The 144,179-nt window shown below is 39.4% G+C and overlaps 1 protein-coding gene and 2 long non-coding RNA genes across 11 annotated transcripts; 1 reads left to right on the plus strand and 2 right to left on the minus strand.

Moving 5' to 3' along the window:
* Window positions 1–1,329: 1,329 nt before the first annotated feature.
* C9orf72 (C9orf72-SMCR8 complex subunit) lies at window positions 1,330–28,641 on the minus strand. 8 transcript variants are annotated; one of them, XM_049624568.1, is made up of 13 exons: window positions 28,554–28,641; window positions 27,402–27,567; window positions 26,148–26,342; window positions 22,649–23,136; window positions 21,245–21,304; window positions 15,929–16,024; window positions 15,154–15,218; window positions 12,929–13,001; window positions 11,040–11,156; window positions 8,034–8,269; window positions 4,545–4,602; window positions 3,335–3,444; window positions 1,330–3,212 (listed from the first exon to the last, which is right to left on the minus strand). In XM_049624568.1, the coding sequence occupies exons 4-13, from the start codon at window positions 23,090–23,092 to the stop codon at window positions 3,026–3,028; spliced, it is 1,446 nt and encodes a 481-aa protein (XP_049480525.1). In that variant the 5' UTR covers window positions 23,093–23,136; window positions 26,148–26,342; window positions 27,402–27,567; window positions 28,554–28,641; the 3' UTR covers window positions 1,330–3,025. The 8 variants fall into 8 exon arrangements, with proteins under 8 accessions (XP_049480525.1, XP_049480518.1, XP_049480460.1 ...); XM_049624561.1 differs by lacking the exon at window positions 28,554–28,641 and adding an exon at window positions 28,290–28,355; XM_049624503.1 differs by lacking the exon at window positions 28,554–28,641 and adding an exon at window positions 28,290–28,351 and having other exon boundaries at window positions 27,402–27,649.
* Window positions 28,618–50,326, plus strand: LOC125918587 (uncharacterized). 2 transcript variants are annotated; one of them, XR_007456492.1, is made up of 3 exons: window positions 28,618–28,702; window positions 30,910–31,059; window positions 49,835–50,326. It is a non-coding gene; the product is annotated as an uncharacterized LOC125918587 (long non-coding RNA). The 2 variants fall into 2 exon arrangements; XR_007456498.1 differs by lacking the exon at window positions 28,618–28,702 and adding an exon at window positions 28,961–29,067.
* A 32,830-nt stretch (window positions 50,327–83,156) lies between these two features.
* Window positions 83,157–92,362, minus strand: LOC125918592 (uncharacterized). The gene is made up of 4 exons (XR_007456501.1): window positions 92,084–92,362; window positions 89,986–90,107; window positions 84,322–84,436; window positions 83,157–83,363 (listed from the first exon to the last, which is right to left on the minus strand). It is a non-coding gene; the product is annotated as an uncharacterized LOC125918592 (long non-coding RNA).
* Window positions 92,363–144,179: the final 51,817 nt, after the last annotated feature.

The following is a 144,179-nucleotide window of genomic DNA, read 5'->3' on the forward strand; positions in this document are numbered from 1 at the left end:
ATAGCACTGCTAGGAATTTACCCAAGGGATACAGGAGTACTGATGCATAGGGGCACTTGTACCCCAATGTTTATAGCAGCACTCTCAACAATAGCCAAATTATGGAAAGAGCCTAAATGTCCATCAACTGATGAATGGATAAAGAAATTGTGGTTTATATACACAATGGAATACTACGTGGCAATGAGAAAGAATGAAATACGTCCTTTTGTAGCAACGTGGATGGAACTGGAGAGTGTGATGCTAAGTGAAATAAGCCATACAGAGAAAGACAGATCCCATATGGTTTCACTCTTATGTGGATCCTGAGAAACTTAACAGAAACCCATGGGGGAGGGGAAGGAAAAAAAAAAAAAAAGAGGTTAGAGTGGGAGAGAGCCAAAGCATAAGAGACTGTTAAAAACTGAGAACAAACTGAGGGTTGATGGGGGGTGGGAGGGAGGGGAGGGTGGGGGATGGGTATTGAGGAGGGCACCTTTTGGGATGAGCACTGGGTGTTGTATGGAAACCAATTTGACAATAAATTTCATATATTAAAAAAAAAAAAGATATGTTTCCTCATTTGTAAAGTAGAAATAATAATAGCCGCCTTAGAGTGTTGTGATGATACACTGAGAAAGTCCAGTGGGCAGTGTGTATTAACTGGGGATGGTCCTGGTACTTTAGGCCATCCCCTGCAGATCACAGGACAAACATCAATTGTACAATTCCACTTCAAAACCAAAACAGCGCTTGCTAAGAGTAACCATCACTACCCTCCTGCTCAACCTGCAGCATTACAGAAATAGAGCATAGGAGTTACTGTCTCATTTTTACTTTACAGCATTATATGAACTTGACGATTTTTCTTTGAGAATCTTAGCGTGCAATTTATCAGCCTTCTTTTAAAGGAAATTTCCAACTCAACTATTATGTTTATCAAATCCTTTTTTTTCTCCCCCCCCCCGAGTAAAACTGTCAATGTCACATTTTCTCCAGATTACAAAATTTAGATTCCTTGTGTTTTCATTTTGGACACCTAGAAGAAATAACTTCATCTTAGAAAAGAATTAGAAAAATTACTCAAGCATTACCTTACATTTGAAATATTAATACATGACTTTAAAAATCAAAATGCAATCCTGGGAGTTAAGCAGAAAGTTAAAAAAGTAATAAAAACAACATAAGATTCCAGCATTATATAGAACCTTCAAATTCATTTTCTTTCAAAAGAGACAACAATTAAAAAAACAATTTAGATACAACACAGACTGTCAGCTAAACAGGAAACCAATCAGTCTTCATTGTCATAATACTGCTTTTCTGAACAAATAAATGTTGGACACAAAATTTCAAAGACAGTTTATTCAAAATTCTCCACCTAGGAGAAAAGATATATAACAATGTTTACACATGCTTTAATAACTTAGTTCACTGTACAACTTGCATTCCATGTAACAGTACAATAAACCAGCAAAAGAAAATAATCGGTCAGCACTCTTTAATAATCAATCACATAAGAAGCACTGAGTAAGGGGTACAATAAGGTGGTATCTGTAAATTCTTTCATGAGTGCACCACAGAGCACCAGTCATCTCATTCGGTTTGTGTCTAAAAATCAAGATGTCTACACTCTTCTTATTAGTGATGTGAAAGGTAATTAGGACCTTTCAGAACATAACATGTTAGTTTTGGTTCCATTTGGTGAGCAATGGCAGAGGGGCTCTGTCACTTTTATCCCTTTCTTATAAATACTTTTCCCTTTTGTGTAACTTCCACAGTTTTAAATAAAAATAATTTTTATGCTTGTATATACTATTATGTCAAAACGGTTCTAGCAAAGAATTATATTAATCAGTTTACAGCTAGCACAATGGTCCAAAGACATTAAGGAAACAAAAGAAATTGACCACTTAGTTCCGCCAAAGTAGCACCTAGTAAAATAGCACATCAATAAAGTTTCTCCTGTTTTCCTCACATGATGCAGAGGCAAATAGACCTGGCAATAACCTCAAAAGTAAGGGAAGAAATTTGAGAAGGAAAAGGACAAGATATTGTTCTCTGTTCCTGTAAAAGGATCTTACTAGTTAGTATATTCTCCATTACATTTCATAATCTTGGAGTTACAACTGCCAAATGAGGGTAAGACTACGCAGGAGGAAAACAAGATAAAAATGGCTGACTAGTGTAATCTGAACTTCTTCCAAGTAATTATATTTTCCAAGAAAAAAAAAAGGCACAGGAGGTACACATTTCAATTTGGCTCAAAAATAATAAAAATTAATTTAAATAGTTTGCAATAACTACTAAAACATAAAATCCAATTTCCTCTATTGTCTTTGACAGAGCTCAACACACACACACACACACACACACACACACACACACACAAATACCCTGCCTGGTTTACCATAATCCGGACTATACATACTGCGTGATATTTCTACACAGACTGAACCCTAAGGACTACCCAGTCTACAAAGGAGGATCTAATAATTAATTTGAATTAAACATCTGCTTGATCAATACATTCTTTCTAATACTTAACCTATGTTCCAACTAAGTTCCTTTTGTGGAACTGAAATGATTCAGATGCTCTAACTTTCAGCTGATTATAAAAGTATTACAGTAATCTTACATACCAAGGAATACCAAGAGATGAAAAGTCAACTAGTATTATATCTGTGAAAAGTAACTCAGATTTCACTTTGATACATGTAAACCATGAATTGTAAATTTCAAAAACAGTAGTTGTGGTCAAGTTCATATCTTATTATTGTATCTTTAAAAGATAGCAGGAACATTTACTCTAACTGTAAACATAAGTCTGTATCTCAAGACAGCACACCTAGGAAAAGATGCATCCATTGTAACAATGCACCGGACATCCCTTGACAGACTTGTGACAAGTGTAGTGTAACTAACTTTAACTGCATTGCCAAGTAGGAGTCTGGGACATGACCCAAGGGAATGATGTTTCCCACACCACTGAGCTACTTCAGCGGCAATCATCACGGTGACAAAATATATTTAATAAGTTACACATTTAAAAAGTCATTAGAACATCTCGTTCTTGTACACTAGTATAGAAAGGTCTTCCAAAGATAAATGAGTGGAGGCCTGGTTTAATTTTCTCAGCTAGAGCCATTATTATGTTAAGGTCGCCCTCTGCTGTTAAATCAAGGTCTATCTTCAGGTTCCGAAGAGACTTAAAGGGCTTTTTCCCCTTCTGCCTATAAATAATGAAGAAAAAACCTTTTTACATATAAATACATAAAAATATATAGAAAACGTCCAAAAGGAACAAAACAAAGCACAATGCACAAAGGTTTTTATTCCATATAGCTTTACTTACGTATCATCTTCTATATACTTTATTAGCGTCAAGGCTTTTCTGTGAAGGACGAGTAGAAACTGTGCCAGGAAAGTACTCCTGAGAGATAAACCAGGCTTCAAATGAAAGACCTACAGGAAAATCAAACATTTTAATAAATAATTTGCTCCAAATCTTCTTATACAGCATATTTCTATCACAGTGTTGACAACGTCTGGCAGCTAACACACATTAGAGCAGCTCTCCACAACCATTCCTACTGATGCCCCTAACAGACAGGAAGTACTGAATTTAGAGGCGATCATGTTTTTCTGAAGTTTTCTATTTTATCTTTGAAAATGGACTCTAATTTTGCATTTTACCTCAAATATATATCCCTATTTACTTTATTAAGAATCATGATGTAATGTGCGTCCTGATGTGTACTTAACTTTTTCTGCCCATATCTCCAAATAAAATCCAAGCTCTCAGAAGTTGAGCCACGCTTATAGGCTAGGGTTTTGAGGTCTTCTTCTCTCTCTCTCCTCTTGGGGTGTTGAGGGTACATGTGTAATGATAGAATGATTTTATTCAGCGTGAGAAGCATGGAATTCATTGCATGATTGTGAATTATCTCTGAACTTTGCAATATGTCACAGACCACACAGATCTGGTTCCAAAATTTTGAGTTAACTTAAGGACCTCATTATTTCAAAGCTACTTCTATGACCCTGTTCCTGGCCTGATCCCCAGAATGATATTATGACACAGCTCTGTTATATTAGGAAATAAGTCCCATGTAATCTATAATTTTCTTAAAATGTTAATTAAGCAGATTATTTTTGAAAAGAATAAGACAATAAAGATGTTATTATTTCAGTAGAAGTATACAAGTTTTAAAGATATTTTGGCCCAATTAAGGCAAATAAAAACCATTCTCCCCTCCCCAAAAGAAAACACCTGGAGTTATATGTTAGTGGTTGGAATTAAAACATTTATTATTATTAACTGGGGAATACTGCATCTTTAGTTGTTAATATACAGCCCATGGCCATTAACAATTCAAAAGAAAAATCATGTAGACACTTTGGAAAGACATGAGACACTACGAAAAGATAGTAACTTAATTCTATGATGATATATATAGAGAGAGAGAGCGAGAGAGAGCGCATGCGCACAGGCAATGTAGTATATATTAAAAAAGATAATATGTCATACTATTCATTTTGACAATCTTAGGTTTAACATTTACCTGATCCAGGAAGGCTTTTACTAGAGTGTCTCTGTGTAAGACATCTTGAAAAATATTCCTACAAAGAAAACAGCCCAAATGTTGAAATGTCTGTATAACGCTACTTTCCCAAATCCCTCGCTCCAGTCAAATTAATTCTTAGAAATGGAATATTACATATAAACATATTTATAAAAATTAGATGTATATATTTGGAGATATAAAATACATATTCATTTTAACTCAAGGATACACTTGTATATTACTGGAGTTTGTCAAGACAGTATGTAATTATTTTTCTCTTAAAGATATAAGCAGTCCCAAGGGCATGTAAGTACCTATCAATCTATTTTTGTACCCTCACCTTATAAAAAAAATTTGAGAGCCTCAGAGAATTAATAAATACCAATTCCTGCCATGTCAAAAAAATAAAAGCAACAAAAATAAACACATATTACTACCATCAAAACCCAAAATAAAATAAAAGGTTAACCTTATAATAACTTATAATAAGCTGTTCAGGAAGAAAAAGGTAAAAGGGTGAACACTAAGAAACATTCAAATGGGATTAATGAACATCTTGACCACTGAGTTGCATCAACAAACCTACCATCAGGCAAGTAACAAGAACCAATTACTTAGGAAAGTATAAGCTACTTGGTAATGATCGGAGTAAGAAACTAAGACGTTAACTCACACTTGAGATAATGTGCACACTTGAGATAGTGTATATCTAACATACCATAAGGTAAGCAATTTTTAACTGAAAATGGTAGGGATCATCATCGAACTGACAAGACTGGCAAAGAGGTGTGTATGCATAAATAAATAGGAAAGTACCTAAAATTTCCTAGTTAAGGAGATGGGTATACCAAATTACAGAAGAAGGAAATTCAGAAGGAAAAAAAAAAATCAGCATTTCATGATTACTGGCTGTGCAACTGGTGTCCAATTTGGTAGTAACAGTACCCCTTTTCTGGCTTTGGAGAGAGAATAAGGCTAAATTATTTAAGTCTAGTGTTCTGAATATACTATTTCACTGATTGTCTCAGTAATAAGTAAATCAGATGAAGCAAGTGTTAAAAAAGAATATTTCTAGTGACTGATTTTTCACGTAGTGGCAGTGAGTGTAACTATTTTTAAGAGTGTAACTATTTTTAATAGGGGCGCCTGGGTGGCTCAGTCGGTTGAGCGTCCAACTTCGGCTCAGGTCATGATCTCACAGTCTGAGTTCAAGACCCGCGTCGGGCTTGTGCCGACAGCTCGGAGCCTGTCTCAAAAAAGTAAATAAACGTTAAAAAAATAAAAATTAAAAAAAAAGAATTAAAATTAAAAATATCTTAAAATGAAATAATATTATTTAAAGAAAACTAAAAAATACAGTATCTGTAACATATAAAAGTTAATACACAATCTAATGGTAGAAAATATCATTTTGGGCCCATTTGATGCTCAGAAAATTTACTTAGAGTTGTAAACAAATTTTAAAAATTCATGACACTATGGTTTTTTATTTTATCACCAACAAAAATAAGACTAGATGGCTAATCAACATCTGTCAAATCAGTGAAGCATTCAAACATAACTGGCTAAAATGAGTAAGAAATGTTAAAAGCATACATACACTTTCTCTAAAAAAATAAAAATAAAAATATAGGTGGTAAATCCATCCTAAAGTTCACTAAATTCCCCAAAAAGGATATCTGAAGTAACAAAAAAAAAAAAAAAAAAAAACAACAAAAACCCAAAAAAAACCAAAACAGAAAAAATACTAAACACTTTAGTTAAGAAGAAAATGCTTGAAAGCACAGACTAATTTTGAGAATTACTACACGTGTACCAAAATTACCAATACTTGAAAACATAGTCATCACCTGGAATTCCGATTTTGACCAATTCATTTTCCTTCTTTTTTCTTTTGAAAGTTTATTTTATTTATTTTGGAAGAGACAGAGTGAATGAGCAGGGCTGGGGCCTGCTGAAGAGAGGCCTGAAGGGAGGGAGAGAGAGAATCCCAAGCAGGCTCTGTGCTGTCAGTGCAGAGCCGGATGCGGGGTTCCATCTCACAAACCGTGAGATCATGACCTGGGTCAAAACCAAAAGTCGGACCCTTGACGGATGGAGTCACCCATGTGCCCCTTGACCAATTCATTTTCTAAACCAATTCTCTTAAAACTTTCTAAGGAACCAACAAGATCGGTGCACGCACAGCTGAGAAAAGATGGGTCCTAATGATGTCATCTTTTAGAGACACGTGAGGCTGGGGATCCCTTGGACATGGGTGCTCCTTTTCTCTGCTTTTGTCACCATCTTCTGTGTGACTACTGGTGCTCCACATGTCCCCTATCTCAGCTCAAAATCTTTCTTAGAAACACAGGACAGAGTTGCATGCTCCAATTTTACTGCTGCTTTGTACACTCAGAACTGGATTATCACAGTTAACATATATTGAGCACATTATATATGCCAGGTACTTTACACTGATTAAAGAGAACCATTATACTATACTCCATTTCTTTTCCTGATGTAGAACTTAAGTATTTTCTTGGGGTTTATAATACAAATTTATAATTTTTTCTCTCATTAGGTCCACTTTCAACATTTTATCACTACTTTTCCTTTTTTTATTTAGTGATCACACTTTATGGTAAAAAATGAGTAACACAATATGAAATGCAAATAAAAGAATGCTCTGTAAATGTATTTTTGTAGTTCTACTGTATTTTATATTCACATATCAAGAAAAAAAGACTTAGAATTACTTCTTTAGTTAAGTTAAAATGCCTTCTAATGAGTCTTATACACTAGACTAATAAGCAATGCCAAGGGTTGGGGCTATCTGGTTGGTCACTATTTTTTTTAAATATTTATTTTGAGAGAGAAAGAGAGAGTGTGAGCAGGATGAAGCAGAGAGAGAATCCCAAGCAGGTCCTGTGCTGTCAGTGCATAATGCAACAGGGCTCAATCCCATGAACTGTGAGATCATGACCTGAGCCAAAATCAAGAATCGGACGCTTAACTGACTGAGCCACAAAGGTGCCCCCAGTTGGTCACTACCAGCCTTAGCACCTATTACGGTTCCTAGGGCCTCAATATATATTTGTTAAATAAATACTTAAATACTTAAAAAAATTTTTTTTTGTTTATTTTTGAGAGAGACAGACTATGAGAGGGGGAGGGGCAGAGAGAGAGGGAGGCACAGAATCTGAAGCAGGCTCCAGGCTCTGAGCTGTCAGCACAGATCATGACCTGAGCCGAAGTTGGACGCTTAACCCACTGAGCCACCCAGGTGCCTTTAAATATTTACTTTTAAGGACTAATCTAATCTCTCTATGCAAAACATAATTACATTAAGAAAAACAGACATTTAAGAAAAAAGGTATGACTAACCAAATTTTTCTTCAAGCATAATTCTCTTAGTAATAGTTCATTCCTTTCAAATACACACTTGATTTTACTCATAAAAGATACAACTGCACAATACTGTTTAACAATAACATTATTACGTACAAATCAGGAGTGAAGCTTTCGTCTGTATAGATGATTGTATCCTGAGCCATGTCTTCTTCTGACGTGGCTCTCCAGAATGCTGTCAGCTCAGATCTCATGTATCTGCGCTGATTGTAAATATGCTCGTGACATGGTGGCATCTGCTTGACAGTGTTGACGTCCACATCTATGTGTGTGGTGGGATAGGGAGCGTACATGACTTGCCGGAACGGGAGCACAAAGCTTCCGGTTGAATCCTGTCATAATGAAAAGAAAATTCATTGTCTTATATGTCAAAAGACACGAAGAATTATTTTTTAACCAGAAAAACTGGCTTTAACAGATCCATCGTATACAAAGTTTTAGTGATGTGTGCACTAAAGCACTGGCTGAAATAGTGAACACTAGAAAACAAGTAAGCATCCAAAAAGAGAACTGATTAAACAAAAAATGGCTTATTATTTAGCTACTAAAAATGAATTTGCAGAACAACTGAAGTTATCAATTTGTGTTGATACAGAAAGATATTCACAACATATTATGGAAAAAGGAGGTTAAAATATGCAGGGATAGGGACAGGGAACTATGTAAAAGATACATACAGAAGAAAAAAAGACCAGAAAGATAGATGCCAAATATTAACGGTGGTTATACATTGGATTATGAGAGTATGGGTAACTTTTTATTTTGTTCTTGATTATTCCTAATGTTCTTTTAAATCTCAATGAATATATAATTTTTGTAAGTAAAAAAATGTACTTCTTTCCAAGTATTGTCAGTTGGGTAGTCAACTGCCATGTAACAAATATCTGTGTATGAAACACTGGTATATGTTATGAATACAATATAGAGGCTACTTTCAATTTTTCACTCTTATAATGCTATAATAAACACTTTCATAAGTAAATCTTTCTTCTTATACAACTGCTTCCCTAAGATTTCCAGAAATATAGATAGTAAGCTAAGTCTTTGAACATTTTTATTTTTTATTTTAGAGACCAAGAGAGAGGGAGAGTGCCTGCACACATGCATGCACTTGAGTGGGGGAGGGGGGAGAGGAAGGGGGAGAGAGACAGAGACAGAGACAGAATCTTAAGCAGGATCCATGCTCAGTGTGGAACTGTATGCAGGGCTTAATCCCACAACCCTCAGATCATGATCTGAGCTGAAATCAAGAGTCAGACACTCAACTGACTAAGCCATCCAGGCACCCCAATTTTTGAACATCTTTAAGGCTCTTGACAATGTTAAAATATTTCTGAAAGGCTTAACAATTTATACTTATATGGAAAACTCTTAACAAATATTTTTCATTAGATTATAGTTTCAAGTTTTCCTCTATGCATCTGGTATAGGTCCCTTTTAGGGATAAAATTACATAACTAAATGAGAGGGTACTAAGAAAATAAAAGTACTAAGTACCTTATCATGCCTTTGATAAAAAGAAGTTCTAATTTTCAGACTTGTAAAATTCAAATTGGAAATAGTTACATCCCTTAAGTAGTTTCTGTATTATTCTGAGCTCAAAGCATGCACACTGTTAAAAATGCAAAAGCTGAATATAATTTTTATTTGCCACAACTTTTAATATGTTTTGTTTCATTTTGCTATGCATAGATCCTCAAGAAAGCATTCGCTATGAGAATCACATAACCATTAGGAAATCTACCTTCTCCCATCTTTTGACTGTAATTGAAACATCAATGATAGTTTCAATAAAATGAATAAACTGTCTTCCCTGTAATTATTGAAAACAATTTCTAATTTACATTTATCTGCCTTGCTCCTTGAAAAGCAGATTCAAGGGGCGCCTGGGTGGCTCGGTCGGTTATGCGGCCGACTTCGGCTCAGGTCATGATCTCGCGGTCCGTGAGTTCGAGCCCCGCGTCGGGCTCTGTGCTGACTGCTCAGAGCCTGGAGCCTGTTTCAGATTCTCTGTCTCCCTCTCTCTCTGCCCCTCCCCTGTTCATGCTCTGTCTCTCTCTGTCTCAAAAATAAATAAACGTTAAAAAAAAAAAAAAAAAAAATTAAAAAAAAAAAGAAAAGCAGATTCAAGCAGTCAGAGAAAGACAAGTACCATATGATTTCACCCGTCTAAGAATTTAAGAAACAAAACAAATGAACAAAAACTATAGAGAACAAACTTATGGTTATTAGAAGGGGATGGGAGGATGGGTAAAACAGGTGATGGGGATTAAGAGTACACCTATCACGATGAACATGAATGTACAGAATTACTGGAACACTGTATTATACACCTGAAACGAATATAATGCTGTATGTTAACCATACTGGAATTAAAAAGAAAAAGAAAATAAATAAAAGAAAAATGTAAAATAATTTAAAATTACCTACATGTGAAAATATATATGCATTGTTCAAATCCTATACACAATTTTGAAGACAGGAAGCAGCTTTAAATTTTTTTTCAATAAATGAATACAGTACATAAAAAATGCTAACACAAAAATTCAAATCCTTTTCAGAAAAAAAAGTAACTATTTTAGATGTGCAATCTGATTCAACCACATATATTTTTTTTAATGTTTTATTTATTTTTGAGAGAGAGACAGAGTGCAAGCGGGGAAGGAGCAGAGAGAGAGAGAGAGACACAGAATCCGAAGCAGACTCCAGGCTCTGAGCTGTCAGCACAGAGCCCGACGCACGGGGCTCGAACGCAGGAACCACGAGAACAGGACCTGAGCTGAAGTCAGATGCTTATCCGACTGAGCCACCCAGGCGCCCCAGATTCAACCGCATATTAAAAAACAAATAATCCTGGAGCCAGACAGGCAGCTATAGGAAACCAAACAGACACACACACAAAAAGATACTCTAAGCTGTTTCACTCATACTAATTATAAATCTGTAAGATATATACTCTGTGCTCAGACTTGTGCATAATAGTCAGCTCCTTGGCATACAAACATGAGATGCACCACATGCTAATATTCACAGTGTATTTATACAGAATGTCAAAAATGATTTTAAAAAATTGCTTTCACATGTGACAAATAGAAACTATACCTTTAGCAGGCCTTGTACAAAGAGCCCTGACTCGTATTTAAATGATGATTCTGCTTCACATAATCTGGAACATTTTCTCTCTGCTGGAGTCAGAAAAAGGCATAATGTTCTCACTATCTGTAAAAGAAAATATTTTAGCATTAAAATAGGAAATTAAAAGGCCACTGGTCTGCTTATGAAAGAAATCTGAAAAGAAACTTCAACCATTACTGTCGATAAAATACATCCTAAGAAAAAAGTTTTCCTTAGTCACCTGGAGTAGTCCATGGGACATAACAGTTGTTGCCTAAAATAGGAATCCTGTGGTCAAGTAAGTTTGGCAAATGGTGGTAAATGTATGGTATCTCAAAACCTTTAGCATTGGAATATATATTGACTTTCCAGGTGTTGATATAATATGCATACTTTATCCAACTCTTTGACCATGGAACTTTTATATTTCAGTAAGAACTAATGACTTAATATAATTATTAATTCTACCTCCACCCAGCAGCAAGTATTTTTCAAATGAAAATAAACAATTTTGGATAAGAAAACTAAATGCAGTTGAATTAGGCAGAATTATGGCTTCGGTTGAACAGTTCGACATATGAAATCTCATTATAATGAATATCAGGAGTGTCCAAATCCTTCAACAGAATGAGAATTAATTCTATCAAATTTGATTTAAAATAAGCAAAACTTTGGTTGGGGTTTAGAAATCTAGGATTCTAACAGGATTTGATCTATAGCTCTATTAGGAAAAGTAAAAAGCCATGTAAGTATGTTGGAATTCAGACTATATTCAGAGTTTTTAGATTAAAGTACTAGCTTTCAATATAGAGTGATGGCATCCCTTTTCTCAAATTAAAAAGATAAAAGAGAAGTGATCATGCCAGAAGAGGATGTGGAATGAAAAAAATGTTTTAAAATACACAGGGCCCCAACCACAGAGCCTCTCTCCTTCCAGAAAGCTACTGGGAAGTCCTTCTGTGACCCTGAAGGCTCTGGGTGACACAGAGGGAAAGTTACCTTCTTGGGGTAACAGATGTAATAATAAATCACTAGACCAGCATAACAACAGAGATGCATTAACCTTTCACAAATGGATGTATGGAAAAATATAATTTTGGTAAATTAAGGGTCATGCAAGCATACAGGGTAGGTAACTTGAGAAAAAAATTACAAATATTATTTGTCAAGGAAATAATTATTGCTAACATATTTCCTATATAAAACATAAAAAGAGAAGTCAGGTTTGCTTAAACTGATAGATATGTGCAATTTCTCTCTTTCTAGTTAACAGTCAGTGAAGTAAAGTACAAAATCCCTTAGTTTAGTGCCTAACGTTTGGAAAAGTAAGGCACTACTTTTGATGAATTAACTTCATTAATTAATGAATTAACTTCATTAATTCTTTAGTAACTCATAGAGCACTGAAGGAAGTGGTCACAGACGTTACTGAGTAAAACATAATTTCCACTGACCACTGAACAGCGATAGGTCCCTAAAAGAAACAGATTTAGGAGGAAAATAATGTAAGAAATCAAAATGAATAATTAGATAACATTTCTTTGGAATTAGTATCACAAGTACATGGTTATCTTCATACTTATTAAGTGACATCAGAAAATAGAAGACAAATTTTTTAAAAAATACCTTATTTTAATGAAATTCTCAAAACCATTTATACAATACTGAGAACTGTATCATATTTATGAATATTATTAATGAATTATCAAAATGAAACTGATAAATGATTTCCTATTTAAGCAGTTTACTTCGACTTACTTCTGCACAGGGTGTCACAGTAATTTTGCTTGACTACAACCTAACTTTTAAATCACAATCCATGATATGTTAGCAGTATTAAGAAGTGAGATTATGTGCTGGATTATAAGATAAATTACCTTATTTACTTTTTCTGCACTGCTACCTACTACGACTGAACAGCCACAGGTCTGCAGGTGTGAGCTAATGGCACTGCAAGGTGGAGAAAAAAGACGAAAAACATTGGCTGTAAAGCAATTTCACAAACTAAACAAAAAAAGGGCATGCGAACTTCAAGTAACAGACTAGCTTTACATGATGAATGACAAACTGTAAGTAAAATGCCACCTTTTATTTCCACGGTACTTTACCTTTTTTCCACAGGCCTTTCACACAGATCCTCCCATTTGAACTTAAAACCCAGTTAGTAAAATATCACCATTTTATAATGAAAGAAACTGAGGTGTTGAGAGGTTAAGTGATTTACTTAAAGTCAAATGGGATTAAAAACAAGGATATGAACGGCTGACAGTGAGTGGAAGGGGGACTAAAGTCCTTCTGATTCATACTATGTAAAGCTTCCGGGTTCAAAACACTCACACCTCCGAGTTTCCATCATGAACCTAAAGGAAAAGACTACGGACATAAAAGCAAATACTTTATCCTGTCACTTCTCATCAAAAACAAAATAAAACTTCACGATAATCTGCAATCATAAAGAATCACTGAGGTAGAAGATGAGATTCTAAGTGCAGAGAGCGCACTTAGGAGAGGGATAAATGTTGGCTGATATTACTGTCATTAACAGTCATTAACATTTTCCTTAGAAGAGACAAAAGTAGAAAATGTTAGCCATTAGCTCTTGCGTGCTTATACGTTCCGGGTGCTGTTTTAAGGGCTTGGTATGATTTATCTCACTCAATTCTTACAACAATCCTATTAAGTAGGTACTACTATTATTCCCATTTTACAGATGAGGAGATGGGGGCACAGAGGCTTCAGGTATCTTGCCCCAGTTTACACACAGCAATAACCCAGGAAGTCTGGTTTTAGAGCCCACACTCTTAAGTACTAAAATCTACTATAAGATGGAAAGGATAAGTAAAAATAACAAATAATTTTCTTTTCTAGGCCTAAACAACTTAAATGCATCCACAATGCAATTCAATTTGTAAGGGTTCTGTGATACTGTGATTTTAAGAAATACGTATTTGTTTTTTATCCACATTTCCTGGCTCACAGCTCCCATAACACTTAGAATTTCCTAAGTGCAGGAAAAGATAAAGATGCCTTTTGTTATGTTAATGGAGCGACTTTTGGAAAACATCTAAGGATGGGGGCTGATTGCCAATGGAGCCAACCACTAAAGATTAGAACTTTCAGTCCCTCCCGCTGACTTCTGGGTAGGGGAGAGGGGATGGAAGTTATCACCAACGGCCAATGATTTGATCAACCATGCCTATGTAACAAAGCCTCCATGAAAACCCAAAAGGAAGGGATTTGGAGAGCTTCTGGGTTGGTGAACACGTGGAGATCTGGGGAAAGATGTGTGCTCAGAGATGCTATGGAAGCTCTTCACCCTTTCCCCAAACCTTATCCTATGCATCTCTTCCATATAGATGTTCATCTGTATGTTAGATTCTATCCTTTACAATAAACCAGTAATCCAGTAAATAAAATGTTTCTCTGAGTTCTGTGAGCTGCTCCAGTAAATTAATGGAACACAAGGAGAGAGTCATAGGATTTATAGCCAGTTGGTGAGAAGAACAGGTAACATCCTGGACTTGTCACTGATGTCTGAAGTCCACGGATGGGTGGTTGGGATCTCTAATATCTAGCCAGTCAGAAGCACAGGTGAAAACTTGGGCTTGTGACTAGTGTCTGGAGGGTAGGTGGGACACAGTCTTGTGGGATTGAACCCTTAATCTGGGGAATCTGACATTATCTCTAGGCAGAAAGTGCCAGAAATGAATTAAATCGTAGGACCCACTTGGTATCTAAAGCATTGTTTGTTGGTGTGAGGAACCCCACCAACATTAGAAATGGGTCTAAGAACCCCTTTTGTTCTTAGTTTCAGATTTAATGAGAAGTAAAACAAGAAACCAGAACCAACAAGATTTTCTGTCTGGGCACTATGGAAACTCGGCTTCTTTCAGTATTAAAAAGAGTAACATCAAATATATCACAGACATGTAACAAATGAAAAAATAACACAAAGCTAAGTAATAGTTCAAATATGAACCAATGTTCCTAGAATAGTTTGGGTAGCTATTCTATTACTTTCTTCCTTCCAAATCATGTCATTGGTGAGCATAAGATTTCTATGTCCTTTATCCACCTTTTATGAAGGAAACAAAATTCTTACTTGAGAAGGAAGCCTTCATGACAACTGTCACCAATGTCATCATCATTGAGAACTGTATCAGCTATCTAAAATGTACCACAAAAAAAAGAAGTTATTCTGGTTATAATACGGCAGTGAAATAACACTCTCAAGTCTCAGTTCAACAGAAAACATTGCCCTCATTTCTAAGCATCAAGAATCCCAATAAAGCCATCTCTGCGCTTCTATAAACTTTCAGGAGAACAAATGTGAAAACTTGTCAGGCAGGTTAAACAACAATTTTTATGAGAACAACTTCCTATTCTTTGCTGTCAGAATCAGGAGACGAATCTTAATGACACAGTCAGAAAGAAACCAGAAAAGTTTCCTAAAGATTTCTCTACGCACTCTTACCGTGTGATTCAAAATGTCAACATGTGATTAAGAAACTAGATTATGGAATATAAGTAAACTTGTGTTTATCACTACTGACTTGTACACTGCTTTTTTACCAAAAGTACTGCATTAAATACTGACTGCTTCTTTAAGGTCTGGAATTCTCCTACTTCTAAACTAAATAGGTGTAATTCTGTCACAACTGTCACTGACCAAAAAAGCCTCTTTTTGGCCATAAAACTTAGTATTTTATGTGTGTGTTATTAAAGTGGTTAACACTTCATAGGAATAGCATGTATGACAAAAAATGCACACTAGTAAAATTAGAATGCTACTAATATACATAATAGTAATAGAACTCAAGGGAATTGATAAGAGGTGGTACCATTGTTCTTATTTAATAATACAAGTCATGGCTTACATCTATTTCTTCAGGAACACTGTGTGATTTCATGGATGAAAGCAGCTCCATTACAGGAATTACTTCACCAGTAAGCATTGGAATAATACTCTGACCCTGTACAAAAAAAGCAAAATGAAGCGGAAAAAAAAAAAAAAAAATTACACAATGAAGGTATCCCCTGCTTTTCCAAAGTTCGAGTTACACCACTTTGCTTTTATCAAAGACCTACATTAGTACCTGTTTTCAGTAACCAAAAGGAATCCAAAGAAGATTTTTGCTTTCACCAAAAAAAAAGGTAAAAAGCTAAAAGGGGTTGAGCACCTGTTTTGCAATGAACCCCTCTAAGAGGCAGCACATACCCTGAGCGCAGGAGAGGCCCTGCTAAGCTCCTTCCCCAGGAACTACCCTAGGCATCTCAGCATCAAGCTGCCTTAGCTTTGGATGGTGGTGAGCATCTGTCTCGATTTATTTTGTGCATTCCTTAGCAGGGTGTGTTCTAAGGTATCTGAGATGTGTAAGACGGGTTATGTTTTGGGTCTGGGAATGCTCAAGAACTTTTCCATGTAAATTAATGGTAATTGCTTCCTCACTTTACGGCCATTTCAGTGTATGAAATGTTCTATAGGAAGACTCTACTTTTGGATAGCGGGGAAAACCTGTATAGGACCAACAGGACAATAAAATATTAAGAACCGAAACCAAGAATGACACCCTTTGATAGAAACACTCGATAGCTTGTTAGAACACAACCCCAAACATGTCTACTATTTCAAAGCATTTCTAAAAGATGTATGTACTATTTAAAACTGATTTTCATCACTCATCATCGGGAAAATGCAAATCACAATTACTATGAGATATCACCTCATACCTGTTAGGATGGCCAATATAAAACAAAAACAAAAAGAAAACCCAGAAAATAACAAGTATTGGTGAAGATATGGAGAAATTGGATCCCTGTGCACTGTTGGAAGAAATATAAAATGGTGCAGCGACTACCCAAAACACTCTGGTGGTTCTTCAAAAAATTAAAAATAGAACTAGCATATAATCCAGAAATCCTACTTCTGTATATTTATCCAAAAGAATTGGAGACAGGCTCTCAAAGAGATATTTGTACTTCTGTGTTCAATGCAGCATTATTCATAATACCCAAGGTATGGAAACAACCTAAATGTCCATCTATGGGAGCATGCATGAAGAAGATTTGGTGTATACATACAACGGACCTTAAAAAGAAGGAAATGCTGCCATACACAACATGGATAAATCTTGAGGACACTATGCTAAATGAAATATGCCAGTCACAGAAGGATAAATAGTGCATTATTCCATTTATATGAGGTATCTAAGTAGTCAAACCCACAGAAGTCAAACGAATAACGGTGGTTGCTAGAGGCTGGAGGGAGGGAAAAATGGGAGGTTACTGTTCAATGGGTATATGGTTTCAGTCATACAAGATGAAGAAGCTGTAGAGATCTGCTGTATGATAATGTACATGTAGTTAGCAATATTACACAATACACTTCAAGTTTTGTTGAGGATAGATTTCATGTTAAGTGTCCTTTTCCACAATTTATTTTTTTAAACTTTTTTTAATGTTTATTTATTTTTGAGAGAGAGACAGAGACAGAGACAGAACATGAGCAGGGGAGGGTCAGAGAGAGAGGAAGACACAGAATCCAAAGCAGGCTCCAGGCTCTGAGCTGTCGGCACAGAGCCCAACGTGGGGCTTGAATGCACAGACCAAGAAATCATGACCTGAGCCAAAGTCGGATGCTTAACTGACTGAGTCACCCAGGCACCCCCCACTTTATTTTTTAAACTCTTTTTTTTAAGGTTTATTTATTTTTGAGAGAGAGACAGAGCATTAGCAGGGGAGGGTCCTTTACCACAACTTAAAAAATAAGAGTAAAGTAGTTTATAAGAAATTGATAAATTAATAAAAGATTTGCTTGATAGGAAAAAATAAATAAACTCATTTTCATTCTTCTGGGAATGACTTTCTTTAGTCAGAGTGGAATCACTGGCTTATCATTTACTGTTACATGCTATAATTAAATTGCCATGCCAAATTTAGAAAGGATTTCCTTTGATATTTATTTGAGATATAAAAATTCTTGTTAATTAAAGGTCATTGATGCATTTTATATTTAAAAATGAGGAAAAACTTGGAGCCTGGGTGGCTCAGTTGGTTAAGCGTCTGACTTCGGCTCAGGTCATGATCTCACAGTTTGTGGATTTGAGCCCTGCGTCGGGCTCTGTGCTGACAGCTCAGAGCCTGGAGCCTGTTTCAGATTCTGTGTCTCCCTCTCTATCTCTGCCCCTCCCCTGCTCATGCTCTGTCTCTGTCTCAAAAATAAATAAACATTAAAAAAAATGAGGAAAAACAAGCACAAAAAGGCTTAGAAATAGCAAATAACTCAACACTCAACGTCTACATTCACAATAAGGTTTAGTACTCAAATGCAAACTGAAATCATCACATATATTTTAACAATCAATAAAACAGACAAGTTTCCTTTAGAATTCAAGATAAAATTTGAATTATGTATCAAAAATGCAATTTTGAAATCTGTAGTTTCTAGAGTGAAATTCCAAGTTCAATATAGAACATCACAAACGCAGAGTGTCTCAAATGGATGATCTCTCATTTATTCATTACCATCACCCCTGCCCCCAAATTTCTGGACCATCCTGAATATGTAAACTTTTAGAGAGGTAGATAAACTGTCACATGTCCATTAAATTTTAGCTAAATATGTTTTCAAAACACATAAATAAGATCAATCTAACAGCTTTTTCCTCACTCACATCTCATGAAACTATCTTACTCAAACTTTTCAAATGTGTCTTTAAATCTCAGTCATTCCAAGAGTCATTTTTTGAGTGACTATACCCAGTTTTTCAGAAACTTGGGCTTTAAATGTGATGCTGTCTGTGGGAATTTTATGCTAAGTCCTAAGCCTCCTTGCAAGATATAGGTTTTATTTAAAAAAAAAAAAAAAAAAAGAATTCATCCTGTAGTAGCCTCCAAACATAACCACTCACTGTTTCTGTTTTTTAAAAGAATTTTTAAAATTCTTGTTTACAATTACAATCAACACAGGCAATTCAACAAGAATAATGACAAGCTATAAAGGGATTTCCTCATAAAGTGATTTTATCAGATGATAGCTATAAGTATCCAAAACTTGCACTGAATGAAGTCAGTGATTGATTCCAGACTCATGTGTCATCCCCAAATAGTATTTATTTGTTCAAAATAAAGTCATTTTAAGCACATGATGGGAGATTCACAGGGATTCAGTTATCAAGCAGCTTCTTTTCAGAAAGGAAAACTGTAGGAAAATACTTTCCCTTCAGTGTAGGCATATATATAGTGCCATAAACCGTATCTCAGATATTTATCCTAAGTGAATGGATATCTTCATCAAAGCTTAACAAAAAAAATTCTACGAGCCTGAACGCAGAAGAGACGCTAAAGTAAATCCCTCAAGTTTCTTTTCCTCCTTTGACTTCTCTAACTTGAACTTCTCAGCAGAAGAATGTTTCCCCTTTAAAAACCTTCTGTTGGTCCAAATACACAGAAGGGACACAATAACATTTTCAAGAAGAGCCCTTAAGAGAGAAATAAAACTGGGGCACCTGGGTGACTCGGTTGACTTCAACTCAGATCTGACTTGGATCTCAGCTCAGGTCATGATCTTGGTGCATGGGATCAAGCCCCCCATAGGGCTCTGTGCTGACACTGTGGAGCCTGCTTGGGATTCTTTCTCTCTCCATCTCTGCCCCTCCCCTACTTGCGTTTGCATGTAACAAGAGTGCAAATAAATAAACAAATTTATAAACAAACAAACTTTTTTAAAAAAAGAAATAAAACTTAAAAATTAATAGTGGTAAATTTCTTAAGTATAGGTTTCTAGTTTGAAAAAAAAAATCCCAGGAAAAGCAGAATTTTACTGGGTCCTAAATATCTTTATCTTGAGGAAACCCTACTAACTACTCCATAACTAGCAGGTACATCTACAGGTTGGTAAAAGTCCCCCCAGCACTTGGCACCCTACTCAATACCAGTAAGTAAAGGCCAGGCTTTTCTGGGTAAACGGAAACATCTTCTAAGTGTCAGATCTTTCCCCAGGATTACCTCTCCTCTGGCCTGGGAAGCTATTTACAAAAGTACAGACATAACAATTTTGTAAAGTAGGTCATTCTACAGGGTTTTGTATTTTCCTGGTTTAAGTCCCTATATATTCAAATTTTTAGAAAAGTTACTGTTCAAAGTACTATTATGTCTTAGGTATGCTAAGGAAAACCACAGTAAGGACAACCCAGCCACAGACTGGAGTTCAAACAGAAGGAACACTGAGGGTGGCCAGCCAGCAGCAATGGGAGTAAAAGCAAAGAACCCTTTCTCCATTAGAGATTCCCCTTCAGAACATCTCTGCCCTGCACTAAAATGGTTTGCATTTAATTTCCATAAGGGAAAGCGTACCCTTGCAATCAAATATCTCAAATACTGGTGCCTGTGCCCTAAGGACATTAAAAGCCATGGGATAAACATGGCATGCTTCCCTAGAGACTTATTACCAGAATAAGGTGAGGAATATCACTGGCAGACTGTAATATTAAATAGATATAAAATATAAACTGCATGACTTTTAAAAATACAATGTGAGACTTCAAATAAATATTATGCTTAGAACTGTGCCTGTACCCCCAGATATCTTAGGAGTATACTCACTTCCCTCCCGTTATAATAACTTCTGTGGAAATGTCTGAGAAGCAACGCCTTAAAGAAAATCTCATATAAAACTTAAAATTTTTAGTATGAACAAGTTATTCAAAACTTACTCTATACAAACAGAAAAAAGGTAGCAAAATTGCTATTATTCTCCACTTATTTAACTCTTCAGATCTAAGATATGGAAATTTTCATTTAGTTTATTCCATATAATTCCACAAAGGCTCTGTTCATTTTCAGATTCACTCTGTCAAAATAGTATGGCTTAAAGGCCTTAAGAAAAGTGGCCCTCAGGGGTGCCTGGGTGGCTCAGTCAGTTAAGTGTCTGACTTCAGCTTAGGTCATGATCCTGTGGTTCATGAGTTCAAGCCTGCATCTATGCTCACAGCTCAAAGCCTGGAGCCTGCTTCGGGTTCTGGGTCTCCCACTCTCTCTGCCCCTCCTCTGCTCACATTCTCTCTCTTTCTCAAAAATTTATAAACATTAAAAAAAAAAATTAAAAAGAAAGAAAAAAGAAAAGTAGCCCTCAGCCTTATATAGATACATGTCATGAGGTTGTACTTTTTGATAGTAAGCATTCTGTATCTTACCTGATCTTCCATTCTTTCTGTGCCTTCTAAGACTATTTTCTGGACATTTTCTTGCCTTTCCTAAGCAAGAGAAAATTTATTAAAGTTAAAATTAAAAAAACCATCTTGATACTTGTTTAGTTTTCACAATACAGTTAAATGGCAGACATGCTGTTGTGTAATTTAGTTCATGGGAAAAATACTTTCCACATTAGGGCAGGAAAAAAAGGGAGGGGGCAGGAAATTAATCCAACAAATTCCTTCTCTTATAAACAATACAAAATAAAATAAAAACACCCTTTTTTCTGCAGTTAAAAAAAGATAAATTGTCAGAAAACAGTCAATGTAACATCTGCATAGTTTCACAAAGGAAACTAATGATTTGTACTTTTCAAATTAAATAAGATCAAGTTGAATCTGGGGCTTCCTGATTTTAAATGATTTTCATGAACATTTAAAAAAACATGTATGCAAACATAGTAAAACACTATTCTTTTGAAAGACGCTATTTCTCTTCACTATTTGGTAAAAGCCTTGGAAGATTAATAATGCTTTAACAGACTTCCACAATAGTATCAAAACCGTAGAGCAGAAGAGAGTTAAACTTATTCTTCGGATCTGCCAAAAATACACCAAAATATAAATACCACTAAATATTAAACTGCAGGATTTAGGGGATGACAGTAATTTCCTCTGGCTCAATCTGCAAAATTAAAAGGAGCATCTCCTAGAAACCATTTCGTCCAATCTCATTTTACAAATTTCAGAACTTGGTAAAGTTAAAGAGACCAAAGGCTACATGGCGGGCTGCTTATGAAACACTTGTTTTGAACTGCTTGTACCTACACACAGTACTAAGTGAAAAACAGGGTCATGCAACGCAAAAAGAAAAAAAGGTTTTATGGTTAAAGGTTCCCAAGACAAACCCATACTCTAAAACTTATTACGATATTCTTAATTTCTCTGTTCTCGCTTTTTATAACAGAGAGCTATCATCCCCTGCCTTTAAGGGTTATTATGAAGATCACTGACGTCAGACTACTAGACCTATCTATCTAATAGGGCAGATGCAGGGGCACCTGGGTGGCTCAGTGGGTTAAGCATCGGACTTCAGCTCATGTCATGATCTCACGGCTTGTGGGTTCAAGCCCCGCGTCGAGCTCTGTGCTAATGGCTCAGAGCCTTGAGCCTGCTTTAGATTCTGTGTCTCCATCTCTCTCTGCCCCTCCTCTGTTCGTGCTCTGTCTCTTTCTCTCTCTCAAAAATAAATAAACACTAAAAAAAAAATTTAATAGGGCAGATGCAAATAATAGCTATTGTTTGAAATTAATTGCATATAATTTCTAAAAATTAGATATAAATGTATCAGAAGATAAACATTCAATGGCTAGATTAGCATGATTAATACGCTCAAAAATCACTCACCTTGTGCATCCATATCCTTCCTTTTCTGATAATATGTGTTAGTCTATCAACACACACTCTGTGAAGCGGGAGGTAGAAGCTAAGTTCGGTCTGTGGAAGTATAATTGATAGACCATATGTGCTCCTATCTCCATTCCAGTTTCCATCAAAGATCAATGAAACAATAATGACTCCTTTTTCAGAAAGGACAAAAAACTTCACATCTATAGCCCCACTCTCTGCGTTTCGAAGGATTTCTCCATTTAAGGTGTGGTTGGCAAGAAAAGTTATTTCTCCATCGCTGAGAAGTAGCTGTTCTGTCTTAGGAGCCCAAATGTGTCTTACTCTAGGACCAAGAATATTGTCCCAGTAAGCAAAGGTAGCTGCTAATAGAGGTGATTCACCACTTAGAGCAATCTCTGTCTTGGCAACAGCTGGAGATGGTGGTGGACAGAGATTCGACATCACTGCATCCCAACTATCACATTATCCAAATGCTCCAGGGATATCTAAACAATGACATACAAAACCAATAATTAGGTTCAGCAATTTTAAAGTCATAGCTCAGAAACTCAAATGATAAAGGCCTATGTGGTTTTCTCCTCTTCGGTCAAAAAGGATTTGAAAACATGTCCCACCAGCTAGCATGGCAAGTGCACATTAAATGCCTGTGAATATGATAACCTTGATACATAGTAAATTGTCACCTATATTCAGAGAATATACTTAGATATCCAAAATAATAATGACCTAAAAAAAAGGGCCTTTGAACATTAATATGAAATACTATACACTACAGCTAATGGAATAGACTCTCACTGTTCCCAAATATCTAGTCTATGTGCAATTCTATTATCACTGGATATTTGCTCCCTAAACCACAGCAACTAAAGAGGAGCAAATTGGGCAGGGGAGGGTTCTGCTACAGACCACCACACTTGTTGTGGGTTGAACCATGTCTGCCACAAAATATATGTTCAAGTCCTACCCCTCTGTATTTGTAAGTGTGACCTTATTTGAAAATAAATGTAATCAAATTAAGATGGGGTCATATTGGATGAGGGTGGATCCTAATCCAATGATTGGTGTCCTTAGAGAGAAAGATTTAGAGACACACAGACAAAGAGGAAATGGGGCTGTGTAAAGACAGATGTAGGAATTGGAATGATATGGCTACAAGCCAAGGAAAGCCAAACATGGCTGGTAACTGCTATGAGCTAAGGGGCAAGGAAGGATACTTCCCTACAGCCTTCAGAGGGGCATGTCCCTACAGACACCTTATTTTGGGCTTCCAGCTTCCAATACTGTGAGAATAAATTGTTGTTGTTTTATATTACCCAGTTTGTGGTACTTTGTTATGGCAGTCTTAGAAACAAGTAAAGACACCTGTCAATAAAAACATCCTAAAGCTGTTGGAGGCAGGGGGGACAGGGAAGAAGGGAGGAAGGAAAGCAAACAAGAAACAAAAACACAACAATCTGGGACCATAACAAAAATGAGCAAAAAGTCCTGTTATTCTCAACAAGCTCTCAGGGTACTGAAGCCCAATTCAGTGTTTAACATGACATTGAAACATCAAGAGGAAGATAAGTACATTTAATATGCTACTTAAATTTAAGGAAGCAGCATAGCATTGCACTGAGTTCATTACAAAGAGAGTTCTATGCTAAATGGCTAAAATTAAAAAAAAAAAAAAAAAACTTTAGCTATTTAGAACATGTAAAGAGCACAGTGACTGGATGGGATACTGGCCAAGCCTTTCAAACCACTGAGATAATACACACAGAGACAAAAGCAAACTGCCCAAGGTCACAGAGTCAGGCAAGAATCGAGGTCTCATAACATCTTAACCCACTGAAATATAACACTCTTAAAGTATATACTCTATGTGATATTAGTGTAAAATGAATAATTCTTGCCTAATATTAAAACTGAGGGGCACCTGGCTGGCTCAGTTGGTGGAGCATGTGACTTTTGATCTTGAGGTTGTGGGTCTGAATCCCAGGTAAAGAAATTACTTAAAAACAAATTTTTTTTTTTTTTTACATTTATTTATTATTGAGAGACAGAGAGACACAGAGAGTGAGCAGGGGAGTGGTAGAGAGAGGGGGAGGCACAGAATGTGAAGTAGGCTCCAGGCTCTGAGCTGTCAGCACAGAGCCCGATGTGGGGCTCGAACTCACGATCTGTGAGATCATAACCTGAGCCGACGTCAGTTGCCCAACCAACTGAGCCACCCAGGCACCCCTAAAAACAAAATCTTTAAAAACAATTGAATGCATATATTTAAAGACCCAAAATGAAAAGAACCATAAGAAACCATTTAAACCAAAAGAACCATTTAAGCAAGTCTAAAATTGTGGAATGTGTTCATCATAATGATAAAGGATAGCAATTAATAGGTTAGTTATGATATACCTATCTTTGATTGCAGGACTGCTTTGGGAGGTACATTTGATCTGTAACTACAATTCATTTACTTAAAGAATTTTATCTGCATCTTGTCAAGAGAGTTCAGAGACTGTTGAAAAGCAGTAGCTTCTATTTTTAGAGTATTAGACGAGCATTTTTATCATGCATGTCAAGGATAGGTATACGGATCTTTGCAAAAACACTTTATTGTATGCATGTGTAGAAATGATTTAACAAATAGGCAGTTTATGTATGTATCTTTTAGTTCCGTAATTCATTTAGGCAATGTTTACTTTTTAATGTGTCATATCAACTTAATAGTCTCAAAAGACTATACTGGACATACACCGTCTAGTTTATTTACAATATCTACTGTTTTGGATACAATTTCAACAGTTTACAATGACAGAATACAGGAATGTAATTTGAATTAAAACTGTAATGATGTTATTTGTCATCATTAGTAACAACAAACTGGAGGCCAAGGAGATGGGTTAACACATAGCCACCAAATTGTATTGTAACATTTTTCTTTTGTTCTTCTGTTTTGAATAAAAAAGGTGAATATTTGGGGCACGTGAACCCCGGGCTCAGTCCGTTAAGCATCTGACTTCAGTGCAGGTCATGATCCCATGTTCGTGGGTTCAAGACCCTGTCTGTGCTGACAGCTCAGAGCCTGGAGCCTGGTTCAGATTCTATGTCTTCCCCCCTCCTCTCTCTGCTCCTCCCCCTCTCACACTCTCCCCAAAATAAATAAACCTTAAAAAAAATTTTTTTAAAAAGATGAATAATCATAAGAACAAACCTTTACCTCAAACATTTCATCGTTACGTTGAAAATAGAAGCATTTCCTAAAACCGAACTGAGCCCTAGAGCAAAATCTGGTTGGATTATGGGGATGGGGAGATTTTTACCAGATTGTGAAAATTCAACTATCACAGACCATTAATTACATTTAGTCTCATTGCTAGTCTCATTAGAAAGAAAAGAAAGGACAAGGTCCATGCTGAATTGTTTAGCTTAAAATCCTTTCAAAATTAATAATTTTGAGAAATGAAATGTTACAGAGAAGAATAGTTAGGAGAGCTGTAAAAATACTTTTACTAACACTTAAAGTCATCATCCTTGGTAAGGAAAATCCATATATATAAAGGTGGCTGCAAAAAATCAGGCCAAAACCAATAGTCTTTTATCTATATATCTATATGTAGTTGGCTACTCCAGAAGGTAATCAAGCAATAGCCATAAGAGTCTTTTGAGGGAAGCCAGGATCCAAATTGGGTGACACGGTGGCTTGCCACTCCTGTAAACAAAGAATAGGGTTCATGAGGATGTACCAATATACTTACTGAAAATCATCCAACATATGCAGGCATAAAGATTATATTAATTACCATCTGTAAAACTTCTGGCAGAGTAGTAGGTTTGAAGCTTTGCTTTTTCTTAAACTTTTGCTAAAAATCAGCCGTCTCTTCTCTCACTGGTATTTACAAAGTTGGCTGGCCCACTGCTGTTGTAAATCAGAATTGTGCCATCATAAGGCTCACATTTCTTGTGACCATGCTTTCAGTTTATTTTCTCCCAGCCCTAAAAGAAGCAGGATCCTTAACCAGCCCACTTCCTAAAACAGATGATGCTCAGGCCAGCTTTAATGACAGAGAACTGTTTGTTAACACCAGACTGTGGGCAACACTTTCTAAACTTTTATCAGGCTAGATTCGTAAATGAAGTTTAGGATATCACTATCAGGCTATCTCTGACAGATCCAAGTTTCTCACATAATAGGAAGCCTAACCCACACAGCTCCTTAGAACTACTTAATTACCATAGGGCCCTAGGGCAGGCTTGAAAGACAGGAGTCTTCATTGTTTTTTTTTTTTTTTTTTTTTTTTTTTTTTAAGTTCTTTCCCCCCCAAAGCAAATTTTGGACTGCTAACAGAGCCAAATAAAGAGACTATTTTATCAACTTTATAAAGAGGGAAAAAAAAAAAAATCTTTAGCTCCAATGCACTGTTTCCTGGAGCAGGTTAGTGCTGGCTTAGTGCACCATCAGCAACGTTGTCTAGAATTTCTCTCATTTTTGTTTTGGATGTATAAAAAGCAGACATCACCAGGTGATTTTCCAACTAATTGCGGGCTTTCCCAAAGCAGCAGGGTTTGGCGGAGGTGCTGGCCAAAGGTATCTGCATCACATAACACCATCGTATTCCAAGTATTCTGACTCTGTATTATTAAGCTTTCATATAATATACTCTAGCTTCTGTGATATTTCTTCCCATTATGTTAAAAGTTTCCTTAAGCCTGAGAAAGATGGTATCAGTATTTTTCAAGTTAAAAGTACAAATTAAAAGTAATGCCATACGTGTTGTGTCCCCTTGCTTTGCATCACAGGTGAGGGATGGGAACAGTCGGAATCGAAAATTATCCACTGGCCACAACCAGGCTGTTACTTTGCTAGAGCCCAGCTAGCAATCTCCAGTGTTTCTCAAAGGGCCATCTCTCTTGGGCAAGTTCATGACCTCCCTCTGCTGAATACAGAAGACTGGTGAGTTCACGGGGTGACTCAGACCCCGTGTGGGCACAGTAGTCATGTAATCAGGGCACTTCTTTCTGCAAAAGATACCATCAGCCAAGTGATGCTCAAGTCAAAGGTCACTTCCTTTAAGTAAGTCTGTGTAACCTCGGAGCTGTGAAGCAAGTCATGACCCACACAGTGGGAGCACAGCCCAGTCTAGAATCGCTCCCCAAATTTACAAGGCATCAGCAATCTCTAGAAACTTCGATTCGAATTGGGTAGCTATGTGGTATAACCCGGGCCACCATCCCACCCCGCAGTTATCTCCTCTCGGACCCTGACTCGGGGTTCACCGCGCACCACCTGCCCCTGGCCTTTCCCAGGACCAGGCCTCCCAGTGCCGGAGGCGCCTTTCCCTAGAACCCGCGGTGCAGGTGGTGCGGCGGGCCCCTCTGGGTCTCACATAGGATTCCGGAAAGGGGCCGGCTCGGGAGCTGCGAGCGGGAAAGCCGGCTAGAGGCCCGGTCTGCAGCCCTGGTCTCCCTGCCGCCGCTGCCGGGAAGGCGGGGGCCCGGATGGAGGCAACTCCACTAGTCACCAGCTGGAAAACCTGATGCCGGGTTTCGGTCAGGGAGGACCAACCGAGCCCGGAGGATAGGTGCCACCGCGACCGCCCCCGCGCGGTCCCAGGACCCGGACCCCAAACAATCGCCGGCCCGCCGGCTTCTCACTCACCCACTCGCCACCACCATCGACTCAGCCGCGGCGGGCGCAGGGACCGCAACCGCAGCCCGGCCTCCGCCCCGCCCCGCCCCTGGCCCCGCCCCAGGGCCCGGCCCCTCGCTCGCGTTCCGGCCCCAAAAACCCCTTCACGCCGCAGTTGTTTCCCGCCTGGTGCTCCTCTGAGTAGATTTTACCCAATCTTTCGCTCGTCATCTTCAGCGAATATTGTGAAAGCAAGCGGAGGGGAGAAAGGATGAGGAAAACAAAAGCACACACCTCCGAAGCACACACCTCCTGATCTCCCTGGACCCCGCCCCCGAAGGGAAGAAACCGGGCAGCAGGGACGGTTGACGCTTCAAACGCCATCTTTTACGTGGGCGGAAGAAGTCGCTGCTTAATTTCGTTTTCCTCGTGGGACGCCGTAGGTGCGTCTTGAAGTTTTCTTTTTTTTTATTTTTTTTAAAGAATTGTTTTTTCAACGTTTATTTATTTTTGAGACAGAGAGAGACAGAGCATGAACGGGGGAGGGTCAGAGAGAGGGAGACACAGAATCTGAAACGGGCTCCGGGCTCCGAGCTGTCAGCACAGAGCCCGACGTGGGGCTTGAACTCACGGACCGCGAGATCATGACCTGAGCTGAACTCGGCCGCTTAACCGACTGAGCCACCCAGGCGCCCCGCGTCTTGAAGTTTTCGATTTGCATTTACGTGAAGGCGGGAGGCATGTGGAAGAGGGCGGGCTGCATTTGTTCCCTGCCTTTGTTCGATGACGCGTGCGGTGAAAATGGGGGGTAAGGTGTTAGCCGAGATAGTGGTGTCATTAGTGAGGAAAGCTGCTTAGACCCGAGAAAGCAGAGTTGATAGTTGTGAATGGTTTGTGCTTTGACAGGTAGTGGGCGCTCAATAAGTGTGTTGAATTAATGGATTTATTTTTTCCTTATGACACTATTAAGTGTGCTGTAACTTCACTTCAAGTCTGATTAGGTAATTTCCTTTTCCCGCAAAACCTAGTCACCACAGTTTTGTCTTCCTTACGTACAAGCATTTTCTTAAGCTTGATTTTCACACTTTTAAACGTCATTTTTGCTAGTTGCGCAACGTGGAGATGTTGGGGTTTTTTGGCCTTCGATAATGTACTTCACCATTCTATTTGATGTGCCGTATGATTTGTTTCTAAACCTCGAGTTGATTAGCCTTTGGTATGCAGGTGTATATATCCATGGTACAGAGGAACAGCACTTAACATTTTTCATCTTTAAAAAGCATACAGCACAGAGGCGCCTGGGGTGGCTCAGTCCATTGAGCGTCCGACTTGGGCTGAGGTCATGATCTCACGGCCTGTGAGTTTGAGCCCCGCGTTGGACTCTGTGCTGACAGCTCAGAGCCTGGAGCCTGCTTTGGATTCTGTGCCTCCCTCTCTCTCTGCCCCTGCCCAACTCATGCGCTCTCTCTCTCTCTCTCTCTCTCTCTCTCTCTGTCAAAAATAAATAAATATTAAAAAAATATTTAAAAAAGCATACAGCACATCTTTATCATTGAGGAAGAAAAGAAGGAATAAATACACAAATGACTCCCTCAAACTTAACACCCTTTGCAGAATTAGATCCCTTACCCAGTCAGTGCTGTATGCTTATATCATAGCACCAAATAAGTACCATTCATTTAGTTCCTATTGTGTGTTCGGTACTGTGCTCCTTAGTCAATGTGTTTCAGTGGATTAGAGCAAAAAACTCAAGAGGGAGAAGGTAGTTGTGACTTAGTACTGTGATCCACAGTACTTGTATGGTGTAAAATTTTACATTGGAAGGTGTAAAATAGGACAGATATCCTAGCGTCCATTCCTTCTTCAGGGAACCAAAGAGAAAATGATACTAAATACATGGTGATGTGATCCATGTTAGCAGAACCGAAGGATGGCTTGGGAATCTGGCTTTAACCCTTATTTCCTCCAGACTCTGTCAATCAGCCCAAATAAACCACCCCAAATAACTCAGCCATCTAGTGAAAATACGTTTTGTTATTGAAATGTTTCTTCAAGTAAGAGACTTAGTCCTCCATTTCCAATTCGACTAATATTCCAAGATCCTGTTTAGAAATTTTGAGCTATCCTCCTATCCACGTGTAATTAATTAGCAATCATACAAAAAGGCTCAACTAGGAGAGCAGTGAAGCAGATGTTAAGAGGTTGGGCTCTAGAATCAGATCTGGTATAAATTCTGTCTTTGCCTTTGATCAGTTGTGAGACTGGGCAGCATGTAACTTCTCCCTCTCTCTCTTTCTTTTGTTTGTTTGGTTGTTTTTTGAGGTATGTACCTTCTCTTACCTCAGTTTCCTTAGCTACAAAATGGCAAGCAGAATAATTTCTCACCAGGTTGTTGTGAGGCTAACCTGAGATCAAGTAAGCTAAGAATTTAGAATAGCACATTCACACAAGGGTGGCTTTAATTTTGGTTTTAGTAATCATGCAAGGATAACAGAAGAAATAAGAAATGACTTGTAAATCTCTTAAACTGTGTACATATTTATAATTCCAATAAATAGAGTATCAGAACCCAGGGAATATTATTGGTACATAACAAATGTCAGTTATTGGCAGGAAGCCTCCCCATCCTCTCTTTACTAATGTATTTCAGAAATGTCTTATGTGCTGCTTTGGAGCCGGAGCTGAGGATTTGTTGATTACCTCCCATTTACCAGGATTACAGCAAATTAGATTTAACTGTGACTGGCATGGGAACTATCTGATGTCGACATGGATGAGGAATATTGCTATATAAACCACAGTGAGTTTAATTTCTTTTAAGTAATGAGATTTTATGTGGTTGCCTTATTCATTGCAGACTTATCAATATGTACTTTATGGTGCATTGCCTTTTGGTTGCAATATAAATGAGCCAGCACCCAGCCGAGGTACTTCTAGTTACGATCTATTAAGTTAGTTCTGTGATCTAGTGTGATATAAATGGTTTAGAAAGCTCTAATGGGTCCACAACGGCTCTAATGATGCACATTGTAGGCAACACCCCTGTGAGAGAACATTAGAATCCCATGTGTATTTTCATGTCCTTCTGGGATTCACCATTGTATAAATGATAAACTTCTCAATGAGGAGAATCACATCCTCCACGAGGTACTAACCTCTGTTCCTTCCGTGCTGGTGCTGTGCACCTCAGAAGCAACAGGTGTGAAAGATCTAAGGCCCAAAATAAAGAGCCCCCAGGGAGAAGAAATTCCTAGTTAATTGCAGCATCATAGAACCCATAACAAGAAAGAGAACAAGTTGGAAGACAAGCCTACTGATTTCTTAAATCTTAGATAAGGTGCCCCCGGGGGGCTCAGTTGATTAAGCATCTGACTCTTGCTCAGGTCATGATCTCACAGTTGGTGGGTTTGAGCCCCATGTAGGGTTCTGTGCGCACAGCTCAGAGCCTGGAGCCTGCTTCAGATTCTGTGTCTCCCTCTCTGCCCCTCCCCCACTTGCACTTTCTCTCTCAAAAATAAACATTTAAAAAAATCTTAGACAAGTTCATTAGCCAATTTCTTGTAGAGGAAGACAGATTTTGAAGTTATATCTTGGTAAGTTTGTCATAATTTGACAGAATTTAGATGCAGTGGATAGTGCAGGGGGATAGTTTTGGTGCTGTCCTGTAATGCCTGAGTCACAGTGGAGTAGTGGCAGATAAGTGGCAGTGACTCCCTCTATAGCCAGACCCTTCCCAGGCCCATTTCAGAATGTCTCTCTGAGTCCATCTGCCTGTCGGAACCCTCACTTGCAGCTCTCAGCATTTTTTTCATTTATGCTTGTACTTCACTACGCTTACTCGTATGTTGCTTTTAAGTAAGTTCTTTAGTTACTTCATGTGTGGCTTCTGCCTCTCAACTTTGTCACAGGCTATATGACCCAGGCCCATAGGTGGGCTTACAATTTCATCTTATGACTCCTTTGTTTTTGGTACATATCAGATATAAATGCCAGCTGGCTAACTGCAACTTGATTCCTACTAAGAATTGTTATCCTTAGGCCAGGCTCCTGTCAGGCAAGGGCTTCTTTTGAAAAAGGCCTTTGTCCTTATTCAAGGGCCAGAGTGATAGTGTTTCAGGTTCAGGATCACTTTGATTTGAAGTAGGTGAGGAGCTCATGTCGTTTTTTTGTTCTTAATTTTTTTTAACATTTACTCATTTTTTGAGAGAGGGAGACAGAGCATGAGTGGGGGAGGAACAGAGACAAAATCTGAAGCAGGCTCCAGGCTCTGAGCTGTCAGCACAGAGTCCGATGCATGTCTCAGACCCACGAACCACAAGATCATGACCTGAGCCAAAGTCAGATGCTTAACCTACAGAGCCACCCAGGTGCTCCAGAGTTCATGTCTTTTGTGTCATCAATGTCATCTTTCCTACCTCCTTTCCCACACAATTTTGTTAGCACAAAAAAGAAACAAAACAATAACTGTCCTTGGGAACAATCTCAGGTCACTTAGTTTTAAAATGTTTTGACATCTTTTTTTTTTTTTTTTTTAATTGAAGTCCAGTTGGCATACAATGCTATATTAGTTTTAGGAGTACACCATAGTGATTGGACAATTGTATATATTACTCATTGCTGACCACGATAAGTGCAGTCACCATCTGTCGCTTTACAGAGTTATTACAATATTGTTGACCATGTTCCCTCTGCTGTACTTTTCATCTCTGTGACTTATTTGTTTTATAAGTGGAAATTTGTACCTCTTAATCAGACATCTGTGAAGTTTTAACATCTACCCTTTTTCCTCTTCAAAATTTTCTTGACAAACTTGACCCTTTGTTTTCCATATGACTGTAATGACTGGCCTCTAACCTTCCACAAGTAACCTTTGTGAGGTTTTCATTGGAGTTGTACTGAACTTATAGGTCAATTTATTGTCCTTACATTTATAAACATGGCGTATCACTCTACTTACAACTCCTCATATATTCTTTAATGAGGTTATATAAGTTTCATGGAAAAGATGCTTCACATATTTTTTGACATTTTCCCCAAGTTATATTTTGTGTTGCTATTAAAATTTTTTCTCCTGGAAATGACATTTTACTTTTTTATTTACTTTTTTTTTTAGAGAGAGAGTGAGCAAGTAGGGGAAGAGGAGAGGGAGAGACAGAGAGAGAGAGAGAGAGAGAGAGAGAGAGAGAGAGAGAGAAAGAAAGTCTTAAGCAGGCCTTATGCCCAGCACAGAGCCCAATCTTGCCACTGTGAGATCATGGCCTGAGCCAAAATCAAGAGTTGGATACTTAACCGACTGAGCCACCCAGGTGCCCCTGAAAATGACATTTTAAATATTTTGTTGCTAGTGTTTAGTATCACTAGTTTTGGATGTTCATTTTGTGTTTGGCAGTTTTGCTCACTGTTCTTATTGGGTGTAAATATTTGAAAACAACAAACCAAAGAAATAAACTCAAAACAAAAAGGTATCAATCATTTCACTCTCATGCACAACTTTCAGTTGCTCCCTATTTCCCATAGTGTTCAGGGTCCTTAGCATGACTAAAGGCTGTCCACAGTCTGTCTCTAGCTGAGTTTTCAAGGCCTCATTCTTACTGCCCTTTCTACTAGTTGCTTGCAGATCCATGAGCGTTTACAGCTTTGTGACCACTCACATAATACACTGGCCTGGAATGCCCTTACTGCTCCAGTTCATTCTGTGTGTGTGTGTGAGAGGAAATTGCAGCCACATGTTGCCTCCTCCAGGAAGTCTCCTTGGATTTCCTTGGTTGGAATCAATGTGACATTCAGTTATGCACCCTTAACCTCCACTCCTCTTGCTATTAATATTAAAATCAAACTCTTTGTATTTACATTTTACAATTTTAGGGCAAATAATGATCATATAATATTCAAATTAGACACTATTTGCACACTTATCATGATGAGTACTGAGTAATGTATAGAATTGTTGAATCACTTATTGCACAACTGAAACTAACGTAACACTGTATGTTAGCTACAGTGAAATTAAAATAAAAAACTTAACAGTAAAGAAATTAGAAACCATTAAAGATAGTGGCAAAAACACAATATACTGTTTAAAGGCATCATCAGCTTTGAAGTCAGGCTAGCCTAGGTTTGAATCCTGGCTTAGCTACTTTGTATCTTTGGGCAAGTCACTTAACATCTTTGAGCCTCAATTTCCTCCCCTTGAAAACTGGGATTGCTTTGAAGATTAAATGAGATAATACACATAAAATGTTTACCCTGCAACCTGCCCCATGGTAATTGCTCATTAGGGTTAGCCACTATTATCCCATGGTAGATGCTCAGTTGGTGTTTCTAGAATAAATCTAAGCCTGATCCCTAGTTTATAGATGAAGAGATTGAGAAGGCAAGAACAAGAAGGCCTCTCTCAAGGTCATACCTTTAGTTTGGGGCAGATCTATAACTAACAATGTAAAATGAATATAATCTATGTCCTCACCAGATTGAAATCTTCCTGAGGGCGGGGACCTTTTCTTATTCACCTTTGTCTTCCCCTTGTTTCTAGGCTTAGTGCCTTGATTGTATTAGATTCTCAGTAAATATTGAGTGCAATTTAAGAAAGTTCCCATCAGAATCAAGAATAAATTAAGAAAATTGTTTTAATCTATACATAGATTTGACTTTGCAGAATTTTGCTAAGCTCCAAATATGGCACAAGATCAAGGGATCCTGATAAGGAAAAGCTTAATTTGAACATTATTGTGTTTGTAGGTGACAAAAATAACAGACCACTTAAGCGTCAAGATTTCTAGATAAACATTTCATGAACTTCCAAAGGAAGAGGTTAAGAAATTCAGACATTATTTTTAACCTACAGTTTTATCCATGGCACTAATTATGAGTTTAAATGTGATTATGAAAGATAAAAAATATTGCCTTTATAGAAGCAATGGAATTTGATGAGTTGTTAATCATGAAGGTTAATTAGTTCCCTTTGTGAGAGCAAGGAACTGAGTCACAGGTAGTGAGTCTGTTTTCGAAACTATAAGAAGGCATGGATTAGTATGTCATTATTTTTCATCTGAAAATACATAGAGAGATATTCATCTTTTTAGTAGCTTGCCTGGGAAATTAAAGAATGTCTTTTCTGTCAAAATTAAGATTTTGCAATTTTTCATATACATTATAAACCTGTAGACACGCGTAATTTAGTATAGAACAGTAAGCTAGATGGATAGATGAGAGGTGAGTTATTACTATGAAATCAAAGTGTTAGTTCTCTCAAAATTAATATCCTCTTCAGAAACGACTCCTTATTTGCTTGCCAGTATTCCACGTGCAGGGGTATAAACGAGAAATAGTGCTGGAACATTGATGATCACATCTCAAGACTATCACTTGCTTTTACCAAATAGTGCTTCAGGAAAGAATGAAAATACTGCATGGGAAATGATATAAAGATCTCATTCTAAAGCACTTTTTTCACCAATGAACTATAAGTTATAAGTCAGGAGATGTGCACTTTTTTTTCCTTCTTTTCTGAACACAGGGGGAAAAAGAAAAGAAAAACGAATGGTCTCTTTGATGAGTAGCAAATACCTAATGCCCTTCTGGTGTTGCTGCACCATGATCCAATTATCTCCCACATTTCTTAACAGTGTTTACAAACTGCTTGTGCATTTAAGTTGAATTAAATGGATGACAAATCCAAATGAAGAAAAAAAAGAAAGAACAAAGTAAAGTTGAAGTCCTGATCATTTTCATGCCTAAATATTGTCATTATGGAAAAAAAAAAAACACCGTAAAAAGTAGAGTTCAAATTCCTACTCGCTCTAGGGCAGGCAGCCTGTGTACTGTCCAGCTCTGTGTGCCAAGTGCTTGTTAAAATTAATTATCATTCAGCAGCTTTCTCTCTCTAAGTAGAACTCCCAGAAAATATGCTTGGAGTAGAGAAATGCAAATTGGGTTATGAAGTAATTTTATACTCTAGGGACAGATTTTATTTTATTTTTTTTCATTTCATATTACTTCATGTCGGAAAAGGTTCATTATTATTTATATAGCAGAACAAGCCCCAAAGCCAATCCATTTCCAACCTCCTTGTCACTTTCTGCATTCCAAACACCACTAAATTCCCAAATGAGTAGGCTAATTCTTTCCTTAGAGAGCCATAAAACTTGCTTGGGGTATTACTAACCTAGGTGATAGCACTTTATTCAAAATAAGTCTTCTTCTCCAGGAATGTGTTCAAAGACCTCATTTCTATGTGGCTGTTACTTTGGTGGAAGAGAAGGCGGCTTGTCTGTTGATTATCACTTCTGAATTGTTTCCTTGAGTACCTTGGACCTAAACTAACAGGGAACTACTGAAATATTTGGTAGTGTGTGCTCGGAAGACATTTATTCTACTTATTTTACATGTTTAAGATACACTTCTGAAAACATTATTTTTCAAGTGAATTTGGTTAACTAGATGACTAACTAGTACATTCAACATACCCTATTTTGCAATTAATCAAAATATTGTTACCTAATTAACTTAAATGCATACCCGATACAGGTTTGTTTAGAACCATACAGGAACAACAGCAACAAGACATTATTATTATTTTTTTAATTAAAAAAATTGTTTTTGAACATTTATTTATTTTTGAGAGACAGAGAGAGACAGAGTACAAGCAGGAGAGGGGCAGAGAGAGAGAGAGAGACATAGAATCCGAAGCACGCTTCAGGCTCTGAGCTGTCAGCACAGACAGGGTCTTGAACCCACGAACAGTGAAATCATGACCTGAGCTGAAGTCGGATGCTTAACCGACTGAGCCACCCAGGTGCCCCTACAACAAGACATTATTTACTGCCCTTCCCTATGCCACGTCAATACGCTGACTCCAGGCTAATGTAAGAGGGTTGATTCTTCTGGCGTGCCTAGTTTAACTCCTGTGAGATGAATCTGTCTTGTCTGTAGGGTTCTGGGGCTAGCAGTAGAACCAGGCAGTTGAAGAAAGGAGAGTTTTTCCATCTCAGCATAAGAACTTCTGACAGAGTTGCACCAAGATGACATTGGTAGAGAGTTCCTCTCCTGGGAGGCATTCAGGGGTGAGCTAAGCTGTGCCAAAGAGGCCATTCAGGTAATAGATGGACAGTATGATCCTGAGAGTCTTGACAAATGACTCCTTCAAGATGGCATTCCCTCTTTTAATTGCTGCAGCTTGAAGAGCATTTACAAAGTAAAACCACTTTGTAGGTGTAGGACAGGAATGGAAACTTAAGATTCCTCTCTTGATTCTGGCCAACCCATTCAGAGAAAATGACTGTGAAAGCTGTCAAGGAGAAAAGCTTCCCTGAGATGATGGAAACTTTTAAATTGGAAAGGAATAAAATGAAGAAGTGAGATTTTTAAAATTGTGACTTGCAATCCAACTCTCATTTCCGTGTACTAATTTCATTTTGAGGAAGGACTAACATGACCAGGAAAAGCTAATGTTGCAATGTTACTCACTTTTTTGAGAACTGAGTAGAAATGATGGGGCATGTGCTTCCTATCTCCTTGCTCCTCTCTCACCTGCTTCAGGAAAATCAACATAATCAGAACGGTTCTGAAAAAAACTTTTTCTACTGAAGAACTTTTGTGAGAAAGATTTAATTTATATGATACACAAGGCCCACTTCAAGTTTTTCTTCCTCTGAAGCCTTTCTGGACCAGTTCGGCCACTGGGACTTTTCCCTCTTCTGGTCTAGAACATTTTTCCTTCGGTATTTGTTTAGCACTGTTCCGTACTGTTGATAGTTATCCTTATGTATGTTTTGTGTCACCTCAGATGATATCCATGGTAGGCCCTGAGGAAAAGCAGTACAAAGTCAAGGATGGGACCTTTACTCGCATGTAATTTATAAACCATGAGTTCTCTTCCTCCCCAACCTCCCATGAGTGTGTACAGCACATCATGTCTAGCACATAGATGCTTACAAATATTCATGCTAGCTGGTTTGAAAGTGTGACTATAGTGCCACTCACCAGGCTTTCTATGTAGCGGGTAATCAGTCAATAAATCAAGATTAATCTTATGAATAGATAACATATTCACATGTTAAAAGATCCAAATGATGTTAAAATTAATACACTGGCAAATCTTGCTCCACCCTAGTCCTCATCTGCTCTGTTCCTCCTGCCCTTTGTAGGAAACCACTTTCTTCTATTCATTTTTTTGTGTTCATCTGGTATCTCATTATGAAAATGCAGGAAAATATACATATGTTTCCATATCACCTTCCTTTCTTAGACAACATTCTCATACTCTGTGGCCAGTTTTGTATTTTTTTCATTCAACCATCTGTTTTTCTTCCATGTCAGTGTACAGAGGTCTTCCTCATGTAAGAGCTGCAGAATATTACATTCTGTGGCTGAATGATAGTTATATAACCAGTCACCTTTAGATGGCTGTATGAATTGCTTCCAGGTCATGCTTTTACAATTTTACTACAAAGTGAATAATGTACATGATTTTCTAAGTGCACAGGTATATCCTTAAGATAAATCCCCAAAAGTAGGGTTGCTAGAATAAATGCAATTATAATTTTTAAATAGATTCCCAATTTTCCCTCTGTAGGTGTTGTATTATTTCACTCCCCCTGATAGTGAATGAAGAGTCCCTATTTCCCACAAATTCGCCAGATGTTTAACTGAGCTTGGATATTTGAGGATGTGATAGGCAAAATTTTGTAACTTGGTGTGCTATATTGTTGCTTTGTTTTTATTTGCATTGCCTTTTATTGTGATTACAACTGAAATCTTTTAATATGTTTCCCCAGGATCATTTGTATTTCCTTGTTCCCCCTGATTTATATTTTGCCCAGTTTTTTCTACTGGATTATTGGTCTGTGGGTTTTTTTTTTTTTATTTCTAGCAATTTATTACAACTATGGAGATTAGCCCTTTGGAGAATGAGTTGCAATTAATTTCTAGTATTATATTTGTCTTTTGATTTTGCCACATGGTTTTTGTTTTTGTTTTTGCTTTGGTATTTTTTTTTGTAGTTGTTTGGTTGATCTTTTTTTGTTTTATGACACCTTAATTGTGAGTCATAGTTGGAAAGGCCTTCTCTACTCTAAGTTTATAAAAAATTCTCCATATTTCTTGTAGTTCTTTCTTGTTTCGTTATAAGTGTTTGATCCATTTGGAGTTTATCCTGGTGTACGTGTGAACTGGGGATCCAGCTGCCATCTTTTTTTTCCCTAGAAACTTATCTAGTAGTAATCCATTGAAGGGGAGCAGGTATTGCCACCCCCAAATCCACCACTTTGGTATGAGGATTATCTTGGACCGAAGTCCATCAAGACTGAGCAGACTTAAGAAAAACCTTTACTTCTCCCTTAACTACCTAAAAGAATTTAGATAGGGGGTCTGGCCTAGAAAGAGCTATTACCAGAGATAGCTTTTTATCTGAATGACCTCTTGAGATGGCAGGGCAAACATCAGTTACCAAACACCTGCTCTTCTTGCCGTTCTGTGAATACCCTTCTCCCTTTTGAAGTCCCAGGCCCCTACCTGATTTCCCAGCTTAGGATGGCGTATAAGCCTCCTCAACGGCCTGACTTGCCCTTGGGTCTCATATCTTTGTGGCTCCGGTACATATGAAATTAAATTTGTTTTTCCCCTGGTAATCTGTCCTATGTCAATTTAATTATTAGGTCAGCCACAGAACCTAGAGGGAAGAAAGGGAATTTTTTCCATCGTGATACTGTAAATATGGATTAATTGTAAATGGCTGTGATTCATGTTAATAGCCAAACCAGTAGATCGATTTCACTAATTTAGAGAAACAACTGATCAAATCAGCCACAACAGGAACAAACCAATGAACACGCACAAAAGCAACAAAAAACCAAATTAACAGATTCTTTGCATTTATCCTTAACCTTTATTTGATCTTCATGAAATGGCATCAAAAGAGTTGTGTTAAACCTTGGTCATGATATGATATGCCTGACACTGTGCTACATGCTTCAGCTAGGTTACCACTAATGTGGTCAGTCCGTGTCAGGTGGCTTTTATTAACCTCATTATACCCGTGACACATCAAGCCTCAGAGAAGTAAAGCAATTTTCTCAGGGCCCATTACTAAAGAGTGTTGGAGCAGAGTTTTGATTCAGGTGTAAGATTATAAAGTCAGAGGTCTTCATAGTTTCTGAAGACAGTGAACTACATTGTCTGAGATCTATGTAAGGGAAATAAGGACACTTGGGAGCAAAATGATGGATTTGTTAGACACTTATAAAACCACACCAGCCCTGCTTTTGCTTACCAGCGCCATTGCATTCATGTAGTTCAATTGCAAAACCAAAAATGCTGATATACAGAGTGCACTGTAGTCTCTTATAAAAATTACTTACCTTATGCAGAAAAGTAAAGAGCGAAAGCATTTAAGCTTGTCACACATCTTTCTGGCTTTCTGATTTTTAGGTCAGATTACTGGACCATGAAGCCTTCATTAAAAACCGAAGATCTTTTCTATACAAAAGTGAAATAATTTTTCCATCCCTGGGAGTGGGTCATCCAAGTCACACATGGACTTGAGGATGAATATGAAAAAGTAAAGTGTTTATGATCAGATAACTTGCTAGTTTCTTGCCATAAAAAGGGCTCAAACACTCAGCTTTGTGTCTCGGCGTCAGTGTTTGATTCGATTTTTTTCTCTGATAGTTTAATTAATTGTTCAGGTATTTCCATAATGCATAAAGCCAATCTTAACATAAACCTAAAATAAAAATGCATATTTTCAACATCATCTGTTAATCACTGAAGCTTCTGAGGCCCACCCATTGGGATCTGGTAGGGGCATGTGTGGCAATGAACACACAGGCAGGAGGATCCCAGGGCTAGGTATTGAATCTATGATAAGTTGTCTATGACGGTGTTGCCCAGGAGGTGAAGCCATAACTGGAAAGACTGAGGTCTTAGCCAGGCTAAATGGGAGGGGCATCCAGTGAGCGATCTGACCAAGTAGGCAAGGGAACAAAAATAGGACCTTGAATGTGAGGTACAGACACTGCTCATCAAGAAGCAGGCAGATTGTTTCAAATGTTTTAGAAAGTTAAGTCTGAGGAAAGTTCACTCTAGTAGTGTCTAGTCTGTAGGTGTGGGGACAGTCACTTCTTCTCAAAGTTACCTTTTGTGTTTGTGTGACTTTAACATTTACATTAGTGGTATTTTGCAACTTGCTGTTTTCCAGGCAACATTGTGTTTTTGAGATGTATCAGGATGATACTACATATGGGTTGGGGGTAAGTAGAAGGAAAGTAAAAGTAGAGAAATAATGCTTGACCCAGATGCACACCAACTTTGGAAGGTGGAAGGGATAAGGATACAGACAGTGGGAGAAGAGCTCCAAGTCTGGGTAGGTGCTTGTATTATTATCTAATTGAAATATTTTATATCTCTTCTAATTTTTATTTGTGGTAAAATACTCATAACAAAATTTACCAATGTTAAGTGTACAATTCAGTATCATTGAGTATATTCATATTGCTGTGCAACCAATCTCCAGAATCTTTTCATCTTGTGCAACTGAAACTCTGTACACATTAAACCACAGCTCCCCACTTGCCATTCTTCCCAGCCATCATTCTACCTTCTGTTTCTATTAATTACTCTAGATACCTCGTGTAAGTGGAATCATACCTATTTGCCTTTTTATGACTGGCTTATTTCATTTAGCACTTAGTCACTTCTCAAGGTTCATGTATGTTGTAGCATGTAGAATTTGTTTCCTTTTGAAGGCTGAATAGTACTCCATTGTATGTGTAAACCATACATTGTTTATCCATTCATCCATTGATGGACATTGTGCTGCCTCCTCCTTTGGGCTGTTGTGAACAATGCTGGTATGAACATGGCTTAAAGATCTCTTTGAGACCTTGCTTTCAATTATCCTGGGTATATCCCCAGAAAATTGCTGGATCATATGGTAATTCTATTTTCAAATTTTTTTTTTTGTATTCTGCTATGTCTGCATCATTTTACATTCCCACCAATAGTGGACAAGGGTTCCAGTTTCTCTGTATTTTTGCCAATGCTTGTTATTTTCTGGTTATTATTATTTTTTTTTTTTTGGATAGTAGCTATTCTGATGTATGTAAAGTGATATCTCATTGTTTGCATTTGTATTTACCTGCTGCTTCTGTATCTTTTTGAAAAGGTTTTATGCTGTGAACTAGGGTAAGGGAGATGAGTGGGACTCAGGCAGTGTTGAGGAGGGGATGGGAAAGGCATGGGCCCAGTCAAGCAGGGAGAGAAGAGAGATACAGGCTTAACCTTTCCAGGTACCTAGCAGATGCAGAAGTTTCTATGAGTGATAAGGACCAGAATGAGCTGAGTGAACAGAGAAACAGGGAAGAGCCTGCAGGTGTTGCCTGAGATAAGTGAGTAAGAATGATGCAGATGCCGAAAGCACCTAATTCCTGATAATTAATTATTTTTTTCAGTAAAACTGAGTTGAAAGACATTACTTGGTAACTGCCAGTAATAGCTAGGCTCCTTTCAGCAGCCAGAAAACAGTATCATCTACTCTTGGGTATTTGAATTGATCAGATTTGCATAATGATTCATCCAGTGAAATAGTTTAGACATAAAAAAGTGCAAGCGTGCACTCACACCCTGTCCATCAGAGGCATCCGTGCACGAGGAGAGCGGGGGCGGTGACTTGTCCCTGGTACACCCTGTCTCTTGGGTTCCTCTGGGAAGATATTCTACCACTTGCCACCCAGAGAAACACTAAATGCCTGCAAGTTACCAAAGGATGAGTATTTTTCATTCAGGAGGGAATTGTGTGCTTCTTGACGAGCAGCGTCTCTAGGTGCGTATTTGGGAGTTGGGTTAGTTTTCTAGGGCTGCCATAACAAAGTACCACAACCTGGATGACTTAAAGTAACAGAACGCTATTTCCTCATAGTTCTGGAGGGCAGAAGCCCAGAATGCAGGGCTCTATTCCCTCTGAAGGCTCAAGGGGAGAGGCCTTTCTTGTCTTTCCCAGCTTCAGGTGGCTGGGTGCATTCCTTGGCTTCCTTGGCTCCCGGCCATGTCACTACTACCTCTGCCACACCAGTCTCACCTTTCCTTCTCTTCTTCTGTCTCTTATAAGGACACTTGTCGTTGAATTTACGGTCCACTTCCGTAATCCAGGATAATCTCCTCTCAAGATCCTTAATTACATCTGCAAAGACCCTTTTTTCAAATAGAGTGACTTTCGTAGCTTCTAGAGATTTGGACATGGATGCACCTTTTGCGGGGGCATTATTCAACAGGAGTGCAAAACCTTCAGGGGAAATTCCAACCCTTTCCCTCTAACATGAGTCAGGCTGGGAGTGGGAAGAGACACTGCGCCCTCAATGTCTTTGCTCTGTAACAGACACCACCCAAAGTCAGTGATGGAGCCAGCAAATTTGGCATGTGAATCAATTTAATGTCCCATACGTATTGTTGGTGGTTAGAATAGACACATGTTTTTGGTGCTCCCAGTTTTGGTCCCCAGGGACATAAGACCTCTTGTGCTCCATCCTTTTGTCATCACCCCTGTCCAAAGCCGCACCCATTCATGGAATCATTCCTGTTTTGTGCTGGGGGCAGGAAGAGTTAGTACTTACTGAGCCACTCTCAGTCCTCAGTAACCTGGGTAACTTGAGATAGAGGAATCTAGCATCCACACCCCAAAACGATCCTGTTGGAACCTGCTTATTGAAAGAAGTCATTTTCACTTGTGAGTGTCTCCTGAACAGTGCAATTCCAGGACCAGTTATGTGTGTTAGAACAGCAAGTATACAATTTTACAGAAATGATTTCACTTCAATAGAAACATCTTTATACCAACACAAGATCAATATTTCTGATTTCCATGCTTAGTGTTACTCTTTGAGATTGACCAGAAATTGTTATTTCTATAGAGATATATTTTATTCTGATAATGCTAGGGAACAGATAATGACTTGGGAGAGCATCAAGATTAATGTCCTTAGTGTCAACATTTACCCTGTAGTCAATGTAATATTAAAGCCCCTAGTTCAGTTTACCTGAAGGCAGAATAAATCCTCTCCCCTTTTTTTTTGGTCAACAAATAATATATTATAGGAAATCCTGTATCTGTTGCATTTATTTTGTAAACTTCTTTTTCATTTGAAGAATATGGCACATATATGGAAGAAGGCACAGCTCAGTGAATTATCAAAAAGTAAACACACCTGTGTAATCACCATCCAGGTCAAGAAAAAGTACACTGCCAGCCTCCCTGTGCCTAGAAGGAATCTTTAAGCCCCTTCTCTATCACAATCCCCTCCCTTCCCACCAAAAGTAGCCTTTGTTTTGACTGGTTTTTTTTTGACAGTTTTTTGCCTACATTGAAATTTTATGTTGCATATATTCTTTAAGCTTTTTTTTTTTTTTTTTATAAAAGCATCTGGAAAACATTCCTTTAATGCCATCCCATCTCAGAGGCAGAATAATTTTTTCTTTGTAGGTATCTCTTTGTCGGGAAGATAAATAGCTAACCCCACACATCATTATCATAAAAACTTACTTGTAGTTTACATGAGAAGCCAGGATGAAGAGTAACACATGACCTTGTGATCTAACACATGAACACAAATGGAATTATTAAAAATAAAGATAAATGAGTACTGGAAATTTTAATTTGTGAATTATGTGGTTCTCCTTGCTCTAGACTTTCTTGATAGTAAGGTGACTCTAATCTTTGGGACATAGTGGCATTCTTTTGATTATATAATTTTTTCTTTCTTTCTACCATCTTGGTCTCTTGTTCAAATGCGTTTTCCCTAACAACGTGTTTTAGTGTTTAATGGTTTAAAAAAGAAATGACTTCAAAGCCAATAATATGTAGAGAGGCTTATATTTGTCTATAATTTGTCTAGACATGCTTCTAAAATTATGACTGAGCGTAATTCCCACTAACGCATTATATTTACTCAATGCCAAGGGGAAAATGAAGTGTGAGATGTGATGAGGAAGGAAAAAGAAAGACCACACTGAATGTATAGTCACTCAGGTGTAAGGTATAATGTAATTTCAGAAATGTTGAAATATGGGGGGGAATTAGAATTGAGGAGTCATATTAGTGCTATTTGCTGATATCAGTGGATGATATTGGCCAGAGGTGGTTTGATGTTGTTAAGAGTTTTCTCTCAAAATAAACAAAATGGAAAAAAAATTAGGAAGTCACTCTGGAAATTTATATTGACAAACATCAGCTGTTACTGGAGTTATGAATGGGTTACCCTTTGGAGGTAATGAGAACATTTGTACATCATGTTATTTCAGGAGTTCTACAGAAACTCTACTTGTCCTCAAAACATTTGCCCTATTGTCGGCACTTCCTTCCTGACACTTTAAGAAATCACCTTTGGGGGTCAGTCTTTGAGTACTGTTTATGTAAGATGTCTGGAGAAGGAAACTAGCTCCTGGGTTCCTCCCCTTGCTTTCCCTTCATTCACTTGCATGGCTTAATTATATATGTTAGCTAATTGTCACTATTAAAAGCACAGATCCTGACCTTAAGGGAATAAAGTGCAAAATAGATACCTCTTAATTTCCTGACGGCAGCTTCAGTTTACTGAGAATAGAAACTCCTTCCCAGGCTGTGAGTGCTTGATTAACATAGGAGTTTCCCAAGAGTGTAGAAGAGGAAGCCCAGTAGGCCAGCAAGCTATTTGTTCACCCTGTGTATCCAGGTTTGAGTACTCTTTTGTGTGAGCTTTAAGGAGTGATCACTAAAAATCACTATTTCAAGCCATTTTACTTTGATTTCCTAGTAAATGGATGTATTAACACAGTGCCTTTTGCCATATCCTTCTAAATATCTGAGATAACTTTCTTATATTTTTCTTTAAATCAGTGTTGGTTTTTGAAATGTAATTCATTTTATTTTGTTATTTAATTTTTAAAAAAATTTACTTACTAATTTTGAGATAGAGCATGAGCAGAGTAGGGGTAGAGAGAGGGGAGAGGGAGAATTCCAAGCAGGCTCTGCACTGTCAATGCTGAGCCCGGTGCAGCACTCGAACTCACGAACTGTGAGATCATGACCCGAGACAAAATCAAGAGTCACACACTTAACTGACTGAGCCACCCAGGTGCCCCATAAATACAATGTATTTTCAAGGAAGATTTTATATCACTTCTATAAATAGACATCTATCACTTCCTATAAATAAAAGATAAATGTTAAATAAGTTCATAACTCTAAAACCACTTCCCACTTTGTGAAATGGCTTAGAATAGTAAATTTGGGACTTGGGATCAGAGAATCAGAGTTCTCATCTCAGCTCTGCTACTTATGAGTGCTCTGGTTTGGGGAAGGTCCCTTCTCCAAGTCCCAGTCTCCTCCACAGAAAGGAGGGGTTGGTGGGAATCATAATAATGCCCCCTGAAAAGAGTTATCATGGGGATTAGAAATGACATTTAGAATACCTGGCACGTTTTAAGTGTGGGGACTCAGAAGTTGACGATTTTTTTTTTAATAATTATGTCTTTGGTATTTGTATATCAACTTATCTTTGCTCTGCTCTGAAGCTTTGCCTGCCTGCCTTTCTCCGAGTGACATGGGATAAATCAAGTTGCAAAGGAAAATGGTGGTTCCTTTCACTTTTAAGCCTAAAGTCCAAACAGTATGGTAAATGGAGTTCACCTCAAGTGCAAATGCCCATTTATCAGTAGTTCGTGCCTGGATCCCTTTATTGACAAGGGTTGTGATAGCAGTGCTGTGATTGAGTAATGCTGGCTGTATGCCCTAAACATGGGAGGGCAGAAGACTGGTACTCCCTATTTGACAACATTAACTCCTGCCTCCTTTTTGCCAAGTCTTCTTAGCTTTCCAGAATCTGCATCTTGCAAGGTGCCCCCAGTTCAGCATGGACTTCTTCAGAAGAGAGCTTCAAAGTCACTTCAAGCACATTGTACTTATTTTCCTTCCTGAAATAGTCTAAAATGATGGCCCTCTCAGGCCCTTCTGATTCTGTCACCTCTTTCTCACTCCCCTAGAATAGCCCACCTTTCAGTCCAACTAATTCTTCTTGTTTAGAGAGAAAAAGAGCTGTCTGTGTCATTGGGGCTGTTCTATCACTTTCCTCGCTCTCTTATATATCATAAAGGATTAGCGGGTACACACCCCAAGAAGATTGGGAGAAGGTGAAATGTGTGCAGCCTGTGGTCTGGTTAGCGATCAGGTCCCCATAACAGCTCGCTGGATGCTTATTTGTCCAGCTCTGCAAATAGTTTTGGCAATGGGAAGTGCTACCACTGTGACATCGTTGAAAATCCTGGTACATAAAAGACTTTATGACACTTCCCTTTTTTCCAGCTCACACTCTGGAGTGAACCAGTAAACAAATCATTAAAACAGGAGGAAAATTATTCTTCTGGGGTTTAAGGCTCTGTCCTAGTAAGAAAAGAACACTATAGAAAGAAACGTGATAAACAATACTTAGGAGAACTTAACTTTTAAATGACATTTTGAAGCCAACAGATTCTAAATGCTGACATCAGCATTTTTAATATTTGTCCATTACTGTTTAATACAATAGGTTAAGTGTTGCTTCGGGGAGCTCGGAATTGTTCACTTCCAAGGAGTGAGAAGGATGCTCATTATTTCTCTTATTACCTCTCCTTAGAATTTGTATTGCTCTTATCGTCCACAGACTGCTTCTTGGTAATTTTTATTACTAACAAACCCATAACCTGATGGGCTTCTCTGGAAATAGAGGGTATTGTGAAGGCACTCAGGATATAGATATGGTGCTGATGGGATCAATTAAAATGAATCGTAGTCCAGGGAAAGGTGTTTTGTGGAGCATCACAATGTGACAAAGATGAGTTTAAAAATAATCGCTTATTTTATGACCACATTTCACAATCTTGTTCACCCAGATAGTTGTGACAGTCACATTCTGGACCAACATAAAGAGTGAGATAGGGGAAGACAGACTGGCAAACATTATGATTTAAAGGGAATTGATATTTATCGATGAGCACTTCATCATTTCCAAGGGCTTTCAGGAAAAGACAGCTTCTTTTATAGACAATGAAAGAAGGGACTGTTAATTCAGGTGCATCATCTGAAAGTGTTTCCAGGCCTCCTATTTACTTTCCATTCTCTTATTGCCCTCCCTGTTAGAGATCACAGCACCTGTGTGTGATAGCCTTTGAAAATCTCTCTCTCTCTTTCTCTCTCACTTACACACACACACACACACACACACACACACCACCAAACTTTGAAGGGCAAGGTTAATTGGACATGTGAGAATGTGTTGTTATTTCATATTGAATCGGGTGGCTGAGCTTTTGTGGTATTAGTTTTGTGTTATTATTTGGGGATCTGAATTTAATAATGATATAAGAACCTTCTAATAGGATGAGAGTTTAAATAACTCACTGCTAGAGTTTTCTTTTTTAATTTCAGCTTTCATCCAAAAATTCCCTTACTCAAACCCTTTCAAGGGGTGCCTTACTTCTGAGGTGCTCTAAGCCTCTGGCTGGCCTTAACGACTCCGTCTCTCTGCCCTCCCTCTATCTTGTTCTTCTTCCATCCTCATCACGGTGTTCTCTGTAATCCCCGCCCCTGCCCCCAAACTGGGTCTTCTCTCTCTGTTCTTTTCTTACCTTCTCTTTTATCCCAGCACCCATTTCCCAGATCTGACACACCTTTTATTCTCTCTGCTCTCTCCAAGTTCAGCAAAACATATTCAAGGGCCATTTCTTCTAGGGGACCCAGATTATTCCCTTCTCTATTAAGCTCCCATTCCTTTGAAATACAGTTTTTTAAGCCATGCTCTCTAACAAATAAAATACAGGCATATATGTAATTTTACATTTTCTAGAAACAGGTAAAATGAATTTTAATGATATATTTTATTTCATCTGTTATTTTAAAGATATTTTCATTTCTACATGCAATCAGGTTGAGATTATTCATGAGATGTTGTTATTTCATTCTAAGCTTCAGAAATCTGGTTTATATTTTATACTTACAGCATATCCCAATTTGGATTAACCACATTTCAAGTGCTCAATGTGGCATATGACTACTGAATCTGTACCACATTCCCCAGCTCTCAAATATGTACTTTTGTGTTTCTTATCTTTTCACCTGGACCTAATTGCAAACAACTATTTGAAGTTGGAGCCCATGTTGATACTTCTTCTGTTTTCACACTTCATTCCTGAGTGTATAGTAAGCTGTAAGTAATTGTCTATTGATGGATTGGTAATATTCTTATCTGTGACCCCTGTTTAAGTAACTAAAATAATATTTCCTTAAGCACATTTATTCCCACTACAGCTTCTTTATGCTTGGAATTTCCCTTTTCTTCTCCATACTTACGTTATGATTCAGCTACCATATTACCTCTGTTTTGTTCGATTTGAACCTTTTGGGATATGTTGGATGGGATTGTAAGAAATAGATGTACATTATTTGCAGTTCTGTTGCACTAGAGAGCAGCATTTTCACATAATACTCATCATTCGTACAACTCGGGCAAAATAGGATTTATAGCTGAAATCAATAGGATAATTGCTTCCATTGTTCTTTTTTACTTTCTTAACAGAGACTGGACAAAGACTCACAAGAGTCTGCGGATCACAAGACCCACCTGTGAAGCAGAGGCTCTCTGGTTTGATTGCATTATGGAAAAGACACAGTTTTACAAGCTGAAACCAAATCACGAGGATAGAGATAGCTTGCAAAATTGCAGGGAGGGAAAGTGGTGGGGTAGGGAAGGAGACCCTAGAGAGAATGGGGACAAACAGACGACCTGAAGTAGAGGATAAGATGAGGAGGCTTCCAAACTGTGTCAAGGGCACCAATATGGGGGGGAAGCAGGAGGGAATGCAAATTGTTAACTATTCCACAATTTAATGAACAGTGTACTAATATGTGTACTATTTCTACTCTGTCACCAACTTAATTCAAGTCCAAGGTCTCAGAGACAGAATGCTGGAATATAATTCTAGAACTGTGCCAATAAACAATAAATCAAAGTCCATAGTTTTTCTCATCACGTAAAATTGTCATATTAAAGTTACAAACATTCTCTCCATACAGTCTAATGTTTAATGCATTCTATAGTCTTTATTAAGAATCTGTCAGTTGGTCCCTAAATGACCCATTTATTTAATTTTAAAATATTGTTTCTGTTTCTTGTTGGTATTATCAATCTCAGTTCCCTGTTAACTTTCTCCCCATATGATAGCAAATATGTCCCCTACTGAACAAAATTACTTCACTTAGCTTAATTTTACATTTACAAAATTTCCGCATTTTAAAAGTTTGGTACCTTCACATGTTAGTAGAATTTTGACAACAGGATATTAATATCACAGCTGGCTCAACGAAAGCAAAGGTACAAGTCAGGGCCCACATTGCTTCGAATGAGGAGCTTGGGAGTTCACCATAGCCAAAGTGTGAAAATTCTGTTAAGATTTTGCTGCTGATCTGTTTTCTCTCAGGACCTATGCTTGCTTCCCATGCCCCAGCCAACTCCCTAATCCTGAGCACAGGCCTAGATGTCTTTATCCTGACTTCTGAAGGGCCTGGGAAACACCTCTGTCTCAATACCCCTATCCCAAACCAGTAGCTAGCCAATGGCTGGCTTTCTAAAATAAAGGCAGTGTACATATTTTGTCAGTGGAAATGGAAATGTCCACAAGTAGAAGATTTTGCTTTTTAATAATTTGTAGTGTTCAGTAAAGTTTAGTCTTTAGACTGGACCAGTCCATGATACTTATTTTCTCTTGTGTTATATTTGCTTTGATTTTATATTTTGAAATGTAATTTTAAGTCTCTTGAAGCCAATAATAAAAAAATTAGGACTTGTATTTTGTATATCTTTGATTTTTAAATTTTATTTTCTCATAATTTGTTTCTATTGCATTTTATGAACGTATTAGCTTCAGTGGGCCCCTTTTCATGGATAGTTTGAGCAACACCAATATTATTATTTAGTGTATAAAGTAGTGAAGGAATCCACTCCCTCCCCCCCACCCGATAGAGTGGATTTTGATAGGAGATAGGAGAAAGTAAACACAGAGCTCTAGACACCTGTAGAATAAAAGAAAAAGAAAAATTGTTTCAGTGTAAATCATTGTTGCCTTCATTATTTTGTCAGAGTTAGCCCCTGCATCTGTTAACAAATCTACTACAAGCTTGTATTGAATGTAGAATGTATTCTGTGGTAAAGTCATCGTCCTCGGTGCTGAAAGACATGGTGTATGTCCTTATCTTCCTCTTGTAAAGCTGTAGTCTAGGCTTTCCAAACTTGGCTGCTGTACCTCAGAATCACATGGGATTCTCTATATGACAAGTATAGATTTCTGGGCTCCATCTGAAAACCTACTGATTCAATATCTCTGTGCGTGGCATCTCTGAAGCTGTATTTTAGAAGGTTTGGGATGATTTTGATGTTTGGTTTGTGTTGGGTAGACTACTTTAGGCCTTGGTCACCTCGTGAAATGAATTAAAGTGGAATTAGCAAGCATTAGAATATGAAAAAAGTCATAAACTCAATAAGCATTTATTTAGTACTCTACCTGGTGGATACAAGCAAGTTGTTCTAGTCAGGATAATTAATGCTAGACACTATAACCAGAACATTGACATCTCATGGCTCATAAAATAGAACTTCAGTTTTTGCTCTCATAGAATGCAATGCAGATAGATGTTCTTGGTCAGGCTGTTCTTCTTGTGAGCTCTTTTCAAAAACAGTGAATCAGAAATCTGGGCTCTTTTAACTTGGCACCCAACCATCCTTACCACATTCCTTCTAGACATTACCTGTCTAGAAGTACTCACAGCACTTTGATTAGATGCAAGAGGGAGGGTAAATTAGATCTTTCTGAGTATCCAGGAAGGAAAAGAAATGTGTTGTTGAATACACAGTATTATCTCTGCCACAGAAGTGTATAGTTTCTGTTAATGTTTTAAGCAGTTTTATTTCTTCCAAGGTAGTAGGAACCAAGACTACTAAAGAGACAAAGTTTAAGCAAATACAAGCTTATTTCAGTAGATTCTATGAAGAAATTTACAAAGGGTGTTCTGCCCTTAATTTGCTATTCCAAGGAGTAATTGTAATAGAGACCATCTGATTTTTTGTGGCATAAACCCTATCATCAATACCTGTAACAATAGAGGTAATAATAAGACCCTGCTTTCTATAGGGTCTCCAAATGCTTCTGTGGCCATTCCACATTCTATATATTTTGAGGTCAAGTTCTCTTCTGATCTACCTTATATTGTCTTTAATAGAGAAAGATTTCTTAAAATACAAAAGACAGAGCTCTTGTTAGAGAAATCAGAGAATCTAACTGTCTAAAATCTGACTAAAATATAATATAAAAACAAAAATCTCCAAAATTGAACTCACGAATTTTGCAGTATCTTTGGGAAATAAGTCATCACTCATACTTGAAATATTAAGAGTGTAGTATTATATATGATGAAATAGTAGTATAAAAGGTGGAATAACTTAGGATCCAGGATAACATAGAAGAGACAGAGATATGTCTGGCTTGAAGAATCTTTGAAGATTTTATGATGCCTCGTGACAAAGCAGGAGTAAGCTAAATCTTAAATCTGAACAAAAGTAATGTATACAGAACTTTTCTAGATGATATCTCACATTATCTTTCCCAATCTTCTCAAAGATCCATCCTTTCTCATTACTGTTATATTTTTATCTCCCCAAACAGTCTTTAAGAAAGTTTGGCTGGGGGATGTTAGGGATCTTTGTCTTTATATTATATTTGATGATATATAGTACTGCCAGTATATTCACTTGGATTTGAATATCTACAACTATTCTAGTTTTCCAGGTGCTCCATATTGAATTTTGAGGCCCAGGAATCAAACAATAGGAAGAACCAGTGTGCCTTGGTGGCTCAGTTGGTTGAGTGTCCAACTCTTGATTTCGGCTCAGGTCATGATCCCAGGGTTGTGGAACCAAGCCACGCGTCAGGCTCCATGCTCAGTGTGGAGCCTGCTTTAGATTCTCTCTCTCTCTCTCTCTCTCTCTCTCTCTTTCTCTCTCTCTGTCTCCCTCTCTCCCCCTTTCTCCCCCACCCCTCTCTCTCCCTCTTCCCCTCTCCGCTGCTTATATGGGCTCTCTCCCTCTCTCTCTCTCTCTTTCAAAAATGGAAAAAAAAAAAAAATAGGAAGAAGGGAGAGGACAGAACCAGAGAGTTTTATTTGATAGTATGATGCCCTTGTATTGGGTATAAATATTAGTTTTCTGTAAAGCTTCTTTAATATGAATTTTCCCTAGACTTATATTAATTCTCACAAATATGCTCTCGTTTTTGTCCTTAATTATTCCTGTGAATTGTTACTTTTGGACCCAAAATCTGAAGGCTTATTGCTGAGTCCGTTTGCTTCCAGACATGAAGAAGTCCAGTAGATTTGCCCCTGCCAAAGCCATTGTTGTTTTTACAGATTTTGACTGCTAATTGATTCCTTATTTGAGCAGACACCAGGTAATTGGCTATTTTGGTAAGGTTCTTTCAGTAAACGTTTTTCCATTAATACTCTTATCCAGCACCAGATGGTTCTGATCTTTTAGTGGCACTTTTAGCGGTACTTCTTCCATCAGTTGATCAAGGCTGGCCTCTGGTCACTGCATACATGAGAACGCTTGAAGGAAGGTTGACCTTCTAGACATAATAATAATGGGCTTTGCATGAATTCACTTTTCCAGGGTGGTTGATTGATATCTAAGTCTTAAGAGCTGGAACACACAATCCAGTCTTGTCCAATACAAAGAAGTGAAAGCTCAGTGAAATTAGGTGATCTCAACAGTCATTTAACTAGTTAAAAACAGGATCTATAAAAGTTAGGTGAAGATAAAACCACCAAATGGTCTCTAAATACAAACTTCTTATTGGGTTAACTTAAAATTGTTTCCTCTTATTCGGATTATGTGCTGACTAATTTCCCTTCTGAATAATGACCTTTTTAAGTAAACAGTAAAACAGAGATTCGCTAGGAAAAGGAGTAGCTAAGGGAAGCAATATGAGGTAAAGTGTAAAAGCTGTCATTTCTGTGAAGCTTGAAATATGGACAAATGAAAGGCAAGAGAGGCAGGAGGAGTTGAAGTCTGACCTACTCATCAACTTTAATGCCCTAGATTGTTAGAGACCTCACAAGGAAATAAAAAAAAGAGATGGTTTTGAAATTGTTCCTCCATGGACACTTGTCTATACAAGGTTGCAGTTTCATTGAGAGCTCTTCGTAAACTTGGGAGCATTTCAGTTATAAATATATTCAGATGATATTTGAAATTCCTCAACAAGGTGCAATTTATCTTTCAAAATACTAGCCCTTTCTGCAACGCACGTGCTGCACATACAATTACTAAGTATTTGAATTTTAACAGTTTTTAGAACTGCTTTCTGCCCTTGAATTGGGTTTTGGTTAAAAGGGTCTGCATGTGTCTCCTCTAATAGCAAAGCAGAGGATGAGCGTACACCAAGGATTCATTATTTTGCCACTGAACAATTGTAAAGATAGTATTTATTAAGCTCCTGGGAACATGTGTTAAGAACAAAACAAGTTACTCAAAGATGTGTGGGTTTTGTAAGAAGCATACCTTGACTTTGGAAGTGGACTGTCAAGGTTGTTGTATGGACCCAAGAAGCCAAAGGAGGCTTGAAGAATTGTATTTTCCATCACTTGCTTTCATGCAGGACTTCAGCTAACCTTTCCTAGAAAAATAAGGCACTGATTTTTAATGACATCCAGGAGGGCATATCGTAATCGTATTGTGGAATGGCTTTGTGCATGGACAATAAGTAGGTCTGCATATCAGTGTTACTGCATTTGAAAAAGCATTACTTAAGGTGTTGAAAAACCTCAAGGATTAAAAAATGCCTATGCTTGGCAGTGGCTGTGAGGTGGCAGTTTGGTTTTCAGGATTTTCATGGTTTATGTGCCAAGAAGCAAAACGGACACACACTGTAAATTGTGCACAGTGATACACACATGCATGCTTATTATTTTTTAATAAAAATTATGAAACTACAACTTTCTACACAGGCCTCCATAATTAACCAGAGTTTTATTATATCAAATAATGTGCTAAGTAGCTTCATAAGAGTTGTAACATCTTAGTTGTAACATCAATAATCTGGGGGAACCTGGGGGGCACCTGGGGGCACCTGGGTCTGACTTTGGCTGGGGTCATGATCTCATGGTTTGTGAGTTTGAGCCCAGCATCAGGCTCTCTCCTGTCAGCACATGCTTTGGATCATCTGTCCCCCTCTTTCTCTGCCTCTCCCCTGCTCATTCTCTGTCACTCTCTCAAAATAAATAAATGAAAACTTAAAAAAATTATATATAAAAAGAAAATCCAGTAATCTCATTCATCTGTTTATTTAATAAATATTTATTGAGTATTATTATGTGAAAAGTGTCATCTTAGGTGCTTTAAAGTTTATATTCATTCACACACAAAAAGGTCCTAACAAATTTTGAGGGCCAGAAGGAGACACAACACAAATAAGGAAATGTATAATAGAGAAGGATCCTTTGCTGCCGAAGCTATTAAAGACCTTGAACTGGGCCTTAGAGGTCACATGTTTTCCTGGTAAGTACATTCATTGTCTCAATAAATATTTATTCAGTGACCGTGCTCTAGGCACTGTGTTGGTAATGAGTATACAGTGGTGAAGACAGATTTAATTCAGTTCTCTTCAAACTAACAATCTGATGGAGAGATAGGCATGAAATGATAATCACCAAGTAAAGCTAAAATAAAATGATCTCAGGAAGGCTCAGCTGATTCTGAGGGTGAGAACCTCACTTACTGTTGCCATTAGAGCAGGGCTGAATCAACTGTTTGCTATGAAGGATGGCAGCGATGTAGGTCTTTGTGAAATAAATTTACTTGGAAAATGATACCTTACGAAAACTTAGTAAGCACCAGCTTTCTGCCAAAAGTTGCTATTTAGGCTCTTGCACTGCAGAAAAGAGGGAGGAAAATCCTTCAAGATTCACCTTTACCGTTACTGTACTTGGATCATTTTACTATGAGAACCTATCCTTTGTTTGACATTGTGGCTGATTATATAAGTAGGTCTGGAAAACATTCAATAACTCGGTTGCTCTAGTATATGATGCCGTGCATTATTGACCTCTTCCCGTGAATAATAGGATGTGAAAGTCTATGTCATTGCCTATAGTATCTCATTCAGTACCATTATCTATAGCATCTCATTCTTACTATAGAATCATTTCCTACTCCTGGATACTAATTTATAGATGCACAGCAATGAAATTGTATTTAAAAATAACCATCAAAGCCAGGAGCATTACACTTAAATACCTAACCTCTCAGCATACCTGAGGCTCTTCCCTTTCAAGATGCTTCATTAGAGTATCTTTATTATTCCCAATTACACTGTGCTCAGCGTTTATGTAGTAGTTCTTGATCCAAGTAGTGTGCAGCACAAGTTTATCTCATAAAAGAATTTGAGAATATTCCCTCCATACACTTATATAGTTAACTCTGCATTGCCTATATTTATGAGTGATGGTATAGTGTAAGTCAAATTCAGAGATAATACATAGAATCGTAGCTCTGAATTGGTGATTGTCAGACTCTGTATTAGCCTTGGAAACCAGTCATTAATGTTGTGCAGTGGGCTGATGAAAACAGAGCTTCTGTCGTTAAAAAGAGGGCTGGAAGGCAGAGACTCCTCTTATCTAGGCTGCAAGGCTCCCCAAGGAGTTTCAAGGCTTCTCAGAGCAGTCCTGAAGCTTCCAGCTGAGCCCAGCAGTCCCCCTAGCATGAGGTCTTCTTCCTGGCAGGCTGTGAAACAATCATTTTATAAGAAAATAATACAGAACTCTGTAGATTTTAATTTTCCCTGTGTGTCATTGAAAGCGACTTCATCATGATCGATTTGTGTGTTGTAGACACAAAAATTTGGTACTGTCTTCATTATTTTTGTCTTGCTCTTCTTACAATTTAATTTAATTTAATTTTTTAAAGCACTGAGTTCTTTCTCTGCTGAAAAGTAGAAGCTCAAATTGTAGGTGGGTCTTTGATCTTTTTGTTTACCTAAATGGGCCACATGGAAAAAAAAGTTTGGAATTTTTTCTCATAAAAATACTTTCAATACTTTCAATTTCTACCCTGTCCAGGCTTGGCAACAGGTAGACAAATGAGCATGTTTTTATTCTAATATTTTGTTTCCTCTGGCCGTCTTCTGATGGAGGTGTGAAAAGCCAAAATGTGGACAGCTGGAAGGGAAAGTAGAAATAGCAAAGAGCTGCATTAATGGAACTAGCAATATGTGAAAGGGCTTCAAGGTGCTCAGAACACAGATAATGAGTAGCTCGTAGCTCTTCATGTGCAGATTCCAAAGCATTAGATGTCACTGCTCAGTCCCTGCCTATCTTGGAGCCTGTTGTCCTACCCTTCCCATAGCCTAAGGCTCCTGTACAGGATCAGCCCTACCCCATTGTAGGAAGCCATCCCAAATGCCACCAGGAGGGACATAAGTAGCTGTCTCACATTCTGATGTCTGCATTACATTACTCTTCACATTCTTATCCCATTTTGCCACTGAAATGTGAGGCTTCTCGATGCCTAGTTGATATAGGCCTCCTAGAACTCTGCTACCCAGAGCATGGTTCAGGGACCAATAGTGTCAGCATCATCTGTGATCTTGTTGGGAAATGTAGAATCTAACATCCTGCCTCAGACCCACTGAACCCAAATCTGCATTTTGACCAGACTCCTATGTGACTCATCTACCTACTGATGTTTGAGAAGCATTGGTAGAGAACCCAGTTCCTGCTCTTTCCCCCCTAGTGACCTTGAACCCCTCCCTGGGGAACACATCTCCCTGATGAAGGTTGCCAGTCCACCTGCTTATCTGTCTTGTCAGTACTGCCTGCTCCCAGATTGGCCATCACTGTATTGGGCTTAGCTCTTTCGGTACTTTGTTATCGTTCTCTCAGGTGGCCCAAAGCTGGTGTTGCCTTCAGTTGTCTGCCTTGATCATTTTCAGGAACTATGTACGTAGCCAACTGGAATGTTTTCCAGTACCTGTACCACCGTCCACCCAGTGCCTGCCCACCCAGTCTACTGCTCCTGATGTTAACTAGTCCATACTCTCACCCAAGAAACATTTTCAAGCCAGTTACTAATGTGAAGAATTCCTTTTAAATGATTTTTTGAAATTCTCCAATGATTGATTATCACCTATTATCCTATAAAGGACTAGACAAAGTTTCAGAGTTCTTTTTTTTAATGTGTTTCTCAGGGAATGGAAATGAAACATACGTGTGTCTACAGTTTGGCTTTAAGGACCTTAAAGTAACAGGTATGATTAAGATGTGCATAATTAGAGAGTAAAGCAACATTATGATAAAAATTAAAATATCTATAAGATGAAAGATACCAAAAACAAAGATAAAAAGACAAGCATTTCGTCTGGGAGAAAATATTTGCCACACATATAAAAGACAAATGATTAACATTCTGAATAAATATAGAGCTCATATAAATGAAAAGGAAAAAAAAAACCTAACAGTATAAAACCAAACGATATGAACAGTCAATTCACAGAAGAAAAGCCAGCGATCCATAAAACAAAAGAATGTTCAACTTCACTAGAAATTGGGAAAATGCAGATTAAAACAACAATGTGATAGTATCTTGCATCCCTCAGATTGGCATTAATTAAAAGTATTGGCTATAACCAGTGAGGGTAATAAAGCAGTGAAATAGACACGTTCTTACACTGTTGATATGGATGTAAACCATTACAGATTTTTGGTAGATCATTAAGTGTAACTGTACTTCTCAAAATAAAAATATTAAAACCCTTTGATCTCTTGGCCATTGCCTTTCTGGAAGCCCGTACTAAGGAAATGTACACGTTGCACAAAGATGCACAAAGATATATGTGTGTTAATTGTAGTATAGTTTTTAATTATGAAAAGTTAGGGAAAAAATCTAAATGCTTATAAATAGGAAAATAAGTAGAATAAATTATGACCCATGCGTATTTTAGAATATTCTACAATTTTATAAAGAATGGATTATATGTATATATAGAGAAAGGAAAGTGTACTAGAGGTTATAGACAAGTTCTTCCCTGGGCCTCATTTTATATATATGTGTGTGTGTGTGTGTGTGTGTGTGTGTGTGTGTGTGCGCACATATATATGTATGTATACACACACACACACACATATATATATCTCAGACATGTAACTTGGTTGAAAAAGTAGGTCATAGAAGAATATTTATAGTGCAGTTCCATTTATGTTGCAAAAATCACATCTGTCTTTCTGTATATACATGCGTGCACATATGTAAAAACATTGAAAAAGAGCTAGAACATTTATCAAACTAAAATAATGAATTATTTTCATGAGGAAACAGGAGTTGGCCAGGGAAGGATGAAGAGGAACCTTAATAATTTATTCTATTATCTTTATGTTGTTTAAATCTTTACAGTGAGAATATGTATAATAATTGTGCAATAAGAAAACCAATGAAGAGAGAAAAATACCCACACCAGACAGATGATAGTAAGGAGTGTGATTATGGTATGTTCAGGGTAATAATTGTGGTGGAAGATACAGACAGGTTTTTCCTTGAGGCACATATTCCTCATCTGAAAGTTCCTCAGGGTGGAGAGATGGGAGAGGGGGTGAAATACATTTATTTTCTAAGATTTTTCCAGCTCAAAATTCCATGTCTTTACAGCTGCTTCCAAAGTGTTTTCCAAAGTGGTTGTGCCATTTTGTATTTCTACTATCACTATATGAGAATTTCAGTTGCTTTTCATCCCTTTCAGTACTTGTTATGGTCAGGGTTTTTTCCCCTTAAATTTAGGCTTTCTAATATGTGTAAAGTGGTATTTCCTTGTGATTTTAATATGCATTTCCCCTAATGACTAATGATTTTAAACATCTTTTTTTTGTGCTTATTTGCAATCTGAAATGAATCAGTGACCTAAAATCAAAACCTAAAACTATAAATCTTCTGGAAGAAAATGTATGAACTAATTTTTTTGATTAGTGTACTTAGCCTGAAGTAAGCAAATATTTCTTAGGACAAAAAAAAATCCCACAAACCTATGAAAGAAAAAAAAAACTCTTATAAATTGGGCTTCATAAAAATTACAAACTGGTCTTTGAAAGACACTATCAAGAACATGAAAAGATAGAGGCGCCTGGGTGGCTCAGTTGGTTGAGCATCCGACTTCAGCTCAGGTCATGATCTCACAGTTTGTGAATTCAAGCCCTGCATTGGGCTCTGTGCTGACAGCTTGGAGCCTGGAGCCTGCTTTGGATTCTGTGTCTCCCTCTCTCTCTGCCCCTAACCCACTCGCATTCTGTCTCTGTCTCTCTCAAAAATAATAAATAAACATTAAAAAAATTAAAGAAGATGAAAAGATAAACCACAGACTGAGAGAAAATGTTTGCAAAAAATCTGATATTTGCATATCTGATAAAGGTTTTGTATCCAGAATATATAAAAAGCTTTTATAACTCAACAAAAAGAAAACAAGTCAATAGCAAATGATCTAGAGATGTGAACAGGCACTTCTGCTGCTTCTTTTAATGAAGCCTAGAATAAAAGATGAACTATCCTTCTCTGAGCATTGATTAATAGCTGGTGATTAGAGTCCGATCCAGATGTAGTTATTTTTGCTGTAATAAATTTTCTTTTATGATTCTTACCTGGAATTTTTAATAACAAGTGATTAACCTTAGAATGGCCCATTTTCCACTACAAGTGAATAATTAACTGATTTTGTACACACACACACACACACACACACATGGAGATTAGATACATAGATATATAGATACATAGACTTTTTAAAAGTAAGTTTCATGCCTAGTGTGGAGTCCAATGCAGCATGGAGCCCAGCTCACAACCCTGAGATCAAGACCTGACCTGATATCAAGAGTGGAATGCTTAACCGACTGAGCCACCCAGGAGCCCCCATAACACTTATATTTTAAAGTGTAACTAACTAAACACATCCTACAAAAAGTGAGGTAGCTTTGTCATTTACTCCTTGAGAAGGAATTAGCAAACATTCTGTGGACAAGGATAATTAGATAAAAGTCTCCTCTTCTCTTGGCTTAGTTTTCCACTTCCCCATGTTTAATAAGGTGGGAAATTTACACTATAAACCCATCACTTCTCCCTTTGTTTTGGAGCAGGGGATGGTACAATCTAAAAATGGCAAACACACACACACACACAGCACACACACAAAAACAAAACAAAACAAAACCACCCCAGAAACAAACAAAAAACACCCCCAAAATTGCATTACCATCCACTGGTCGAACACCTACATGGAATCAGGTAGAATATTCTAGAAGAACTTTTGACAGGTGATATTTCTTAACAGAACAGCATTGATTAGCTGTGGCTTCTCTTTGGCTCTTCAGTTTGTTCTCCATTCCCTGTGTCCACCCTTCCAAGAGCAGAGTTATCTCCAACACCTTCTTGCTTGCATCCTCCCTGCTACCCCTGCCAGCTCCTTTTTCATCTATTTGCTCCCTTCTCTAAGTTTTGTCCTTCTTTGAGTCCAGTTCTGATGCTGGAGAGGGTGTGGAGGAGAGGAGAGGGCTGGCCTTAGGGTGAAGCTGACCTACCTCCAATATTTTCAGATTCCCAGCAGGAGTGCACATGGATAGTCTCACATAGTCTCTGATGTGGATTGAAAGTCTTCCTTTAGTTAAGAATGTGAAGTTGGAATTTTGACCTTTTCATGTTATGGATTTGATAAGAATAATTCTATTGCCTGTTGGTATAGTTTCGATCAGTAATTAAATATCCATTATATAAGAATTTGTAATGTGTGTCATACTCAAGAGATGTCTATTCACTCCCATTGTTTTCAATTGTTAAAAATTTAAGCAGGCTGTCTCTTTAAAGATTTACAGTAATTTTTTATTTCACTTTTCTTTTTTGAGCTTCATGTTCATATATTCTATTGCTATTATAATCTTGACTTGTGCTCATTCTCAATTATTTTGGTAGGTAGAATAATTGCCCCCTAAAGATCTCCATGTCTAAACCTTGGATCCTTTTGCCATGCATAGGACATTGCCTATGTGATTACGGTTAAGGATGTAGTATCCAGGTGGGTTCATCTAATCCTATGAGTCCTTAAGGGGAATCTTCCCCAGCTGCAGTCAGAGAGGAAGATAAAGCCATAGAATAACAGTCAATAAGATAGGAGGTGAGGAATTAACTTGCAGTTGCTGGTTTTGAATATGGAGGAAGGAAGCCATGGGCCAAGGAATGTGGGTAGACTCCAGAAGCTGGAAAAGGCAAGGAATGGATTCTTCCCTGGAACCTCCAGAAAGGAATGCAGTTCTTGAACTTAGCTGTGTTGGACATCTGGCCTATGGAATGGCAAGATAATAAATTTATATTGTTTTAAGCCACTGAGCTGTGGTAATTTGTTACAGTAACAATGGAAAGCTAATACTAAAGGATCAAACCATCAAATGCAATTACATTTAATGTGCATAAAATTTAGACATTTTCATCTAAAAATTAAATATAAAAATTTTAAGCTAAAATAATTTTTCATGTAGTCTTTCCAAAAACCTCATATACTTATTAAATGTTGGATGGCAAACTTATCTAACATAATTAAAAGAAAACATACAAATCATAATAAATCTAATCATTTAAAATAAAATTATTTAAATAAAGTTTTGAATTATTTTAGTTTAGTATTTATATATTTAATAAAGTCTTAAGTATTTTCATGATGATAAAGTTTTTGGGCTTTTCATGTTCAATGTCCATCTAATTGCCAATACTTCAATCACATTACGCCTAAGCCTACACATACACAAATTTATGAAACACTCAGTATTATAAAGGTTCTTAAACCACCATGTTTCATTTTCAAAAGCTGATCTAATTCATAAATACCTCCAGACCTATGAATCGGAACGTGAAGAGAAGCAAGAAAACAGGTTCATGGTACTCCTGGGGAAACTGTATTTCATTATTCAGGAACCTATTGTATTTGGATTATCCGAGAGGAAGGATTTGACAAGTTAATTAGTCTTTTTTCTTATTTGAGCACTTCTGCCACTCAGATGCTCCCTACCTAAGTCAGTATTTGTCTCTGATTTCAACAACCCACAAACCTTCACAGAATTCAGGTACATTTGCCTTTTGATCTGAAGTCATAGGGTTAAGATATGTGAGAAGCATTTCTTGGGGGCTTCGAATGGTGAGTCATGGAAGCAGGTGTTTGTGGTTGTGGATCCTGCTATGCTGGTGCTGAGCATTGGATCTCCAGTGACAGAGCCACCTGTGTGTTCCCTGGAGAATTTGTTTAAGTCTGTGATATGCCAGGTGCTCTAAAGCACAAGGCACATAAGAGTGGCGCCTCTTTCCTGGGCTTCAGGGAAGTATTGAAATATCTAACACATGCACTCAGACCTTTTAGACCATGAGGTGTAATCTCCAGCTTATTGTGCTAACAGAGTGTTTTCTTCAGGGTTGAGTTATATGACAAATGGCTCCCGTTTAATTGTTTTAATACTGGAGATGCCAGGCTCCATAAAGAGGGAGGGGAAATATTTAAGAAAACCCATTCTTTCATTCCAGTAAGTATGACTCCCTTTACTGATCATCTCCAGTATTCCATGGCTGGGGCTTGGCCCTGTTGGGTCCAAATTCTTATGATCGAATTTTCTTTCTCACCAGACTTTGCATCATATTCTGTTCCCCCCCCCCCCCAATATCTTTCTCCTGCCCACATGCTCTCCTGTGGCTGCACATTGGGCATTTGCAGGGGTCTGTGTCTCTACTGCCCTGGCTTAGGTCTCCCCGGGACTTCTCCCTGAGCCCTGACTGCCCTCACCCTTTGTCAGCTGGTTCTCACTTTTATTGAGTTGAAAAGGACTCAAAGACCTTTGAGATCTAAGTTTTCATTCTAGAATTCTTTCCCATTGGTGGAATGAAAGTGGATGTTAAAGATTTCTGTAGCAGAAGAGAAAGGAAAGTGTTGTCCCTACGCGAGAGTCCACCTGAGAGTGTTAGTGTAAATGGGCCAAGCCAGGTGTGATCACTAACCCTTACCCCTTGAAGACCAGCGAGCCTCTTACCAATCACTCATTATGAAGTCCTACTTTATTATCCAGCATTTATTTCAACAGGACTTGGTGACATAAAAATAAAATATGAGGATTGCTCAAATATTGTAGGATAGAGAGCAGTGTGGCTGGAGCTCAGCCATTAGCAAGCATCACTAATTTTAAATGCCCTCTTGCTGCTACCTGTCTGGGCACTAAATTTACATACTCTGGCCACACGTCCCTTTTGCACAGTAAAAGGGATGTTTTATGCCTTGGAGAATGTTTCTGGGAAGATCAGTGTAAGTAAGCAAAGTAAACCCTTTCTCTAGACTACCTCCAGGTTATCTCTCTCAGGAGAGCCCTACAGAAGCCAAGGCTTGCCTTCCTTGAAACTCCAGAGCTGGGCAGCAAGCTGACCTTGAACTTTCTACTGTCCCCTCTGTGTAGGATTTAGGAAAGGCAGGCATGGTACAGTCTTCAAATATTTGAGGAGCACCACAAAGTTCCTCTTAGTAACTACTAAAGTTCCCAAGCAGTAACTGGAAATCTCGTAAGATAAACGGTAACAGACTTTTCTTTTTTTTTTTTTAAGAAAAAGGAACCAGTGAATGAAAACTTCCCCCTTTTTTATTTAACAAATGAGTTTAAAAAATGAGAGGTCTGCAATTTCTCATTTTTTTCTGTTCCTTTTCCTTTTTTGCAGCCTTATTAATATAACCATAGCCTAGAATTCTAAGATTGTTTTTTAAAAAATGGAGTTAAAACATGTTAAACTAGGGTAAGTGAATGGGATCTACCAAGCACAGGCTTTGCCAAGCCTAGTCTCCTTGACTCTTCAACAGCTGAGGCCATTTGATTCATATCTGTGGACTCACTCCTGAGTCCTGTTCCCAGTTTTCTAAGAGTAATCGTATTGAAGTATTGAGCATTGAAGACACATTTTTTTTTTTTTAAATAAGTCTAGAGCAATGGTCCTCAACCCTAGCTGTGTAGGAACAACAGGTAAGGAACTTCTACAACATATCAGTGCTTAAGCTCACTACTATACCAATTAAGACAGACTTTTTGTGGGTAGAGAATCTTTTTATTTTTTATTTATTTAGACAGAGCACAAATGGGGAAGTGGGACAAGGGGAGAGAGAGAAAGAGAGAGGAAGAATCTTTTTTTTTAAATTTTTTAAAAACATTTATTTATTTTTGAGACCGAGCATGAGTCGGGGAGGGTCAGAGAGAGAGAGGGAGACACAGAATCTGAAACATGCTCCAGGCTCTGCACTGTCAGCACAGAGCCCAACTCGAACTCACGGACCGTGAGATCATGACCTGAGCCGAAGTCGTATGCTTAACCGACTGAGCCACCCAGGGCCCCTTGAGAGAGGAAGAATCTTAAGCAGGCTCCACGCTCAGTGTGGAGCCTTACGCAGGGATGGATCCCATGACCCTGGGATCATGACTTGAGCCAAAATCAAGGGTCAGACGCTCAACTGTTCAACTGACTGAACGACCCAGGTGCCCCCTGGGGAATCTTTTTAAAAGAACCCAGGTTCTTCTAATTTTCCACCAGGGTTAAATACCATTCTTCTAGAGTATTGGCTCCCTACTAGGGGTGATTTTTGCCTTCCAGGGAACATTTGTCCATGTCTAGAGACCTTTTTGGTTGCCACAGCAGGGATGACGCTACTGGCATCTAGTGAATAGAGGCCTGGACTGACTGCTGAGCTCCTGTGATACCTAGGACAGTCTCCACAGCGAAGAGTCACCTGGCTCACAATGTCCGAAGTGCCAAGGTTTAGAAACTCTGATCTAGGCAGACCCCAGGGCTCTGTGTCAAGTTCCCCTCCAGCTGGTGCTGTTGAGATTCTAGTAGCATATTTCAGGTGTGATATCTGGATTCTTGCCCAATTCACAAAGCCTCCATTCCTACAACTCCCTATCCCAAACCTTAATGTTTATTAGAAGAATGAAAGATCTTCAGAAGGCTGTCTGCCTTCTTGCTCGCCTAGACAGCTGAAGAATGATTGTTCCCAGTGTCCATTACTGTGCTCTGCTCTGTGCAAATGGTACCATCTATCAGACTTCATACTGCTAACTGTTTTCCTCTTTGCAAGAGTTTTTAATATTGGAGTTTTCATTCTAGCGTTTTGTTTTTTTTCTTTCTGTGGTTACATGAGTAATTATGGCAGAAAAAAACCACAAAAAAAACCTCAGTGGCATTTATAGATAAGGGGTCATCCAGGATTCAGGGAAGCATTGGCCAGCATTTGCAAAAAAATTCTTCTGCAACATGATTGTCAATAATGAGAATGCATGCTAGCAGGAAATTTGTAAGTAAGACAAGCAGGCCATTGCCCCAGGACACCTTTTATGAGCAGACTACTTCTAGAATCAGAATATGTCTGATTGAGAGAAGATTCAGCAATGGCAAGAATGAATGAATAGAGATAGATGGGCAAACATGAACCCAGAAAGACATATAAACTTCAGTGTTCTACCTTTTCCTGGGAGGGTCTAGCCCTCTGTCATGGTGAAGGCAGCAGGGCGAGCCATCAAAGCAGTGGAACTTTAAATTGCTCCGACCTCCTTATTTAGGCCCTAGAAAAGTCAAAATCTACCCTTTCTTACTTCTGGGTCCCTGATGTGGAGCTGGGTTCCCAGATTTAGAAAATACAAATACAGGGCCCTGGTTAGATTACAGATAAACAACATAGATATCAGATAAACAACAAGTATTTTTTAGTATAAGTATGTCCCAAATATTGTATGGGATGTATTTATGCTGCACAAAACATTGTTGCCTATGTGAAATTCAGATTTAATTTGGTATCCTGTCTTTTACCTGGCAACTCTCACCTGGAGTTTCCTTCCAAGCAGAGACAATGAGGAGTAGACCAGTTAGGATAACATGGAGCTGCAAGGCCAGGACTTACTACCTACCACTGACTTAAACAAAGTTGGTAGAAGAAACAGTGGTGGGTGGTACCCAGAAGCTCTCCCATATGCTCATGCCCAATGTACTCCTTTTACGATCTTAATATCCTTTCTCCTTATGACCTCATTCTTTGCAGCTTACACACCTCCCAAATATTTCTATGCAGACAGTCCTCATTTTCTTTTTTTTTTTATAAAAAAATTTTAATGTTTATTTCTTTTTGAGAGAGAGAGAGAGAGAGTCAGAGAGCGAGCAGGGGAGGGGCAGAGAGAGCCGGACACACAGAACCGGAAGCAGGCTCCAGGCTGTGAGCTGTCAGCACAGAGCCTGATGTGGGGCTTGAACTCATGAACCATGAGATCATGACCTGAGCTGAAGTTGGACGCTTAACTGACTCAGCTACCCAGGCGCCCCCAGACAGCCCTCATTTTCTGAATGCAAAGTTAACCAGACCTAGAATGGCTGTCCTCTGATTACTATTTCCTTCATTCATATGAAGTTTTTCCTTCTTCATTGTAATGTGATTTCCATAAGACAGGGAACCGTTTCCAGTGTAACTGCGAATGGAATATGTGCAGAAGAGTTTGACAAAGATTTTTAACTCCACGTAGTTAAGACTCCTGTGTTGTTGGCTACACTTTCTCTGGTAGTCAAAAGAATGCAGATAATTCTGTAGTCCTATTTTCTCTCTTTGTTGTTGTTGTTTTTTCTCTTCCCATTTTGTTTGACTTGTCCTCAAGTTTTACATCTCTTTAATTTGTTAATTTTATGATGCCTTTTCTCTTCCTGTTTCATGGATCTGCTTTTTATCCAGGACTTTCTACTCAACAAATAATAGTTAATGGACACATAAAACAGGAATGACGAACGTGCTGCAGAATGCATCTCTGTCATTCTCTGGCATTCTCCAGGATAGAGAAAGGTAAAGTTTAAAGAGCCCTTATAATTTAAGGGTTTTGGTTTTGCCTAACTTGTGCAACCCTAGTGTTCCTGCAGAAGTAGTAGTTTACTTTTCTGAGATAGGAACTTCAACTGCAAGTACTGTGAGGCTTGTGGGCAAAAGCCTGTAACTGGTGAGTAAGCCTCGCTGACTGTTTAGCATCTGATCTGTGTTCATTCATTCATCAGATTGTATTCTAGTCCTGGAGATTCAGAAATTAATAAACTTTGCCCTCATCAAGGAGACAGATAATAAACAAGTAAATAAAAAAATAAATAATTTAATCTCAGGTAGTGGTAAGTACCATAAAGAAAAATTAAGTGGAATGAGGGATAAATACACATTAGGATGGAAAGGAGGGTGTATTTTTATTATGATGGTCAGAGAAGAGTTCCCTAAGGAGGTGGTGGCATTTGACAAAAACAAGACTGATGGGAGGGAGTAAGCCATGTCACTATCTGGGGGAACCTAGACAGAAGGAACAGAAAATGCAAAAGCTTGAGTTCAAAAGTAGCCAGAGGCTGTAACTGAAGGGTAATGATCATGGAGAGTGGTGGGAGGTAAGTCAGAGAGATAAGTGGGGGCCAGATCACAGGGGAGCTGGTAGTCCACAGAAAAGAATGCCCAGGGCAGCTATTGGATATTTTAAGCAGGGGCAAGACAGGATCTGAACTAAAATTTAATAAATCACTCTGACTACGATGTAGAGAATTGACTGGGGGAGGGAGAGTTGTAAACAAGAGTGATGAGGGAGACCAGTTAGGAGTATTGAAGTAGAACAGGCAGAAGAAGATGTTGGCTTAGGTAATAATAGTGGAGGTGGTGATAATTACTTAGACCATATGGCAAATGATGTGATTCGTGGCAGGAAATAAAGGAATCAAAGATGATGTTTAGGCTTTTGACCCAGGCAACTGGGAAACTAGAGATGTCATTTCTTGAGATGAAGAAGACTACGTAGAAACAGTTTTTGTTGTTGTCTTTGAAATATTTTAAAAAAATGTTTTTAATGTTTATTTATTGTTGAGAGACAGAGAGAGACAGAGCATGAGCACAGGAAGGGAAGTGAGAGGGAGAGACAGAATCTAAAGCAGGATCCAGGCTCTGAGCTGTCAGCACAGAGCCCAGTGCAGAGCTTGAACTCACAAACTGTGAGATCATGACCTGAGCTGAAGTCGGACACTCAACCAACTGAGCCACCCAGGCGCCCCATCTTTGAAATATTTTTTTGTAAATATATTTACAAAATACCCATGAATGTAATACAAGTAACTTTTTTTCCTGAACTATTTGTAAGTTGCCCACTTACAAATAGTTCAGGAACTTTTTCTTTTGTTCTTACAACTAGATGCCCCACCACTGTTGAATATGCTAGTCGTCTGTACTTCTGTATGCAAAGCATTTACTGACTATTCAATCTGTTTATATGCAAAGTATTTATTAGGGTTTAGTTACTATTCTTACTAACAAGGATAGTCTCCTGTACAACTGTAAAACACCAAGCTGAGGAAGCTAACGTTGATTTTCTTCTACCATCTAATTCCCAGACCACGTTCATGTTTTCCAGTTGTTCCAACAATGTCTAAAAATATCCAGTTTAAGGGTGGCTGGGTGGCTCTGTCGGTTATGTGCCCGACTTCAGCTCAGGTCATGATCTCACAGTTGGTGAGTTCAAGCTCCGCACTGGGCTCTGTGCTGACAGCTCAGAGCCTGAAGCCTGCTTCGGATTCTGCATCTCCCTCTCTCTGCTCCTCCCCAACTCATGCTCTGTCTCTCTCTCTCTCTCCTTCAAAAATAAAAAATAAACACATTAAAAATTTTTTTTAAATATCCAGTGCAGAGTCATGCAGCGTTTGGTTGTCCTATTTCTTTTGTCTTGTTTAGTCTGGAAGAGTTTCTCAGTCTTTCATTACCTTTTTTTTTTTTTAAGTTTATTTTTGAGAGAGAGACGCAGAGTGTGAGTGGGGGAGGGGCAGAGAGAGAGGGAAACACAGAATCTGAAGCAGGGTCCACCCTCTGAGCTGTCAGCACAGAGCCCGACGTGGGGCTCGAACCCACGAACTGTGAGATCATGACCTGAAGTCAGATGCTTAACCAACAGAACCACCCAGGCGCCCCTTTCATCAGTTTTAATGACTGTTTTAGTTTTCTGTGTTGCATAAGAAATATCACAGATTTAGCAGCTTGAAGCAACATATGTTTATTATCTCAGTTGTTGGAGGTCAGGAGTCTAGACATGTCTAGGTTGGATCCTCTGCTTCCCAGTCCTATCAGGCTGTAATCCACATGTCAGCCAGTGCTATGGTCCCATTAGAGGTTTGACTGGGGAAATATCTGCTTCTTAACTCCCTCACATTGTTGGCAGAATTAATTTCCTTGCTGCTGCAGCATCAAGGCTTCAGTTTATTGCTGGAGATCACCCTGAGCTCTTGCAGTTCCTTGCCACGTGGTTTTCTCCAGGGTGACCACTTACTCCATGCTGGCTTTCTTCTTCCAGAACAGTGAAGTTACCAGCACCTCTGCTAGCAAGATGGTCTTATACATATTTTAATGCAGTTGGGGAAGTGACACCCCATCACCTTTGCTATATTCCATTGGTTCTGCCCAAACTCAAGGGCATAAACACCAAGGGACAGGGATTCTTGGTGTTCCGTTTAAAGTCTGTCTGCCACAATGACTTTGATGCTTTCAGAGATAACTGTATAGAAGTTCCTCAATTAGTGTTTGCTAGCTCTTCATGATTAGAATAAGCAAGTTAAAAAAATCTTTTTACTGAATATTACAGGTATGATTTTGAATTATTCTCATTGCATTATATCTGGTGGCTCATAATTTCAGTTTGCCCCATTACTTATGTTAACTTTGATTATTTGAATTCAGTGATGTCTACTAGGGCTTCTCCGCTGTAAAGTTGCTTTTTCCTTTTATAAAGTATAAGTGTTTGGTGTAGAGGTACTTTAAGACCATATAAATGGCCCATTCCTCATTGTCCTTTGAATAAGTCACTCAATCATTTATTCAGAATGGATTTACAATTTCCTATTTAATTCAATGGGTTATAGCCCATTACTATAATTACTTTGATCCTTAAGTTATTCCAGATTTTTCCTTCAGAAGTCCCTTCAAAATGCCTTCTGTGTTCTTTTGACATATCTCTATCATTCTTTGAGCACTTCCTTTCAGGAGCAATAAAGTACTCTAGGCTCATGTACTTTCCTTGCCCCGGTGCTGAAATCACTCATTACTTCATGGAGCCCTGGACAAGCCAAGATCTGGAGGTTAGTTAATCTCATTGGTATTGGGGTCTTGATCTGAGGCCCTCTTTGTGGCCAGAGTTAGGGAATATTTGTCTATTTGTCTGTCTATCCTCACATTTACATCTGTAATTCGCTATCTCTATTAAAAGTAATGAGTTCACACCAGTACTTCTAATTTCAGTCCAAAGTCTATTCTGTTGTTTTCCCTATCCATATTTGTAATTCCCTTCTCTGACGGTGAGAAAGCTGGCTCTCATTAGCTTTATATGTATTATTTGATCAGTTGCTCTGTATGTGACCCATCTTCCATTGCTGCTGCAGTATCCCGTGAGGATACCCTTCTTACCCAAGACTCTGACATCCCTAGCTGGGCTGCCATTATCCTGCAACACACCTCTCCTCCCCCCAGCCAAGAGTGCCCTTGTCAACTCCCCTATGCTTCAACAATCAATCTGAGCCACACCCCTGTGCCAATCTTCCTCCTGTTGCTTATGCTCTGACACCTCAAATCATGAGTTTGTTTGTTTTTTTAATCATCTTTTATCCTTACTAATTGTTGAAATTCTCTAACACAAAGTGACAGATATTTTGTGTTTGTGTGAAAATGGCCACCAATTATATCAAATAATAAGGATTAGCTACATTTATTTGTTGATTAATGGCATCAATAAGATGAATGAAGCCAGAAAACTCATGTTAGACAACTATCCCATGACTTGAGTGAGTAATGCATTCCATGGAGCAGATTTAGTTCTTGATGTCATGATGCTAATCACTCTTGAAAGTATCTAGAGAAGAGGGGTGCTTTGGTGGCTCAGTCGGTTAAGCATCCGACTTCGGCTCAGGTCATGATCTCGTGGTTCGTGAGTTTGAGCCCCACATCGGGCTCTGTGCTGACAGCTCAGAGCCTGGAGCCTGCTTTGTATTCTGTGTCTCCCTCTCTCTCTGCTCTGTCTCTCTGTCTCAAAAATAAATAAAACATTAAAAAAAGAAAATATCTAGAGAAGAAAACAAAAATTACACAAGATAACAGGAGTCCCTTCCTTATAGCAACTGCCTTCCAGAAAGAAAGGATGCAGGAAACAATACATTGTCATAAAGTTTATGGATTAAATTCTGTGTGAAATGGTAATATACTTTTTACTAGAAAACACTGAAGCTCTTTAAGAAAATTAGTAATTGGGGATCTTCAAGTATCTGGAAATGTGAGGAGTGTGATACTTAATGGTGTTGAATCCTGCAGAACTCCTTGTGGGTTATAAAACCAATTTCTTCAAGAGACACTGCTGCTGAATGCCTTTTTACCAAATAGCCTTGGGGGAAAACAGATTTGAGATTCAAGGTGCATCATTTGTTGAAAAGTACAAAAGAAAGCAAAAATAAAGTTAGGAAACAAGGCAAATTTTATTGTTAGCCATTTTATGATTTCACTAATCTTTTGCTGTAGCCATGTTTCAAAGGCAGAAATGTAAGTCAAACTCTGCATTTGATCGGATTACAAAGCCAGGTGTCAATTTAAGACTTGGTTTTGGAAAGGAATTTTAGCTGTTACAAGATCACTTTTCTGTTTTTCTCCAATATTTCGAACTTGCGCAAACTATACTTTTGAAATCAGAATCCTTACCCCTTCTTATGAAAAACAAACAGACAAAAACAATTGCAGAACCTGGACGGCCTTGGAGTATTAGTTCCAGGATGCATCTGGTATTATGCCCTTGATCTACCTCCTGTGATGTTGGGACAAGACTACAGGATCAGCCACAGCTGAGGAAATGAAATTAGTGAGACCAACAGTTCTAACATTGTGTGTCAGCATCACTTGGGAACTTAGAAATGTACATTCTGTAGACTCACTTCAGACTTATAGAATCAGGAACTTGGGGTGTCAGCAGTTATGCTTTATCAAGTTTTATAAGGTTGGAGAACTCCTGAGTTTGATTAAGCTACTATTGGCAAATATTGGATTCAGTGAATTATCTTTTTTACTCCTCCCTCATTTGCTCTTCAGGACATGAATGGTTTCTCTAGCTCCTGGCCCAATCAGGGCTACTACGTTCTGAAAACATAATTTTTCTTGTGTATTGAAAAAAAATACTTTTTACATGTTATTCTCTTCTTAGACATGGCCTATATGCTACTTAAATATTAGTGTGTGGGAACTACTCGGTAAATACAAGTTCCCTTCTCTTGTCCCTCAGGTATTTGCTTGCTATTCATTACTGAAAGGGATGGAGATAAGATGCTGGCATCCCTAAATCATCTAATGATAAATTCAGTGAGTACATTGTTAATTACTCTTTATGCAAACTGTACTTCTAAATTTTAACATACTTAATATGATAATTCTAAGAGCAAAGTGAATTAAACATAACATATTTTTTATCTTCCTGTTAAACAGACCAATCTATGTTTACATCAATAGAGTGATTAAAAAATATCTTGGGGCACCTAGGTGGCTTAGTCGGTTGAGCATCCAACTTTGGCTCACATCATGATTTCATGGTTCATGAGTTTGAGACCTGCATTGGGCTCTCTGCTGACAGTGTAGAGCCCACTTTGGAGTCTCTGTTTCCCTCTCTTTCTTCCCCCCCACCTCTCTCTCATAAATAAACATATATATATATATATATACATATGTATATATATGTATATATATACACACACACACACACACACATATATGTAATTTTTTCCTGCCATTTTATTATTTTTCCCTTAAAAGCAAAAATTAAATACCCAGTGTCCTCATCATCATTTCAAAATTTCCAAAACTTATACTTCTTTTGTGAGAAATACCCATGTGAAGTCTGTGGATATCTAAAGCATAGCCTTCATGGTCTCCATTGTTTTAGGGTCTGAATCCTCAGATGACCCCCATTTCAGCAAAATGTCAATAATACTGATTTGGTTGCGTTCTCTTTACTAAGGAAGAAACTCCAGGGTACAGGGACCTCCACAATCCCATATTTCACCTGTCTTGGCCAATTTAAATAGTACCAGTGTTTATCTCAGATTACCTAGCAATGGGTCTCAGGCCCAGATCTGTGCAAAAATCTTCTCATGATCTTGTTAAGAAAATTCAGAATCTGTTCACCTCTCTAGTTTGTTGACGTAGTATTTGAGGAGTGGAATCCAGAGGAAGAATGTGTATTGTCAACAAGCATCCCAGTGTTCTTAGGTCTTCAGGGGACCACACACACTGAAAAAAACAAACTAGGTCTGTCCCTTGATTGTGTTCATGTATATAAGAGTCAGTGTAGCAAGGCTTGTCATTACTGCAGATGCCCTTGTTCCTACCATAATTCAGACAACAACCCGTGTGGTATTGGGTGGAGGAGTTAAGACAATCATGTGGATGGATGGCACCTTTCCAGGGCCAGGTTCCTTAAACTGGTTTTGGAACACCATGAAGGCAGGAGGTAATGTCAGGAGCTCACGTTGTGAGATTCTTAGCGCAGTGAGCCCCACAGAGCTCAGTGACAAAGCGTGCCTTGTCCTCTGCATTCTGGCTGCTTTTCATTGGAAACTCTGGGAGGACCCAGAGACATCCTTTGTGCGCGCAGTGCTGTTCTTAGGATGGCTAATGTGGCTACTGAGATTTTCTTAGCTGACTGTGGAAAGGTGATACGGGTAATCGGACTGGATCAGGACCAGGAGGAGAGTCTGAGCTCTGAGTGGGGACTGTCCCTATTTGGAGAATATTTGAAGGACTTCCTTGGAGACTCTTAAAGATAATAATGGGACAGCCAGAGGGGAAGGTTAAGTTCTTCTAATTATACCAGCTAGGCCTATTAAAGCTGGAGATATTTGGGCCTCATATTCTATGAACACAGGTATTTCTTTTTTATCTATTTTAGGAGATGTCATTGTACTAGACATTGTTAGACATTCACTTAGGACAATTAAAAATTGTCAGGTACTGTATAAAGTGTGGGTGATGTTATTTCACTGCAAGAGGATTTACCACACCTGGATCCTTGAGGAGGTGCATCAGTGACTGACATTTTAACCACAAGTCCCGGATGACTTCAGCCAATCAGAAGCCTCTAGTGTCATGGCTGCAGGTGGCACACAGGAGCTCTTTACACCAGTCACCAAAATTCAATAATTAAGCTCAATTCTGAAGCATTTGATTAACATTATAGATCAATTGAGACAATGAATTACCTGGAAGTAATGACAAATAATATATTCAAAATATAGAAAAAAAAATCCTTGTGCTATGAGAGATCATAAGAAGAGCAGAAAATTTGTAAGTCTCCAAGCTTTTGACTTTGGAAGAATGCAACTTATTTGATACACATCTTCCTCCTCCCTGCCCCCCACCCCAGCCTTTTTCACTAGAGACACCTTGGATCATTTTTGTTTTAGTGGCTTCACTAATGGATTAGGTGGCATGGAGGGGTGTGGTTGCGCGTCTATAGATGCCTGTTACCCTTAAGTGATAACCATACCAATTTATTATAGTCATTGAACCATTACAGTTTTCTTGAAGGTTTCCTAGAGGCCAAGAAAAGATTCCCGTGGTGGATTATGGCTTTGCTTCTACTGTTATGTATATCAGTGATATATGTCTGATAGAGAGAATGGGCTAATATGGCCCCCAGGACATTCTTTACTTTTAAAAAATGACTCTTTGGCTTTCAAAGTAGGGATAACTACACTTAGCACCAAGGGAGGCCCAGTCATAAACAAAAAAAATATATTCTAAATTATATGTACACACACAAAATGCTTAGTAGTTTAAGTTAGGGGAGAAAAATGGAAGTTATACCTTTTATTCTGTCTCCTCAAAGACTCTCAGACTTTTATCACTCTTACTCAAAAACTGTATAATTAAGAATGATCAACCTTTTTAAAAATTTTTTAACATTTATTTATTATTGAGAGACAGACACAGAGCATGAGCAGGGGAGGGGTAGAGAGAGGGGGAGACACAGAATCCGAAGTAGGCTCCAGGCTCCGAGCTGTCAGCACAGAGCCCGATATGGGGCTCGAACTCACTAACTGTGAGATCATGACCTGAGCCGAAGTCGGACGCTCAACCGACTGAGCCACTCAGGTGCCCCAAACCTTTTCTTTTATAAAGATGAAAATAGTAAATGTTTTCCTGCTACAGCTATGCCATAAGAACATATTGAATAACTAGATTCCATTAAATGGTGACTAAGTGAATTTAGGTAGCTGCATGAAGAATCTCTGTTGAAGTATGTTAAATAAAAAATAGTTTGAGCATTTATATATATAATGGCTTCACATAAGGTCACTTATGTTTCGGTAAAGGTTGGGGATGGGGTCCAGCTTTATGGTAAAGTTTTTGTTTTAAAATCAGCATTATTGCTGTCTAATTAATATGCAGTAAAATGCACTCATTTAAAAAGTGTTCAGTTCAGGGGCACTCCAGTGGCTCAGTCGGTTGAGCATTCAAGTCTTGATTTCGGCTCAGATCATGATCTCGCAGCTCACAAGATGGAGCCCTGCCTCAGGCTCCACGCTGAGAGTGCAGAGCCTGCCTGGGTGTCTCTCTCACCCTCTCTCTTTGCCCCTCCCCTGCTCCCCCCTCTCTCAAAATAAAAATAAATGAATGAATAAAAAGTGTTCAGTTCAGTGATCTTTTGCAAATGTATGTGAATGTGTGACCACCACCATCATCAAGACCTTCCCATTTTCCCAAGGAGCTACCTCATGCTTCTTTGTAGTCTACACCCCCCTACCACCACCATCTCTGGCCTCAAACACTGGTCTGCTTTCTGTTACTATAGCTTAGTTTTGCTTTCTGGAGAATTTCATATAAGTTGAATCATACAGTATATATGCTTTTGTGTCTAATTTCTTTCTTTCACCGTAATATTATTGGTATTCATCTGTTGTTGCATAAATCATAACTTCATTCATTTCTACTCCTGAGTATTATCCATTGTGTCGATATCCACAATTTGTTTTTGTATTCTGTTACTGATGGACTTTGGCACTGTTTCCATTTTGGAGCTATTATGAATAACGCTTTCATGAAGATTCTCGTACAAGTCTTTGTATGGGCCTGCGTTTTTATTTCTTTGGGATAAACGTGTAGAAGTGGAATTGCTGGTTAAAAATTTTTCTCTTAAAATTTCTTTGTTGTATTTGTTTTAAAGCGCTTGTTTGTTTGGTGATTTGTTCTATTTTCGCCTCAAATAAATACCTCCCCATTTGTAAAACAACCATTTGATCAAAGTTCTTCTGGTAGAAAGGAGCCATTGTCTCATTTTCTTTTTATCTGGTTGATTTTTAAATTGTTAGACTCTGGCAGTAGTCCAGATCCACTGCCGTTTCTTTTGTAGTGTTGCCTATATTTCTGGAAACTGGAAACTTGTCTCAGTTTATAAAGGGATAAGAGGAAATACTCTCTCTGGTAACACTTAGCAAAAAAAGAACTGGAGACAGAAGGACAATTAAGAGTCAGGATCATCAGCATATGAATTGGGTGGAAAGACACAGTTAGGCTAAAGGAGTAAGATGGACAGAGAGGAAGGAGGCTTAAAATTTCTTGAATAAACACCAAAGTATAAATGCTGAGCACAGAACAAGCTTCACAACCAACCATCTTCAAGACTTTCCAACTTTTAAAAGACAAACATGTCACTTATTCTGAGTTCTTTAAAAACGTTCAGAGGTAAAAACGTTTAGGTATGTAGTACTTTCTCATGAAGAGAAAGCAGACATGGGTGTTTGTTTTTTAATAGTGCAGTATGTTGGGTGTTAGGTCAGAGAATCCTTTCATATCAGGATGCTCAGAAATTGTTCCCTTTTCTACCAAACACATTTTTGTTTTCTTTGCTTCTCTTAAATCCAGATATAAGCTAGTTGATCTGCCACCGTATCTTGAAAAAACATCCTTTAAATGTGGTGTTTTAATCAGTTTGTTGTCTTAAAAAGAACAGTTATTCAAATCAGTTCAAGTTAAAAAGAGGTACATGGAGATGATAGAAGGCTACATCACTAAATTGAGGTAAGAAATATGGCCAAGCTTCATGGGAACTGGACCAGGAGATAGAAAGCCAGTGGGAACTCACGAGTTCTCTGTCTCTGATTTTGCCTCTCTGGATCTCGCGCTGTTTTTATTTCTCCTTTCTCCTGTCTCTGCAGTACAGTATGTTCTTTCCACTCTGTCATTCCCTGCAAGTCTCCTTCATTCTCTTCTCTCCTGGATAGTTTAACCTGCTGATTCATAGCCTCTGCTTCTTACTAACATGGCTTTCCTTGACACCAACTCTGATCTCATCCCTCTGTGACCTTTCAGCTTTTCTTGACCACAATCTGTATGAATAGGAGTTTAAATTCTCCAGAGAGGTAGAATCTAACTGGTAACAGGCCAGTAGATTTACAGGCCTAGAGAAAGCTGTCCATTTTTTGTCCAGTACTTGTGTCACAGTGTTCTTTGGCCATCAAGCTCTTCCCCTTTAAATAGGGACCACGAGTGAGGCAGCTTAAGGGAGACTTGGGCAAAGCAGGCACATTGAATGAGATGTCCACTGTGAGTGGACTTGTACTTACTGGAAGTGCTAGAAAACCTGTCCTATTAGGCAGCAATCATGTAATGCTGAAGTCCAGCAGATGGACAGGCAGGCAGGCCAGGAGACCAGAGCTATCACACTAGGCAGTCAGACTTCAAACTTCTCAGGCATTTTCAAAGAACGTTCTTTCCTCGAGACTAATTAAAATTGGTTAGATTGCCAATGCCTGCTAACTGACTTGACTTAAAATGACTACTATTAATGAGCGTTGGATGAAACATAAAGAATAAGCAAAGAAGTGAGTCAATTTAAGGGGTAGTGTCTCACGAAGTGCAATAATAATAAAGAAAATATCTGAATTTGGCTGTGTCTGCTGAGCTGCCCTCATCGTCTCCAACAGTTTAGGATCCAACCCATAGAGCTGAAACCTGTATTTGTACTAGTGTAATGTTTCATAATACGTGAATTTAATGGAAGCCAGCTATCAGCTTTGAGTTACTTTGTCTTTAACTCATCAGGGTGTAAATGGGTTTCAAGGTAATTTTTAATCTATATGTAAATTAGCAATTTCTGTAACAGCCATAGTATGAATTTGAGTGTGTGCAGAAAAGAAGGATTGGATGCAAACAATATTTTGAAAATAATGTCAAGAAAGAGGCTATACAAGTGATACATGAGATTCAGTGAATTTGAATATAGGTTATATTAGGACACTTACAATGAAATTATTGTCATTGAAAATTTTCTGAGGCTGATAATACATGAAGTAATATGTAGAACAGAGAATGAAAATAAGATTTTATTGTTGGGTTAAACTGTGTTAAAGGTCACACAGTTTTCCATTAGATATCTTCCATTTGGCAGATTTTATGTGAAAGTTGATTGTATTCTTACGGAATTTGTTTTTAACTAAGATAGTAAAGTGACTTAAAGTTGGAGTGATTAAAACTCTTCTTTTGTTTTCTGATACAAAATAATATGCTTTATCTACTATTTAAATCTATGTTTATAAGTAAATATGCTTTCTTGTATTTATATCTGTCGTGTAACATGCTAAAAATTACAAAAACCCTAATTTTTCCTAATTTTAGTCACAATGAAAGCTGCATAAATATTTTATATCCTAAATCATCTAATTAATTATTTCTTTTTAAAGGAAGAGTGTAGCACAGGGAAATGTTCTGAAGGATATTAATAAAAATACAAGCATTCAAAGTTCATTCTAAAGTTCAGGGAGTATTAGCCTCCAAAGAGCAGTTGTCAATTATATGGAAAGAATAGAAAGCATGAAAAGATACAGAATGGGTTATTATGGCTACCATTTTCTAGTCTCTAATAGTTAAAAGAAGGGTGGGAGATTGTACTGGAGGTAGTATCTGTACCAAAATTAAGTGGTAACTTCAAAACAAAACATGGGCCACACCACTTCAACTCTGTTAGTTGCAACTGGCTTTAATTCAGTTTGCTCTGGATTTATTTCCATTTGTTGATGAGTTGAATCATTGTCATTAGGATTGATCTCAACCTAAAATAGAAATCATTGCCTTTCTGGGGCACCTGGGTGACTCAGTTGGTTAAGTGTCTGACTCTCGATCTTGGCTCAGGTCATGATCTCACGGTTTGTGAGTTCGAGCCCCACATCAGACTCTGCTGATAACACAGAGCCTACTTAGAATTCTCTCTCCCTCTCTTTCTGACCCTATCTGACTTGTGCTCACTCTCTCTCTCATAATAAATAAATAAATAAATAAATAAACTTAAAAAAATTTTTAAATGCAAATCACTGCCTTTCAGATCAATGTTAAATCCCCTAAGTAATAAAGAACTTCTATACTTAACCAAGTTACCATTTTGATTGTCCAGGGATGTTAAGTACCCTGGTTCTTTAAATATTAACTCAAAGAATTTTTAAAATTCTGACTTTATTTGTATTTATATAACCCCCTGGAGTTTAACTACTGTTCTGGATAGTTCTCACTGTGAAGTGACTCTCACGCAATTGTATTCTTGCTGGGAAATGATTTTATTGCATAAGAAAATGAATGAGCAGAGACCAGTGAGCTGTGTCTGCTGATGGACTCTAATTTGCCAACTGTGATGTCAAAGCAGATTTGAGATTTGTGACAACAGTTTGTGATTGCACTGCACTGCAATTCTGTGGCATCAATGAACCATGCCATGCACAATCTCATTCCACGTTTTGCGCTTATATAGGTTTAGTTTACATAGTCCTATGTGGAAAACTTTCAGGGGCACAGGGAAGATTGGTTGGGATTATTGTGTTGGTACTACATGTTTCATTACAGTACTGATGGCATTGAAATCTATTTCTCCATTGTCCAGAAGGAATGGTTGTGTCCCATTCTATCAAAGAACTGATAGAAAGGGAATATTCACATTGTATTAGAGGCTATGTAATATCTGGCACAAATCATAGCTTTTGTTATTACTAAACCTACCAATCTAGGTTTTCTGCTAGCATTGCCTTAAAAATAAGACCGATGTGTTTTCTGCTAACTTGTACGCTGCTTTTAAGTACTCTGTCTTTCATAGCTCAAAACAGTTTGGTGTGAACCAAGTGGATTTGGTTGCTTTCTGAAGAAAGAGGCACTTCTGCATAGGGTTCTCCTCACACTCATAAAATTTCAAAGACAGCCTGGTGGTTTTGGCATCCACATTCTTTTTTTTTCTCCCTCAAAATTTTATTTAAATTCTAGTTAATTAATATATAGTGTAATACTGGTTTCAGGTGTAGAATTTTGTGATTCATCACTTACATACAATACCCAGTGCTCTTCACAACAAGTGCCCTCCTAAATACTCATCGCCATTTAGCCCATCCCCCATTCTGTTATAGAGTATTTGTGAGCCAGGTCTCCTAGGAAAAAATCATGCTGATGGTAGGCAGAATTTTGATTCCCATGAACTTTGCCTCCTGATGGCATGCTGTGGTTATGTTACATGGCAAAAGGGACTTTGGAGATATAATTACAGTAAAGACTTTGACATAGGGAGGTTAGGGGTGCCTGGGTGGCTCTGTTGGTTGGGTGTCCAAATTCGGCTCAGGTCATGATCTCATGGTTCCTGAGTTTGAGCCCCATGTCGGGCTCTGTGCCAACAGCTCAGAGCCTGGAGCCTGCTTCGGATTCTGCATCTCCCTCTCTCTTTGCCCCTCCCCCATTCTCTCTCTCAAAAATAAATAAACATTTTAAAAAACAAAAAAAAAATTACTAACACAGGGAGGTTATCCAATCTGGAGGTACCAAACAGAGCATGAGAAAGAGTATGGGCAGCTGTTAGGAGCAATAACCATCTCCCTACATGTCCCAGACTTATCCAGCAAAGTGGGAGCCTCAGTCCTACCACTGCAAGGAACTGAATTTGGTCAACAATCTAAATGAGCTTGGGAGCAGATTCTTCCCCAGCACCTTGAGCAAGGAATGCAGCCCTATCAAAACTTTGATTTTGGTATTGTGAGACCCTAAGGAGAGGACCCAGCCCAACCCAAATAGACTTTTGACCTTTAGAGACTGTGAGATAATACAGTAGTATTGTTTTAAGCCACTAAGTTTGTGATGATTTGTTAGAGCCTCAACAGGAAACACATAATGTTCATTCTTGAGATATCCTAAGATGTAGTTCAGGTATTTCCACTGGTCAGATTCTGTCTACTTCCCTGGGCTTCTATTCCTCACCATTTAAATTAAATTCTCCTAACTCCTGGCCCATCTGATGACTCCTATAGCATCCTATAACATATTATGACATCTTTTAGCATCCTGTAACTTTGATAATAAATATAAGATCCCTATAACATCCTGTAATAACCTATACCTTCTATGATATACACAAAATGAGTCTACAAAGGTAGGGAACATGGCTGGGGAAGTTACTCATCTGATCCAAGTAACCTATTTCTCTGGAAGATGACTGAATTATATCAATATGTTTTAAAAATACACTATCTCCTTCCCACCTTCATACTTTCTGCTGACAGTCTCTTCCCTCCAAGCAATTGATTTTTAGTAGTCTGAAATTTAGATTTAGTAGACTGAGATTTATCGAATGAGACTGTAATGTTAGGCTACTTTAAGGTTGTCATTAACAAACTCCAGCACTACTTGCTCAATAGAGAATTGCCTCTCCTTGGTCCACATTAGCTCAGAGAGCAAATTAACTCATTTGTTTACTCAGAAATTTGCTCCTGGAGTTAGATGGGAAGGATATGAGTTTATCGCTGAGTTAACTATGGCTGTGAGAGCCCTTTCCATTAATTGCTGGCTATTGCAAGAAGCATGTGATGTCCATTATTTCTATTTCCTTTGCCAATTTGTGGAAACACCTGGAGGTTTAATGAGTGAATGTGCCTTTGCATCCTGAAATAAATAAGCAAGACAGCCAATTAAGGATACATGCATATAAATCAAAATTATTTTTCCACATTTGCGCTTGTGAAAAAAAAAAAGACTTAAATGGCATTTGTAAAATTTCCCCCCAAATTGTGTTGGGAGTGTTGGGAGTGTTGGGAGGTTCACTAGAATTAGAAATGGCTACCCATTTCCTCAGCTTTGGAGTCACAGAGCTGTGTGTGAATCCCAATTCCATCACTTACTGGTGTGTGATATTTATTGAGTTACCTAGCCTCTTTAGGCTCTTTGCCATGGCAATAGTGACTTATCTCTTTAATCTGTAAAGTATGTGGCACAGTTCTACCAAATACCATTAATGGTGGTGACTTTACCAAGACAGTCCATGGTCAACACCTTTTCTTTGATAGTTCTCCACACATAGCACATTCTATGTAAAACATTAAGTGAATAAGAATCTCAGATCACTTCTCCCCCAAGTATGGTTAAAGGTTTTCTGTATGTCTCTAAAACAATCAGAATAATGAAATGGGCAAGAGAGAGGGAGCATAGGGAAGGAAAATGAGATGAGGGCTAGATGTATATGGAAGCTATCCTATATAGGCTCTTGGAACAAGTAATGTAGAAATGTCACTGACAGTTGTCCCCTAGAGCCAAATCATTTTGAGAAGTCTTTAAATATAATTTTAAAATGTTTTGGTTTTCAGGCACTATCAATGATGTGCTAATATCCTGTCTTTCAAGTCAAATCTCAGACTTGAATCTGAAGTTATTTCTTGAGCATCTGAGAATAGAAATTGAACTTCCATATGCTGTGTTTCTGATGGTAGCAGGGCATGTCAAGACAGGTCTGAACATAAGGAGAATCTGAGGATCTCAGAGAGAGAGCTATCTTCTTAAATAGAGTACTAATATTTTTCCTTTGCTAGAAACTTAAACTGCAGAAAAACACTCTGTTACAACCTACCTTCATTTTCTGCTTAGATAGATATCTGTCCTGCCAGAGGCAATTTGGAAACACGTTCTTTATCTCAGTAGAGGACATTATGCTGATCACTTTAGGTAAAAAGTTTCATTGTCTTCTAAACAATAGTTTGCCAGGAAAAAAAAGCATATTTTCTTTTAAAAATAACTTAAAATACGAATAATCTTAGGTGAGTTTGTCTTAGCTGGCAGAGAAGACATGTTAAACTGTTTGCAACAAATAAAATACTTTTTTTTTTTAAATAGAAGGAATGGAAGCTCACCATCTCAAAAGTACTGAATTTAGACTCAAAAGTCATAAAAACCCAGAGTTCACCCTAAGTCCCCTCACTCCAAACACTCATGTCTAAGTTTTGCACCTTCCTCCTCTTTCCTTTCTGTTTGATCTTCTCTTCTGCCCACACTTGTGGTCTTACCTCCATTTCCTCTTGCCCTAGACCTTGCAAGCATTCTAAAATCCCTTTTTCCATTGTTGCCTCCACCCCCCCATTAATCTCTACAGTTCTGTTGATATGATCTATCTGAAACAAATTCCATCAGGTTGCTCCCTTACTTGAAAATGCACTGGCTTCCATTGCTTAGAGAATGAAGTTAGGACTTCTTTCTTTGCCACGCCAGGGATCTGGTCTTTGGCCATTTCTATTTTTTCAGCCCTACTATTGAGTGCCACCCCCCCCCCTCACTCCATGCCAGAAGTAGCTTGCTATTTCCAGCATCTACCAGGCTGTTTAATTCTCTGTATCTTTGTTCAACCTGCTTTGATGATCCCCCACCCCCCATTTTCCTTATAAATATTCATCTTCTAGGCTGAGCTCAATGCCAACTCTCTGTTTCTCTCTGCCTAACCCACATAGAACTGATTTCTTCCCTCTTCAAGTCTCCTCTATATTTTGTGGAGACTTCTGGACATAGAGACTGTAATATTTTATTGCATTTGTTCACAAGGCCATTTCCCACTTCCAGACTTAATCTAAATGAGATTAAAACTATACCTTATCTAGCCAGTAGTAATGTGCATGTAGCATGCGTGGACACCCATCTGGAGAGAAGAAAGGAATGGAAAGACTTGGGATAGAGCCATATGCATGCTAAGAATTCAGACAAGACACGTAATTTCTCTGAGCTTAGTTTTACTCACCTGTAAAATAACCGTAGTATTGCCAGCTCTTTCCATTGTGTTTGGAAGAAAACCATTAGAAAAAGCCTCTAAGCACCAGCCCTAGATGCCACCTACTCTTTGCTTTCCTCTGGGACTTCATTTCAGGCCTCTATCCCTCTTGTTCCCAGTTTTCCAGAGGAATTTACCTTCTGATAGTTTACAGAATGTGCCAAACTGTTTTCTCACCCTTCCCAGCCCTCCCTTGCACATGCTGATTCCTCTGAATGGGAGGCACCCCCCTCCCCCACCAAACTTTGCAGGGCTGCCTGCTTCTCATCAAACATCATGTTCTCAGAGATGCCTTGACTAATCTCTCTGACGTAGGTCTCTCCATGTTATGCCTGGGTATTTTTTTATAGTATTCTTTTTTTTTTTTTTTAATAACTCCATAGTTTATACTTCTTTTAAGTATATGTTTAGGGTTTTTTTTTGTTTGTTTTGGTTTTTTTGCTTGAATTCCTCACTGTAATGTCAACTCCAGGAGAGTGGGCAAAGATGACATTGTTCCTGGTGACTGTTTCATTCCTAGGGCCTGACACATAGCAAGCACTTAATAAATATTTGTTGATGATATATGAACTAATCTCTAAGGTTGATTTTGAAGACCAGGTACAGTTGGTGAGTGAAGTTTATAAACCAAGAGCAGTATACAAATAATGTGAAGCATAGTAACTATCATAACCAGAACAAGCACAGAGAAACAGGGAAAATATGTGCCAACTTCCATTTTCTCAGGAAATGAATATATAGCTGGACAACAAGTAATTACTCATTTCCAAGGGTGAAATCTCAGTCTGAGTGACCAGTCCAGCAAGAGAGAGAGGACTTTTTCATGCCTAGAGGAGGTATTATTTCTTAACATGTTTTCTGCCATAAGCTGACTAGAGTCCTGGGGCTAGAGAAAGTATGCTCATACTTTGGTGAAGGAAGGTGGTGTGGGCTCTGGGACTCAGGGTCCAGCCAGAGGAAATGTCTCCCCATGTATGGCTCTTTCATATAGATCTACTTGATCTGTTTTTAGTGTGAAAAGACTTCAGTCTGGGCAATTAGTTAAAATAGGGTATATCTCAATTAGGCAGGTAAAACACCAGCCAGTGCAGGATTGGTAAATAGATGACCAGAAAAGAAGAGATGGGCCATGGTTTTCTCCATGGTTTTCCCAGAAACATACCTTTTCTTTATCTGATTTCCCCTCTCTATACCCATTGCCTATCTGTAGAAAGGGGATAATAATATTTACTTGATAGGGCTATTGTGAGAGATGAATCAGATATGTAAAGAGTTTGGAATGTTCTAGCATGTAGTAAGCTCTTAAAAAGTGCTATTTTTATTGTCAACAGCCCATCATTTCTTATAAACATGAATCAGCACTCAATTTTTCCCACCATGGAGAGTAGGAATAACACGGTAGGTTCTCAGATGTCACCTAACTGCCAAACACATTAGCCCCAGAATATGACCAGGGACCAGGGACCCTAAAAAAGGGTGCTCCTATTTATCAGGTCAAAACCATCTTTCTCTTTTCTTTCTCCCTCATGGCTGTTGTATCAGAAGCAGGAAGATGATGCATTTTTGGATTATTTTCCCTAAGGCTCAGAGAGCTCTAATGATAATGAACTCACTATTTCATAGGACATAGAAGTATAGTTTAATAAATCATAATATTCTTCTGATTAGATTATTTTATCAGTTTAAAGTTATTTTTAATTTTTAATTTTACACTTCAGAAAAGTTGTAAAAATAGTACTGATATTTCTTATGTACTTTTCACCCAGCTTCCTCTACAGTTAGTCTTATTATCACAGTACAGTGGTCAAAATGGAGAATGTAACCTTCGCACAATAATATTAACCCAAGTACAAATTTTATTTTGATATTAACAGTTTCTCCACTAATGTCCTTTTTCTGTTCTAGGATTCTGTCTCAGGTCTCACTGCATTTGGTTGTCATGTCTGCTTAGTTTCCTCCACTCTACAACTGTTTTTCTCTTTCCCTGTCTTTCATGAACTTGATACTTCTGAAAAGTTCTGGTCAGCTGTTATTGTGAAGACTTAACCCTCAATTTGGTTTTATCTGGTGTTTTTCCCTTGACTAGATTGAGGGTATGCATTACCGAGAAGAATAACACAGTGATGAGCCCTTCTCAGAGCCAGATGTCTTATCACTGGTGGTGTGAACTTTGGTTACTTGGTTCAGGTGGCAGTTGCCAGGTGTCTCAACTGTTGTTATTTTCCCCTTTGTAATCAATAGATATCTTGGGCAGAGATACTTTATACTATGAAAATGACTTGTTTCTTCTCCAACTTTCATCCACCATTTTAGCATTCATCTGTGGATCTTGCCTGCAACAAGTTGTAGTGTTTTAAGAGTGATTTTCTATTCCCTCATTTCCCACGCCCTCACATTTATTAATTAGAATTCATTTGAAGAGAGAGCTATCTTTTTTCCATTTACTTATTTATTCAATTAGTTATATCAGTATAGATGCATGTATATTAACTTGCTTTATTCTATGGGATATAATACGACGCTATCATTTTTTTTTTGTTTTTGTTGCTCACGTTGTTCTACTTTTGGTCATTGTAAGCTCTTTCAGGTTGGCTCCTGTGGCCTTTCCACATCCTCCCATCCTTATTTTTTTTTAAGTTTATGTATGTATGTATGTATGTATGTATGTATGTGATCTCTACACCCAGTGTGGGGCTTGAACTCATGACCCTGAGATCAAGAATTGCATGCTCTACTGACTGAGCCAGCTAGGTGCTCCTCTCCCATCCTTTTTTTGAGCATTTCTTTACTTTTTAGAATTTTAAGATGCTCCAGATTCATCTTGTATTTTCCTAGCCTCAGGCTTGGAATTAACCACTTCTTCCAAGAAACCCTTTGGTCCTTTTTTTTTTTTTTTTGGAGAATGGCTTTTAGAAACTAAGATCTGAGCAGTAGGTGTGTTCATTGCTGCTAGGGTGTCATTGTTCTTCCTTCTTTCCTTATTTGTGACTTCTTTCCTGAGCATGAGAAACTCGGTCCTTGTTATCTACAATATATTTACTTACTTTATTTAACCCCTAGTAAAAGAGAAAGTGGTTACAGAATTGCTGTCCCAGTCTCCAGAGAAACAAATTTGCTGTGAACTCATAGTTCACACAATTTTTTAAAATTCATAATATAATTCTGTGTTAAATCATACTCCCTATGTGCATGGTGATCATTATGATTTTTGGCTTCTGTTGTTTCCAAGAGAAGAAAACCTTTGCAAGAAGTACTCTCATACACAAACTAGAAGGTGCTTAACCTACTTCATTCCATTTCCTAAAAACTTCAAAAAATATTATTTGTATCTAGTAGGTATTGTTTGCAAGTTAAGATCCAAAACCTTGCATTTAATGCATAGTTTATTTATATTTTCATGTTTCACTGTTTGGATAAGTATATAGTTCTAATTAAAAAGTAAGAGATGACACATAATTTCCTTATTTTTTTTTTTAAGTCAGGAACAGTAATATTGTTCCCGGAATATGAAGATACAAGTCTGCTCTGGGGTCATGACAGCTGTACTTGAGATTCAGGTGCTCACATGAACAGACTAAGTAAGTAACAGTTCTTACAGAATGATATGTGAATGAAGGCAATCCCCATTTGTGGCATGTGCATGTATGAATGCATGCACACGTATGTACAGGCACACACAGGTGCATGTACACGTATATGTGGGTACACATATAGTCCAGGCTGAAGGCTCATTTTCCAAACCAGTTTTCTCATCTAGTGAATGGAAGAAATATGTTCTTGATATTTGCTTTCTATTTTAACCCTTTGGAATTCTCTTTTGCAGTTGTGTTCAAAAACAGCTTACATGTTACTCAAGATAATAAGTTACTTTACCTTATAGTCACATCTTATATGATGATACTATTGATATTATCCAGTTTGATCTTTTTATTTATCACTCTTGGCTCTGAATAACTTTTGGCTATTTCAAATATGCTTCTTAAGGGTAAAAAATGTTCAGCCCTTAAAGAATGAAATTTTGAGGATGTTAAGAATGTGTCCCAAGGATGATAGTAACCCCAAAGAGGACTCCCCCCAGCCTAGACTGCTTCTCTCCTCTAACACAAGATGTGAAGCAATTGTAGCATTGTTAAAATAACCAGTCATCTCAAAAAGGTGCAGAATACTTAATATCCTTGATAACATTTTTGTGAGTTGATTAAAAATCCTGTACTCTTGGGACACCTGGGTGGCTCAGTTGGTTGAACATCCGACTCTTGATTGCAGCCCAGGTCATGATCCCAGGGTCATGGGATCGAGCCCTGTATCAGGCTCCTCACTGAGCAAGGAATCTGCTCAAGATTCTACCCCCACCCCCACTCTCTCTAAAATAATAATAATAATAAAGATCCCATACTCTTGTTTCAGTTTCACGTTTAGAGAAATGGGAGTCCCAAAAGAATAAAAGCATATACCTCTAACAGCAAGCCAGTGACATACCATTCTGTATTACCAACGAGTCTGTCACTCCTTCGCTCCTTCCATCCCTGGTCCACAATCCCTCAAAGACTTGATGACAAGGCAATGATAGGAGGTTGTGATTCGGTGGGATGCATACTAGACTGGAATCAGAAGACATGGTTAGGAATCCAGGTGTCGATCAGATGAGGCAGTAGCTTTGAAATCATTTGAATGATATCAAGCACCCACAGGTTGATTGTGAATCTGAAATTGAGAAGCTAAAGCTTCAAAAGTCAAGGCTTACTATATTTTATATGAACTATTTAATAATGGGATAAAAAATATGCTAAAAGAGGTCAGGCTTTTAATAACCCAATATAGCAGATCTCTTAATTCTTAATAAAAAAGAATAAAAAGATGAAATAATGTAGCCTGTAATCATTCTGCCAAGTCATGAGGTGTAAGCAGGTAATTTTAGAATGTTCTATAACTGTACTTTAAACCACAGATTGCATTAAAAGTCAGGGTAGTAATTTTTCAGGTCTCCTACGGCAGGATTTATTTTCTTAATATAGAAATGTTCAATTCATCATGCAAGACTTTTTTTTAAAATTTTTTTAATGTTTATTTATTTTTGAGACAGAGAGAGACAGAGCATGAATGGGGGAGGGTCAGAGAGAGGGAGACACAGAATCCGAAGCAGGCTCCAGGCTCCGAGCTGTCAGCACAGAGCCCAACGCGGGGCTCGAACTCACAGACCGTGAGATCATGACCTGAGCAGAAGTCGGACGCTTAACCGACTGAGCCACCCAGGCGCCCCCATGCAAGACTTTTTATATAGGTTAGACCTCTTCTCCATGCCCTCAAATTTCTTTACTTCCATCTACCCATGCTTGTCCACAGCATATATACACTGTACTTATGTGTGCATGTTCACTTACACACACACACACACACACACTCCTCAGTACAGGCAAATTAAAGCTAAGTGGACATAAGTGGCCACCTCTTGCCTTATAATTTAGATTTCAGAAAAAAAAAACACCTCTCTCCTGTTTTTCTCCTTTTGAGCAAACTATGGAGAAATGTATTAGCATCCTTACATTTCTTGGCCTCATGCACTCCCTTTCTTCCCTTGCATGTGAACCTCATGGTCTTGCCAAGGTTTTCTAATATTGGCATGTCAAATGCAGATTACAAGCCTCCACAGGCTGGGTTCACACTGGCCTCTTGGCTTTTTACAGAACCTTACATAGCCTTGTCGCTAGCTTGATGTTAAAGCAAATAATGCTAGCATCCTTAGTAAGGCCTTTGCACTGAACACCATGGAAATTCGACCACAATAAACATGCTGAGAATAAAATCAGGCCCTGCTGTAATTATTAGGTCAGAGGCAGGTAAGTGCAATTATTTCTTTACTGAACAAAGGCAGGTGGGGAGTAACTGGTTCTGCAATGAGAGGGCAAGGTGTGCGAGGGCTGGGGATGTTCAATCTGTAAGCCCACATGCATTCAACACCCACATAGTGCTTCCTATATATTTTTCCTCTCTATGCTATTCTTTTTCTTTGTTTTTAAAAGCAGTTCTAAATTGCATAGCATTTTTTTTCCCCTTCTCACACTTCTTTCTGTGCTTACAGGCAAGGACAGTAAATTAAGCATATCTAAGGATTTAATGCTCAGAATCACCTTGGATAATTGGCTTAAGGGGTTGAAGCACGCTTTTCCCTGTGTCTCCTTGTCTTAATGCTACTTCTCCTCCGAGGGTACATCTGTCAATAATTGATGGAGCTTTCTTGGGTAAATGAACTGTTGCTTGGGACATTATAAATCATATTTGGAATCAAGTTTGTTTTCAAGCTGCTTTTAAAGTCTCAGTGCTGTGCTAACTGAATAGAAAATGCTAAATGTTTGCGGGAGTAGTACAAGCCCTCGAGTGTTAAAGGCACGAGCTGGATTTAAGAGAACAAATGGAATTTATACCCTCTAAGGGAACCAGAACGCATCTATTTTATCAGAAAAATGTGGAGATTTGGCAAGGTACTTCTAGAAGGACACTGCCTGAGTACCTACTGTGTGCTGGGCACTGCGATCTGTGAGTCACTTTGGGTACCTGAGTTAATCCTCAAAAGACTCACCTGGCAGGTATTACAAAGACTCTTCTAGAGATGAAGCAACAGAGGCTCAGGAAGGTTGATTACCTCCTCAGTGCATGCAGGGAGCATGTGGTGGACTTGTAATTGGAATCAGTTGGACTGTGAAGTCCTTGCTGTCCTCTCCATACTCTGTGACATCGTCTTCAGTCTTTGTTTGGTAGTATCCTGATGTTTTTCATGTGTTTGGTGTTGAAACAGGCCAATGGCCCCTGTCACCAAACCTCCTGCAAGTCTCCCAGCTGTTCCAACCAGTGCCTTTTATCTTCACTTTTATCTGTTTGGTATTACAGGGCTTCAGCATGAAATTTTGATAAAAAGGTCCTTCTGGTAGAAGAAATTTGAAAACTACAGCTGCATGGGAACAGTAAAAGTCTATCTCATACAGTGAAGACATTAGTATAGGTAAGAGCATGTCTGATAGGTAAGAAGTTGGGCAATGTTTTGCTCCCCTCTCTGCCTCAACATACACACCCAGAAAACATCCTAGAACATCCCTACTGTAAGCCTGGCTTCAGGATGAGAGCTAAGCTCAGACTCAAGAGTCCTGGGTTTTCATCTTGCTCAGTCTACTGTGTGCTGTGATTTTCCCGTCTGTTTCCACATCTATGGCTAGAGACAATACTCCTTGTTCCACCAACCTCAGAGCCTCGTTGTGATGATTGAAGGTGAAGGAAGACTGATAGCTAGAATGTAAGGTATTGTTACTATTGCACTTTTTGCTTTTTAGTTATCCATCTGAATCTTTAGTTAAGCTTTCAAAGGCAATATGCTAAAAGTTGAGGGTGTTTTAGCATGAGACAGATGGAGATGTAAAAGGGATACAATTTTTTAAAAGCTCATTCAGAACAATTATTTTAGAGACAATGGTTTATTAAGTTCATAATATCTGCCTTTAAGTTTCAGTTATTTGCAATTTTGGCTGCTGTTAATTTTCAGACTTTCTAGTGAAAAGATACGATAATGAATCACTTTGCTTTTTTTCTCTTTCCTGTCAGGGCAAGTAGACACTAGATTTGAAGGATGAGATGGCTGGTATGAGACCCAAATTACTATCTGACTCATGCTGATTGAGATAAGGAGGAGCTGTTTCCTGAAAGTCTCTGTCTTTCATTCTTTCTTCCTTCCCCTCCTCCTCCTTTTCTTCCCTACTTTCCAGCAAACCCTTATTAGATACCAACTGTCTGCATATGTGAATAGAGTATAGTCTCTGTTCCAAAGATACTGAGGCCAACATCTAAATAAATACACCCTTCACTGTGATCAGATACCAGGTCTGCCTTCCCCTTACAGGACACCATTGCAAACACTGCTGGGAGCCCTGAGGCCCAGATGCCCTGTGGGCTTGGGGAGGTCTGGCAAGGTCTCTTGGTGAGTGGTTAGCTGTTAACAGCATGGATGATTTCATCTCCACATTTCTTTGGCTTCTTTGTTTCTAGCCTACTTGAAACCTGATTATTCTCTTGGCTTTGTAATACACAAGGATGCTCCTCTGCTGGAATCCCGGGAACTTTATATATTTTATGCTCTCTTTCTTGGTTATCTTAGCTACCCCTGGTTTTGACCTAAGATCTGAAATGTGTAGTACTTCCATGATTCTCCTTCTTCCCCTTTTCCCTTCCAAGACACTCCTTCTCTCCCTTGTCTCCTGCTTATATCTCTTTCTCCTTCTTTCCTTCTACCACCCCTTGCTTTGGGAGATTAGAGGTAAGAAAGTTAGATTAGTTATGGGAGACCTGAGGAGAATGTATGGAGACAATTGTGAAGAAAACAGAATTGAGAACCAGTAGTTTAATATTTTAATCTTTTTTTCCACTCTTCACTGAATCCTCTTCAGATTTTCTGGAACTTTCTCGAATTTGATTTTCAGTTATTTTGGCTCAGCAAAGGAGCAAATAGTTTCTAAGTAGTGCCTGTGGGGGCAAGCTTTTCTTTTTACAGACAAGACTCCAATTGATAGTGCTGGGCTATGCAATTAATGTCACTTGGCACAACTGAACCTATTTCTTAAGGATTCTGTGTTTTGAAGGCATTCAGTGTCTGCCATTTTAGGACAGTGGCTCCAACAGGCACTTCTCCCTGTAGCAGAGGCCAGATTTGGAGTGCACGAAGATGGAAAGATTTGTTTGCTATGCATTAAAATGAGAATTAAATTACAGAGAAGGAGCCTCTTCTCTGTCCAGCCACATACCTAACTATGCTCACTTTTCCCTGCAGAACTATTTTTCTTTCTTGAATGCGGCTAGTGAGGCCCATGCTGTCATAGCAGGTCTGGCTCAGGAGGAACATGTCCGAGGGTCTCAGATGGGTCTGCTGCAGTCTGTCAACTGCCACAATCAGAAGCTCACAATCTTTGGGGCAAGACTGCCCTGGTTCAATCCTGGTTCTGTCATTGATTGTGAGCTTGGACAAGCGACTAATCTCTCTAAACTGTTTTTTTGTTTTCTTTTTTAATCTGTAAAATGGGACAAATAAAAATGATTTTTGTCTCCTGGATTGTGTGAGGATTAACTGAGATAATGATAGCTTTATCTAATCCATGATAAAGATAATACCTGGCAATTATTATGGTACTTAAATTCCAACAGAAATCAGTGATGAGAGTTCAGACCCTGAATGAAGATAAACTTTTTCTAATTCACCTAAGGTTAAGTATTTGTCCAGGTGAATTTGTGTAACTCCTTTAGTGTTTGCTTATCTTAGAATATTGCTAGATGCTCACACAAGCTGACATTGAGTCAGACACTTAAATGACTGTTTTAACTTCAGTATCTCATTTAATCTTCCTCGAAATTCTGCAAGGTAGGTGAAAGTATCCCCATAGCAAAGATGAGACTAGTGAGTCTTGGAAATGTTAGATAATTTGTCTGAGGGCTTCATACCTGGGTCTGTCTGTGCTAAAGCCCGTGCTCACCTACCACACCATGGCTTTTGCTCCAGTGGTTTTTCTCACCAGGTAGCTTGTTTTTCTGAAATTGTCCACCATTTCCACACTAGACTTTGAAATGTCCCCTTTTCTTCCCCATGGAGCACATACTCAAAATTCTGTGTTTTACTCACTCCTGTGTCTTCTGAATATTCAGGGATCATATCCTCCTGGCTCTTCTTTGCCCATGGAACGTGACTTTTGCAGATCTAGACCTATCCTTTCTCTAAGGTTGGACTCAGAACCTATCTTCTCTAAGAAACATCCATCCTGTGGTTAAGATGCATACTCAACCTAGTGCCACATTGATCTCCCCTTTTGTGAATTCTTCTCTGTGTGTTTTAAACAGTATAATATTGTATAGCATTTAGTAATTCTTACTTGAAATGGTAATCATCATCATCACTATATTTATTGAACACTAGTTGGTGCTAAACTCTTTACAAGCATTATCTCACTTAATCTCGCGAGAACCTTATTAGTTAGGTTCATCTATTTTTTCCTCACTTTGTGGATGAGGAAGTTGAGATTTTGAGAAGTTAAGTGACAGGCTTAAGGCACAGGCTTAAAGTGCTGATGGAACCAGTAGTCAAATATTCCCACCCTGGAGCCCAATCTCTTATTTACTATGTTTGCCATCCACTATATTATTATTATTTTTAGTGTATTTATTTAGTTTGAGAGAGAGAGTGAGCATGAGCAGGGGAGGGGCAGAGGGAGAGGGAAAGACAGAATACCAGGTGGGTACTTCACTCTCAGCATGGAGCCTGATGTGGAGCTTGATCCCACAAACCATGAGATCATGACCTGAGCCGAAACCAAGAGTCGGACACTTAACCAACTGAGCCACCCAGGTGCCCCTGCCATACACTTTAGTCCTGTGTTCTCAAATGCAATGTGAGCTATAGCCCCTAGAGTTAATCCTGTAGTGCCAAGGCACTTAACAAAGGGAGTTTTACTGATTGATTCGTTCAGTGGAAATTTTTAATGCGTATACTGTGCTTGTCATCAAGGATGGTACAAAAGGCCAATTCTAATCCTCACCTGACTGTCTTCACAGGACATATCAAACCACTCAGTCCATAGAAAGTACTTAAACATCCCTCTGATCTATAGAATGAGGGATGGGGAGCTACTGACCTATAATCAAAAGCAGGTCACAGATCAATGTGTGGGTGTCCAATACCTTGAATTGATGATATTCGGTTCCACTACTCCATTTCTGGCAGTCAGTTGGATCCATTGATCACATTTACCTTAATTACTTTTGAGAGGAAGCCTTTCAGTTTCTTCCATGTCTGAAGAGAAATGCATGCAACTATTTTCTTGAAAAGATGAAGTGTGCAAGAAAAAGAAGATTGTTAACAATGACAATAAGGAGATCAAGGAAATTGCAGTGTAACCTGATTTTCTGCAAGCAAAATTCACACCATCATAGCAATGGCTGCATTGTTTACCATATGTCAGGCACTGCTCTCAACACCTTGTATTTAGCTTATTTAATCCTGGTAGCAACCCTATGAGGTAGAAATAGTATCTTCACATTATCACAGATTTATAAATAGTCTTAGATTAAAGAGTGTGTCCAGGTTCACAAAGGGCCATGAGTTATCACTTGGTCAGTCTGACACCAGCGGCCAAATTCTAACCACTTTATTGTACTTTCTACCAAAGTACCAGGCTGGAGAAGATGGGGGAGGGGTAACTTTTTCTTACAGTTCTTGCTGAGGAAGGGGACAAGAAAGGTAACAGAAAGAGAAAGAAGCCACTTAACATTTGTTGAACTCCAAGCACTGTAGAGGCACTTTATATAAGGAAAACTCTGTAAGATCAGAATTCTCTCTTCATTGTAGAGATAAGAAAACTGAGCTTCAGAGGTTAAATGACTTTCTCAATGTCATTGTCTCTTTTTTTTTTTTAAGTAGGCTCCACCCCCAGTGTGGAGCCCATCATGGGGCTTGAACTCACAACCCCAAGATCAAGACCTGAGCTAAGATCAAGAGTTGGTTGTTTAACCAACTGAGCTGCCCAGGTATCCCTCTCAATGTCATTCTCTTGGCAAGTATAGAGTTCAATTTTGAATCAGCCTGAGCTCTTTCTGTCACCCTGAAGGTAAATTTAAATAGAAGACCCTTCTTGTTCTACAACATATCTGTGATCCATGGAAACATCTAAATTCTAAACTATTTTCCTTTTGACAAACAGCTTGTGTTTTGGAACTCTATTTTTGTAGTCCTAATTAAGAAATCATATTTGCTACAAAGCAGATTTAGTGAAAATTTGAGTGACATGGTAGAATAAAAGGTCGCTTACTAGATCAGGGTTGAAAGATGGAGCTTTTCAGGGTTTTGTGTCCTGTTCTTAACTCTTTCATCAACTAATTATACAGAGAAGTGAAAAAAACATTTTATCTTCCTCGGGTTTAGTTTCTCCAGTAGAAAAGCTGGGTAAGATGGTTTCAATGTCCTTTACGACCATAGAATTCTGTGATTGTTTGAAGACCAAACTGCAGAGAGTTCAAGCTTTGGAAATGCCCATGAGGGGATCACTTCTATTTCTCAGTCCCTCCACACCTTTGAATACTTGATGAAGGCCCTTGTATCTCTTGGATTATTACCACAGTCTCTTAGTTGGTTTTTAGGTTTGCTGTCTTGCTCCAGCACCCAAAACAAATATCCTATTTGAAACATTCTCATTTTATATAAGATGAAATAACCCATTGAAAAAATGTTGAACTATCATGAAGCTCTTTGCCTACTCAATCAATGAGGATTGAGATACAGGACAAGATACAGGGAGATACAGGATAAATACTGGAATCTGTACTAGCTCTCACCTCAAACATTTTACTAATTATATGTCCACATCTAAAGCACAGACTTGACCAGGTCACTTCCCTGTTTAAAATCCTTTAATGGCTCCATCGGTACGATTGTATCTAAGTTCTTCTCTCCCTCTCCTCTTTGTCTTGTCCTTCTTGCCCAGCACTCCTTGGATACACTGTGCTGTTTCTCACCTCTTTGCCTGTGTACTTTGTGTGGCATGCCTGGCCACCCAGCCGGTTCTTCTTCATCCATTATGTCTCATCTCTAATGCCATTTCCCTTAGACTAGGTGGGTGCCATGCCTTGATCTATAGGTAATACAGTTGTCTCTGTTTATGTTGAAAATATCTGTTATCTGTTTCTCTTAACAAACTGGGAGCCTTTTAAAGGAACTAGGTCTGTATTTTACTTATCTTTGAGTTCCTGGTGCCATCATGGTCTCTGGCATACAGTAGGTGCTCAATAAATGTTTACTAAATAAATGAATATGTTGACCCCTCAGTGATAAAGAAATACCAGTTTGTAATTGCTAAGATATTCTTTATATGCAACTGAAATTTCCTTCTCCAGTGGCCCAAATTTTGACCCCTGGAGTTATTTAGAACAATTCCCTTTCTTTCACCACAATACAACCTTTTAAGTATTTTAATTTGGTTAAATCTTATGTTCTCTAGACTGAATATCCTTAGTTCTTCCATGTGTCTTCTTATGTCGAGATTGTACACTCCCTCACCATCCTTCCTGGCCTTCCTTGCTTGTGTTTCAGTTGTGCCTCTTAAACTGATACGCCCAGATCAGAACTCAAGGTTCTAGTAATTATTTCAAATAGCAAGCAGCCCCAGGAGGATAATCCTCTCTTCTGCCCTGTTTACTAAACTTAAAAGTTACCTATAAGTTGTATAAGGTAGCAAATGACTTTAGTAATATAATACGTATAATAAAATATGCATATAACAAAGTATATTAGTGTATTTAAAATATAATAAAAATATATAACAAAAAATCCAAAAGCACTTTGTGCTTTATTTTAGGAATCTCTTACAATAACACTGCAGGGGAGAGGAGGGCAGGGTACCACTGTTATTCTGTTCCTTTTACAGATGAGGAAACTCAGAGTGGAGAGAGGGTTATGTTATTTTTTGGAAGGCATAATAAGAAAGTGAGTGCGGAGACATGACTGGACCCTGGACTGACTTGTTTAGAGCAAGTCCCATGTTCTAAACCATCAGCTATACACCAATGCCCCATATGCCCTCTGTGAACTTTCTAAGTGTAGAATATACTTGTGTCTAAGGTGAAGATGATACTAATTTTTATCATGCTCTCAAAGGAGTCCTTGTCTCCAAAGAGGTTCTTAAATCTCTGCATTAAAGGCAGACTGACCTTGAGCTTGTAGCCATTTTAAACACCAAGTTTGTTTTCCTGTATACCGTTCTTAAATATCTTCCCTCAGCTAGTGCACCTGGTTTCCCGGATTTACCTTTAGCACGGTAGAACACTTACCCCTGCAGATTTTCGTCTTGGTAGTTCCGTCTGTTTCAAGGTCATTTCTCTCCATTATTGTACCTCTGTTAACATACTTGCTATGTCCTTAAATAATCTGATGAGCATTCTTTCTTGATCATTATCTAAGTCATTGCTGGTAATGAAGGCTGGCCCAGGAGAGGGTAACAGCTATGAAAATGGATTTCAAAGCCTGTGTCTCTCTGTATATATTTATCTCTTGACGTTGTTTCTCCGGAGTGAGAATATTAATGTTTAGATAAGCTGTTGCTCTCAACCACTAACAGCCTTGCTGTGTCCCTGATTCAGGATTTCTGAGAGGCTTAGTTTCACAGTAGAGGTGAGGCTTAGTTTCACGGTATGGCATTTCCTCTCCACCTTCTTTAGTACTCTTGTATTCTATGGGCTTTCCAATTAACTGGGACTTGTTTTCTTCTTATACCACTTTTGAAGCACATCCCATATTCCACCTAACCAACCCCCTACCCCCCACCTCGTAGTTTCTGAGAAGTCAAACCCCTGTCAGGTAACAGGTAGCAGGAGTAAGGTCAACCCCAATTTCTTTTCCCCAAGTTTTCAAGTCATTTTAAAGAAAAACAGAACTCTGATATTAAGGGTGGGACAGCTGCAAGTCTTCCTGTTTATTTTCCCACAAATTTGTCATTTGGGCTACATCTAGAGACAGTAAAGAATTCTTTCAAGAATACATATTTTCAATTTCTGAGGAAAAATTATCCATGGCTTTAGATTTTCCTGCAAACTTTAGACTGACTCATCTTCTCTGTGATTGGTAATAATCTACATTTTGGGCTAGTTTTAATCTTTTAGGTCACCTACCTACATTTGGTCATTTGGTTTTTCTCCTTGGTAACAAGCGTTATTTGATTCCATATTCATGATTTATACCTTTGATTCTACCTCATTTTTCAAAGCGATCTTTTCCCATTAAAGGCTCTACCTGCTGATTGATTCTGGTTCCCCCACTAAATCCCTGCCCCCGACCTTCTCTAATAGCATTTTCAGTCATTTTTTCCCAGTTTCCTATGAATCATGTTATGTTTTGTCATTACTTAGGAAATATGTAAGCTTTGGCTCATGATTCCCTTTAACTTTTAATAGCCTTCAGTGTCAACCCCAACTTCACAAGCAAGGATGTGCTGAAGTGGCTCCATAGCAACCACCAATTTGTGTATCCTTTTCTAAGTTGGATGACACTTGGCACTTTGGCCTTTATGCTAGAGATTTATAAGGAAGGTGTTTTAAATGTTACTGTTTCAAACCTTATTTTTCAAAAGTTTTCAATGTAGAGTGGAAAAAGAGAACCAGGCTTGGGTTTGCGTTTCAGCCAGATCACTTACTAATGTTTGTTACCTTGGGCACCTCCCTGTACTTCTGCAATCCTTAATATGCTCCCATTTCAAATGGGGAAGCAATGCCCACCTGTCACTGTGCAGGGACTGCTGCTTGGAATGATTGGATGAGCTTTTAAAACCCTGAAAATTACACAGCAGTCTGTAAAACAGAAGGTACTATGCACACAGATAAAGCAGAGCTAAGAATGACATACTCTGGCTATTCTCAGTTCTTCTTAATTCTTCCTTTAATTTCTGTACCTGAAGGTTTTTGAATTCCTATTTCTGCTCAGTTTCATACCCCATTTCCATTACTCTGCCTCCCTGCCTGAGTACCCGGCAGTTGGCCCCTACTTTAAGTTGCAGTCTGCACCTGGGTAGTGCCCAGGCCAGTCAGTGACTTCAGCCCTGCCCAGGCATTCTCAGCGAACAGAGCCTTGGTGTGGTAAATAGCACGGCATGGCTTGGATTCTTCACCTCTCCTTGCCTCCATTCTTTGCCCTGACTCCAGGTTTATTCTTGTGACTTGCTTTGGCCCATGGGTTACCAGCAGATGTGATGGTAGCAAAACTGTGTTTGGGACTGGCTTGCTCTCTCACTCTTGTGCCTTTGTTAATGCCCTGTGAACATACCATGTTAGACTGCTGTTCCAAGGAAGAGGAAAGGGGCATGTGGACTAGAGTGGGACATTCCATCTTCCCATTTGAGGCCAGTCCATTTCAGCCACTGGCCAGCTGACCCCAGATATATACGCAACTCCTGCCTAGATTAGTAGAGCCACCCAGTGGACACCCAGCTGGCCCTCAAGACTGTGAACACAGTTATTGTGGTGTGGCTCTGAAGTTTTGTGGTTGTTTGTTAGACATTTTGTTTCTAGCAATGGGAAATAGATACAATAGATATCATAACCATCTGACTTTAAACCTGGCTTAAAGAACAGTAGTCTCAGAGCTTCTGATCCTGAAAAGTAACATGATAGGAAAAAAAAAAGTTTCATAATCAAGAGAGGACTAGGGAAGTGATGACTAAAGTGTTATTAAATATATTTAAATGAACAGATTCTTCAGCAAGAAAAGTCTCCTTTGGTGGGTAACCCATCTCTTGAGTCACCTTCAGTGGTTAAGGAGAAATGACCATGGCATTGTGATTTGCTGAGGCAGAGCCTCATACAAGTGTTAAGCTATTCAGAAGGCATTACTTTTAAAAGTTCTGTACAGAGCTTCTTAGTCTGAAACTGAATGTATTTTTACTTCCATTTTCCTTCCTTTCATTTTAACCAAGTGCCAGCAAAATGCTTGTGCAACTTCTGACCTCTTCACACATTATCATACTACTTAAGGACACATTTTTCCAGATCTGTTCTCTTAACTTATTGATAAGTTAAGGTTATTTGATTTCTCTGTCCAGCCTCCATAGACCCCCTCGTGTTGTCTACTAAAGGGGAAAGCAATACATGGTTGATGGTGGGAAGGCAATATATGAAGTATTAATTGCTACTCACCTACCTATGCTGACTTTTTTTTTAAGTTTATTTATTTATTTTGAGGGAGAGAGAGACAGAGAAAGAGAGAGAGCAAGAGGGGAAGGAGCAGAGAGAGGGAGAGACAGAATCCCAAGCAGGCTCCACACTGAGCCCAGTGGGGCTGGAACCCATTAACTGTGAAATCATGACTTGAACCAAGATGAAAGTCGGACATTTAACTGACTGTGCCACCCAGGCTCAGGGGCACTCAGGCGCCCCTCTACTGACTTTTAATCCCATGACTTTGCTCCCTTTCATTTGATGTGTGGCTGACATCCCACTTGGAGGGTGCAGTCAGGGAATCCATAGGACAGCAGAGGTTGTCAAGAGGACTGAGAAACAGGTGTCAGATTCCTGACTTTTAAAGTTAAAAGTCTTAGATCATCTTTCCATATTTTTCCTTGATCTCTCCTTTTTGTAACCCCTCCCTTACTAGATAAAGATGCTTACAACTGGAGAGAGGGAAGAAAGTTAAAATATAATAAAGAGAGATAGACACTGGTTTTAGAACTAAGTCTCTATTTTGGGTCAAGTCCCGAGTAATGAATCAAATAATAGACTAGGATCCTATAAGGCCCCCAGATAAGTGTTAGGATAGAGGGAACCAGTGCTGTAGAAGACATTGCTATAGTTCACCGGTATTTTGCCCTGCTCTTCTTTGGGAGTATGGAGCATTGTACTATCTCTGTCCCTTGAAGATAAGCATGACCCTGTGACTTGCTTTGGCCAACAAATTGTTAATGGAAGTGATATAGATCATTTTATCATTGAAGCACCTAATTGCTGGTGCAGGACTTTCCAGCCTGCTTTTTTTAGTGATAATCTGGAACCCTGAGCCATCACGTGAAAGACAGATGTCATGAAGAGTATTCTGGACTTTTGATGGATTTTGTATGAGTTAGGAATGAAATTTTGTTGATCTTTTGGGTGTAATTTATTACTACAGCATGACTTACCGTATCAAATAGGATAAGTCTTCTTTTTCCCATCTGGATGGCTGGAAGGAAGAGATATTACAAAGATTATCATGCAGTTCAGCATGGGAAGGCTTGATGACGATCCTAACTGTACCATTGTCCCAGGGGAGATGTGAGGGAGCAACTGAACCTTTCTTATGTCCCAAGCAAGGATACATGTCTTAGCAAGAGAGAAATCTAAATACCCAAAGGGTTCTCAAGCTCATAACAAGGGAGGTAACTGTAAGCGGCAGCTTGGATTATTCAGTCTGAGACCAGATGAGTAGAATCACATTTTGGAGGGTGACAGCACTAAGGACCAGATATTTATGATTGTATATATCAGTGGATGTCAACTCTGAACATCCACAGAGATGCTTTCTTATAGATACTACGTTACTATGTAAACACTTGAGTTAGAATCAACTGTTGAGAGAAGAGACAAATCCATAATTTGCTCATTATTATTTTTTAAATGTTTATGTATTTTGAGAGAGAGAGGGGGAGAGCATGTGCTTGCAAGCAGGGGAGGAGGAGAGAGGGAAGGAGGGAGAGTGAGAGAGGGAGAGGGAGAATCCCAAGCAGGCTCCTCACTGTCAGTGCAGAACCCTCTGGGGGGCTCCATCTCAAGAACCGTAAGATCATGACCCGAGCTGAAATCAAGAGTCAAACGCTTAACTGAGTGAGCCACCCAGGTGCCCCTTGAGTATTATAATGAAATACCAAGAAATTATTGAAGTTGTTGAATTTACTTAGAAGTGACCAGATTCAATTTATCAGGAAACATGAAGGGCTTATAATAGAAATTATTTCAGTTATAAAGGGGCGCCTGGGTGGCTCAGTTGGTTAAGCATCTGACTTCAGCTCAGTTCATGATCTTACAGTTTATGAGCTTGAGCTCCGCATAGGGCTCCATGCTGACAGCTCAGAACTCGGAGCCCATTTTGAGTTCTGTGTACTCCCTTTCTTGCCCCTCCCCCACTCACGTTATGTCTGTCTGTCTGTCTGTCTCTCTCTCTCTCAAAAATAATAAACATTTTTTAAAAAAGAAATTATTTTAGTTATAAATAAAAAGTTCTGTATTTGCAGATCTGAGCTTGTGGCTACCAAAATCACACCCACCTCCTATGTTTGTAAGAGGATGGAACTGAAAAGAATTTTCAAAGAATGGGATTAATGATTTTATAGAAAAACACAAAGGCACGTTATTTCACAACTTGGTTATTGTTGTTGGTGGTGAGGAATTATTGTATTCCCTCACCTAATTAGAACCCTCCTGGGCCTCTTGAGAACTAGACCTGACCATTACCATTGGACATTGGGCTGTCCCTACCCAGCTGCCCTGTAAGATCAGCCTCTTGGCTCAGGCACTTGAGTGCTGGCTAACTGTGTCAGGTGGGTCTCAAGCAAGGTGCTGGCTGCCTCAGGGACAAAGCTGAGTAATCAGGCCACTTTGCCAAATGATCAGCCTGCACAATGACTCTTGGTGATTAGTGGCCCATAAAAGTGGGCACTAATGTTAGATGTGTTGGATATTCTTTTGTTGGTTAGCAATTCCTCATTGATGTAGACACGCTGCAAACACACACACACACACACACACACACACACACACACACTCCAAAAAACTATTTAAAATATATACATGAGATAAAGATACCCACAAAGGTACAGAATAATGCCATCATTCATATCATGCTACACGTTTGCTGAGTACTCATTAGAAAAATAAAGTTGCAAATATTTTAGAGTAACTGGTTAAACTAATCTTTCAAATGCTAAGAATGTGGCAAAAAAGAAAAACAGCATCACTCAGAGTGATGTAAAAATCTCAAAGGGAATTGAGAGGCACCTGGGTGGCTCAGTTGGTTGAGCGTCTGACTCTTGATTTCTGGTCAGGTCATGGTCTCGCGGTTGGTGAGTTCGAGCCCTGTGTCCTGCTCTGCGCTGACAGTGTGGAGCCTGCTTGGATTCTCTCTCTCTCTCCTTTCTCTGCCCCTCCCTCTCTGTCTCTCTCTCTCTCAAAATAAATAAACTTAAAAAAATTTTAAAAATCTCAAAGGGAGTTGAACCATGAGCAAACTCTTTTGTAAGCATATGAATATAGGGCTTTCACTAAATCTATTTAACAACTTCATGAGGAAGATATATGTACACTAATAGATGAGAAAACTGAGATGCAGACAATAACTTCTGCACTGTTATGTAACCAGTGGAATAATACAGTCCTTTTTTGTTTTGTATTGTTTTTGGCCATCAAGTGTAGGCTCTCTTTTAGCACCTCTCTGTATTGGCTTCATACTACCTTGTTTGAACTCCTTCCACATTCTTATTGGTGTTTCTGATAGGTGAGTTGTTTTAGATAGACTTAGGTGAATGTTACCAAAAGTTTCATTTATTTTTTTCTTGGATGGACTATGGTTTGGGGAGGCAGGTTTGGATCCTGAATTATGGGAACAAAGTCCCCATTTAGGTTTGCTTAAGTCAGTAGCTCTCAGCCTTGGCTGTACATTAGAACCACCCGGGAAGCTTTCAGCTCTTACCAGTGCTTGGAGTCCACATCAGTCCAGTTAAATTATAATCCCTGTGGGTGGAGCCTGGACATTTAGAAAAGATCCCAGGTGATTCTAATGTGTAGCCAGGGCTGAGAACCACTGGCTTAACATTTTAACACATTGAAAATCAGAGTCTAACAGAAGAAAACAATTAGTGCAGGTGCTAAGCCAATGTGCCGAACAATCTGTGATATCAAAACAAGTAATCATCAGTAGGAGGTAGAGAAAAGAACTCTAATCAGTTATTAGGAAGGCCCACTGGGATCTCTACCTCAGGATGTTATTCCAGAACTTGAGAAATGAATGAGCTCTTAGTTTCAGTATTGGCACTGAAATCTCTTATTATTTCAGGTTTTAAAAGAGAGATGAGGGAAAATAAATGAGGAAACTCTTTGGGGACCAGTGCTTTGGAATTTTCCCATGTTTTCATATTTGTAAAGTAAAGTGTTTGATCAGGAATGGGATGTCTGCATATCAATAGAACACAGTCAAACGGAAGCTTCATTTACCAGGCACATGTTCTGTGCTGGGGTTGGTGGGGGGGGGGGCACAAAGAAGCCAGTGCCTGTCCCAGGGGGTATTTACACTCTACCTGGGAAGACTGGACATATATCAGGAGTGATCTTACAATAACGTGGCTGAATCCACAAAATACATTTTAAACTTAACTCCTCATTTAAAGTCATATCTGGTGTTTAAAAGGGTGCTACAATTAATCATGGTAGGACATCCCAAATGCTAAGGCAGTGTTACCTCAAATAATATCCTATAACTTTGAAAAAAAGGTGTAGCTGAGTCATCATCTTCTGTCTGTTTCCTTTTTCTGAACCTACACTGAGTAGCAATGCATGTTCATTTTAGCTTTCCAAGGTTACTAAACTCATCCTCTTCTTTTTCTCTTGAGTGTCTTCAGATTAGGCATTTCTGTCCTGGCCTGCAGGAATAGTCTCATGCCTGCTTGTAGCTCTTTTGAATTCTAGTCAGTTTCATCTAGAGAAGCCACAAGATGGCTCTCTGTTGTCTGCAAGAAAAGGTTCAAGATCCAAAGCATGACATTCAGGCTTACGACTCCAAGGACGATTCTCCCACCAGCAGCATTTACCTCACATGACAGCTTGTTAGAAATGTAGAATCTTAGAGGCTGCACTTCATACCTATTAAACTAGAAACCTGCATTTTAACAAGTTCCCTAGATTATTGGAGCATACAATAAAGTTTGGGAAGCACTTGTGTGTCATATGTCTCTTACAAGTTGGCTTCAGCCTTCTTTGCTTCCTTTCTTCTCCTGGCCATTGCATGTTCCAGAAATATCAAACATACCTCAGAGGGACTATCCTTCTCAACATGGCCCTCTTTGCAAATACCAGCTTGTTCTTTAAAGATCTCTCTCTGGAGCCATTTCCTTTGTGAAGCTTCCCCTGTCATTTCCTAGACAGTTAATGTTGTCCTCTTCTGACAGCTTGCGTTATGTATAGAAAACTCCAGTGTTGAAATTACTTCTTGACCTGTTGCTTTTGCTCACCAGCCCATAGGTGCCTGAAAGGCAGACCTGTGTGCTTCTGATCTCAGTATCCCTGGATTGTAGTACAGGGCAGGGCATATAGCAGTCAATTAGCATTTCAAATTTATTGTTCAGAATTTGGTCTGATAAAAGCCTTTACCTGCAGGTGTAATTCTGCTTCAGCTTCTGGGATGGTCATATATGAAGAAAAGGATTCTTAAGCTGTTCCAGTCCTTATAAGTGTAGTATTAATTTTCTTCAATACAAACCACTGAGTATCCATATTTTTTCCTATGTAATAGCTTTTCCTCTGTCGACAATGCCTTCATTTTGGCCCAGCCTTCTGATTTGGGCTTCTCAGTTGTATCTTAGTTTTGTTTGTTCCTTTGTTTTAATTTTAGACAGAGAGAGCACCAGTGGGGGAGAGAGAGAGAGAGAGAGAGAGAGAGAGAGAGAGAATCTCAAGTAGGCTTTATGCTTAGCGTGATCCTACAACCCTGGAATTGTGACCTGTGCCACAGACGCTCAACTGACTGAGCCACCCAGGTGCTCAGGCCCTGGGCCATCTGTCCTCATAGCCTTTGGGGCTGGCAGCCTTCTCCTTCTTTGGACATTGGAGTCTTTTTCTAGGCTGCTTATGGTTTCTTCTGCCTAGATATCCTCCCTCCTATGTCTTCTGAGATATTCTGCCTGTTGTGTGGATTTTCTTTCCTTTTACTTCCTTTGTAAACTATCCAAGTTTTCCCAAGGGTACAGTTGCCAGGTTTATCATATAAAAATAAAGGCTGCTCAGTTAAATTTGAATTTCAGACAAACAGCAAATCATTTTCTAGCATAAGTATATCCCATGCAAAATATGGAACATATTTATATTAAAAAATGTTTTGTCATTTATCTAAAATTCAAGTTAAACTGGGCATCTGGTGTTATATCTGCCAACTCCCCCAAGGCTTAATCTTTTAAAAGAACTTGTACCTTTTATCTTCTCTAAAGTGAGGAGGTAGAACAGTTACCAAATTGAAAGAGAAAGAGAAAAATCTAGGGAGAAACAGTCACATATTAAGATTTTATGATATCCCATCAAAATAACCATGTTGAGTATACATATAAAACACTCATTTTCAAGCAAAATAAACATTTTTGGTGGTATATAGAAACTTTGGTAATCTTTCGTAGGTAATTTGTATTTTCAGTGAAGTTGGTTTCAGTAAAGTTGGGACGTAGTAGAGGGTAGCACTCAAGAGTGCAAGTTACGGAGTCAACATTTCCTTTCTAATCCTGATGCCGTCACTAACTAATTGTGTGACATTGGGCCACTCACTTCTGTTTCTGGCCTCACCTTTCCTTATCTGCAAATGGAGATATTAACTGTATCTACAAAACAGGAGTTTTTATGAGGATTAAACCAGCTAATCATGTCTCTGTCAGATGGTAAGTACTCAGTGAGAGATTATCTACCAGTACTCCTACTACTAAATGGTTTTCTTGAGTCGGTGTGTTGAGTGTGTTTCCAGGAAGCCAGGAAGCAGTTTTTCATTTGATTATCAGTCCATTTTCAGAGAAATAGTGTGGTTGGAGCTAGATTTTAGACATAGGGGTGGTATGAACTTTGTCTTAGGTCATGGGGGTAACAATCCACTGGTATTCCCTAGCCCAATTGATTATTGCTGATTTGAGATGTATATAAAAACACAGTTGCAGAGAATAAGTCCTATTCTCCTGAGATCCAAGTGAATAGGACTCTTTCCACATGTATCCAGTGTCTTTATCAAAATGAAATGTTGTTTTTAAGTGGTAGTGTTTTTGCTTTTTAAAAAGTATGTGAGAACAGGGTGAGGAAATAAATGCCCCCAAGACTGTATGGTTGTGTTAACCTTATTTTCCAAATAAATGAAAAGAAAGAAAGATGCTCTGATAAAGGAGTATTTTATGAATTCTAAATGCATGCTAAATTAGTCTTTTGAACAATTTTAAAATTGAATTAACAAGTGCCTTTTATTTATCATTTTACTAATTTAAATGCATAAGTAATCCTTGATAGTTAATAGAAGAAAAGGCAGTGGAGATAAATGCAATAGGAAAAGAATTCGATTATATGGAATAAACACTGTAAATATTTTGTTGTAGAAATGTCATGTTTCAATAGGAAGTATATTTGCATAACATATAAATAACTAGTAACTATAAATATGTATTTATACATAAATACATTTATATTTAAATATAATTATATTGTATATAATACACATATTATATGATATATAATGTACCATAAAATATATTATTGTAGAAAAATAAATACAATAAATACATATTAAAAATATACATATATAGCCAGTGACTTATCTTATGTAATTTTTTTACCTGACTTTTTTACAAGATTTAACTTGGTCTTGTAAGTTATTTTTTATATATAAGGGATATTAATACAAAAGAAAATACTTTTCCAAGACAGTCTGAAGAATTCTGAAATGCATAACTGTTATACAGGTGAATTTGATCATCATGTTCCAAATGATCTGCATATTATTTTAGCAAGTAACAAAACCACTAAATTTTTTGTAAGATGGTATGCCAAATGGCCATAATTTTGTAATACTAAAATAATAAGAGCAGTTATCATTACTTAATGTTTCTGTTAATGTTAATACCCTAACTCATTCCTTTTATTCAGTTATTCAATTATTCGATCAGCCATTTATGTATCATTGGGGACATTATGGGTAAACTTACCACTAATTCTAGCTGTGGTGTGGCAGAGCACTTTAAGGTGTATATTTTTGTTGTTTTCACTGCTTACCCACTAGAGCCATTTCTAACAATTGAGGTTTATGTAATGCCAGAGTAGCCTGGATTGATCCCTAGATGTTAAAGTCAGCAGATGTCCATAATTAGCAGTGACAGGCTCCATTTAATTTTCCTTTCCCGTATTTATTTATTTAAGACACAACTCTGAAATGCATTTTAAAAAGATAGAGAGCTATTGGCTTTAGGACAAATTTTAGAATATTTGGAGCAATGGATACATAAATATGCTTTAGGATCTTTAGCAAACATGAATTTGGGTAGCTAAGCTTTTTGGAAGAGAGCAAGAGCAGAGTTCAAAGGTCATCAGTGCTACAAGCACCTTGGATATAGTGATTACTATGTTCGGCAGATCCATGTGCTTGGACAACCAATGGGGCAGCAGATAGAATCAAGATCCTGTAGAAATATGGCCACCATCCACCCCAACAGGAATCCAAGGTATGCACTTGAATGGGTCCTCATATCCTATAGATTTAGTGGGCTTCAGACTATAGTCAGGACTAGAATCTTCTCAGAAAACTGTCCTATGTCTATTTTAACACAGAAGTTTGAAATCTCAGTGATTTGCTCTGTATTAGAGCATGATCATGGTGTATTTATCTTAGATAATTTATAAAACAGGTATTTTTGACTTTCTACCATGATTATAAACAAAAAGAAAACCCAATCAACAACATGTCTGATTGAATAGTATATCTTGTTGAATCCTGAAGAAACACTAATTAGCTATAAGCTACCATTAGCTGTAGACCATCTGAATCTTGGAGGGTATTTTTCCACCTGGAGAGGTCTTGGAAATGGTGGCTATGGATGCCATCAGAGGATTTTGCCCTCCTTTCTTGCTACAGTTAGTGAGATTGAGAAGGAACCATTAATACTCACGTCGGCTCCTATGGAGAAGTCACTGCTGTAGTAGTGCCATCCTGCTGTCTTAACCGAGGAATGTCCCAGCTGTTCACTAGCCATCAGGCCCACTGCATTGGTGTGTATGCAGCTGAGACCTTTTTCATCTTAACATTGAAATGGTGAACTAAATGTTTAGGGACTGGGAGTGTGTCTTAGAAACCTTCTAAACCTTGTTATTGAGGGCAGGGGCCAGTGGTTTTTGTTTGTTTGTTTGTTTTTTGTTTTTTTTTCACTAGAATTGGCCTCGAAAACTGAAAGACCATTTATTGATACAGCCTATAAAGCAACTTAAGATTACTTGGTAGAATTCACTGTGTGACAGTGATTATGGACCTAGAGATGTTGGGTGTTAAAAAAAGTAGCAAATTCCATCCCAGGTCACCTTTAAGTAGGTATTATAAATCTTTAAATACAAGTTACTTTTCTTCTTCGTGGGAGGCTGGTGAAGATTGCTAAGGTGACTCCCATTTATAAGGAACTAGTGTAAAAGGTCCTGGCAGCTATTGTTCTTAGTAATCAGCTCCTTCTCTACTATCCTGAAATTACTTTCAAGGTAGTTCATAAACAGGTTTACAGTTATTTTATGGCTTGCTGTTTAATAGTACCTCCCTGGTCTGAATTTTGCTCAAGATATTTTACCTTACCAACAGGGCTTAATTTATTGGCTCTATTAGACACAGATACCAAGTTAGAGAAAGCATTGAAGTAGGTGTTTTCTTCCTGCATAAAGTATATCCACTGGGTTTTTAAGCTCACGTCTGTTACCTGTATTTGGTGAGGGCCAATTCTATGTTTTTCTGAGGAAGAGTAAAATGTGACTTAATTCTAGTACCTAACCTAGTACCTAGTATATAGTAGGCACCTAATGAGCATTTGTTTATTGACAGTTTAAAAATGTATTGGTTGCTTACTCTGATCAGACACCATGTCTCATACATAAAGTCAGTATGGTCAAGTGAACTGTACTTCTATGGATGAATGAATGACTCTACTCAAGGTCATTATTATCACCTATACACAAATAGTGGTAGAACTGAGTAGAATAAGGTGAATGATGGATGGCTAACAACAAAGTTTAGTTAAAACACTCAGGAGGGAAAGATTAATTCTATCTTGCAGTGATAATGATACACTTCAGAGAGAAAATTATCTCTGTGTCCCTACAAAGTATATTGCCGATGTTAGAGTGCTGTGCTTGAATGTAAATGACATCTGTCACCTCACTGTGACACCATGGCTCAAGGAAACATTTAATATTGGAGCTATCCATGTTTATTTCTCCAACATGATGAAAGGTTGAAGCGTTTTTGTGTTTTTAATCACAGAACTCCTTAGCCTTGAACCTGAGTTTCAACTACGCTGTCCCAGAGGCTCACAACAGTGGTTGCTTTCTCCACAGAATAATGGGAGTTGTTAAAAGAGAGGAGGGAGAGGAAAAAGGAAGAGGAAAGAGAGAGGGAGACAAAACCCTCTTTGTAATGACTTCTGGAGTTCTCTAAATGGACAATAGTGATGAAGTGTTTTGCACTTCAAATGATACAAACGAAGGTTATGTGAGAGCAAGGTCAATTACTTATCTAATGGTAAATGAAAATATAAATTATATGTATATATAAATATATATAAAATATGTAAATATAAATTATTTATTTAATATTTAGAAATATTTGTAAATGTAAATGCATATATATATATATATATATATATATATATATATATAAAACATACGTGAAAAACTTTAACAACTGTGGAAAATCACATGCAACAAATGATCGTGTTTTAACTGTGAAAACACAAACTCTTTTTTTTTTTTTAAAGTAGAATCAACAGTTAAGAGAGAAGCCTTGGAAAGAAAGGAATCCCCTTCAAGACTGCTCCAAGGAGGCCATAAATTTATTTACTTAGTGTCATACAGTTTATCATAGATTATGGAGAAATGCTTTAACTCATAATCATGCTGAATTGCTGCTTCCATTTGATGTGTGCTTATAACACCAAAGTGTTTTCTGAGAGTGTTCCGAAACTGTGCTAGTCTTAGCTGGTTCACAGTCACCAAGCTAAACCTTGGATCCACGTCCCATTGGCGGCAAGATAAGAAGAATACAGACAGAGCTGACTGCTCATGGACGCACCACATTGTTGAGGTACAGAGAGCTCAATCGAGGCTGTGAGTGGCTTATGTGAATTGTGGAAAAAGAAGCTAGGGTCAAACTTCTCCAGCTAAAGTATTCAGTAGCCTCAGAAAGCTTCAGGGATACAAGGTTAACTAAAGTCAAATGTTAAAAAGATGCCATGTTGAAATGTTGTATCACCTCTTGCCAGGATATGGCTGATCTGCACTGGGATAAAACAAACACAATGGCACTTAAGTTCTGTTTTCTAATATGTTTTCCAGAAGAATTTACCACCAGTTAAAACTTCTCATTAATAAGTTCAACCTATAACACATGGTAGATTTATAATACCAGTAAGTTATTTGAATAATAATGTGACAAGGGCCAGACTAACTTCCTATGACAGAAATGGTATATTTCTAAAGCATTCTCTTTGTGCTTTCAGATCTAGATTAGCCCTTTTGTGTTGCATGGCACACACTCTAGAATCTCTATTTCTTGCCAGAACAGATTCAAGGTTTCTTCTTTGGGCACGACTTTGACTCTTGTTTTGGATCCCTTTGGGACACACTTGAATGTGAGAGTTTTAATCATATTGGTACCAACAAGGCTGAACTCAGCACTCGACTCACAGTAAGACCCGAATAAAGGTTTGTTAAATGAAATAAACAAACCCCTGATTTCTTTCTTCCTGTCTTCCTAGTAGCAGCATATTGGACCCTTCCGTGGAGATTGTCTGAAGTGACTTTGTGGCTTTACCATCAGTGGGGTGACTGTTTAGGTTCCCTTCCTCTTTGGGGAGTATAGGCTTCACCTTTTGCTCACCCTCGTCATTCCTTTCCTTCCCTTCACACTGGCTTCCAGTTACTGTGTGGTCTTCAGATATGATGGTGTGGTATGTCTTTGTGGTCCAAGCACCTGCCCTCCTTCTTTCCTTGGAGGTAACTTTGGAGTGAGTGTCAGCCCAATTTCCTTTTTGAAGCAACTCACATCTCAAATTCTGCCTTAAGTCACCTTAACCCAATTTAAAGCTTTCTTGTCCTCCTAGCTTTTATAGATAAGCAGCATATGTCTTGCCTGGCCATCAAATCTAATAAGAGCAGACAGTCTTGTCTCTCTGATGGTTCCCGTGTAATCATCCCACATCCATGTGTCATCTGATACAGAACCTTTTGTCAGGTTAAGAAAGTGAAATTCATGAGTTTAAAAATAGAGGACATCCTCAGTGGAGTTGCAGCCATGCCAGAGTCAGGCTTTCTTCAAAAAGGGGCTGCACAAAAGCTGTCTAGCTGCTGGCAGCAATTCAGTATACACTCTGGACTCCCTCGGGGGCCGATGGCTAAGACCACTGGTTCATCTGGTGCTGGCACTGAAGTTTTGGCCACCGATTAGCATACTTCCTGGGCTGAACATTGCCCTTTGCCTGAACTCTTTAAATCCTGGGCTTGTTGCTGTTGCTTTAGACACAAGAATGTCACATCAGCACTTTTTATTGTTACTGCATTGGCTTCCTTTGGTTCAGATGCCACAGTGGTGTCCTGATAAGAGAAACATTAAGGAAGAATAAGCAAAAACAAATAATGGATAATAAATAAAATGGGATGGAAGTCACAGCATAACACAGTTACCATTAGGATATTAACTCTCCAGGACTTCGAAAGAGGACTTTGCAAGTGGTAAAAAGATATAATGTTAGAATGTCCTATCGTCTCTTGCCAGTTTATGGCTGAGTCTGAATTAAGATAAAGCAAAAACAATAGGAGCTAGGCTGTTTTCTAGTGTGCCCTCTGGAAGAACATACCAGCGATTAAAACTTCTCATTAATAAGTTCAACTTGTAACACACTGTAGATTTATAATACAGGCTTGTTTGAATGATGATGATGATCATAAAGGCACCTACGATGTTATAAGCTAAGTGTTTTACATGTAACTCCTTTAGTACCCTAAGGAGTCCTGCGAGGAAGGATTTACTGTCCCCACTTTACAGATGATAAAACTGAAGCTTAGAGAACTGACTTCTTTGAGGACACACCGCTAGTGAGTACAAAAAACAGGTGGCCTAATTTGTAGACCCTTTATGTATCAGTTGTATTTTATCAGGGAAGCAAGAGTACCTTAACTACAAGTGACATGAAATAGATAATTTATTGTAGAGATTAGATCTTTGTCAATTGTGAGAGTTGGTGAAGTCTAAGAAAGGCTGTTGCCTCTGCATCTCTAATGATGGGCTTGAAGTCACTGTTAGTAACTGAAGGGCATTTATTACAATGATACAGAGATGTCATATGGAACTTTGGGCCCCAACAAGTGCTTGGAATCAGCAGTCAGCAGGTCATCAGGGACCAACGTGCTGGTGCATTCTCTTGCTGTCTCTCTCTCTCTCTCTCTCTCTCTGTGTGTGTCTCTCTCCATCTCTTTCTCCCTTCTCTCTTCCCTTCCCATCTCTCCTTTTCTCTCTGAGCATGGTCTTTTGTCTCTGCTTCTCTGTGAGCATCTGTTACATCTTCTCTTTCCAAAGGATGACTTTTCTCTTTTGTCCCTTTAGTGGAAGATGAACACTTTTATAGCTACCAAATTTATAGATTTTATATTAAGTGTCCAGCAGAGAATGACTTGGGGCCATGAACCCTAATGCATGTTCCAGGGATACAGAATCTCATTGACCCAACTTGGATCAAGGGTCCAATCAACTATGCCCAGAGAGGAAGGAGTACAATGGAAGACAGAGAGTCATGGGTGGCAGTCACCTCCAAAAGTCTGTTACAGCCAGGGTTTTTCTGGCACTGTATAAAGAATGAGCTGTAAGAAGTGATAATGGAGACATGGAAAATGATTAGAATACTATCCTATCTGCTCATTTCTGTAATTTGGGTCGGTACAACAGTGGTGGAGGTGGAAAGAAGTGGTAAGATTTTGGATATTTCTGAAAGCTGATTTGAGTTGCTTCTGTAGTGGGCTCCTGAAACTGGGTAAGAGAGCTAAGATTTTACTTTTAAAGCCAATATATTCATTTCTAAGTGGATGTGAACACTGCCTTGGAAGGGTCACATTCTATCTGGACTTTCACGGTTTTCAAATAATTATAGAATGGCTGTAGAGATACAATTTGACTTCCACTTTCTGAATTCATGAAAGAACTTAAGATCACAGAGATGAAGGGCTTATGAAATACCTTTTTTAAATTTAATTATGCTTTTAACCATAATCTCTCATCCAAACTGCACCGATTCTTTAGGAGTGTATTTAACAAAGAAACTCGGTGATCAGAACTCCACTTAACAGATGGGGTTAATCTTCAGTTTTTCAAATGATTTGGGATTAAGCTAAATTATCCTCACTATAACTTAAAATAACTACTTTCTGTACCCAAAAGAACAAGCATTTAAGTTGACAGTCTCTTGGTTCTGATTCTGCAGATGTCTCTAGTTTGAGCATACGGTGATTGTACTTACCACCTGTGCCGAAATTCTTGCAAACACTGGGGAATTGAGACCAAATGTCAGCTCCAAGTTTGATATTTATTGGCTTTAGTAACTCTTTCTCATAACCTTCTCTCAACCTTAAAATATTTTAAGATTATTGTATCTGTCTGAGTGTTAGTGAAAAAGTCATTACACTATGGTGGAGAAGGGTATTTGAGAAATTGTGATCACTTGTTTCAATTCTGGAATATTATACTTTTCTTTGTCATGTTGGGGCTTTCTAAGCCACTAGCTCCTCTCCTTAAGATATTGTAATTTTTTTTTTGTATTTTGTTATTTTCATTTTTATAATTTCATCATCTTAGATGAGTTTAAAGTCATTTACAAAAAGGAAAAGAGTAAAAGATTCTCCTCAGGCTCCAACACATTTAACTTTTAGTACTGAAATACTTTTATGCTGTTCTTATTTTATTGCATCTATTAATATTTATGTACAGTTAAATTCCCTTATAATATTTTCCAAGAGACCAAGCTTTAATATTATAGGCAGAACAATGTGAAATGTATAATAATACAGTGGATGTTGAGGCAATTTACAATAGTTAGCTTGCAGGTAAGACACTTCTTAGCATAATACATCGGAAAAAATATATCTCATTTCATTCTATAGACTTGAAATGGCTACTGTAACAAGGCAGATTTGAAAAAAAAATGGTTGCTATATAAGCTTTAAAGAGAAGGTGGAATAGAATTAATAGCATCAGGGGCTAAAATGGAATACACTGATGTAATGGTTATGGTCTCAGTTTAGTGAGAGGTTAAAAATTTTTGTGTCTGATAAAAGTATAGATGGATACATTCCAATTAGTTGATTTTTTTGGTTCCTCTTTGCTAAACGTTGAACATGAGTTGGTGACATATTAAATACCTTGTTCAGAGTGACTTAGTAGTAAACCACTACAGGAACTAGTATTAAAAACAAAGTGATATGTCCTAATCCTTAACTTTGCCATTATGTACTTGTATCACTTTTGGCCACGTGGCTTATGTGAATTTGGTACATACTAGGTACTCAGTAAACACTTGTTCATTGACTGAAACATCAAGCCTCGATTTTTGCATCTCTAAAATTGGAATAATAAAATCTACCCATAGAGTGGGGAAAATTTATGATTTACATGAAGATTGTTGGAAAAATTTAATGACAGGGCAGATGAGTCATTTAGGGATTTAGAATTCTGGTTCTAGTGTTCACTTGCCGTGCTTTTCTATTTTATTTTTTAGATTTTTTAAATGTTCATTTATTTTTGAGAGAGAGAGAGAGAGAGAGAGAGAGAGAGAGAGAGAAAGCACGAGCAGGGAAGGGGCAGAGAGAGAGGGAGACACAGAATCTGAAGCAGCTCCCAGCTCTGATCTGTCAGCACAGAGCCTGACTCAGGGCTTGAACCCACCTATGAACCATGAGATCATAGACCTGAGCTGAAGTTGGACGCTCAACTGACTGAGCCAGGCACCCGCCACCTCCCACCCCCAACACTTAAAAAAAATTTTTTTTTTAATGTTCTTTTATTTTTGAGACGGAGAGAGGTAGAGAGTATGGGTAGGGAACGGGCATAGGGAGAGGGAGTTTGTTTTAAAACAGAATGTAAAGCAAGAGAGGATATGTCCGCTTGTGGTTAGTCAATATATGGTTGTAAAAGAAGAACATTGAGGGGCACCTGGGTGGCTCAGTCCGTTGGGCATCTGACTTCAGCTCAGGTCATGATCTCGCAGTCCGTGAGTTCAAGCCCCATGTCGGGCTCTGTGCTGACAGCTCTGAGCCTGGAGCCTGCTTCGGATTCTGTCTCCCTCTCTCTTGCCCCTCCCCTGCTCGTTCACTCTCTCTCTCTCTCAAAAATAAAATAAAAAATAAAAAAAAGAATGTTGAAAGTGTCGCAAAAATTGTGGAAAGGACGAAAGGCCATGCAGAAAACCAAGGAAGAGCAAAGGCTAACAAAAACACAAGGCCACTGCCCTCTGTCTGCGTGGGAGTCAGGGGATAGCATCGCCCCTTTGCTTTTGAGTTCCGTGCTGCTCTGTTTTCGCTCCTGCCTTTCACCTGAATGTTCTTCTGAGACAGGCCCTCACGTCATCCCAGTGAGGTTGTGGGTTCACTGGTCGGTTAGAGGACTGCCTTCATATCTCATTGCCAGCATATGGTCTGTGGTGAATAACCCTTCCATTATTTGCACAGCTGTCGAGTAATATTACGTTAAAACATTACATGCACGATTATGTTCAATTATATAAAATGAATCTATTTTACCTAATGCTTATTCTCCAGGGTTTGCACATCTTTAGTTACAGGAAGTTTAGTACAGAGTGGCAGATGGTGCAACACAGTGTTTGTCAGCTAATAAATTTAAATGTCACGGCCTGCTACATTTTTTAGCATATATATCTATATATTTTAGGCAAATGCCTCAGCTTGCTTGCGAAACAGAGGAGTGACCGTACTGAAAACTTCGTGCATTTTTATCTTCCCTTGGTGCGATGTTGTGATTATGGGGCACGAGGCAAGTGGCATTAAGCCGCAGCATATGCTTTGTCCTTTGGCCTCTCTGCCTTCCCCGAGGACACCACCTGTCAGAGGCACTCTTGTGACATTGCTCTCTGTCCTTCTTCTAATATTGCTTTTCCGGGTCCCCGTTCTTGCCAGATGATAGTGACGCTGCTGTCACATCTCTCCTGAGCCCAGTTGCTATTCCAGCAAACCCTTCAGGGGTGCCCGAGTACCCTGCCTATTCGGTCCGCATCCTGTCACTTTTGAAATGTTCTTCCTGTTCTGTTGGCTCAGGTCTTGGTTGGGGGAGGCCGGTGTTTATATTTGACATCCAGACTACGGGGTGGTATAGATGGTCCTGTTCTCGCTGAGATTGCAGAATGCCTTTCCTCCCATCCTTCCCGCCTGCCCTCTCCCCTGCATGGGAGTACTTCTCACTTCTAAGCTGCCTTTCTGGGAACTTGGGATTCTTAACACTTTTAAGGCCAGCCATCTGTTTTGAAGCTGTCTGGTCAGTGGGACTCAGACTTCGTTTCTTTGAGACTAAGGGTTCACCTTTTACGTGGACCTTAAACTTCCATGAGAGGGTATGGTTTTGAAATCAGCTTGCTTCCGGCCTTCAGGTTTGGCAAATCCCTCTTCATCTCTGGCTGCATGGACTACAGGCTTTCCAAGCTCCCATTGCCTTTGAACCAGAGGATCCCACAAGCTCAGGCTTATGCTCTAATCAATAGCAACATGTTTGAACCCCAAGCTGTGCTATGTGGTCTGCCTGACTTGAAAGTCCATCTCTGTTCTCTCTCCCACCCCTGAGACCTTGTCAGAGCAACTTCATGTGGGAATCCCGGTCCATGGGGTAACACTCCCATCCCCACTCTCTGTTGTTTTTTTTTTTTTTTTAATATTTATTTATTTTTGAGAGAGAGAGAGAGAGAGAGAGAGAGAGAGAGAGCAGGGGAGACACAGAATCTGAAGCAGGCTTCAGACTCTGAGCTGTCAGCACAGAGCCCAACAGGAGGCTTGAACTCATGAACTGCAAGATCATGACCTGAGCTGAAGTGGGATGCTTAACCAACTAAGCTACCCAGGTGCCCAACCCCCACTCTCTTTTAAACAATCTGTTCTGCTTTGTAGGTTGTAGACTAAGCTCCATGGGGGTGGGACGGTGGGGAGGCAGGACAGTGGAATGATTAAGAGCCCAGACCTTGGTGGTGGAGGTCTGGGTTTGAAGTCCGCTCTGTCACAGGTTAGTTTTCTAACTTCAGTCAAGTTTTTCCTCTTTCTTAGCCCCAGTTTCCCCATTTTGAAAATGGGGATAATAAATTCTGCCTCAGAGAAATGTTGTGGAAATTAAATAAGGTAAATAATTTAAAGCACTTACTATAGTACCTGACACAGAGCACACAAAGAAATAAACAGCAGTTATTATTCTAATGAGGTGAAATTAGTTGGGAATCAATTTCTTCATGTGCTAACTCAGTATATTAAGTTAATAATGATAGCCCAACATTTCCTGAGCATGTGCGTGTAGCCCCTGCTCTTGTGATGCTTTTGTTCCTCTGTGGAGTTTATGTTCTAGAATTTCCACGCTTACCTCACAAGTTGATGTCAGGGGACTTCTGGTATGGGAATCTCACCATGTGCGTTGAGAGGAACACCAATCCCAAATTCAAAGGTGGCTTGGCCACTGATTCCTGCATGGCTTTAAATCTCACTTCTCCAACATTCTGGTTTTATTTGCTAATGGCGAAACTAACACCTTCCTTTTAGTGAGACAATTAAACTGAAAATGGTGGAGAGTAATACTGCTCCCCTCATGCCCCACGGCCCATTCCTTCTTCCTTTACTTCCTCAGTTCCTTTTCTAACCAAACTCACTTCTAAATTTCTGAAATTCCTCAAATACTACTGTAAATTTCTAGGCTTGAAGTGGATCCCTTCAATTAAAGGGATCAGTGTCCATATAATGTCAGGCGGATTGAACTCATGCTCAGAGAGGGCAGAGATTTGACCTTGACCTGTGTTTTTGTCCAGTGAGTAGTGATTGTGAGATAAATGCTCAAGGATGGTAGTAAATGCCTAAATGGAGATTGCCTTTTTTTTTTTTTTTTTTTTTTTTTTTTTTTTTAGTGAAGTCTGCATTTGCATCGTCTTACTTTGCTCTTCAGTCCTAGCACATGCATTTCTGTAGTTATCTTTAATATCGATAAATTGAAAAGTAAAAATAAACAGACCGATAATCATCAGGGTTTCTTTCTTTGTCTTTTCTTTTCTTAATCGCCTGAATAGCTGCAGTCCAGAGGTTTGAAAGTTAGGTGATGTGTTGTCCAGGACATGGAATCATCTAGAAGCCTGTCTTGACTTTTGCCTCATCCTGAGTACTGCCTAAGCACTGACTTGTGTTTGGAGCTGACAGACATCTTCTCCCACATCTCCAAGCTTTTGATGTTGTGAGTGTCCCGCAGCTAGGATATAGTAGAATACCTGTGGAGAACCTCAATTCACGTGACCTTGATGTTTTCAGCCAACTCTCCAGGGCTGTCAGCTTCCTGGGACTTCTGGCATCTGGCAAGCATCGCTGGTTAATGGTTGCCTCAGCTGCATGTGAACCTACATTTACTAAATAGAAACCTAATATTCAAACATACCAGTTTTGCTGAAGGAAGGCAAGGCATTTCTTTTTCCCGGCTGGGGGCTTGGGAGGATATTAATCTCACTGTTACTGTTCCTCGAAGACCTTTCTTGCTTTCTGTTTTTAGTTAGAGTTTGAATAATACCTTCAGTCCCCTCCCCTGTTTCCTTTGGAAAAGATTCATTTTTCCCCCCTGGGTGTTAAGACTATGAATGAATGGTGAGGGAGGAGGCACTGGGGCATGAAGGTAGGGAAGCGAGAAAGAGAGCAGTTTCCATTTCGGGACATCAGGAGCCTGGTGAGGTGATGGCATGGACGGGGTGGTGAGAAAGAGAAGCTCTGCTTGACCAAGAAGGAGAGGAATACACTGATGCTAGTGGAAGGGAGAACACTGGAAGCATGAGAAGTCTGGGCAGAAGAGACCCAGACCCAGAGAAGATTGCCTTCAGAGATGCAGCCGGTGACAAGGGCAACTGGCCTCTGCCTTTCTAATGTTGGGTCATGAAGGGAAAGTGACCCGTGGGCTATAATGTTGAGAAGACATTACCTGGCATCAGGAAGGATAGGAAGAAGACTGAGGGACATTGTTTGAAAATGCCTTTGGTTGTAGAGCTTAGGTTTGAATCTTTGGTTACTACTTTGGAGAAAGAAATCGTTCTTTCATCTGTTTTACAAGTTCACAGACATTCTCCCAGCAACATACTTATAAACTGCAGCAGGGAACAAGAACATCTCCTGCTTGGAAGGGGATAGTACAAAATATTTTAAGAGCCATAAAATGTTTATGCTTTTGACATGGGGATTTCCCTCCTGGGAATTGCTTTTAAAGAAATAATCTGATAAAGGGACAAAGCTTTATGCACAATCACATTCACTGTAGCATTGTCTGTTTTGGAGAAAATCTGAGAATTGCCTGAAAGTCCAATATTAGGAAAGCATGAAATAATCTTATGTAATCAGTGGACTGTCCTGTAACCCTAATGAGTTATAACTGAGGGCTTTGTAGCAATAGTGGAAAAAATATTTGTAACACACAGTGAAAGAAACCTACAAATACTGTATCAAAGTTGTGTCCAGCTGTGTAGCATTTATTTTTCTGTATACGCAAGGATTAGAAAAACGAAAGTAGCAGCTTAGTGTGTGTTATGGGAATGTAGGTGATTTTCTGGTTTCTGTCTTTAATGTCCTTTAATGGCTGTGCAACTATAATTTTTTTTTTTTGACTATGCTAAGGAGAAAGTAGGGGTTAGATATGTGAATAAAAGGTTTTAGTGATTCTCGTTCCTTAATCAGGGCAACCCAATTGAGATTTTGTTTAGTCAGTAACTCCATGATCTTTTAAAAGAGGCTGGGGCCAGTTATTGGGGGAATTCCAGAGAGTTAGAAACAAAACCTCTTGGAAAGTGAAGAAAACATTTGTGTTTAAATGCAATTGCTGCAAAAAAGACACTGAATGTGGGTCAAGGAGCAATTTTCCAGAGGGAAAGTTTGTTCTTGTTCTTAGAGATGTCAATGAGAATACCATGGTCTGCTAGATGTCAGCTTTATCTGGGGACAGTATAATTGATAAGGTTGCAGTGTTTGACCTTGACGCTACCTCTGGTTGATGTAAGTGGAGATTTCTCTGGAGATTTTACAAATCTTGTTATCCCCGTTAGTGGAGAGTCATGGCCAGATATATCTCTGAGCTAAAAGAGTATACCAGCTCAGGGACAAGACTAGGCATTAAGGAACCTATCCATGAAAGGTTGGTTCCCAGTCCAACCACGAGTTGTTGTCAACAATAGAAACAACTAGAAGGAGAGAAGGTGAGAGAAACTTTCCTGGAACAATGGTCCCCTTCATTCAAGCAAGTGTAAGTGGGGATGGACAGAGTTGGTCCATGTTTAGGAAGAAGGATTTGGTAAGAACTCAGGCCCCTTGGTGTGGGGTGAAGCCACTCATGGGGGTGGGGTGGGTGTGGTGTAATTACTGTATTTCCTGAGGGCACACAATGCACTCGAGGCAACACAGAACTGATGGAGAACCCAGGGCCTGACATCTGTGAGCTGCTCCTCCGGGGTCTCCCATATCACAAGTGCTCACCTGTGCACAGCCTGCACATACATGAATGTACCTTTATTTAGATGGACCCCTTCCCCTTTGTGTGGTTTACTGGGTGTGCCCATTAGGGGAACCAAAAGGAGGGGATAATTAGAGATCGTCTAGTTTAACAGCTTAACACCTTTGCTTCTTAAAAGAAACTGAACTTTTAGTCAAAGACAGAAAAAAAAAAAGACAAGAGAAGAAGCCCTTTCTCTTGCTGTGTTGGGTCCCAGGAAAGGAAATCCTCAACTCCTAGTCCAGTGACCGCTTGCCTCTGTCAGACTTCAGTGCCAGCCTGACAGCCACAAGTAAGGACTGGCATCTTTAGTTGTGGTTTTGGATTAAAAATGTGGTTTCAGGAAGACTGGCCAGAGGTCTATTGTACTGGGATATGATTGGGCCAGGGCTTGAGACAGAATGGGACATGGAGATCTGTATTATCCCCGGATGAAGCAGGCTAGAGGTGTGGGAGGCAGCCGAGTGAGCTGGGGAGAAGGGGTAAGAGAGGAGTTGGGTGTGGTGAGTGTGGGATGAGGGTGCGACAGAATCAGGGCCCTACTGCAAGTATAAAGGCTGAAATGCTGATGGCTCAGGTTTAGGGAAAGTGGGGTTGGAAATGATAAGCAAGCATCCCTATCAGTGGTACATCAAGATCAGCCCAGGTGGTCTGGCATATAATCCTGAAGATTCTCGCTGTTCATCTGACCTCCTAGGGTCTGGGGTTCCTCTGGGACCCAAGGTGGTGGGTACTGGTTTTCAGAAATAGGGCTTGGCCCCCTTTGACTCCTTTAAGGAAGACTCCTCTCCTCTCCTCTCCCCTCCTCTCCTCTCCCCTTCTCTCCCCACCCCACACCACACTCCTCTTTCTTTTTTCTTTCTTCTTTCCTCTTTTTTTATTCTTAGCCTTGCCCCCATTTGTTCTTTTGGTGGAAACAATCACAGATGGGACCAGGATCAACTGTAGGCAGGAGGCCAGCATGAATGCAGGCGAGAGGAGCAGGCCTTCTGTTGGGAATGTGGAGCCAGGGAACAGGGGCCCTGGGTGGCTGGATTTCCATAGCCTGAGTTGGGCTGTGGGATGGCATTGTGCAAAGGTGAGCCGCAGACATGGTGAAAGCCCCAGAAGGCCTGGAGCGGTGAAAGGCGAGTCTTTGCTTGGTCAGGGCAGTACCGAGATGGCTGTTGGCACAGTGGAGGGGCAGGTTCTAGGAAGCCAGTTTTGACAGCAGGAGAGAGAAAGCAGAATGGGCTCATGAAATGAGAACAGCTTCTGGTGCTTAGCACAAAGGGCCTTGTGCACTTTGAGGAAGCACTCAGACTTTATCGGGGAGTCAGCGTGGACTGCTGTGGCATCAGCCCATTGAACGGGATGAGCAGTGGGTCGGAGGCTGAGGACAGAGGCACAGGACAGCTAGAGGCAGATGGTACTGTTAGGAGCCATGGCAGAAAAGCAGGTGTGAAATACAAGGCCCTGACCTGAGACAGAGAGAGAGAGAGAGAGAGAGAGAGAGAGAGAGAGAGAGAGGCTAGAGAGACAAGTGTTGTCAAGAGGGAGGTGGGTTTGTTCCAGAATGAAGGAAGAGCAACTTGGAGATCATTCTCCTCTGGGGCGAACATTTCCTCCAAAATAATGTATTCATGAGAAACTTGAAGGTGCTGAATGAATAAATGTCTTCCCTCTTTCCCAAAGTTCTAGACAGACAGACAGACAAATACGAACAAGGGACCTTCTTTGGTTGCTTATGTTTCTTGGCCTTTTTGTATCTTGCCCCAAATTCCGGGTGAGGGCACAGAGTCTCAGGGAGTGGGTCACTTCAGGACAACCTGCCTGTGATGTTTCTCACTATCTCAGTGATTGCTCTCGGTTCCAGGAAACCATTTCTAGCATCACTTCTGACATTTGAGTGTTTAGCAGAAGCTTATGGACTAGGGATAAGTGGCTCAAGGTAAGCAGTGGGACTTCTGTTCATACCACTAGGGTACGCCATGATGTGACATCATCTATGAATAGGACACATAGGACAAAGGGGTTATGGATGTGGAACAGTTGGAGGAGGAACATTGCGGATTGGTTGTCCTGCTCCTGAGTGCGGCTGGGATCCTGGCTGTAGACAGAGGGAGTCTCCGTACCTGTCAGAAACTGGCAGGTACTGAGCTCTCCCAAGGCTATAAATCCAACACACCAGAGGGATGCTATTTATTTCCCTGTCTCATCAGCAAGGGAGCAGAAAGAACAGCTTTAAGTGCAGGTGGTTAGGACTCTGCTGGAAAGAAGAGACCAACAGAAAACCATACAAAGCAACACAGACCTTTGTTTTCCAGTCTAATCTGGACTTTGTGGACACTTGTGTAGTACTGACAACAATAATAGCTCCCAATAATGACTCTCTTAATGTGTGCAATGCTTTTTACATGTAGTATCTCATATAATTTTCACAATAACCGGATAAGGAAGGCATTATCTCAACTTCACACTTGACTAATGGGGACTAGGGAGATTCTGGAAGTTGTTCAAGGTCACGCAGCTATTAACTGACACAGTGGTTATTGGAACCTGGGTCAGTCTGAGTCCAGAGCCCTTGTTATCTAATCCAGTACACAGCCCTGCCTCTCTTAGCCATTTATGTCCCTGCCTGTCTTGGCACAAGGATGAAAGCTTAGTAGCAGCTCAGGGACAGCAGAAGCCCCTCTGTGCACTGGGATGACTTTGTACCCCACTTCCAGAGAATCATCTGCAGGCCTGGTCGCCGTGTGTCGTATTTGCCCTGAAACACCACAGCCTGTCCCTAGCATTACGGCTGAGATGGGAAAGAGCTCAGAAATAGTTCTTGGTAGGGAAAGAGGGAACCAGCAGGTGGGTGTGGCCTGTGAGAACAGTCAAGAAGGACCCATGCAAACATTTGAAGGGACTTTCCATGGAGAATAGGGTTTGTCTAGACATTAGAAGTAGACTGGCATATGGGCAGACTTTGGTTTACTGCAGAAAGATAATTTCTAAGAACTGGGCTTGTCAACGGGGGAAGTTGGCTGCCTCTCTTCCAATGCCTGTCCAGCGTATTGGAAGGATGGTTTCTGATATAGGTAAGAATTCGAGCAGATGGCCTCGAAGGTCCTCCTTACATTAACAGTCTAAGTATCCAAAGGTCTTGAAGGTGGATATCATATTTTACGCCCCATCTAGCTAAGTGCTTGGCTAGAATGGTTGACTGAGTGAATGAATGAAGCTGGCCCCTGGGGTGCTCTGCAGTAACCTGGAGTAGGTGTGTGGAGAACATTCTCCTCATCCTCTCCCCACATTCTGTGATTTCACGTTCAACAGACAAGGCTGAGATGCTATTGCTCAGTACAGCCCTATAGGGCAGAGGTATTCTCAGGCATTTATGCAGACTATAAGGAGAGGATCAAAGCAACAGGGCCGGGAATGTCTCACAGCTCTGGTGGGATGCAGTTTCTGTAATGGAGGCAGGCGTTCCTATTCTGGGGCGGAAGAGAGAAGCAGGGCCTCTGGGCAATACGGCTGGACTGGCCTAGAAGGAACAGGTGCACACAAAGCCATGTGCATGACAAGAGTGATAGAGGCTGGAAGGTGGGGTCAGCACCTTATTGTCCTTGGGGTAATGCCTTGAGGCTCTGGAAAGCTCTTTACAGAAATCTTCCTCTTCCCTGCTTTCCAGGAGCTCAAATTTTTTATGGGGAAGAAGCCTTCATTGTACACTGTACATCCAGGGCTTCAAGTGTTCAATGCAAATGACACTTTTTTTTAAAATTCTTTTTTTAATGTGTATTTATTTTTGAGAGAGAGACAGAGTGCCAGTGGGGGAGGGACAGAGAGAGAGGGAAACACAGAATTGGAAGCAGGCTCCAGGCTCCAAGCAGTCAGCACAGAGCCCGACGTGGGGCTTAAACCCACGAACTGGGAGATCATGACCTGAGCTGAAGTCAGACGCTTAACCGACTGAGTCACCCAGGTGCCCCTCAATGCAAATGACTCTGGAATGTCATCTAGGTTAAAGTGAAGGCACATCTCTCTGAGGTAGGTTATGAGGGAGGGAAATGGGGAAATGGAATATTCTTCAGCCCTGAAAGGGGGGGCATTGGAGGAGGGAATATGCTGCAAGGTGGCAGTTGCAATCAAGACTCCTGAGGACTAATTTTCCTCTCTTACAGTATTGTCTCAGCTAGAAGGAGAGGATAGAGATGCTCCAGTCTGAAGAAGTGCCATAGGAGTTAGTAAAGAAGGTAGAACTTTAAAAATGGTTCATGCTTTAGGATTTTCTCCAAAATGTTTAGCTCTATAAGCTATGCCTGGGAGATTTTGGCCAATGCTCAAGGATTTCATAAAGGATTCTTGAGATTCTTGAGAGCCCTATACCCATAGAGCCCCTTCGATGGTCTCAGCAGATAGTTCTCTCTGCTCCTGCCTGTCCCTACTTGAACCACTCTGAACGCCTGCCAGAGGGATCTTCCTCAAGGAGCTCTGTATTGCCCACCAAGGCAAGTCTAAAAGCTTTCTCTGGTCAGAAACTTTCGCTTCCTTAGAAAATAGAAAGGTCTTCTAACAAATGTTTTTCCTAATTTTTTTTTTTTTTGCTTTTTACACAGAGTCACGGTTTTGATTTGCATAGATATGGAAACTCTGTACACAATACAAAGTATGACTATGTATTTAACCAAATGTTTTAAATAGTTGGAATTTTGATTTCCACGTTCAACCAGTTGGTTTCCAAATTCAAACCATTCATACCAAATCACTGAAACCATTCACATCAAAGCAGTTCACGCAGTCTAAGCCTATTATTTCCGCTAATGAGCCTCTAAGGCTTTTGCAGTATTACGCCCTTAGTGCTCCGATGGCAGAGGCCTTACGTCCCCCCTCTCACCTGGCCGAGTCTGGATTCTCCATGTTACACTGATCCATGCTGGTTGGCCTTTTCCTTTGTCAAGAGTACCATCCTTTCCCTTTTTCGCTATCCAAATTATGACAATAATTGGATCTGCATTTCACCTGTGGTCTCTCCCTGTTTCTCAGACACCTGCCCTGAGTTCTTACTGTCACTTCCCCTGTGCTCCTTATTTTTTTTAATTTTTTAAATTTTTTCCTAGCACACGTTGGACATACTGACTAATGTTCTTACCTTGGTGGAATAAGGGCACTTCTTACCTGGGGCTGTACTGAATAGCACTCCGTGGTGTTCTCTTCAAGTAGGCAGAAATCAGTTAGTCTAACTCCTGCCCACCCTTCATCTCCTTTATTCATAGAGATGTGGGAGGGGAGTGATTTATCTGATTGGTATATCTGGGAAGAACAAACAGGATACCAAGAGCCCAACTCCCCCTGCGCTTGCCCCCAGACCTCGCAAAGCCTGGCTGCAGAAACTATTAATTCTCCACTTTTTCTCCAGCCAAAAGTCTTCAGTTCTTTTTGGGAGGGGGTATGCCAATCTGTGTCATTCTGTGTTTCATTTTCCAGCATGTGTGGCTCTCTCTTACTAAGTTATATCCTCCAACTTAATTTTTATTGATAATAAAGGTAATGTTTTGAGCCTCAATCTGCCATTTTTTGGCTTAATTTTTAAATTTATTTTAATGCTCACATTAGGAAAGGAGGTGTCTCTAATAGAGACTTTAACACCAGGAAGTGATGCCCTTGGCATAGGTGAGCGGAGGTGGGGTCATCCTTCACTCAGAGTGCATGGTGATGTCCTCTGTGGCTGCCGTATCTCATATCATTTTGAACACAACTAAGCCTCAGGATAAGACCACTCAAGTTTGGACCCTCTGCTCCCAGATGGGATCATCTCGTAAACAGGACTTTCAGCATCATCCATTTGGTTGCTGAGACATCCAGGCCAAAAGTGGCATCTGGGTTTTGGCACTGAGCACATTCAGCTCTTCTTTCTGATAAAAAGTGGCCAAGAGGTTCAGCTGCTTGGAGAGGCTGCTCCTGAAACTGAAAATGGGCCCAGATCACTGGGAGCTGCCAGCCTTACAGTTCACTATGGCCAAAGTCTGGCCCATCCGAACACTGGACCCCCGTGGTCAATTCCAAGTTAGAAGCAGAGAGCCCAGGATCAGGTGTTACATGATTAAGAATATAAATTTTAATTTTTTTTAATGTTTATTTTTTAGAGAGAGAAAGACAAAGCATGAGCAGGGGAGGGGCAGAGAGAGAAGGAGACATAGAATCCAAAGCAAGCTACAAGCTCTGAGCTGTCAGCACAGAGCCCAGCGTGGGGCTTGAACTCACAAATTGTGAGATCATGACCTGAGCCAAAGTCAAACGCTTAACTGACTGAGCCACCCAGGTGCCCCAAGAATATAAAATTTAGATTAAATATTTTCTCCATCAGCAGCCTTACCTATCTTTATTGTGCCCAGCATATGGGCTTAAGAAATGCCAGGAGAAGTCCAAGAGCCCTGTATCAGAGCTGAAATGTTGCCAGTAGGTTGGTAAGAGATTTAATGGGTTTAGGATTCGAGTCTGACAACAGTGCAACAACTCTCTGAAAAGTCTCAAGTTGTCCTCAGGAGGTTTAGGTGTTAAATGAACAAGAAGCAATAGCGGCTAAATGAATGGTGAAACTTCAGATGCTCCAGTAGCTCAGGCAGAGTATTAGGTTGAATGACCACAAGCCTGCAGATGACTAAGAAAACCTGGTATCCAGGTTTCAGGAGACTTTCCAGAAGACAGGTAGGTCTATAATCTAGAGTCTCAGGCATGGCTCCTTTAAGAGACTGTGTGGACAAACTATCTTAGGGTCCCTCCCAGGGATTGTGCCCAAGAAGTGAAATAAAGTGACGCTCAGAGAAAGCCATGTGCTCAGGATTCCACTTTGTATCTCTGTGTGTCTCCTGAGCTCCTACTGTGCACCCCCAGCCCTGTGTACCCATGCTAGAGTAACTGACTCATCCTGGTTTGCCCATGGTTTTCCCAGGTTTAGTACCGAAAGTCCCCTATCCTGGGAAAACTCTTGGTCCTGGGCAAGCCAAGATGATTGGTCACTCTACAATGTGACAGATGAATGAGGGGTCACTAAGTGTTTATAGAGTGGATGAGGGCATATAAGAAAGTGCCATGACACCACACGAGTATCATTCAGAGGGAGAAGCATAAGCTTTAGCCTGAGAAGGACCTGGTTTTGAATTCTCCCTACCCCCCAACTTACTAACCGTGTGACCTTTAAAAAATTATTGGTCCTCACTGACAGGTAATGCATATACAGCACCTGAGAAAATGCTTTAATATCAGATGCTCAGTAAATGGCAGCTATTCTGTGATTTGAGACATAAAAGTGATATTGTGGGAAGGTTATGTACAGTTACTCCTGATTCCAGAAAAGGTACATGGAGACCTAAAAAGGTCTGTGATACCATTGGCCCTTTTGAGAGTTTTGATGTCTAGTGTAGTTTTATGATCTGAGTCTTTCTAGGCTGTGAAAATTTGGAGGTGTTTCTGTATTGCTCTTAATGCCACTGTGAAGACGTTTAGAAGAGGCAGAAAGACAGTGAGTTTCCCTCTCTTCTTCTAAAAGCTCATCCTGGAGCGCCTGGGTGGCTCAGTCAATTGAGCATCTGGCTCTTGGTTTTGGCTCAAGTCATGATCTCACAGTTCATGAGTTAGAGCCTGTGTCTGACTCTGAGCTGACAGTGTGGAGCCTCCTTGGGATTCTCTCTCTCCCTCTCCCTCTTTCCCTTTTGTACATCCTCTCTTTCTTTCTCTCTCTCAAAATAAATAAATAAACTTAAAAAAAATAAAGGCCATCCTACATGGGTGCCTGTTTCTTGAGGGCTCAGAGAAGCCAATGGTGAGCTACCATTTGGTGTGGTATGGATGGAAGGTGAGTGGCCCATGCTATGGAGGACACAGTTTCATAGGCTTGGATCTATTGGAAATTGGAGGTATCTCAGAGTTTATCCAGTTCAACTCCTTCAGAGGAAATTGGAAGTATCTCAGAGTTTATCCAGTTCAACTCCTTCCTTTTCTATGTGAGTAAACTGGATGGGACCCAGAGAAGTAATATGATTTGTCCAATATCACACTGAATTAGTGAAGAGCCAGGATCAGAACCAAGGGCTCCTGATCACTACTGTGCATGCTTTCCTCTGTATGTACTGTCATTTTGTGCACCATGGCCATATCTCCTTTCATTTTTGTTCTTATTCATAGCATACTTTTAGATTGGAATTGGTCATTGTACTAGCTTTCTGTTTTTGTGTAACAAGTCCCTGGAAACTTAGTGGTTTAAAACAACACACATCTATTATCTCACAGTTTTTGTGGGTCAGGAGTGTTGACATGGTTTAGCTTTTTCTGCTCAGGTCTCCCAAGGCTGCAATCAAGATGTTGGGTGGGCCATGTTCCTTGCTGGAGCTCAGAGTCCTCTTTCAAGTTCACATGATTATTGGTAGAGTTTTGTTTCTTGTCATTTGTAGGACTCAGGTCTGTTTTCTTGCTGGTTGTCAGCCAGGAGCTGCTCTCAGCTCCTGAAGACACATTTTCTTGTCCATGGCCCTCTCACGACATGGTAGCCTACTTCTTCAAGACCTGCAAGAGTATATCTCCCTTCAGGAAGGGTTTTTTTTAAGGATTTGCATCTGATTAAGCAAGGCTGACCCAAGATAATCTCTCTTTTGATTAATTCATAGGCATCTGATTTGGGACCTTAATTACAGCTGCAAAATCCCTTCACTTTTGCAAGGTAACATAACCTAATCACAGGAGTAACATGCAGTCATATTCACGATCCATGCGTGTGTCTTGCCCACATTGAAGGGGAGGGGCTCTTTCAGGTTTAGGGAGGGAGCAGGGATTTTGGAGGCCAGCTTCGAATTCTACTACTGAGTTTAGATGGAGGAAGACTTCCCATGAAAGGCAATGCCTGAGCTCTGAGTTACTTGAGGACATATTATTCATGCTTGGTTTATTTAAGTCTCTAATGCATAACACAGTGTCTAGTACATCATTAAGTTCTAAGTTTTTGTTATAGAGTTAAATATACATACAAAAAAAAAAACCACAAGCAGCTCTTAGAAATTTGATGAAGCTTTTTGAGCTGTGGGAACTACGACAGGGTCAGGTTCAGGAGAAAGCTAGAGAGAGATTATGAAGCCTCTCTGACAATTTGCTCTACATTATTGCCAATGGGTTCAGAGACTCTCATTTCCAGATCTGGGTATTGCTTCCCATAGTATTACTTTCTAAAGCATCCTGGATACAATCTTTGAGCATTCTTTTGATGGAAGACCCCAGGATTTCTCTTGCTGACCCAGGTGACTATTTGTTGCATCATCACTGGTTTATCTTGGCTCTCAGATGCCTCTGTATCCACTGATGTCCTGATATATCATGGATCATTACCCCAAGAATCCAGTGATACTGTTTTTATCATTTCTAGAATCCTTGAAGGAGAATTGGGATTACAGTTGCTATTCTTTAAAAAGCTTAAAATGAGCTTCAATCAAGAGGAGGAATGAAAATTGCTTAAGTCAGACCCCACAGCTAAAGGTAAAAAATGCCTAGATCCTTTGAAAACTTTAGTTTGAAAGCATTTCTAGTGTTCAGCTCAGCTAAAGGGAAGGGTGCTTTGTTACAGAATACAATGACAGCTCTGGGAAAATAGCAGCCTCTGTGGCTTGCTGACACTGGGAACATAGATGTAGGAGGGGGAATAGTTTTATGAAAAGCTACCTTATTTGGAAAAAGTATTGCTTTAAGTAAAATAAAAAAAAAGGGCCCTGAGCTTTGTAAGTTTGGAAATGAATAGAAACAGAGATTCCTCGGCAGACCTACCTAGCGTGTGTGCATGGGGGCCAGGATAAGAGGACTGCATTACACGGTTTATTTCCTACACGGCACTATAGATATCTAATTCTGATAAATATTTAGTTTAACTGTTTATCCACTTTCTATTTTTTTTCTGTGTCCTTTACTCCAAATTATCCCTTTTTGCTCTTTTCCAGTAACTTGTACAAAAATAACATTATAAATGTAGCATTTTATTAAAAATAGTAATGAAAACACACACACACACACCTCCCCACACCGCCCCTACCCCCACCACCATCACCGCCACCATCATCGTTATTTAAGAAACTCCCCAAATGTAGCATCTTGGTTTCGTGTGTGCGCGCCTGCGCGTGCTGTGGAATATTCTGAATTTCTGCTGCACCTCAAGCGGTTATCTGTTTTCCTGACCTCAGTCCTCTGGGTTCTGACTTCTTTGCGTGCTGCCCTGTCCTAGTCCACGTGGGAACCTCATGTCCTTAAATCGGTCTCATCCCCAAATCTATGCAAATGACAATGAGCTTTACTAGACTTTGAGGGATGATTTTGGTTGGTACAGCTTTCTATACCTTTCTGTACCTCACGCTGAGTTGCTGTCTTCTCTCAGTACATCTTTTCTTGCCTTTGCCTACCTCCTGAATCCGCCTAGAAGCTCCAGATTCCTCCTTCTGTCATAAAATTTTTCTTTTTCCTTTAAGCTTTGGGGCCAGCTAATCCTTAGTTCTTAGTCTGAATAGGGGAGTGTGGGGGCCACTTCCTACGTAAGCACTTAACAAAGTTTGCTTTTTTTGTTGTTTGATGTCCTTTCCTTAACATGCATTGTAGCATTAGCTGTTAAAATTAAGACATTTTCTCCATGCTGATATCTATGATGATATATTATATGAATATGTATACATGTATATGTTCAGAATACGTATACATACATGAGGAAAATCCCAAATAGAAAAACAGAAAATATTCTCTCTCTCTCTCTGTCACACACATGTACATTCATATGCACATACACACACAGAGACACAAAGGCATTACACCAGAATGCTACCAGTGGTCATGTCTGGGTAGTGGGATTATGGGCGATTTCTGTTTGTCCGCACCCTTTACTGCATGCTATTTTAATGTTTACGCATGTATTACTTTGCGATATAAAAAGCAATGAAAAATATATCTAAAATGTAACAGAAAGAGTACAATGAGATACCCATAAAGCATTCCTGCTGTCACAGAGAGTGCACTGCCCCAGTAGGCAGGGAGGAGAGGCCTGGTTCTGGCCTAGTCCATCGTGAACTAGGGAGACCATTTCTCCGCTTTTTAGTTTGTGAGGACAGAAAACTGACCATTGATTTGACAAGTGGAGGTCCTGGTGGTCTTGAAAGAGCTGTTTCAATGCTGTGGTAGGGAAAATCCTGATTTCTAAGTGGTTTTATAAATAGTGTCTACAAGAAAATAGTTGACTTATAGTCTCCCAGAAGCAATAAGTCCCTTTAAAACTTTGAGAATGTGAAACATCTCTTGTCTTTATTTTTCTGGATATGAAAATCATATAATATGGTCCACTGGAGAGGTAAGTATGGCCTCACTGTGGGTTTGAGGATGCATGGGAATTTTTTTTCCTCAGGGAAAGGCACATTATAACTTTCTTTCCTGCAGCTGATGCTTAATGTTTATTTTCCTGTCACAGATGAAGGTGATGGTATTGATAAGTTGGTAGAATAAAATGGGACAGCATGTGTACATTCAGGCACCTTGCGTTCATAAATATCAGTTTTCCAGAGGGTTACTGGAGGGGTTTTGGGAAGGGGGCATGGGCTGAAGGGACAAGGGGCATTAAAAAATCTACCCCTGAAATCATTGTTGCATTGTATGCTAACTAACTTGGATGTAAATTTAAAAAGAGAAAAGAAAAGAAAAAGAAAAAAAATAATAGATGTCAGTTTTCCCTCTCTAAGGAACAGAGCTTTTCTAAACTTGACCTTGGTGTTAGCTTCATGACCTTGGCCTCATGGGCAGCACCAGCCAGCTGGTCCAGTTGATCACTAAGTCATCCATAGTGTCACATGCAATTCCTATTTTGAGGCATTTTTGTCATGATGTTGTATTTATTAGGCAGCTTTCCTGCAACTTATGGGAAAACAGGCTTTTCTGCATCAGGTAAAAATCACTTATTGAACCATTGTTTTTCCACTCTGAAACAGAGGCAGAGACTGACCATATGCCGTGGTGTCACCTATTCAAATTGTTCCTTGATCAGCCAACATCACACATACCAGGTTGAACAGGAACACCCACAGGAGTCTGGAGAAGATGCCATTGGGAATCGACATTTTGTGTATTTCCGATTTTGGCTTTCCCATTCCCCTCTCCATCTCAAAATTTAGGCCTTAAGATAAATCTTTTCATTAGGCAGGGGCTAATAAAAAGGATATTAAAGATATTCCAGCTTTTGACCTGCATGTGGGTGACAGAGTCCCGGAGTGAGCCTTCTCCCAGGGACTTCATTCTCTGATGCAAAAGCAGAAACCAAAACAGTGTTGCAAAAATGACTGAGGGAAGACCAGCAGGTGGCGCTGCCGCTCCACGTGTCTCTTCCGAGGCCCACAAACGTGCACAGAGAAGAAAGTTGCGTTTCAAATGGCGGAGCAGTGTTTTAAGGATGCCTGTGAAGGGGTCTGCCAAAAAGAGTAGCCCCTTATTGTGTCAGTCAGAAGTAAGCTCCTCTTGGAAGGGGTTTAGCTCATTTGACCTTGGAAACTGAAGGCTTAGCTCCACCAAAAAGAACAGAAATCAGAGGGAGATTTGCCAAGAGCCCTGCTTTCAATTCCCCCATAGAGAAATAAGGTTAGTGGTCTGGAGACAGCAGGCAAAAAACAGCACAACTAAAGACATTAGCCTTGGAGAGCCCTGAGGTTAATGTGGATGATAAGAGCTGCAAAACCCTACTACATGCTAATTTGGTTTGTTAACTTATTACATCCTTGAGAGAATATTTTTTTCCTTTGGACTGGAGGAAGAATTCCCTTGAGCAACCGAGGTTTTTGTATCAGGAGATTAAGTAGCATAGAAAATTGCAGCCCTGAATTTGTGCTGTCTGAGTGAAGGTGGTTTCAGCATTCCTATTTTAAGCCATTATTTTCAGGGGTGTGAGTTTGCCTGGGACATACTGATTCAGCCCGAGCATCACCTCAGTGCCGGCCATGTGTGGTGTTGTAGGCTCCTGTAAACAAGCAGAATCACCTGCAGGGGAGATGGGTTATGGGGGTTGGCTCGCTTTCAATCTTAAACAAAAAATACAACAGAAGTGAGTTAAAAATCCACAGCAGAAGTATGTAATGAGTTAGAAAAAATGTTGCAAGAAGATTTGTAGTGCAGAGACTTAGTGCTCATGCATGACAACAGAATTGACAAAAAACACACACTTCTTAGCTTTTAATGATTAGTTGGGCCAGTGGTCTATGAACGGAGATAGAGCTCCTTGATACTATAATGGCCTTAGAGGGTGTCTGGGTAATAAATACATAATTTCAGGGCACCTGGGTGGCTCAGTCAGTTACGTGTCTGACCGGCTCAGGTCATGATCTCGCGGTCCATGAGTTTGAGCCCTGTGTCGGGCTCTGTGCTGACAGCTCAGAGCCTGGAGCCTGTTTCAGATTCTGTGTCTCCCTCTCTCTCTGACCCCCCCCCCCCCCCGTTCGTGCTGTGTCTCTCTCCGTCTCAAAAATAAATAAATGTTAACAAAAATTAAAAAAAAATTTAAAAAAAATACATATTTTCAAAATTGGTTAGCACATGGCCAGGAGCAACACTGGGGAAGGCCCGTTGGCTCGGTTATATGATAACATAGCAATCATAAGGGAGGAAAGGTAATAAACACCCGCAGAGGTTTTATTATGGTTCAGATTCTGTTCTCTAATATTAGCTTACTCCCACAATGACTCCTACAATAATCCCTGTACAGTGGAATATATTATTCCCATTTTAGAGATGAAAAAACTGAGGCTGTATGAGGTGAAGCAGCTTTCCTTGGGTAGTCAGTTGGCGAGTACCTGGGACTTAAACTCAGGATTATCTATCCTGAGGCTCATGATCCTTCCACAGTAAGGTGGATACCTCATGTATCTGCTCCTTAGAAGATATCTCATTCTCTTTCTGTTGATAACTTGATTTTTACAAGGCTGCTTAATCTCATCTATAGAATGAGGATAATATTATCAACCTCTCAGGGTTGGTGTGGAAACCACTCACCACAGGGCCAAACACACAGCACTCCACATCTGCTCCCTACCATTATTGCTGTTACATTGAAGATGAAATGGAAAACAAGACCATGGTGACCAGTGTGCTTGGACTGTAACTAGACCTTTTAGCATTTATGGGAATTGTGCCACAGAAGTGTTAGTTTCCTCAATTTTCTCAAATTCATGAGGTGCAAGAGTAGAGTGCGTACATTGATTTTCCAGCCAATAAGTAGACAAAGACCAAGAAAGGAAAACAGGCATGGAAAATTGCATGTCAATACTCAGAGAAACAAGATGATTACAGTAATTGAGCAGAACCAAAGGAAGTCACATGTGTGATTATCGGTTGCCCTCAGGGTATCAGCCCTGCTCTTGTCTTCACGGTCTTTGAATGGACAAGGAGGGATCATGTAGATATACGTTCATCTCAGATCAGAAATGGAGCATTATACATAGGCAATGAAGTGGTTTCAGAGAAACAAAAATGCTACCAAGGGTTTGACAAGAAGTCTATGTATATAACTGTGGCTCAGCCTTCCCTAGGGTCCACTGTTACGGCTGTTGTGATGTGGGAAGTGCTCCTGTGGATGTTACCAAGATGCCCCAGTCTCCAAATGGGGAGATTAGGTTGGCAGTTTGGAGGAAGAACCTTTTGTTAGGGTCAAGAGGGGAAGTAGAAGAACAGAGACCAGGAGGAGGAAAGGGCATGCAGGGTAAGAAGCACAGAAAAGCATGGAGGAATGTGGGCTCCAAAGTGGAGGTAGGTAATGAAAAATGGCCCAAAGAAGAAGCTGCCCAGGTCTTATGTTTTCAGCCAGTTCTGAATGAGAATTTTCTGTACAGTGATTTCAAACTCACTTGGACTGTGTGCGCACACACTTGGCCCATGAGCTTTAGCAAGAGACGGCTCAGAGAAAGGGACTACCTCCATGTGCTTGACCGAGTGCAAAGTGCTTCTGCACTCGTTAAACTAATCCTACTACCATGCCTGTTCCCTTTTCCCATGTAAGGCATGAGGAAAAAGACCCTTAGCCTTAGGTCACATAGCTAGTAAGAAGCAGAACAATGGTTTAAGCTTACTCCTAAACTTGTGTTCTTTCTAGCAAGGTCAATGACAGATAACCTCTCTGAGTTTTCATGGCGCTGCAAGATGTTGATAGCAGCACCTTTGTTGGTTATGAGGATGAAAATGGACAATATTGCATATGTATAATGCCTCTGTGGCAGGGAATTGTGCATAGTAAGTGCTCAAGAAATGTGAGTTTATCTTTGCTGCCTCATTAAGCAGTCAGAATGCATGTAGCCAAATCCCTCCCAGTCAATTACCAAGCTGGGCTTGATTCAAATCCTTGTACTTTGGGGGAGAAAGTTTTTTAGAGAAGAAACACTTTAATTTTATGAAACAGCCTCTAAGAGACCTGGGGAGGTTGCCGAGAATCAAGTTCTGTTTCATTATAAATAAAAACAATGGAAGCTGCTGGACAAGGCAGGGTAATCAATTACAGGTGACTGTCAGGAGTTGTATTTACTGGGAAGCAATCTAGAAGCACGGCAATATTGAAACACAGTGTGAATTGTGTGTTCCTTAATGGCTCTGGCCCTCTGGATACAGGCAGATGTGTAGGACATGGGCTTCCTTTAAACTACATTATTCCACCTCCTGAGGGATTTCAATTCATCTCTGCGAGCTCATCTACATACCATGCAGGTCGCCGCTGGTACAAAGTGTATCTTTGGAGCGGAAGGTGGTAAGATTCGGAATAAGGAATCAACTCCTGTTTAATGCAAAGGAAACACCAGAGCTAAGTAGAGAATGGCAAATTAACACCATCTGGGTTAATAAGGCCGATGTTGACACAGTTTAAAATTGCTTCCACAATTAAAGAACCCAAGGAAATCTATATGTTTTGTTCTCATTGAGGACACACCTACTAGTGATGAAGAATCTTTTTCTAAAAATTAAAAAAAAAAAAGAGTTTTACTTCACACATTTTTTTTTTAATGTTTGCTTATTTTTGAGAGAAAGGGCAAATGGAGGAGGGGCCAAGAGAGTGGGGAACAGAGGATCCAAAGGGGGCTCTGCACTGACAGAAGGGAGCCCAATGTGGAGCTTGAACTTGTGAAATGCGAGATCCTGACCTGAACCAAAGTGGGACGCTCAACTGACTAAGCCCCCCAGGTGCCTCTGCTTCACACATTTTAAAGGCAAGGGAGTGGTGTGAATTTCCCTGTGGTGGAAGTGGTGGATACTTCCTCCAGCATCTCTGGCACAACCCGCTTACAGAGAGGCCAGGGAACACTGTGACTCTCCCAGCACATTCAGCTAAGCCTTGGCACGTGCCTTGGCATGGAGGAAGACAGCTGTTTTCTCTCCTGGGCTCAGTGCTTTGTGGATGATGAGTAGATGGTGTTCTGGGGTGAGTGCAGCTGTGTGTTGCAGAGTTGGAAGTTAAGGCACAGAAAAATCCAGTCAAGGCCAGCGAGTGGCAGAGTTTGTAAGAGGATGTGCTTCACTGCTCCTCCTCCAGGGAAGGCGCACACGGGCTCTGAAGTTTGGACTCAGGCTCAGTGGCACCCTCTGTTCTCTGTTGACGAGTGACTCTTGCCTGGCAGCCATGACATCTGAGCGTCTCACCAGCGAGACAGCATGGACACGGCTCAGGCGGGCCTAGACCCTTCTGTCCTAACGGTATCTCTTAACACAGACTTTATTTGAATGCACTTACTTAACTTTTGGAAATAAGCAACACGCACCTTCCTAAGGAAGCGGGCCCCCATGCCGCCACAGTGCCGGCCCGGCACGTCCTTCCTTCCCTCGTGAGGTTGGACGGGTGCTGCTTCGAGTCCTCCCCCCAGGCCTCACCTGGGCACACCGTTCACTGTGCCTGCACATCCTCACTCTTCATGCTTCACCATATGGGACCTGTCCTCAGAGGTGCTTACGTTCCTCGAAGTTTCTTGAAACCAGCAGTTCTTTCATTCCTTTCTTTGTGAAGGGAAGAGCAAGAACTGCCCTTGGTTTCCTCTGTGTGATTCTGTGTGATGGTCTTTACCTTTCTTTGTCTTTTCTGTCTTATCCCGCCCTCCCCCCTGACTCCCTGGCCTCATGTCAGGAGCTCTTAGGCTGGGGTCCTCCTGTGGGCTCCAAAGGGTCCATGAACCCTCAGGAATTGCACGGAAATTTGTATGTGTGCACTTTTAGATACTATGCACATGTGTTTCCAAAGAGTCTATGGTTTTCATCAGATTCTCAAAGAGGTCTTGTATCCCACCAAAAACGTGGGTTGCACGGCTCTGAATTTCCCTTGAGTGAGCAGATGATTTTTGATATTCTTTGGGTCTTTTCCTAGTGTTTTGTCTACATTGTGTATTACATATCCCATTTGATTTTTAGATTTCTATAATATGGTGGAATAACAATGCCTATTTGTTGCTGCCTACTTATTACTTTTGGATTCCCAAAAATGTGGGAAAGTTTTTGTGGAGAGTCACTGTGTTTTTATTATTTTCCTGAAATTGAAATTGCATACTGATTACCCATGGGCCAACTGTGATCTGTGAGCAATTTTTTTCGTTTTTTATTTATTTTTAATTTTTTAAAACAAATGCTTTTTAATTTGTTTTAATTTAAAATTTTATTATTATTTTTTTTTAAGTTTATTTATTTTGAGAGAGAGTGACAGAAAGTGTGAGTGGTGGGGGGGGGGCAGAGAGAGAGAGAGAGAGAGAGAGAGAGAGAGAATCCCATGCAGGCTCCCAACTGTTAGGGCAGAGCCTGATGCAGGGTTCAAACCCATGAACTGTGAGATATACCTGAGCTGATATCAAAGAATCAAATGCTTAACCAACTTAGCCACCCAGGTACCCCAGTTTTTTCATTTTTAAAATGATTATTATTTTATTTGAAGCCAACGGTAAGAAATTAATGACCTTTTACAGTAAAATTGACATTACTGGTTTTTCTTAAACATTTGTAAGACCTACCAATCAAGATTCATGTTCCTGCATGACAACACAGGTTACAGCTGAGTTTGTTCTTAAGCCAGTTTCTACCTCTTTTTACTCTCTCCCTGATGCCAAGATCACCTGAGTCTTATTTATTATTGCATTTGTTTATGTATCTTTTTTTCTTAAGGTAAAGAAGTATTTCTCTGTACCTACAATCATCTCATTCGTTCTCATTCCTCTTCCTGCAGGCATTGAAGTCTGGGGTCCCTGTTGTGAAGTGTAATGATCAGAATATGAGAAGGGGGAAAAGAGTGAGTTACTGTGGTTACAGCTGGGCGTCCAGCCAGGTCCCACTTTCCAGGCTGGCTCCCATCCCCCACCTGGCCTGAGTGTTGGCTGCTAACAGCTTAGGGATCCCGTCTCCTCTCTTCCAACTTGCTGGCAAAGTTACTGCCCTTTGAGACCCATGCCCCTCCCAACACACACCCCGCAGCCCACAGCTGATGACTGATTAACCTGGGATGCAGAGGTGAGAAGAGCTTTGCTATGCAGTTTTTTCTTGTGCAGTTTTTTCTTGCGTAGTTCCCATGGGATGCGACTCAAGCGAGGCTCCAGCTGAGGTCTGGCTTAGCTCAGCTGCTTTCTCCACCCTACTCTGCATCCCTCCTCCCTGTCTCCTGAGGGCACTCTCCATCCATGCCTTGTATGAGAATTCCTGCCTTAGGCTTCTTCCAGAAATCCAGCCCGATGAGGCACTGGCTTCGAAAAGGAGCTCCTCGGGACGACAGATACATCCTATGGTCAACAAGCCAAGGCTCCCTGATGGGACAAGGGGGAACCAGAATTGAAACGGAATATTCTGAAATCTTTGAGCCCTCCCTTCTTTACCAGAATAATTCAGATCCCAGGGATAGTAATTAATTCTATGTCTCATCCCCATACTGTTAGATTAGTATTCCTTAGAGTACTATGTTGGAAGTGACTCTGAGGTGCCATGACACAAATGATTGGTAGGACAGTTGGTCAGCATGTAAGGGGACTGCAGGCACACCCTTCCTATCCTATTCCTTTTACAAGGCCCAGCAAGGATGCTAATCTTTCAGAGAGCCTCCCCTAACCCCAGAGTGAAAATTAGATGCCCGCTCTCTGAGCCTCTGTAGCAACCTGTAATTATCTAGGTTGTCACATTTCCCACATTGAGTTCTTTTTTTTTTTTTAAACGTTTATTTATTTTTGAGACAGGGAGAGACAGGATGAACGGGGAAGGGTCAGAGAGAGAGGGAGACACAGAATCTGAAACAGGCTCCAGGCTCTGAGCTGTCAGCACAGAGCCAGACGCGGGGCTCGAACTCACGGACTGCGAGATCATGATCTGAGCCGAAGTCGGATGCTTAACCGACTGAGCCACCCAGGTGCCCCCCACATTGAGTTCTTAATACTTATTGAGATGTAACGGAATACATATTTAATTTGTACCATCCGATAGTTTTTTTACATACGAATAACCTGTAAAACCATCACCATAATTGTGAGAGTCAACATTTCCATCCTTTCCAAAAGTTTCCTTTGCCCCTTTGTGATCTCTCCTGACAGTCTCTCCCTGCCCCAAATCCATCCATGGACACCCCAAGCAATGACTGATCCACTTTCTGTCACCATAGACTAGTTTGAGTTTTAGAGAGTTCATTTATATAAATAGAACCATTCTCTATGTATTATTATTTTTTGTTTGGCTCGTAAACATAATTATTAATAGCTTATTTTTATTGCTGACTAGTATTCCATTGTATGAACATGTCACAATTTGTTTATCTACTCACCTGTTAATGAATCTTTATATTGTTTCTAGTTTTTGGTTATTATAAATCAAGCTGCTGTGAACATTCATGTACGGATTTGGAGAATGAAAAGGCAAGCCATAGATGAGAAAATAATTGCAAAACATATGTTGAAAAGGACTTTTATCCAAAGTCTATGAAGAACCCTTAAAACAGAAATGGGAATACAACCCAATAAAGAAACGGGGAAATATTTGAAAAGACACACCACAAAATAAGATATAGAGATGAGAAGTGAGCCCATGTAAAGATTCTTAGAGTCACTGGTTATTAGGGAAAATTTAAATCAAAACAAGATATCACTGAATAGCTATTAGAAAACAGTTTGGAAGTTTCTTAAAAAGTTAAACATGTGATTTAGCCATTTTTTAATAGACACTTATAATGAATTTTGATTTCTGATTATTTGGATGTTTCTTTCACTAGAGTGAGGTGTAAACACCTTAGGAACATTTTTTTAACATTTTATTTTATCCTGTCTTTTTATTTAATGTGTATATTCCTAGAATCAAGTAGCATGTGCGGAACCTGGTAGTTGTGTACCAAATTTAATCCTATGATTGAAAGGTGGGTAGTGGAAAATATTCCTGGATTGGAGTGTCACTGGAGGAGGATTATCACTTTCAG

This window comes from Panthera uncia, chromosome D4 (genome assembly GCF_023721935.1).
Source record: "Panthera uncia isolate 11264 chromosome D4, Puncia_PCG_1.0, whole genome shotgun sequence".
NCBI lineage: Eukaryota > Metazoa > Chordata > Mammalia > Carnivora > Felidae > Panthera > Panthera uncia.

Coding starts and splice junctions, on each gene's coding strand:
- C9orf72 (XM_049624571.1), bottom strand. CDS start 23,092: ATGTCGAATCTCTGTCCACCACCATCTCCAGCTGTTGCCAAGACAGAG. Junction 13,002..15,153: donor CATGAAGGCTTCCTTCTCAA/GTAAGAATTTTG, acceptor TCCACCTTGCAG/TGCCATTAGCTCACACCTGC. Junction 3,445..4,544: donor TAAAAGCCTTCCTGGATCAG/GTAAATGTTAAA, acceptor ATTTTCCTGTAG/GTCTTTCATTTGAAGCCTGG.